At 36.2% G+C, this 144,179-nt stretch overlaps 3 protein-coding genes and 3 pseudogenes across 3 annotated transcripts; all 6 read right to left on the reverse strand.

Moving 5' to 3' along the window:
* Positions 1–6,071: 6,071 nt before the first annotated feature.
* Positions 6,072–6,914, reverse strand: LOC131875805 (uncharacterized; annotated as a pseudogene).
* A 9,581-nt stretch (positions 6,915–16,495) lies between these two features.
* LOC131072818 (uncharacterized) lies at positions 16,496–18,499 on the reverse strand (annotated as a pseudogene).
* Positions 18,500–26,893: 8,394 nt separating this feature from the next.
* On the reverse strand, positions 26,894–29,051 carry LOC131072810 (uncharacterized). The gene has a single exon (XM_058009085.2). The coding sequence runs from the start codon at positions 28,952–28,954 to the stop codon at positions 27,227–27,229; it is 1,728 nt and encodes a 575-aa protein (XP_057865068.2). The 5' UTR covers positions 28,955–29,051; the 3' UTR covers positions 26,894–27,226.
* Positions 29,052–55,164: 26,113 nt separating this feature from the next.
* LOC131072815 (pentatricopeptide repeat-containing protein DOT4, chloroplastic) lies at positions 55,165–57,380 on the reverse strand. The gene is made up of 4 exons (XM_058009090.1): positions 57,092–57,380; positions 56,740–56,983; positions 55,671–56,568; positions 55,165–55,281 (listed from the first exon to the last, which is right to left on the reverse strand). Exons 1-4 carry the CDS (start codon positions 57,378–57,380, stop codon positions 55,165–55,167), a joined length of 1,548 nt encoding a protein of 515 aa, XP_057865073.1.
* Positions 57,381–60,650: 3,270 nt separating this feature from the next.
* Positions 60,651–64,406, reverse strand: LOC131072829 (ABC transporter G family member 32-like). The gene is made up of 4 exons (XM_059220483.1): positions 64,168–64,406; positions 61,366–61,554; positions 61,006–61,126; positions 60,651–60,920 (listed from the first exon to the last, which is right to left on the reverse strand). Exons 1-4 carry the CDS (start codon positions 64,404–64,406, stop codon positions 60,651–60,653), a joined length of 819 nt encoding a protein of 272 aa, XP_059076466.1.
* Positions 64,407–72,455: 8,049 nt separating this feature from the next.
* Positions 72,456–115,012, reverse strand: LOC131072830 (ABC transporter G family member 39-like; annotated as a pseudogene).
* Positions 115,013–144,179: the final 29,167 nt, after the last annotated feature.

Here is a 144,179-nt window from a genome sequence, read left to right on the forward strand (position 1 = left end):
GAACATCAATTCATTATCACTGCAACAAAATATTTTACCAAATGGATTGAGGCGGTCCCCATGACCACAGTAACTGGAAAACAAATTGCTTCTTTCATTCTTAATTATCTGATCTGCAGATATGGCATTCCAACTTCCATCATCACAGATAATGGATGACCTTTCAAAAACCAGGATGTGCAAGAACTATGTGAACGATTCAAGATCCAACATCGTTTCTCTACACCTTATTACCCACAGGAGAATGGTCAAGCTGAGGCATCCAACAAAACCATATTGAAAATCCTCAAGAAAATAGTAAATGAAGCAGGCAAAGATTGGCACGTACCACTCAATCCACCACTTTGGGCATATAGAGCTAGCATCCACACACCTACAAGAGCTACGCCATATTCATTGGTGTATGGATCAGAAGAAATTTTACCCTTGGAGGTAGAAATCCCACCTCTCAGAGTATCTTTGAAAGGCCTCATTCTAGATGAAGAGTATCAAGTCAACCGACTGTAAGAGCTAGAACTTCTAGATGAAAAGCGACAACATGCCTACACTCACCTCAAAGCATATTAGCAATGCATGTGCTGAAGCTACAACCACAAAGTCATCCCTAGGATTTTTAAAATTGGTGATCTAGTACTCAAAGAAAATCCTAGAAATCAATAGGATTGGGAAAAGAAAGGGAAGTTTGAACCTAACTGGTTAGGTCCCTATGTCATCATATCAGCCTATGGATCATGCGCCTATCAACTCACAACTTCAGAAGGAGATGTGCTCAACGAACTAACTAACATCATCCATTTGAAGAAATACTACACTTGAGCAGTCTCATGCATGACAAAGTCAAAAATAAAAAACAAAAAAAAAATTAAAAAATCAAAAAAAGCAAATGAAAAGGTACAATAAAAACAACTGGTGAAAACTTGGCAACTGGCGCTATTGTGAGAGAACAACTCCTCTATCTATCTATACTCTCGAACTTTTATATCCGCAGTCACGCAATATCGACCATCGCCCAACATTTTATCGCATTGTCCAAGACATTCTTAGCATAGTCACTATCCTGGTTTATCCAAATATCATTTCGTCATATTCCACCATGGCTTGGTAATCACTGTACATATCTACATCAAGAGGAAAATTTAGCTAGGGGCAACATTGATCAAACATTTCATCCTAAATCAAAACTTGTAGCAAACTTAGAGTATCCTATCCAAACAACAAATCAACAATCACAAGAACCAACATTGATCACTTAAAACTATTCACAATACATGAAGGATGATTTTCTGAAATATCGAATGTTTGCATTTGGCATAAAGTTTTGACTATTTTTGCACTTGAACTTTTTTGGACTATTGGATCCTCTACATTTTCTCAGCAATGCATCGAGCTAGAGAAAGTCATGGGGACTGCAATATTTTTTAGTTTTTGTCTGTGAGGCGATCACTTGTATTGTGCAAATACTTGTCTCGAGACGTGATTCAAAGCATATCACTGAAGACATGATTCCACTTTGTGCATACAAATGGTTTAATCTTGTCTGTTTATACGCAAGCCGCACTCAGGTCATCTTGGTTCAATTATACCTCGCCGCTTGTGCCATCTTGCAAAATCAAAAATCATATAAATTTTTTTCTCAAGTCATTATGGTTCAAATATACCATTATGCTTGTATAAATTTTCAACATATTTCAACAAATCAATGCTCAATGATGATAACCACAAAGAAAGCAAAAACATGTGACTATACAGGAATGACAAATGCAACATGAGGATGAACAATTAGTTGCATATCATTTTACAATTAGTTGCACATCATTATCAATATCATACATCTCATTTTCAAGATACATCTCATATCATTATCAATATTATACATCTCATTTTCAAGATACATCTCATATCATTATCAATATTATACATCTCATTTTCAAGATACATCTCACATCATTATCATTATCATACATCTCATTTTCAAGATACATCTCACATCATTATCATTATCATACATCTCATTTTCACAATTTATCTCACATCATTATCATACATCTCATTTTCAAGATACGTCTCATACATCATGCATCATACATCAAATATCAAATCACATACATCTATCTAAACATTGCATCACCATCATAAAAGCATCAAAATCATATAGAAAACATCATCCATGAAACACATCACATGAGGATCAAAGCAAATGGTGTCGTATATATATCTCAAAAATGATCAAATACAAAATATGTCATGTCTATACAACAAAATGATCAAAATACAATACATACAACGTCTCTTAGGTATGACTATCTACTCAGGGTGACGATCTCGCAGCAGATGTCCCAACACCAGGATCCCCAGGTGGATCCTGACGAGTAGGCCCTGTCACGCCTCTGCTCTTTGTCTTGGACCCAATCTGCCTAGATCGACTAGATCTCGTCGTTGTGAAACTAGGAACTCTACATGGCATCCTCATAATATAGTCGGTAATACTCAACCTCCTTGGTTGTATACGCCAACTCCCTTAGGGTGTCTCTCGTCGAGCCACCCGTCGCTACTCTCTCCAAGATATCTGCTCGAGCCTCGGCTTGACCCAACCGCTCCAAAATTGTATCGCGCTTAGTAGTCAGCTGTGTAATCTGTCACTGATGCGCTAGTAGCTGTGTCTGCAGATGCTGAACTGACAACTGTAAGGACCTAATCTAAGCATCCTCCCGGTGAGTAGGAATCTGAATCTAGAGGGGTACTTGTGCAGTGGTACCCCCTGTCCCTCTCCCTGTCCTCGACTCTAGTGGGGGTAAAACATCTAACCTCCTCCTCTGGACCAACCGTCTAAAATCATTTGTCCCTCCCACGACTGCTATCACCTCTCCTACCCTCCCCTCACTACCAACTCCAATAGCCAAACCTCCCCTCCCTTTATCCTCCATAGCCTGTCGCACAACTCTATCCACTCGTATCCCTCTATCACCACCAACTCCACCTCTATCCCCTCTCCTCCCCCGATCAACTCTCCCCCTATCCCCACGCCGACCTTGGCCACCTCCTCCACCATCTCCACCATCATCACCTCCATCATCCCCACCTCCCTCATCCAACTCCTCTCCCTCCTCTCCCCGTCTCCCTAGACTCTCGGGCTGCTCATCCTCATCATCATCAAAAGCAGGAATCATCTCCGCTGGATCCAATATCTTGGCCATAACATGAGTCGCAAAGAGCGCTGCGAACTCATCGGTCATCCCCGCATCCACTATCCCGTAGGCATAGTCCCATATCTAGCCAGCTAGGTGAAAGAACTCCTCAATCGCCGCCGCACTATCAATAATGGGTCCCCACTCTGGTACATCCTGCCTCCATCGAGCATACAAGCATGCTCCCTATGGTATCCCCTGCTACCGTCCATACTGCCGCAACACTCGGCTATGCAGAAATCTCTCAATAAAAAAAGGCATCTACCCTATCAGAAATCAGGACATGTAGACATAGAGAATCTCCATCCCATCCTCCGCCCACACCTCACAATCCATATATGGTCTCCACATGACTGTGTCAATATCGTCAAGCACTTTCCTCCAATGCTCCAGTTTGCCCAGCTTATGCTGGACAACTATCCCTCTATATCCATTTGCATAAGCATGACCAACTGGCCTATCTCTGTCAACAAGCGACCTAGCTGTGGGAATATGCTCCCATGCCCATACCTGTAGCAACATAACCCCGATTGATAGACTGTTGTATCCCAAGTAAACCACCTGATGCAGATCCCTATATAAGTGGGCCAACATAGCAGACCCCCATGCAAATTGGCGACCCTGTGTCACCATGTCCTCCAGGACCAACCCCCATCCTACTGCCAGTCCCTTCGACCTACGGTCAAGACATAAGAAGCCACCTATGAATCCTGCCAGCATTGATGGTTGAGGAGCATAATCCAAATCAATAAACTCCTTCCATGGGATCTCATACCCGCAAATATGCTCATCATACAAAATCCACTGAAGAGCCTCTGTCCTAGCCTCATCAGTCTGCTCATATGGTAAAAGTGTACCTACCACAGGAATCCGTAGAATCCGATAGCAATCCTCAGGTGTCATTGTGATCTCACTCATTGCCAAATGAAAGGTGTTGGTGTCACTGTGCCACCTCTCGGCCAACGCTGTCAATAAACCCTGGTTAATGATATACCAGGGCACCTCTAACAAAGAGGATAGTCCACACCTCTTAATAATATCCCTGTCTGCATGTGTCAATCGTGGTATCAATGACCACGGTCTCAGAAATCGCTCTCACGACTGCACAACCCCGAGCCGCTCCTGTCGCAAACAAAACATGTCCAATATCAGCTTCCTCATCAAATCAATTCATATCAAAATCAAATTCATATCAACTTGAAACAATGAAAATCTAATCAAGTTCCACATCATATCAAATCCATATCAATATCAGATCATTTCAACTTGAAACAATGCAAATCAACTCAAGTTATCTATCAGACATCCATATCAGCTTGTAAAACAACTCAAGTTCCATATTCATATCAACTTATAAAACAACTCAAGTTCCACATTCATATCAACTTGTAAAACAACTCAATTTCCATAGCCATATCAACTTGAAAAACAACTCAATTTCCATAGCCATATCAACTTGAAAAACAACTCAAGTCCCACATTTATATCAGCTTGAAACAATGCATATCAAATCAAGTTCATATCACATCACAAATCCATATCAAATCCATATCAACATTAGATCAACATCAACTTGAAAAATTGAAAATAAAATAAAGTTATCTATCAAAAATCCCACATCAAAACTCATATCGGACAATTTCTCAAAACAAACGACAACAGACACGCAGACTAACTTTCACACCCATCCCAGAAAAACTGGCAAACACCTACCTATCTTTTAAATCTTCACCAAATCCTATTTTTCCCCAATTTTTTCTACCTACGCGCTGAAAACTTTTATCCACTCGCTACACATCTTGACATGCGCTATCCAAGAATCTCCATGCGCTACGGAATTAACCCTAAGCGCTAACCTACACCGACGCGCTAGCCTGCGACCCTGCTGCGCTAAAAGAAGTCTATGTGCTATCCTAATTTGGCCTTGCACTGCAAAACTAACCCAATGTGCTAGATCACACCTACGCGCTAGCCTAACCTACACATGCGACCCCCTGCTAACCCTATGCGCTAGGTCTTCCTGATGTGCTACCCTTTTCCCCCTACACGCTAGCCTACGAACCCGCTGCACTAAAAGACTCCTATGCATTATCCTACCCGTTCGTTGCACTACCCAACCCTTCTCAGATGCTACCCTAGTTCCTAAAACTCGATGCACTACCCTTTATTTTGTATCCACTAGGGTGTAGACCCTATGCACCAAACCGCGAAAATCCACGTGAAAATTTGGAAAACATGAAAAAAAATGACAAAACGAAAAGTAAAAAGGGGCAAAAATTGATGACTTACCGGTGGTCCATACGTGGCGGGCCTCTGATACCTCCAAACGTGCTCGAATCGATGAGAAGCAAAGGGAATCGACATTTTGTCTTTTTCTCCAAATGTCACTTTCTCCAAAGTCAACAACCGCTTTTCGCGCATACATTATGTTTCAAACAATAGGTTTTATTTGTTCAATTTCTGGAACAAAAGGTGTCAACAACCCTCACAACAATTGGTACATGCTCAACTACTGGTGCTCTTCCCCTATGTATGGTTAAGAGCTATTTTTAATTATCTTAATATATACATCCAAAAGTGCAATGAGACTTTTAGTGACAATGCTATTAATGTTAATCTATGTATGATGAATTAAAACTCCGATTTCAAAATAATTAATATAAAATTATGTTTCTTGAGAGATTATTTCATTAATGTACATCTAGTATCTTTCTATCTTTTAAAAACATGTGTAAGCATTTGAACTAATAATAATTTTCTGAGATAATACTTTTTATAGTAAAAATAATGAACATAAAATCTTCATTAAAAACACATTTTTTAATCAATAAACATACACACCATCTCTTGTTTCCCTACGATGGTTTGAAGCACACACAATGCCAATTAGCTATCATTATCCTCTCCCTCAGACTTTACAGATTCAACTCGAAACTTAGCATAGATGTCACTCCTATAAAACTTCCATGTCCTAATAACAAGAATGCTTGAAATGAGAGTCCCAAACAATGTAACCACAGTCATAATGATAAAACTAAGTCTAAAGCACTCATGTCCTATGCAATTCAACTTATTATGAGATGGTGTGGGTGCAAGAGCTGCATGCAACAAAGATTCAAAAAATGTTGTTTACTAGCTTCTTTATCATATAGAGCTCCAACCACCCTCACTGAGAAAATATAGGACCCCAGTGGGCTTGCAACAACTCCAAAGTTGTAAAGGGTGGCATAATACTTTAGAACAAAGAGCTCTAAGATGATAGCAAGCAAGAGAGGCCATTGTGCTCCAAAAGAAAAGCCTATAGCTATAGATGCTACATACAAAGAACCAGGGAGAGAAAATGCTATAAAAAACATGCCCAACGGAGCCTATGAGCAGCACTAGTGTAAACATGAGAGGCCTTGGAAACTTATACTTCTGTAAGAGGAATTCTGAGAGAAATTTTGCAACTACTCTGCCAAGGAAACTCCAAATGCTGATGAGGGAAACAAAGGTGCTGATATTCACAGGGGTATAACTCAGGGCCTTTCCAATCTGACCCATGTTGTCAATTACTATTAAAGTTGCTCCAATCCCACAAGTTGCAACTAAGAAAATGATTATCATGTCCACACTCACTAAATCCTGTGGGATAGTGAAGTCATTTCCTCTTGCTGGGCCCTTGAATATTTTTACAAGATGGGCTTTTACAGATTTGGGTTCATCCTTATCCCTGCCATTGATCCCCATGTTTGCAAGCTCACTCTATTTTTTCTCATGTACATTGGTTTTCTCAGAGTTGTCAGAAACCCAATTTGGAAGTGTCATTTTGTCCATTTCTGCTTTCAGAACAATGGCAAGATTAGACGAGAGAAAAAGTATGGCTAAAGCAACAACAATTTGGTAGCCTTACTAAGGAAATCTTTTCACTCTGTTCTCCACCACAATCATAACCATGAGAAAGGTAGCTAGGAGCAGAGCTATGTAGAGAAAATTGTAGAAGCACTTCAGTTCATTCTTCTCTGTGACAACTTTTGTGGGTCGGACTATTAGCATTACCAAAAGAGATAGAGTTGAGGGTAGGATACCCAAAAGCAGTATTATGCCTTTGTCATCTCACCCATAAATTGCATGGTATATCTGAGTGAAGATGGCTCCACTCAGACCCACAAATCCTTTAATAATTCCAAGCACACTTCCTTTGCTCTGTGGGAAATTTTTCACACAGGTAACTAGAGCTCCCGTGTTGACAAATGTCTGAGAATCGGCTCCTATGTAGATATATAATACATCTACCATGTCTTGGGCTTGGCAATCCTCTGGGTGACAGAGCCAGATCATCAAATAGCCATTGATGTTCATGATGGCTCCTATGCCAAGGACTACCTAGGGAGGAGCAACTTCACTTATCAGACCAAACACAATTCCAACATTCATTCCAAGATCCTGAAAAAACTCTAATGTGGTCATTGTTTCCTGATCATAGCCCAACACTATTTTTATTGCTTCTGAATATATACCAAATATGTAAGTCCCTCCTGCAAGGGACATGATTAGAAAACATATGAATACCAGAAACCATCTTCCCTTGGCCACATTTTTGGCCAGCACAGATAACTCTGTTTTATCCATTTCAACTAGGAACACAATTCAAATGCAGGGGAGTATTGGTTTTCTCACTTGGGTTCTATAGACCCATTACCAATGGCACTTGAGAAATGCAAGAATGTATCCACAAATGTTTTTTCAGATCATATATATAAGTAGTCTAGCACTTAAAATATAAGGGCTCACTATCTCTTAAATAATTTTTATTGATTTGTTAATCATGCTTGATGATTTTATGGATCTAGAACTCATCAGAAGCATAATTGAGTTCAACCATACCAGAACATAAAAAACCAAAAAACTTGTATTGTCAACAAAAGATAGTTGTTGAACTAGTCTCCATTCTATGCACTGTAGAATTAGAATACCAAGGAAGATCTCGACTCATACATTCAAATCTCAAAAGTTGAACAACTAAGCTATCCGTCTCGTAAAAATTTAATGCGTATGGATTGATAGCTTTAGTCTTGAAGACATTCCAGCCAATGTAATGAAGGATAATCAATACAGGGTTGACCACACACAATGTAAGAGATGATTTTCCAATGTCAAATCATCTTATTATAATACTTTTAAATACACAAGCTTATACATTCAATGTAAATGTTGATTACTCTTGTTTACAATGACAAAAGCTATCAATTAAAATCTAAAATTAGATTTCTAAATAACACCTTACTAAAATATGATAATACTAGGGATTGAGATAAAACCACATCTATAACTTAGTCAATGGAGCATGTTTCTATTGCAGATGTGTTTCCATCCGAGCTACTTGGTATGCCACCTAGTAGAGAGATTGATTTCCACATAGATCTTGTACCAGGAGCCGAGCAGGTTTCGAGAGCACCATATAGGATGACCACAAATGAGCTTAATGAGCTCAAGATGCAGCTTGAGGAACTCTTAGAGAAGGGTCACATTGGTCCTAGCATCTCCCCTTGGGGCGCACCAGTCATCTTCGTGAAGAAGAAGGATGGGTCCCTTCGGTTATGTATGGATTACAAGCAGTTGAACAAAGTGACCATCAAGAACCGTTATCCCTTACCCAGGATTGATGACTTATTTGATGAGCTTTAGAGTGCTAAAGTGTTTTCCAAAATAGATTCGAAGTCAAGGTACCATCAGTTGACGATTGTGGAGAGCGATATCCACAAGACCGCTTTTCATACCAGATATGGCCACTATGAGTTCACTGTGGTCCCATTCAGTCTTACGAATGCTCCAGTTGTATTCATGAGTCTCATGAATGGGGTATTCTACACTTTCCTTGATCTGTTTGGGATTATGTTCCTCAATGACATATTGATATATTCTCGGAATGAGAAGGAGCACGAGGAGCACTTGAGACAGGTATTGCAGTGCTTGAGGGACAATCAGTTATATGGCAGTCTATCGAAGTGTGCATTTTTCAGATCAAAGGTCCGATATTTAGGTCATGTTATATCCGGTGATGGGATCTTAGTTGACCCATCGAAGATTAGAGCTATTATGAATTGGCCAGTGCCATCTAGTGTGACAGAGGTCAGGAGTTTCATGGGTCTAGCAAGATACTATAGGCGCTTCGTTGAGGGGTTCTCCAGGGTTGCATATCCCATTACATCCCTTCAGTGAAAGGGAAAGAGATTCGAGTGGACAGAAAGGTGTGAGAGGGCCTTTCAGGATCTAAAAAGGGCACTCACTAGTGCACCTATTCTTATCGTGCCAAACCCCTTGGCTGATTTCATGGTATGCACCGATGCTTCCTTGGATGGATTAGGAGCAGTCCTTATGTAGGAGGGTCAAGTTATAACATACAAGTCTAGGAAACTTAAGACTCACGAGCTTAACTACCCTATGCATGACCTTGAGCTTGTAGCAGTAGTGCATGCACTTGTGAGGTGGAGACACTTCCTTTTGGGTCATCATTTTGAGCTACATTCAGATCATCAGAGCTTGCAATACATCTTCACCCAACCTAATTTTAATGCTAGTTAGAGGAGATGGATGGAGTTTCTATGTGAGTATGATTTTGATGTTCACTACATCAAGGGGAAGGAGAACGTAGTTGCAAATGCTTTGAGTAGGAGACGTCAAGAGATATGCTCCATGACTATGGACACAGATTTGAGAGGTCGTATATTGCAGCAACTACAAGAGGATGAGTGGTATTTAGAGGTTTGTCAGGTAGTGCGATCACAGGAGGCCCTGGAAGGGAGATATGCAGACTATTCTTTGGAGTTTGATGGACTACTACGCCATAGAGGGTGCATCTATGTACCTTCTTCCAGAGGATTGTGTGATTTCATTGTGTTAGAGGCTCATAGAGCTCCTTATGCAGCACATCCTAGAGTTAAGAAGATGCATGCAGATTTGAGACAGCTTTATCATTGGCCAGGTATGCGACAGTTCATTGCTGTACTAGTAGCTCGATGCCTCGAGTGCCAGAGAGTCAAGGCAGAGCATCACCATCCAGGTGGGTTGCTCCAGTCTCATGCAATACCAGAGTGGAAGTGGCATACTATATTGATGGACTTTGTCATTGGTCTTCCTATGTCAGCACATCGTCATGATGCCATCATGGTGACAGTTGACAAGTTGACCAAGGTGGCCCACTGCTCACTAGTCCGGACTACCTTCACAAAACCAGTAGTGGCGCAGGTATTCTTGCGGGATATCGTCAGACTTCATGGTGTTCCATGTAAGATTATCTCAGACAGAGACTCCCTCTTCACTTCTTCCTTTTGGAAGGCGTTACAGGAAGCCATGGGTACAAGACTCAACTTCAGTACATCCTATCATCCGAAAACAGATGGTCAAACAAAGAGGGTAAATAAGGTGTTAGAGGACCTGCTCCACATGTACGTCATGGATCATCAGACCAGATGGGAGGCGTACCTTCCTTTAGTAGAGTTTGCCTATAATAATGGGCATCACACTTCTTTGGGGATGCCACCTTTTCAGGCTTTGTATGGAAGACCTTGCAGGACACCTTTGAGTTGGGACCGTATTGAGGATAGAGTGGCCATAGGTCCTAAGATGGTTCGTGATATGGAGCAGCAGTTGATTTTGATTAGACAACACCTTAGAGAGGCACATGATAGGTAGAAGAAGTATGCAGATGCGAAGAGGATAGACCAGAGCTTCATGGTTGGGGACAGAGTTTTCCTGAGAGTGTGACCGCATGACAGTCCAATCTGTTATGGAAAGGGTTCTAAGCTCGCACCTCATTTTATCAGACCATTTGAGATCCTTGAGAGGATAGGACCAGTTGCATATTGTCTAGCTTTGCCACCTAGCCTGTCATGCATCCACGATGTGTTTCATGTATCAGTTATGAGGAAGTGCATTTATGATGAGTCTCATATTTTGGATTGGGATGCCTTGCATGCGGAGTCGGACGACCAACTAGCTTTGGAGCCCATTCGTATTTTGGCTCGTTGGACGCTGTCAGTGGGATTGTTATGACAAGGTTATAACATCGTGGGAGGATGCAGCACAGATGAGATCTCAGCACCCCCATCTTTTTGATGAACTCCAGGAGGAAGTTCATGCCTAGAGGGGGAGGGTGTGAGGCCCTACCCCAAGCCTTCATAGCATTTTTGTTATTTTCATGTTGGACCTATTTTGGATACTATATTGTGACGCATTTTGGACATAGATTATATATGATCTCGTGTGGTGGATAATGTTGATATGATTATGTCATTTACTTTGATTTGCAGTACTTTAATTTGATGCTTGAAATTACAGATGCATACTCTATAAATGATTTAATTCCATTTTTATAGGGATGATGCCATTTAGTAGATGATTGTATGTGGATGTTATCAGATAATTGGATACTTGATTTTTATAATTGAAATTTTATGCGATGTCTGAATTGTATTCTTTTGATAATATTATACTTGATTTTTGGAATTACTAATGTGCAAGTGAGATGTGCAGGAAAATTATTCCATGTGACCATGGAAATTATTCGGAGAATCAAGCCTAGGCCTATATGCGATTGTGAAGTCAAGGGTTGTCTATTTGGAGAGACAACCCTTCGTTTGTAAATGTATTTTAATTTGTAAATGTTATGCTTGGTTGAGTGTTTAATTTGGTAATTTGTTTAATTTATAAATTTCAAAAAAAGGGTAAATTGCCATGTGTGTATTAGTGATGTGTAATTCTTTTTGTAGTGTCACTTGACACGTGTTGTAAGTTGAGTTGGAATTGTAATGTTTCTTTTTGAGGAAATTTATTTTACCAATGCATATAATTTCAATTATCCTAAAATGGTCCCAAGTAAACCTAGGATAGGGAGCCATTAGGAGGGTCAACTCAGCGTTGACCCGTAGGTAAACTTTGGGTGGACTTACAAGGGGTTAAACTAACTCTTGGGGTTAAGTTAGGAGCATTTTTAGTGGGCCATATGATGTACCTATGGATGGAGGCCAAATTTAGCTATGTGTCCACTCCCTAGGGCTTGTTTAACCTCCCCAAAAAGTGAGTTTCCCGAGTTGACCAAATTTCATCTTTAGAAGAGCCTTCCTTGGTTAGATAACCCACTTCATAAGTGTCATTCATCTTCCCCATTCCATTTCCCTTTTTGAGGTGCCTTGGTTAGGGAGTGTGTAAGGTTTTGGGAAGACCAACCAATGAGTATCCTTCACCCTTCCCAAATGGGTTGGAAAGAGTGAGGTGTGGCTTCATAGGGAATAGTTTGGGAGGGAAAAGTTTGATCACCCACTCTACATTTTGGAGACTTAGAATTTTCAGAATTTTTGCAAGTATTGAGAAGATTTTTGCACTAAGTTTAGAAGGAGAAAAGTTGTGGATTTGGGCAGCTTTCCCACAAATTCTCTTACCTTTTTGGCAAATTAAGGTTGGTTGAATTGCTATCCTTTGTATGTTGATGTTATGGAAAAGATTGTTTGTTGCATTGTTTTCTTTTGTTGTGTTTCCCTTGTTGGTTTTTTATATATGTGTAGGAAGGTGTGGAGTCCTTTCATTTGTGATTTTGGTTAAGTTTCTATGTTTTTGCTTTTGGGAGTTTTCAAGGCCAAACTCACCCTTGGGAGGGTAGAGTGGCCTTGGGCTGAAGGGTTGTTTGACAACCTTTTGAGTGAGAGGCTCTCTTTGGAAGAGAGTGATTCTCAAGGGATTCTTGTGGCCCTTGCTGCATAGTATTATGTTTATAAAATGGGGGTCATAAGGGGAGTTGTTGGCTTGTATGCATTGGGGGTCATAAATAATTATAGGGACAAGTTTGGAACTTGTGATGTGTTATATTTGCAGCCTTGTTATGGCATTATGCTCGTTATTTGTAGAATTCTCCTCAAGGGTACTTAGTCCACCTTCACCCCACTTAAAAAGTCACATAAGTGACATTTTTTAAACCTTGGGTTGGGAGTGTGTTTTTGTTGTTTGAATTTCTGCATGTATGTGTTTTGTATGTGTGTGTCCCGTCTAGCCTTGATTCTCCTAGTTCCGGGGTGGCTTCTAGTAAGCCTAGGTTGGGAGGTGAGCCTCCATGGTCACAACCTCAAGTTTTTATTGTAGGTTTCTCTTGGGAAAAGAATTGGAAGGGAAAACTTGGAAATGGTCTTGCTGATTTTATTTTTGTTGCAGAAAAAAATAAAATTATTATTGTATTTTAGTTGCAAAGAAAAGAAAGAAAAAAAAAGCTTTCTATTGTATTTATATTGCAGAAAAAGAAAATGTATTATTGATTCTTTTAAATAAAGTGAAAGCATTTTGATTATTTTTGTTTTGTTATAGTTGCTGGAAAAAAATTTATTTTATTTTGTTTTCTTTATTTGTTAATAAGTTGTATGCATGCTAGAAATGGAAAGGAAATAAATAAAAGGTTGAAGTATAGATGTTAGTAAAAGAAAATAAAAATTCATATCTATCTATTGTTCATATTACAACATAATGTAAATACGTGTTAGAGTGAAAATAAATATTGCATCACATTTGTTGTTTATAGATTAAATAGATTCTTTTAAAATAGTTAGTTGCAGCTGTAATAAAATCATTTCTTGTAAAGTTATAAATCTAGAAAATGCATGATAGTAGGAAAAATAATTTAATTCTGTTATTTCTGTACATTCTATAAAAACAGTAAAATTATTCTACTATGTAAATAAATAGAATAAATATGCTCTATATATATATGTATATGTATATGCATATGCATATGTATATATATATATATATTCTGGAAAAGAAATACAATACTTGTCATTTTAAGTTTCTGGTTTTCTTTTCTCTAAAATCATGCATGTCTTTTAGGTTTTCATATATATATATATTAGAAATTAAAAACCTAAGTGTATCATTAATCTGGAAAGAAAATATTAGTTATTTAATATTTTTGGTATTTTTATTTTCCTGCCATTTACAAGTTTATGTATATATATAAAACATGAAATAAACATTAAAAAAAAGGGGGAATTTAAAAAAAGAAAATTTAAACAAAAAAAAAATTGCTAAGAAAAAGTTTGGGGAGTCACCAACCCCCACAACCCTCACAAGCATGTAGGGGCGGCTCGGGCCTCCTCGTGGGCCGAAGCCCACGGGGGCGCCCGCAGTGCCACTGCGGGCCGAGACCCCCAGGGGAGCCCGCGATGCCACTATGGGTGGCGACCCCTAGTGGTGGCCTCGACCGCCACTGCTGGTGGCCATCGCAGCGGCCGTTGCCGCCTCCACAAACCTGTAGAACCCTGCCTTGCTATATTTGTCGCCGTCGTGGTTTAAGGCCACCCTTCCTCCACCGTTTCTTCGGCCTCCTCTGCCTCCTTCGAATCCCTACACACACACAAGCACACACACACCAAAACAAAAAGAACAAAGAAAATGTTAAGTCAAGCAACCCTAACCCATTTTTGGGTTAGGGTTTGCATTTGGAAAAGAGAGAAAAGAAATTGAAATGTTAAAATATGCAACTCTAACCCATTTTCGGGTTAGGGTTAGCATATAAAAATTAAAGAAAAGAAAATAAGATATGCAACCCTAGCCCACATTCGGGTTAGGGTTAGCATTTTGAGAGAATGAAATATTAGGGTTGTTTTTAAAAAAAAATAAAAATAAAAGGGATAACTGAACCCTAATTAGGATTTATAATTAAAATATTAATTAAAATAAGAAGAGGGGGAATTCTTTTTAAAATTTGAAAAAGAATTTCCCCCCATTTAATTATAGCTATATATGTGGAATTAATTTAAACTCCTAATATTGACTAGGGAGAAAATTAATTGTAATATAGTCTTTTTATCAAGGCATAATTAAAATTGGGGATTAATTTTATATAGATCGCAATTATTGATTTAATTTTATTAACTAGGGTTATTAATGATGAATATTATATAGTTTTTTTCATATTTAATTAAATATGGATGTTAGGTTAAATTTAATTTGGGGGATTTTATTAATGAAAATTATTAATTATTTTATGCGAATTCTAACCTATGAGGTCATTATTGACCAATTATTTAATAGTTGAAATTTGAATGTATTGGGGGATTTAAAATTGACGTTAATATAAATTATATTTATTTGGCAAATATTCTATTTGAATAGGTTAACTTTATTAATTTAATTAAAGGCGTTTTCGCCATTGCTCAAATAACTATTTTTAATATAAGTTAACAGTATCATCATTTTATTTAGCCTTGAGTATTTTAAACGCTATTGAGATATTTAATATCTCTCAATTTTAATTAGAAGAAATTAATTAGAATAATTAGATTAATTAATTAAGTTGCGATGACCCTCTTAGGGAATAATTAGTCTTCTCTAATTATTGTCGCTATATTGATTTAGTTAATTAAATCAACTTTAGTAAACGATTCTATTCAAATAAGAGTTAACCCTTAGTTACGACAAAATTTATTCATTCTTTTTTAAATAAAGATTATTTAATGAATTTATGTTGTTTTAAAAAAAAAAAAATTTGTTCCGTTTTTGCCCTAAAGTTTGGGCATGACATATCTATATCCAATTCCCTTATCTTCTCCTCCACCATTTCATCCCATTGCAACCTTGTATAAAATTATGTAAGAACTAAGAAATATAAATAAATAAATAAAGGATAATAGAAGGATATGGGTGCATAAAATCCTCAAATCATAAGCATTTAAATTTTGAGTTTGTTGCATGCCTATTTCATATGGAATTTGTGGCTCCCCGTTTTGAGATGTATAATGGAAAGTGAGATCACAATGTTTTTTTACAATCATTCATAACAGAACATGTGCTTAATAATGATGGTGTGACATGAGCTAAGTTATTCCCATGAACCCTTAAAGGTTATCTTATTCAATGAACTTTTTAATTACCTTTAAGATCAATTAAATAGATTAATGATATTGCTACAACATTATATATATGTTTAAGAGATTTTTTTAATGATCTTAATATATACATACAAATGTGCAATGAGACTTTTAGTGACAATGCTATTGATGTTAATCTATACATGATGAATTAAAACTCCAATTTCACAATAACTAATATAAAATTATGTTTCTTGAGAGATTAATTCTAATAATAAAGATTAATGTACATCTAGTATAATTCTCTCTTTTTAAAAACATGTGTAAGCATTTGAACTAATAATAATTTACTGAGATAATACTTTTTATAGTACAAATAATGAAGATAAAATCTTCATTAAAAGCACATATTTTTTAATCGATAAACATCCACACCATCTCTTGTTTCTCTACGATGGTTTGAAGCACACACAATGCCAATTAGCTATCATTATCCTCTCCCTCAGACTTTACAGATTCAACTTGAAACTTAGTATAGATGTCACTCCTATAAAACTTCCTTGTCCTAATAACAAGAATGCCTGAAATGAGAGTCCCAAACAATGTAACCATAGTCATAATGATAAAACTAAGTCTAAAGCACTCATGTCCTATGCAAGTCAAATTATTATGAGATGGTGCGGGTGCAAGATCTGCATGCAACAAAGATTCAGAAAAATGTTGTTTACTAGCTTCTTTATCATATAGAGCTCCAGCCACCCTCACTGAGAGAATATAGGACCCCAGTGGGCTTGCAACAGCTCCAAAGTTGTAAAGGGTGGCATAATACTTTAGACCAAAGAGCTCTGAGATGATAGCAAGCAAGAGAGGCCATTATGCTCCAAAAGAAAAGCCTATTGCTATGGATGCTACATACAAAGAACCAGGCAGAGCAAATGCTATAAAAACATGCCCAACATAGCCTATGAGTAGCACTAGTGTAAACATGAGAGGCCTTGGAAACTTATACTTCTGTAAGAGGAATTCTGAGAGAAATCCTGCAACTACTCTGCCAAGGAAACTCCAAATGTTGATGAGGGAAACAAAGGTGTTGATATTCACAGGGGTATAACTCAGGGCCTTTCCAATCTGACCCATGTTGTCAATTGTTGTTAAAGTTGCTCCAATCCCACAAGTTGCAGCTAAGAAAAGGATTATCATGTCCACACTCACTAAAGCCTGTGGGATAGTGAAGACATTTCCTCTTGCTGGGTCCTTGAATATTTTTACAAGATGGGCTTTTACAGATTTGGGTTCATCCTTATCCCTGCCATTGATCCCCATGTCTGCAAGCTCACTCTGTTTTTTCTCATGTACATTGGTTTTCTTAGAGTTGTCAGAATCCCAATTCGGAAGCGTCATTTAGTCCATTTCTGTTTTGACAACAATGACAAGATTAGACAAGAGAAAAAGTATGGCTAAAGTAGCAACAATTTGGTAGCCTGACTGAGGAAAGCTTTTCACTCGATTCTCCACCACAACCATAACCATGAGAAAGGCAGCTAGGAGCAGAGCTATGTAGAGAAAATTGTAGAAGCACTTCAGTTCATTCTTCTCTGTGACAACTTTTGTGGGTCGGGCTATTAGCATTACTAGAAGAGATAGAGCTAAGGGCAGGATACCCAGAAGCACTATTATGCCTCTGTCATCTTGCCCATAAATTGCATGGTATATCTGAGTGAAGATGGCTCCACTCAGACCCACAAATCCTTTAAGAATTCCAAGCACACTTCCTCTGCTTTGTGGGAAATTTTTCACACAGGTAACTAGAGCTCTCGTGTTGGCAAATGTCTGAGAATTGGCTCCTATGCAGATATATAAATACATCTGCCATGTCTTGGGCTTGGCAATCCTCTGGGTGACAGAGCCAGATCATCAAATAGCCATTGATGTTCATGATGGCTCCTATGCCAAGGACTACCCAGGGAGGAGCAACTCCATTTATCAGACCAGTCACAATTCCAACATTCCCTCCAAGATCCTTAAAATACCCTAATGTGGTCATTGTTTCTTGATCATAGCCCAACACTGTTTTTATTGTTGAGACATGGACCAGCTAGGACTCAAACCTAGGACCTTCTACTGGCCTCTCTTGGACCAGTCCATTGTCAGTTTGGGTGTGGCTTATTTCCAACACCAACACCCCCCCCTTAAGCCATACTTCTTGTGTGCTTGGGGCTCCTAGCCTTGACCTGGCTCTGATACCATGTTGAGACATGGACCAGCTAGGACTCAAACCTAGGACCTTCTACTGGCCCCTCTTGGAGCAGTCCATCGTCGGTCCGGGTCTGGCTTATTTCCAACACCAACATTTATTGCTTCTAAATCTATACCAAATATGTAAGTTCCTCCTGCAAGGGACATGATCAGAAAACATACGAATACCACGAACCATCTTCCCTTGGCCACATTTCTGGCCAGCACAGATAACTCTGTTTTATCCATTTTAACTAGGAACAAAATTCAAATGCAGGGGAGTATTGGTTTTCTCACTTGGGTTCTATAGACCCATTACCAGTGGCACTTGAGAAATGCAAGAATGTATCCACAAATGTTTTTGCAGATCATATATATAACTAGTCTAGCACTTTAAATATAAGGGCTCACTATCTCTTAAATAATTTTTATGATGATTGAATGGATCTGGAATTCATCAGAAGCATAATTGAGATCAACCATATCAGAACATAAAAAACCAAAAAACTTGTATTGTCAACAAAAGATACTCGTTGAACTAGTCTCCATTCTATGCACTGCAGAATTAGAACACCAAAGAAGATCTCGACTCATACATTCAAATCTCAAAAGTTGAACAGCTAAGCTATCCGTCTCCTTAAAATTTAATGCGTACGGATTGATAGCTTTAGTCTTGAAGACATTCCAGCCAATGTAACGAAGGATTATCAATGCAGCGTTGACCACGCGCAATGTAAGAGATGATTTTCAAAGTTATGTTGAATTGAAAAAGGATTCACACTAGCCTGTCAGAGAAATGTCGATGATTTATCTAGAAAACTAGTGGACGTTTGAGCACCTTGTAAGCTTATAATTTAATTTCTGTACTGTTGTAAGTGAGGCAACTGTAGAAAATTGAATGGATGGATGATTTTTCTGATTTTTCTGATTTCTCTGAGATTGATCAGTCACAGTCTTAAATTATCTGCATATTTCTTTTAATGTTTGGTTTCTGTTATGTATCTTAATTAGAAAGCTAGCAGCCTGGTTGATCTTATCCTCTTCAAATAAATGGTGCATGTTGTCAGCCTTCAAGATGATCTTGTATTGAGAACAGATATCATACGCTGTGCACTCAATGAGAAATGTCATTCTGTCTCAATTGCACCCATCCTGTAGAACAAACAAGTTCTATCTTGTCATACCTCTTTAGGCCTTTTTCACCTTTCATGATGCAATTGTGCCACTAACATCCTTGTTTTCCCTTTAATAATTTATACTATTAGTTCCCACGAATAGACATGATTACTTATACATCATGCACTTTTCTCTTTTAAGTTGGCCAATCATCTTGCTGAGTTTTAAAAAATTATTTGTATTTATGTAATTTTAAATTTTATATACATAACAGACATTCTTTTAACAATTTTTAAAAAATATTAATTTATTTTTCTAAATTGACTGATAGCCATAATAGTCATTGCACAATTAATTTTTAATCTTTTTTCAATGAAATTAATAAATTTTTCAATCTTTGTGCCAACCACATTTATGTAGAGAAGTACTATGCACATTTGATAGTCAGCAGTTGCTGTCCCTTCTAAGTTGACATAAAATTTAAAAAATCTGATAAAATTTAGGAAAGGTGTAGAAATCTTCATGTTCTTAATGGTGCCTTTAATGCAAATAAGTGCATAAAGGTTTGCTTTCGTTTGAATAGTACTACTACATGGACAAAAAGATCCAATTAGATGCAACCATGTGTTTCAGAAATTTAGATAAATCTTATTATATTGAATGCATATTGATATTGAATTTAGGTAAGTAAATAGGGGAAGAGCATATGTATGAATTGTTGTGAGGGTTGATATTTTTTGTTTCAATAATGGTAAAAATAAAAACTATTGTTTGAAACATAAAATATCAATTTTTGTGTTTTTATATATTAATGATTACAATATATTGCACGGATAGTTGTGATTTTAAAGTTGTTATTGCTATGAAATGTATCATTAGTTGTAAAGAGCAACTAGTCATGTAATGCCACATCAGCTGCACAAGTATAGGGGTCTTTTTGCACGCCATTGGTCTCATTTTTTTGGGCTGTTTTGGACACCTTGGCAAAAAGCATGTTGATGTGTCACCATACTTGATGATGTGGCCCTGAAACCTTAGTTATAAGCAGGGGACTTGCCAAGTAAGCTACTGTAAAAAATTAAGAGTGATTTGAAATTTTCACATAAGATTTTGAAAAACGCGAAGTTAGAGTGCAGAACTACTAGATCCTCTCCCCTATTATATGTAGATAAATATTGTCAAATTAAAAATTATGAAAATAGAAGAATGTACTTATTGGAAATGTGGGCATTTGGTGTTCTTTGCTTTTGCTTTGTTCTACCAGACAAAAGTTTTGCTCTAACAAACACACAGTTCACACAGTTCCTTTTGCAAATATACAAGTAAACATTTCATTTTGTCAAATGCATTTTGACTATTTTTTTACTTGATGAATTTTGCATGTCAAAACGCTTTCACTACTGATTTTAATTAGTTGTTTGAATAGAAAGCTATGATGTATATCTTTAAAATTATTTTTTTATTTACACTGTTTATTAAATATTGCAAACTCTCATCATAACATATATTAAAATAGTCAATTTTAGTCTAATTAAAAATTATATCCTGTTAATTCAACTGCGGAAACTGCTTATTCCTATGGGGTGAAGACTGTGTTCCAAAAGAACTTGGGTTGTAAGTTGCAGCCACTATGCTAGCCAAATATCTCTAAGCAACACTAACATCCTTCTTTCTCTCCTAAAAATCTATACACTCCATGCTCTTGAACCAAAAGTTGCAGCAACCAAGCATTAACAATTAGGTTGGACACAAAGATTTAATGTGTTTGGCAAGCATAAACGCTCACACAATTCAAATTGAATTGTTAAACTGGTCAATATCATTAAATTTCCTATTTTGTATAGCATTCTATTTAACAATTAATTTTTTTAACAAGTATAAAATAAATATTTTTTAAATTAATTTAATGGTCTTTCTTTTTAATTATATATTACATGATAATTATTTCTAATTTCAAATATTTTAAACATAAAATTAAATATCTAAGTGTAAACATTTTGTTTTCTTATAATATTTTTTTTTAGAATTAGAAATCAAATTATACAAGTTCATAGGGGAAAGGATCCAGTAGTTGAGCATGTACCAATTGTTGTGAGGGTTGTTGATACCTTTTGTTCCAAAAATTGCACAAATAAAACCTATTGTTTGAAACAAAAAATATCATTTTTTGTTAGGAAATGTACCAACAATTGTTAGGAAATGTACCAATAGTTGTTAAGAAATGTACTAATATTGTAAAAAATAACCAATCAGGTGATGCCATATCAGCTGCACAACTATTGGGGTCTCTTTTGCATGCCTATTGGTCTCACTTTTTTGGGGGGCTGTTTTGGACACCTTGGCAAAAAGCATGCTGATGTGGCATCATATTTGATGATGTGGCCCTGAAACCTTAGTTATAAGCAGGGGACTTGCCAAGTAAGATGCTGTAAAAAAATCAAAGTGATTTGAAATTTCCAAGGAGGATTTTGAGAAGCGCGAAGTTAGGGTGCACAACTACTGGGTCCTTTCCCCTATATAATTATTAAAATTAGTCCTATTACTTCCAACTAAATATAAAACAATATGCTATGTTAAACTAAAATTGCACCTATATACAATTATTCACTAGGAAAGCTATTTATTTATAAGCTACACAACCATGCTATTACTAAATGGATAAGTCAAAGTGTGTTCGTGCAAGCAATAGGCATCGATTTCAATTTATTTGAATGTTGTTGATAATATAATGCAAAATATTCCTGCGATATTTAGGCATTAGAAACAAACAAAATATGGTTTAGTGTTTTTTCTCAATTATGCAACTATCCTCAAGTCTTCATCTAGCCTACATAAGGTCAAAAAAGAAACAAAAAATTCTCCAATACAATGGCAGTTTGTTTTTCAAACTATTATTTGAACAATCAAGTTTCCTTCACCTCCACCTCATTATCTTACATTCTAATATGTCTACAAAATTTTCTAAATTTCAAAATACTTGCTACTAAACCCCAAATCTCATCTATAACATCAAACTATTAGTAGGAACCGGACGTAATGCATCTCTTGTATACAGATGTTATAAACAAAATTATACATGATGCTAGGGCCCTTTCTTTACATGTATTCAATCTTTTACACATTTTTTTGAGGGTTGACTTAGGAAAATGCATTTCTTTGTCACATATTAATAACATTTCTAAGATATTTCTAAATATTGTTGAGAGAAAACAAATAATGTTGACTTGTTGATCGTAGAGTAAACAAACATAGAAAAGCCCAAAATATTGTTAATCTTAGGTGCTTTTTTCTTTTATTTAATTAGTCTAATAATGGTTCAAGTTTGTTTGAATTCATTATGATTGTGACACTTGGCACTAGCTAGTTTAATCTTGCATTAGGGTTTCATTCATTCATCGCGGCATAATTTTTAATACAATTTTTTAAAGTTGCGTTGAGTAAATTATTCTTGCTTGATCTCTTTTGTATGATAGGTGTTTTGCTTGTAGATGACTCTTGGCTTGTGAGGGTGTATCATTAACTTCTACATAGTATCAAAGTAGATCTAGCCTTGAGAGACATTTTTGTACACATTGGGCTTAAACAAAGGTTGTCATCATGTTTTCTGTGTCTCAAAACCTATAGATTGGTTGCTATTTCATCAAAATTTTAGTAGTTGGAATTTTGGGTCAATTTGGTTTAGGGTACAAAAATTGAGAGAAAAAATGAGGCTCAACAAAAACATTGGGCACTTTGGAGTGAAGTCGACTTGACCATCATGTTTAGAGTGCCCGAGAAACCTAAGATCAATTGTCAAATCATCAAAATAGAGGAAGTTGATTTTGGGGGAATTTTGTTTTAAGTAGTACAAATTTTCATATAGATCCATTCAGATTTGTACCACTTGCGTTAGCACCATACTGTACCTATAACATCTGCATCATGGTCAAAAAATTTAGGTGCAAGCAAACATCTTATTTGTAGGTTTCAAGAAATTTTTTTAAAAAAATTGTCAAAAAAATTGATTTTAAAAAAAAGGTGCTTTTGAAACTTGACAACATACCTATGCAATGTACCTGCACATTGTCATTAGCATTTAGTAGCATTTGCATGCACATGCACACACCATATCCATAATGCCAACACCTTGACGACCAAGTCAATAGGGAATATTCCATTTTTGGACCCTTTTTTTAATTTATTTTGCCTTGTGTGTGGTGTTTTGGCATTGATTGAGTGGTCCTGACCTCTTTTTCCCAAATTCTGCTTCAATTTTTTGTACTATACCAATGAAGTTAGATCTTCAATTTTGTGCTTCTAGGGCCATATCTTGCACATCTAGACTCCTTTTTTCTGCAAATGAGTAGGCATTGAAAAGCTAGAGGAGTCCTTTATGTAATTATCAATCCATTATGTAATTATCATAATGGACTGATAATTATCGGTCCTTTAGGTAATTATTAGTCTTTTATGTAATTATCAGTTCATTATGTAATTATCATAATGGATTGATACATCATGATTTTTCTCTTCATTCTTATTTTATTAGTATGACGAAGAGCAAAAATGAGTATTGACAAAAGAACATCTTGACACATCTTAGATGGCTCGATTTACATATCCTTTTTTTCAAAATTGACCATACGTGCGATTATCTGCCCTACCTTTATAGTTAAAGTTCCTTATGCATCAATTTCTTGCATATCCTTCATTTGCTCTAGGTTGCGCATTATTTCTCCACTACACTTGATTCCATCCTCCTTGGTTTCTTGTGGGATTGTTGGCCTTTCTGACGTTGTAATTCCTATTTTTCTTGCCACATTTGCTTATCTGCTTCGATCCTTTCCACTACGTTGGTTGGTAGAATCTCAGCTCTGGAATTGGGAGATCTTCATCCACTTGCTCCGACCACCAACCAATCCATCTACCCATATCCGCCGATTTAATTCTTTTCCCTAATGGAATTCTATTTGCTCCTATGAAAGTGATCATGCTCACTTTTAGCCTTGGATGAAATCACCAATCTCTAGAAGACATCACTCCTTCGCTTGGACGTGTCTATTTTGGCTTCAAAACGACAGTACGGGTTGACTAACACGCGTGTTAGTCGTGCGTTTTACACTGTGGATTTTGCATTTAACGACTACGATTGACTAACCCGTCGCTAACACGTTGTACAAAAGGTCTGTTTTGGAGCCAGAATAGACACAACCCCTTCTCTTGGTCTACATTTTTTTGCTTGTCTCCTATTACTTTATTACTTGTTAATAGTTTAATTTTATTAAATACATAATTTAAAATATTATTAATATTTCTAATAAGCTTTTATTAGTATTAGATATAGTATTAGTTGGGCAATAAGTATTGCATCATTTATGAATGAGTGGTTTCAAGCGGTTCTTTCTTGGTAAGCAAATTAGGCTACAGTCTTGTCTATGATCTTCGTTGCATATGGGTAATCATACTTTTTTTTCTACATAAGGGTGTTTTCACAGTAGTCAAATTATGTGATAATTTATTGCCATTTAACCAAATAGTTTGAATTAATCTTCATCCACTTGTATCTCATCAATTTCACAAATATGCATTGTTAATTTTTCGATATGTTTATTATTCTTGTAGCTTTTTGATTGGTAAAATATGATATTTATTTGTAGACATTAGTATAATTGGAGGATTGAAACTTAATAAATTTACAAACATTTCCTTAGTTACCAAGTAATTAATTCACCAACATTTCCTTAGCTGTCGAGTGATATCAAATGTAAAGTTTCTAATCAATAATTCAGGCATGAGGTTTCTTAAATCCAATGGACAAAACCCATCATAAAGAGCCTATCAACTAATTATATTACTATCATTTATTGGCTCAAAACTCATCATTAATGACTAGATTCTAGTCCTATTATCATTTCTATAATGTGCATGAGTAATGTTGTTTGGTGCATATTTGATTCAAAATTCAAAGTTTTTAAGTTAAACTTTTATCAATTTCCTTCCTTTCTACTACTTATTGGGAGTCAACTTGATACATGTTTTTATTTATGTCTCCATTATTTAAAGACAACCATTTGGAATTTAATTCACATATTCAAATCATTTGATTATCATTCAAATATCCTAGAGCATTTATAGAAACACTTTAATTCTAGAGCACTATAGAGAGCTAGAAGATTTTATTCTATCTTCAATAATTTTCATCACCATAGAGCTATTCCAAGCAAGGGAGTTGACCTAAGAGAACTTGGCTCTTGTGGAACAATGATTTGGCAAAAGCATTCTTCAACATTACCAGTCCTTGAGAATTACTGAAGATTAGGCTTCAAGGTGAACTATTTAGTAGATATACACATCTAGTTAGATCAAATCCATGGGTTACATAGCATACATATGTTGCATGCTATTATTTCAAAATCATATCATAAAATTGTATAGGAAGATAGATGAACACATAATTCAATACAACATATATGGTGAATACATCAATTTTCCACACCAAATTATCATATATTGCAATGCATTACGCTAAAATTTTCATTGATATTCCCAACACTAAGTTCCTATATCACTTGTGTATTTAATTTCCTATATTAGTATCCACTAAATATTTTAGCCTCCAATCTAGATTAGCTCGAGATAACTTCTATTTATTGTATGTGTTAATTAACTATTCTAGGCAACCTATTTTTGTAAGGGAAAATACAACTTAAATTAATTAACAAGTTGATATTTAAGGTATTAGAAAAATGAATAGACATGATAATCAAAATAATCGTGATATATTCTAATATTTTCTCGGAAAGTGTAATGATTTGATTTTGTCTTAAGTGATATTATGACAAAAAAATGTGAATCAAAATATGGGATTAGATCTAAAGTGAGAGACTTGAGATGGATAAAATCAAAGAATCCTTGAGTATAAGATAACACTTGTAATATGGTCCCGGAGGCATGATTCTACAAAAGTGGTGTGACATTATCATACAAAAGTTTATTCTTTAGTGCACGTAGAAAAGGTTCACTTAAATATGTACATACATATGTATGTATGCATGGAAAGAAGTATTAAACTTCCTTGATGATAGTCAAACTCATATGATTGTTTTAATAAGAGAGAAATATGAGTGTCTTTTGTAAGGTGTGATCAAACATATGGATATATGATGCAACTAATCCACATTTGTTTTTTTTAATAATGCGTGATGATCTCTTCCAATGTCAAATCATCTTATTATAATACTTCTAAATACACAACCCTATACATTCAATGTAAATTTTGACTACTCTTGTTCACAATGACAAAACCTATCAATTAAAATCTAAAATTAGATCTCTAAATAGAGATCTTTCTAAAACATGATAATACTAGAAATTGAGATAAAACTACATCTATAACTTAGTCAATGGAGCATGTTTCTATTTAGGTGTTGTGATTTCATCCAAGATTACCTGAGTTATATCAAAATAATTAGATTTATTTTACTAAACCCAATCACACTTTAGAAAAGTTCATTTCCCTTTAAATTACTGTACACTATACATCTGTGTATCACACTGCAGACTTTTTTGTCACAAGATATTACTTTTAAAATGAGATCATGACCATGAATAATTATATTGGGCTGCAGTTGCACACTTATTTTTCAATTTTTTTTTGGGTTGGGGAAGGGTGATAGAAAGTTAAGAAAGCATTACCTATCTGTCCTGAAGGTGCCAGGTACATAAGCTAATTCAAATGGGATTTTAATATGCCAACTAATTCCAGAATCCTGGGAATTGAAGGAAAATCTCTTGTAACATGCATTCATCTGTTGCTGGCCCATTAAACATGCACACCATCTCTTGTTTCACTATGCTGATTTAAAACACACATAATCCTAACTAGCTATCAGTATCCTCTCCCTCGGACTTTACAGGTTCAACTCGAAACTTGGCATAAATGTCACTCCTGTAAAACTTCCTTGTCCTGAAAACAAGAATGCCTGAAATGAGAGCTCCAAATAGTGTTACCACAGTCATTATGATAAAACTAAGTCTAAAGCACTCATGTCCTACGCAAGTCAGCTTATTATGAGCTGGTGCGGGTGCAAGAGCTGCCTGCAACAAAGACTCAGAAAAATTCTGTTTTCTGGCTTCTTTATCATACAGAGCTCCAGCCACCCTCACTGAGAGAAGATAGGACCCCAATGGGCTAGCAGCAGCTCCAAAGTTGTAAAGGGTGGCATAATACTTTAGACCAAAGAGCTCTGAGATGACGGCAAGCAAAATAGGCCATTGTGCTCCAAAAGAGAAGCCTATAGCTATGGATGCTACATACAAAGAACCAGGCAGAGCAAATGCTATAAAAACATGGCCAACACAACCCATGAGTAACACTATTGTAAACATGAGAGACCTTGGAAACTTATACTTCTGCAAGAGGAATTCTGAGAGAAATCCTGCAACTACCCTGCCAAGGAAACTCCAAATGCTGATGAGGGAAACAAAGGTGCTGATATTCACAGGGGTGTAACTCAGGGCACTTCCAATCTGACCCATGTTGTCAATCGCTGTTAAAGTTGCTCCAATCCCACAAGTTGCTGCTGAGAAAAGGATTATCATGTCCACACTCACCAGAGCCTGTGGGATGGTGAAGTCATTTCCTCTTGCTGGGCCCTTGAATATTTTCTTAAGCTGGGATTTCACAGATTTGGGCTCCTCCTTATCCACACCATTGATCCCCATGTCTGTAAGCTCACTCTGTCTATTCTCTTGCACATTGGTTTTCTCAGAGTTCTCAGAAACCCAATTTGGAAGCTTCATTTTGTCCATTTCTGCTTTGACAACAATGGCAAGATTAGACAAGAGAAAAAGTATGGCTAAAGCAGCAACAATTTGGTAGCCTGACTGAGGAAAGCTTTTCACTCTGTTCTCCACCACAATCATAACCATGAGAAAGCCAGCGAGGAACAGAGCTATGTAGAGAAAATTGTAGAAGCGCTTCAGCTCATTCTTCTCTGTGACAGCTTTTGTGGGTCGGACTATTAGCATTACCAGAAGAGATAGAGCTGAGGGCAGGATACCCAGAAGCAGGATTATGCCTCTATCATCTTGCCCATAGATTGCATGGTATATCTGAGTGAATATGGCTCCACTCAGACCCACAAAGCCTTTAAGAATTCCAAGCACACTTCCTCTGCTATGTGGGAAATTCTTCACACAGGTAACCAGAGCTCCTGTGTTGGCAAATGTCTGAGAATTGGCTCCTATGCAGATATATAAATACATCTGCCATGTCTTGGGCTTGGCAATCCTCTGGGTGACAGAGAGCCAGATCATCAAATATCCAGTGATGTTCATGATGGCTCCTATGCCAAGGACTACCCAGGGAGGAGCAACTTCATTTATCAGACCAGACACAATTCCAACATTTCCTCCAAGATCCTTAAAAAACCCTAATGTGGTAATTGTTTCCTGATCATAGCCCAGCACTGTTTTTATTGCTTCTGAATATATACCAAATATGTAAGTCCCTCCTGCAAGGGACATGATCAGAAAGCATATGAACACCACAAACCATCTTCCCTTAGCCACATTTCTGGCCAGCACAGATAGCTCTGTTTTATCCATCTTAACTATTTGAACAATGTTCAAATGCAGCACAGTATTGGTTTTCTCACTTGGGTTCTACAGACCCATAACCAATGGTACTTGAGAAATGCAAGAATGTGTCCACCAATGTTTTTGCAGATCATATATATAAGTAGTCTAGCACTTAAAATATAAGGGCTTACTGTCTCTTAAATATTTTTAATGATCTCTTAAATCTTGGTTGATGATAGGATGGATCTAGAGTTCACTATAAGTATGATTGAGAGCAATCATATCAGCTATCTGCCAGCCTTTATGATTCGCTTATCTTAAGAATTATTGTTTTCTTATACACGTTGTCATTACTCAAATCATTTCTATGCATATTCGCCAGACAGAGGCATTTGATTTCTTTCTTTTCCTTTGAAGTAAGAATAGAAAATAAATTCACGATGAGAAGCAGGATTTGTTATTTTTATTTCACTCAGTCATAAGTCCCATAAACAAGAAACTTGCAAAGTCAACACAAGATATGTGTTGAACTAGTCTCCATCCTAAAGATCTCAAACAGCTGAGCTATCCTTTTACTAAAAAATTATTGCGTTTGGGTTGATAGCTTTAGTCTTGAATACATTCCAGCTAATATTATGAATGCAGCATGGATCGCATGCGATGAAAGAGATGATATTCAATGTTGAAATAGGGCTTCTGCCCAGCATACACGCAATTGTGACAGAAATGTCAATAATCTATCCAAAAAAGCAGTGGGATGTTGGTGGTCCATGTAAAGCTTATATTTTAATATCTGTCATGTTGTAAGTGAGATGATTTTGAAGAGACTAAAAGGTGGATAAGTCTATTCTGGTTTCAAAAAGACAGTACGGATTGACTAACACACGTTTTACATCGTCGATTTTGTAATTAATGGCTGCGATTGACTAACCTGTCACTAACATGCTGTACAAAAGATCTGTTTTGGAGCTAGAATAGCCACGGCCCTAAAAGGTATGCTAAATTAATTCTGTCATGTTGAGATGACTTTGAAGAAAATAAAAGGCATGCTACATTAATTTGGAGATGTGGTGAAGGGCCAGCCTTAAACCACACACATTAAGCAACATATTAAATCTAGAGGATGTTAGTCAATTTTGGGTGTTTAACATTTTTAAGTCTAGAAATGTATTCTTAGTGTGACAACATACTTCAAGCAACATATTAAGCCTAGAAAATGTCAGTCAACTCTGAGTATTTAACACTTTTAAGCCTATAAATATAAGCTTAGTGTGTGTGATTTAAGCGGTTTCGTGGTGAAATTGTAATGATGAAATTTGTATATTTATGTTGATTTTTATTTGATTTTGTATTTATTTTGAAGAAATATTTTTTATATAATTATATCTGATAATTTTTTGTATTGAGTTTGGTTCTTTCTTTGATTCTTGTTTACTTTCTTTTACTTTTCTTTATGAAAAATATATACATCTATTTTTATTTATATTATAATTATATTATTATCATTTATCGATCCAAAACTCATCATTGATGACTACATTCTACTCCTACAATTAGTTTTATAATGCGCACTAGTAATTTTGCTTGGTGCAAACTGATCTAAAATTCAAAAAATTTAAACTAGTAGCATACCTATATTTTGAAAAATTTATGTAAAAGATGTCGATATATATCATATTTGTTCATTATTCCACTTAAAAAATTATTATATTATTATATAGTAATTAGTATCAAATCATTATTATATTATAATATTATAACTAATACCAGTATTATTTTTATCGATAAACTATAGCTTTATGAGGTTGCACTCTAATATTGATTAAAAAACAGAGGTTACATCTAGATTGAATGTTAAAAAATTTCCATTCCTGCTAACATCTACCCATACTTTCCCCTACTAACATTCTAATAAAGCTGTATGTAACCTTCCTTTGATATACTATACATGTATACATATGATGCTATCCCCTGCTACCATAAACCATAGCAAATTCGGAACTATCTCAAAAACAAAAACCCTACTATTCTACCAATATTCATTTTATACAAAAATTGAAACAAATTTTCATGGACCTTTAATCTAGACCACAAGCCATCCTCACCCTAGCCACCACTGGGCAATCAAGGTCACATGTGCGTTGTGGTCCGCCAACTCCATCCCTAGAAAAAATCACTTCACAACCACCAATCGCCTCATGACCACCAACCACACCCAACCCATCATCCTCATTGTTACTTCCCAGCCCCTCAAACACCAAGTACCTCTACAACCATACGACACCACCATCTTTCATGAGGTCAACCATTTTCTTGAGAAGCAGAGTATTTTTGTCCACCACCATCCACCTCTATGCAACCCTCGTTTCATCTGCAAAGACCAGAATTAAGAATTTTTTCAACTCTTTTCCCTGTCAGGGAACCACAAAATAGTCCCGAGGTAATGTAATCATTATTCTCTCATCCATATTCTCTAGAACATCATCAAGATTTCCAACATAACACTTCTTTACTAATTTCTTGCTTAAGGTGCCCACCAAATCTTTTCCTTCTCCTACATCTAATAGGCTCAAGATGAATATTGTCAAGATGTCTGTATTAACTCTATACAAGTGCTTAGTCTTCTAGAAATCATCCCCCAAAATCTTGTGTACTACATGGACCACCATCCCATATCCAATGTAGAACACTTGCTTCAATCATTTCTAAAAAAAATTGCCTAAGAATGCCATTTGCCTCTTCCTACAACACAATCTCACAAGCATATCCATAGAAATTTTTTGTAACAACTCAAACTTGAAATTGAAATTGCATTCCCACAACCTTTATAAATTTCACCTCCATATCCTTTAATCATGTGACCCATAATTCGATGGGTACCACACCATCAACGAAGTATTGACCTAGCCCATGATAGCAAGAATAAGCTCCCACCACCATAACAACACACATGTGAAGCTAGGGAAGATCCTCCTTTCCACACAAGACCTCACCACCCATCACACTAACTATGTCGCTATATTATCTATGTCTTATTCAACCACCTTTTGTAATAAATGTCCACATCAAATCGATTCCCACTTTAAGCCCCAAAGGGAAATGTACCCTCAACAACCTACAAGAGGGAAATTATTATGATTTATCCTATCATCATGCCTAATCGCTCCCATTCAATATTTTGTAACCTCACCTCTTACCTGCCCCCCCCCCCCCCTCGTCCACCTCAATAACTTTCTTAGCTAATAATCCACTTCTTGATTTCCCTCCCTATAAACATGTGTGATTTTGAATTCATTGAGCCTCTTGATAAGTTCTTCGATTGACCTCAAACATCTTTCAAATTTCCAATTTCCAATTTAGTTTGGTTTAATTGCATTAATCATTATTAGCCAGAGTCTCCTTCTAAGTGAATTCTTATCACTCCAAGTTCTAGTCCACACTTTAGACCCAAAAGTGCAGCTCTAAATTTTGCTTCATTGTTTGTTGTTGTAATGGTGAAAAATTAAGGTTTCCACCACAAGAAGGATGAAAACCGCTAATTTTATGTCTTGAGACCATTACATTCAAAAGAGGGTTACAATCCAATAGATCTAGTCACAAACCAACAAGGATTAGAACTAAAATTACTGATTGGATTGATTGGATCTCTTTTGTGAGTTGAATTGCTGAAATTAGGTTAAGTGTTGAAAATGAAGGCACAAATAAGGAAGCAGTAAGCTACAGTCATCGGATTGAGCTACAAACCTGGATTTGAGCAATATTGGCATATTCAGACCTGTTCCCAAAAACAAATCCTAAAAATTTGGGACCATTTTGCCCATGCCCTGGTCCTCCGAACTTTTCGCACTCCAATGGGGGATTGATTCACCATTGTAAATAATGTTTATTCTGAAGATCATAGCTTCGTACCTATTTTCTGCACACAGAAAACAGGGGCAATAGGTTGGGAATAGGGGTTTGCCTAAGTCAAACCCTGGATTAGGAATTAACCTTGAATGAAATGTTGCAAATACTAAAATAAATAATGTAAAGATATACCTCAGATCTGCAATGACTGATAATGATGTTTTACTTCTTGAATGTAACTGCATATGTTGTATGAAATGACATGAACATGACAAAACCCTAATCACACACACATGCTTGCATATGAATGATGTAATGTTTCTCGACAATGGATAAATGAAGAATATGCAACCTTGAAGATCTCTAGAAATGTTTGATGATGAATTATTCAATGTTTGAATAATAGATTGCTTGAATGGGTGCCTTTATGATTTTCTGGGTATCCTCTGTGATCTCTCTTATTGATCAAATGAGAGGTATGGACCTCCTTATATACTTGCCCATTGAAAAACACCTTTATTTTTTGACATAGGCCAACATGGAGATCACAATCCTAATAGATCATTGTGACCATTGAGGGGGACCAAATTAAGGTGCTATTTGAGAGGACCAAGGCACCACGCCCTAGTCCTAATGAGGACCATGGTGCCATGCCCTAGTCCTACCCCATTTTAGGGCCAAAATCAAGGGGCCATGTGATGTGAAAATGGAAAAGGAGGCTAGATTTGAATGGTATGAGGATAATTAGGTCCTAGTCTGACTTCAGGACATGAATGCTAAGAGGAGAGCCAAAATATGGACCAAATTGTAAGGGAGTACAATTTAGGATGCTACATTTAACCCCCACTTTAGCAGGAGAATGAGCCTATGCAAATACTCATGGTAAAGTAGACAAAAGAGAGAGGTGAAGAAAAGAAGCAATGAGGAGCATGATCACAAGGAGTATAAGATGTCACTAATTTTGAGGGACCAAGCCCCCTGTAGGTGAGAAAAATATGATCTGAAATCTTATGAGAGAATATTTAGATAGGTCAATCACCCAACAATGAGGTACTTGCAAAACACACACGTGTAAAACAAAAATCAAAGCTAGAAACACACATGCATGCAACATAAATTCACTCCATTTCCCTCCGACTATCAACATCTTGTGTTCAAATAATAAGTGCTCTTAGAAAGCACATGCATGAGAAGCTATGAAAGATGGAGATTTCAGGAAAATTATCAAAAATGCAAGAAATGGATGCTAAGAGTGCTCAAGAATGCATAAACAACTAATGGATACTCAAAATACCAAGACAATAGATTTTGAATGTAAATTCGTGGATCCCAAAATGGGAGAGGGGCTCTACTTTTATAGGCATTCTCCGGGTGAATCGAAGTTATGCGATGAATGTGAGATAAAAGATTGTACTTGAGAGTTTGATCCCACATGTGCGCACTGAATGTAAGTGGGTAAAGGAGAAAGTATAAATGCAAATGCATGTATTTGTGAAAATAGATAAATGATATTATTATAAAATATATAGGTGATGTAATAATAATATTAATAAATGATAAATGAAATTATAATGTTAATGATAATATAGATATTATTGATGATATTAAATAATAAATAATAATAAGTAACGATAATATTAATAATGGATAAATGATGATAAATGACAATAGATGGAATAACGTATGAAAAATGAGGTGGATTCACTTGGGATTAAGGTGGCAAATTTTATGTGTCTACACCCCCAATCTTAGGATCTTAAGCCATTCAAATGTATGCAAGGGCATACAAAACAAGACAACAAACAAAAAGACAAATAAAGACAAAGAGACAAACAAAGGCAAAAGACAAAAGACACACAACATAGAAGATAAAGACAAAAAACGAGACCTCAAGTCAACTAGCCGAAGACACCTTGATATCAAAATGTCTCAAAAACTAATATCATTCTTGAAAAATGTCATCTCAAGAACACAAGAGATCACATAAAAGAGCAATAGACACATCATCCATGAACCATCAAAAGCAAAGTTATGAGTTCATGATAAGAAGGAAAGGGAAAGCACAAATACATGCTAGATGTGTTTTTCTAGGTGATCCATGAGAAGAATGATGAGAAGGGACATAGATAATTGCCCCTAGATATGTTTCTAGGTGATCTATGTTGGGGAGGAGAGTAGGAATAGTATAGCCATGTTTCGCTAGTTCCACTCATCCTCGTGTGTGTGTGTAAGTGATGCCTGGTTTCAAGTATATAACACCTCGTATAAGAGTTTGTTTCCTTTGGTTTTGAGCATGCATCAACCTGTTTAAGACATATAATGCAAATGCAAATTCCAAGGGGCAAATTTTTGAATGCCAAGGGGAGAATTTCTAGTTTCAGGAACATCTCATTTAAGAGTTTGTTTACTCTAGTTTTGAGAATGTGTAACCTCGTTTAAGACATATACATGCTTGGTTTTGAGGACATCTCGTGTAAGAGTTTGTTTCTCTGATTTTGGGAATGTGCACCCTGTCTAAGGCATATATTAACTTTTGCATCTAGTTTTAGGCATGATGCATCTCGTATAAGAGTTTGTTTTCATTGGTTTCGGGAATGAACACCCTGTTTAAGACATGCAAAAATGAAATCCAAAAATATGGTACACTATGGTACAATAAGGGTGATATAGGTCTCCCCCCTCAAGATGTCAACATAGCCTTATGTTGATGTCTTAAGGAATCTAGAAACAAGGATACCCACCTTCAACACCAAGGAGATATCCTTTTAGGAAACAATGTCATAAATCCAAGCTAAAGAGGGAATACTCTTCAAGCAAGGATAAGATAGTTGAAAAAAAGATATCTTGCAACAAGTGTAAAGAGGATCCTTGGAGGAGAAGATATCTTTGCTCAAAAGACATCTACCTCCAAGAGGAGTTTCTTGAACAAATATAGCATCTTCTACCAAAAGAGGGGAAGGAGAACAAGAATACATATCCTCCCCTATTGCTAGGTGAAAGAGATTCTTGATGAAGGATGACACACTTCTGACCCAATGTGAGGGGTAAGGTTATGATAGATATACATTGCCAAGTAAAGAAGAGGTTGTATCCAAGGACATACAACTCTCACCTAAGAGATAATCCTTGAGTGAACAACAATCTTTTCATTGGGAATGACATCAAATCATAAGCAAACACCACTCAACAAAGTAAAAGTAGATCCTTAGAAAGGATAGGAGAGAGATCATTTCCCCCCAAGTGTAAGGATGATGAGAAGAATTACACAACCTCTAAGGAGAGATTAGACATGAAAATGCACAATGTACTCACATGAATATTCAATGTAAGAAAATACATTTATATATGTTAAATGCAACTCTAAAGAAGAGGTAATATTGAAAGAGAAAGAGAGAGAAAGGAAGAAAGAAAGATTACATATTCCCCTAAGGAGAGTTTAAAGATAAGAGACATACCATCTCATGCAAGAAAGGATATCAAATGTATGAAAAAGGAATATAGTGATACTTTAGATAGAGAGATAAAAAGGATAAGGTTCTTACCCCCAAAGTATAGATGCAAGAATGGACCATGCTGCTGCACCAAGATGTTTGAAATTGAAAAATCACCACCTCTAATGATAAAGAGCCCCCAATTAAGTAAATTACTTGTGTCATAGGGTGAGGAGAAACATGGAAGGTGAGAAGAGTGCTAAGTGTATACACCTAAAAATGGTCTGAAGATAATTAATTAAATAAGAAATTATTTAATTAATCTCCCTTTCCAATTTAATTGAAATCATTAGCAATTTGATTAAATTCCCCCTTTCATCTGCTTATTAATAAATCTAAGAATATATTTAATAAGTTAATTTTAATAGTCCCTTTCGATTAATTAATCTGAATTAATTAATCCTCCCTCCATTTAATTCATTTCTTTAATTAAAACAAATCAATTTATGAGTTGTTGAAAGTTAATTAGCCTTTTCCTTTATTTGAATTTTTAAATTCAAATTACCCACATGCCTCCTAACTTTTAACCACCTAACCTAACCCATTCCACCTAATCCTAGGTTTAACTAAGCCTATCCTATCTTGCACATCCTAACCTCCTTATCCTAACCTCCTATGGGGTGGATATTCTCCCCTCCAGACACATGGCACTTATGCCACATGTATCCTCATTTGGACACTTGCCCTCTTATGATCAAGGCTCCTTGACACTTTTCACCACAAAGATGACAAGTGTCCCTCCCTCTAACCTCTTCTCCAACTTCCTCCAATTTGACCCTTGATATCTTCGGACTCAATCTTGACCATTGATTCCTTCCACCTCACCCCTAGCCTTGGAAATCCTATAAATATCCCTCATTTTGGAGCACACAGGATCCCATCTCATTATCATTTTAGGCATTGTTATTATAGGTATATCCCATCCCATCTCATTTTCATCCCAAGCATTGTTCTTATAGGCATATCATTTTTAGCATTCTAGTTTAGCATTATTATCATGTTTTGCATCTTAGATCTAGCTTAATTTGATCATACTCTATCTTAATTGCATCATCATCTAGCTTAATCAATGCATGTCATTAGCATAATTATCCTCTTGGATCAATTTAACATAATCATACATTCATCTAGCTTGCACATCATATCATTTTAAATCCTCCGTCTAGGTGTAGTCAAGTCACTAGGTTTGCTTATCTAGATCTGAGAGCAAATCCACACTCGCATCTCTTAGGAGGCGATATGTCACTTTGTCATGGTTTATATTTTGTTTCATTTCAATTTGCTAACCATGCTTGTAATGATCTATTGAGTGTTTGTGTTGTAGCTTCAAGTATCCTACTTCACACACACGACACTAAGGTACTACTTTCTCACCAAGAAAGAGAGCAATATTAGTTGAAAGATTTATTTGAGCCTCATCGAATTGTTCTTGAACAAATTATTTAAATGCTTTACACTTTCCAAGAGAATTACAATATTTAACTATGATGAAAAAGATAATGCTCATCACCTTCATTATGCTTTTTGCTAAATTTTACTAAAGGAAAAACAACATTTTTGTCATACTTTAATTTCTGAAAGATTCTAGTTGCTAACCTTTCTTGATCATTGATAGGAATACGCTTTGTCTCTTGTGATGTACAATTAGGATTATTTGAAGAAGAAATATTGTCATCTATGATTTTAACTTTACCTTTATCAATAAGTCCTTTGATTCCATTTTGAAAATCAGGACAATCATTGGTAGTATGATCATTAGTTTGGCACGATATGAACAAAAAGGAGGTTTTGAAGAAGCACTTTTAGCTGCACAATAGGTTTGTTGTCTTTCAAGATGGTCTTTAAAGTATTGAATCCTAAGGATGTCATCCATAGGAGATTTGTAATCATGTTCTAAGACTTTTGTGCTAGTTTATGTCGGAGGGTTTATAGGGACTCAAATTCCTTTTTCAAATTTTCCAAGTCCTCATCCTCTAAAACCTTGTTTTGATATTATTTTAAAACCACTCTTGTAAGAATATTTTAATTGAAAAGGCATAGGAACATTATAATAAATTTCTTTAAAGTCTGTAGTGTAATGATGTTTAGAAGGAACAAAGGGATTGGTAGATGAAGAATGAATATCTTGTGAAAGAGGATTTTCCTTTCTTTGATCATGCATGTCCTCTTTGGTAGAATGGGAAGGAAGATCCTTATCATCTAAGGCCTCATCTTTACTTAATGTTATGTTGGAAGATAGGTCATGAATGAAATGCATAACATCATCTTCTCTACAAATATTTTGATGATTAAAATAGGCTCTAAGAGAATAAGGAGGATCTAGAGAGATGGAAACACCAATATTTTGATCTTGCCCCCCTTGCGCTAGGGTATGCGTATGAGAAAAATATGGTGTCATGTTTCTCTTCAATGATTTCTCTCCACTAGAGAGATCATTGATAGAGTATTAGCTCTTTCTTCATTCACATTAGATACCCTAGGAGAGGTACAAGTATTAGGTTTCCCATTAGCATCTATAGGATTAGGATCTACAAAAGCTTTGAGATGATCTACATATGAAATGCATTTTCCCAAAAACATGATAATAAAACAACATGCACTATAAATGAAGACTTTGAGATTGAGTTGATTGAAAGGAAGAAATTTTGAAACTCTAAAAACACAATATGCCAAAGTGCTACAAATGAAAAGAAGTAATGTGAAATGAAAGAAGCCATTATCCAACACATGATTTTGATAAATATAAGTGAAAATCTAGGTGATCATATGTAAAATAGAAAATAAATCAAATCTATTAAATGCCATTATGAATATTTTAAAATTGTATTTGAAAATTGATTTGAAAAAATGTACAACCCACAAACCAAATTAACCAAAATAAATTAGAGGTTTTTACGAAAACCTCTAAATTTATATAATTTGATTAAAATGAGATCTATGAATTTTGAATTTTAATTTAAAAATATTTTTTAATCAGATTTGAAATAATTAATCCAATTTAAACAATCCACAAGCTCAATTTTAGAATTAAAAATTAGGGTTTTTGTGAATTTAACCTCTATTTTTTTGAAATTCAATTGCGAATTAAACTTGTAAATGTAAATTTGAATTTTAAATTGCATAAACACTCAAATCTGAGAACATAAATCATAATTGAAGGTGTAAGGAGTTAGGTTCACCAAAATGTAATGGTAAAAAAATAGGGTTTCCACCACAAGAAGGATGAAAAGCACTAATTTTATGGCTTGAGACCATTACATTCAAAAGAGGGTTACGATCCAATAAATCTAGTCACAAACTAGCAAGGATTAGCACTAAAAATTATGATTGGATTGATTAGATCTCTTTTGTGAGTTGAATTACTGAAATTAGGGTAAAAGTGTTGAAAATGAAGGTATAAATGCAGAAATAGTAAGCTACAGTCATTAGATTGAGCCACAAACTTGGATCTAAGCAATATTAACAGATTCATACTTGTTCCAGAAAAAAGATCTTAAAAATTCAGGACCATTTCGGCGACACCCTAGTGCTCTGAACTTTATGCACTCTAATGGGGGATCGATTCATCACTATAAATAATGCTTATTTAGAAGATCTTAGCTCTGTACCTGTTTCCTGCACATAGAAAGAATGGCTAATAGGTTGGAAATAGGGTTTCTCCTAAGTCAAACCTTGGTTTAGGAATTAACCATGAATGAAATGTTGTAGATACTGAAATAAATAATGGAAAGATATACCTCAAATTTGCAATGAATGATAATGATACTTTCTTTCTTGAATGTAAGGACATATGTTCTATGAAATGGCATGAACATGAAAAAATCCTAACCACACACATCTTCTTACATATAAATGATGTAATGTTGCTCCAAAATGGATAAATGAAGACTATGTATCCTTGAAGATCTCTAGAAATGCTTGATGATGAATACTTCATTTCTTGAATGGGAGCCTTATGATTTTCTTTATTATCCTTTGTGATCTCTCTTATTGATCAAATGAAAGGTATGGACCTCCTTATATACTTTCCCATCAAAACATACCTTAATTTTTCAACATAGGCTGACATGGAGATCACAATCCCAATAGCTCATTGTGATCATTGAGGGGGACCAAATTAAGGTCCTATTTGAGAGGACTAAGGTGCCATGCCCTGGTTCCAATGAGGACCATGGCGTCACACCTTGGTCCCAATGAGGACCATGGCACCATGCCTTGCTCCTACCCCATTTTAGGGCCAAAATTAAGGGGCCATGTGATGTGAAAATGGAGGAGGCTAGATTTGAATGATATGGCAAGAATTAGGTCCTAGTCCAGCTTCGAGACATGAACGCTAAGAGGAGAGCCAAAATGTGGACCAAATTTTAAGGGAGTACAATTTAGGATGATATAGTTGTCACCCCCAAATGTTCAATTTTTTCACATTTAGTTTTGCCATTATGGTCTCTAGCTATGTGAAACATCATAAATTGTAAGTGGTCCAATTTACACCTCATTTTTGTACTCCTACTTTTGTGTGTCCTATCCTTGTCCCCTCTTTAGGTTTGGTTTGACCCTTTTCTCCAACTTTGATGTCATGAACACCCTTTGGCTGGTCCTACTGTGGGATACCTACCCCCTAGCTGACTATTTTGGTCCTATTTTTAGAAAGACTAAGGCGTGAAATGTCCTAGGCTGGACTAGGGTGCCCCCAAATGCCCTGATCCCTCTCAAATGGGGCCCAATTTGAAATGGGGTAGGTGTTATATCTCCCCCATAGCATTTGATTCCCACTACTACACATGACAGTTGGAGGTCGGCCTAATCAGTAAATGATGCAAGGACTTCGCGGGGTCATAACTTTTGACTCGGTTGTCCGATTGGGCTGAAATTTTACGTGGACTTAGATCTTGAGGAGTTGATTGGATTGCTGGTGAAACAAGTTCGGTAGGGCCCCCAAATCTTTAAATTTTCAGGGTCGGATTCCTTCATCTAAGGCCTCAAAATTGGCTTTTACTCTTTTTTTCGAGTTTTTAGAAAGTTAGTTTTTTAGTTAATTTTTAGCTCGCAATCTCTTTGAGATTAGAAAGTTGTTTTTTTGTGTCGTAGGAATGTTTTTTGGATTTATAGAAGATTTCGTGATTTTTGGGATAGATTTGAAAATTTCCTTAAATGGCAATTTTTGGATTTTGTAAAAATCTGCCCAAAAAGGAAATTTTTGGTGATTGTTTAAAATAGGTATTTTTTTATTGTAATGGCAGAATGGTTGAAGTTGCAGAAGAATAATGAAGAAAATTGATCTAGACTTGTGTTGTTTCTGATTATTCCTTGATATATTGGTTGTGTTTTAACTGGCTACATCATCTGGTATCAGAGCAGGAAGATGGTTGGGAGAGGAAGAGGAAGAGGTCTTGCTCAGATGCATAGAGACATACAAAACCTCAAAAGGCAAGTTGAAGAGCTCATGAATATAATGGAAAATCAGAGACTGAAGCAAAGGGAAGATAATTCTGATGAAGGAGATACAGATCAATCTGAAGAGTTTGAAGAAGAGCCAGTAAATCATGGAAATTTTGAAGAGAGGATGCTTAGCGCATTAGAAGGGAAGAATGAAGGAATTAAAGTTGAAGTTTCAGAATATGCAAGTAGTCTTAAACCAGAGGAGCTGATTGATTGGCTGAATGAGATGGAGAAATTTTTTGAGTGGAAATCTATGACAGAGGAAAAAAGGTAAGTTTGCATGCAATAAGTTAAAGGGTCATGCAATGATCTAGTGGGATCATCTACAAAAGGAGCGAACGAGGAAAAGAAAAGAGAAGATCAAAACCTGGAGCAAGATGGAGAAGAAATTAAGAGAAAAGTTTTTGCCTTTAGACTATGCACAAACTCTGTTTCGCAGATTTCAAAATATGAAGCAAAACTTATCTACTGTACAAGATTACACAGATGAATTTTACCAGTTGTCCATTCGGGTTGAGCATCAAGAGTCTGATGAACAAATGGCTGCTAGGTATGTAAATGGATTGAAGTTTTCAATTCAGGATGAATTAAGCATGCACCGGATCAATAGTATGGAAGAGGCCTATCAACTGGCTCTAAAGGCAGAAGAAAAGAAAAATAGATAGTATTTTCAAAGGAATAGAGGAGGAAGAAGGGGTACTTCATATCCTTCACGTGGTGGCTCAAGTTATGGTAGAGGAGATTCAAATCAAGGAGTAGAGAAGCAAGATGATACCCGCCCAGAGTCCTCTAATCTACAACGAGGATGAGGGTTTCAAAGAGGAAGAGGTTATGGTGGTGGTAGAGGATGGGAAAGCCAAAGGAGACCATTCACTTGTTTTAGGTGTGGGGAAGAAGGCCACAGAGCATTTGAGTGCTCAAATTTTAACATGCAAGATAGAAATCAAGGAGGACCGTCTAGGGTGATTTTAGCTAAATCTGAAAATGATGGAGCAGATTTAGAAGTTCTCCCAGACGTAGGAGAAAACCTCATGATAAGGAGAACCTTGATAATCCCAGAGAAGGAGAAAACACAAATTCAAAGCTCTGATGACTCATGGCTTCAAACCAATATTTTTCAAACCAGATGCACCTCAGGAGGAAAGGTATGTCACGTTATTATTGACAGCGGTAGTTGTGAGAATATGGTTTCCAGAGAGATGGTAGATAAGTTGAATTTACAATGTGAGAAACATCCTCACCCTTACCGTATTGCATGGTTTAAGAAGGGGAATGAAGAACTACTGTTGATAAAAGGTGCCTGATCAAGTTTGTTATAGGCAAAACTTACAAAGATGAGGTCTGGTGTGATGTCATCCCAATGGATGCATATCATGTATTATTGGGGAGGCCTTGGCAATATGACAAAAAGGTCATGCATGATGGGGAAAGGAATACATATACATTTTGGAAGGAGGGATCGAAAGTCATCTTATTACCCCTTAAGGATGTAGGGGAAGATAAGAATATGTTGTCTGAAAGAGAGCTTGTTAAGGAGATGAAAGTGACAGGATTTTGTTATGCATTAATGGTACAAAAGGAGGAAGGAGGAGGGATACAAATACTTGCTGAAGTAGCAAAGGTACTCAAAGAATATAGTGATGTTATATGTGATGAGCTACCTGATGGTCTTCCACCGAAACGAGATATTCAACATCATCTTGATCTAATTCTGGGAGCATCTTTACCTAATCAGGTAGCATATAGGATGAGCCCTACACAACATGCAGAACTCAACAAGCAGGTGATGGAGCTTATGAAGAAAGGTGTTGTGTGAGAAAGCATGAGCCCATGTGCTGTACCAGCATTATTAATAGCAAAGGAAAGATGGTACATGGAGGATGTGCACATATAGTTGTGCAATCAATAGAATCACTATCAAATACCGGTTCCCTATACCTCACTTGGATGACATGATGGATGTTCTTGCAGGGGCCTAGTATTTCAGTAAAATTGATTTGAGAAGTGGGTATCACCAGATTCGGATTTGAGAAGGGGATGAATGGAAGACTGCTTTCAAGACTAGAGATGGATTATATGAGTGGATGGTGATGCCATTTGGGTTGTCTAATGCACCCAGTACCTTCATGCGACTGATGAATACAATGCTTCGACCTTACATTGGTAAGTTCGTTGTAGTTTATTTTGATGACATTTTAATTTTTAGTAAGAGCAAAGAGGAGCATTTGCAGCATTTGCGGATCATATTGGATGTGTTGAGGAAAGAGAAACTTTATGCAAACCTGCAAAAGTGTAGTTTTATGCAAGAGAGTCTAGTATTTCTGGGATTTATTATTTCTGCACAAGGTATCAAGATGGATTCAGAGAAGGTTAGAACAATTCTGGAATGGCCTAGTTCTAGGAACATAACAGAGGTAAGAAGTTTTCATAGTCTGGCCACATTTTATCGAAAGTTTATTCAGAATTTTAGCAGTATTGTTGCACCCATAACAGATTGTACCAAAGGAAAGGAATTCATGTGGACCAATGAGGTTGAAGAAAGTTTCAAGTTTCTCAATAGAAGGTAACTGAAGCTCCCATATTAGCATTACCAGACTTCGAAAAAGTGTTTGAAGTTGATTGTGATGCCTCACATGTAGGTATTGGAGCTGTTCTTAGCCAAGCAGGTAAACCAATCGCCTTTTTTAGTGAAAAGTTGAATGAGGCAAGGAAGAACTATTCTACATATGATCTAGAGTTTTATGCACTTGTGCAAGCCTTGCAACATTGGAGGCATTATTTAGTGCCAAAGGAGTTTGTCTTGTTCACAGATCATGTCGCATTAAAATATCTGAACTCACAAAAGAAGTTGAGTAGTAGACATGCAAAATGGGTTTCATTCTTACAAGGCTATACATTTGTTTTGAAGCACAAATCAGGAAAGCAAAACCAAGTTGCAAATGCATTGAGCAGATGTGTTGTACTTCTAACAACAATGGAGAATGAGGTAGTTGGTTTTGATGCAATCAAAGATTTGTATGAGTTTGACAATGACTTCTGGGAGATTGTGGAACAGTTCAAGAACCCAATAGCTAGACATATGTCTGATATTCAAGGTGAATACTTTATGCAAGATGGCTATCTCTTCAAAGGGAAACAGTTATGTATTCCAGTTGGTTCCATGAGGGAGAATATCATCAGGGAATTTCATAGTAGTGGTTTGGCTGGACATTTTGGCAAGGATAAGACAATAACCTTAATTGAAGATAAATAATACTGGCCAAAGATGAAATTAACGAGATGTAACTAGATATGTGGCAAGGTGTAGGATCTGTCAGGTTGCTAAAGGGCACTCATAGAATACAAGGTTGTACATGCCACTTCCCGTACCTCTAGAACCATGGACAGATTTGAGCATGGACTTTGTTTTGGGATTGCCAAATACACAACGAGGTAATGATTCTATTTTTGTGGTTGTTGACAGATTCAGTAAAATGGTTCATTTTATTTCTTGTAAGAAAACTAGTGATGCAACACGAGTGGCCGAATTGTTTTTTTCAGAAGTTGTTAGGTTGCATGGTGTGTCAAAAACCATTGTCTTTGATCGAGATACAAAGTTCTTTAGTCATTTTTGGCGAACTTTATGGAAGAAGATGGGGACTAAGCTGTAGTTTAGCAGTGCCTATCACCCTCAAATCGATGGGCAAACAAAGGTAGTCAATTGTAGTTTGGGTAACCTGTTAAGGTGCATTGTTGGAGAGAAGCCCAAGTAGTGGGATTTGGCATTGCCCCAGGTAGAGTTTGCTTACAATAGCTCAGTGAATAGATCTACAGGTAAATCCCCATTTCAAATTGTTTATGGTAGGAATCCTAAGGGTGTTCTAGATTTGGTGCAGTTGCCCCTTGGCGAAAGAATCAGTGATGATGTAGTAGCATTTGTAGAACACCTTCACCAATTGCAGGAAGAGGTGAGACATAAGTTACAGAAAAGTAATGCAAAGTACAAATCTATAGTCAATGTTGGTCGACGACATCAAGTCTTTAAGGAAGGTGATTTAGTGATGGTTTATCTGCAGAGAGAGAGGTTTCCTACAGGAACATACCACAAGTTAAAATATAAGAAAGTTGGTCCTTGCAAGGTTCTCAAGAAGATCAATGACAATTCTTATCAAGTCGATTTACCACCTGATCTTGATATCTCTCCAATATTTAATATTTCTGATCTATACACATTTCATGGTGACATTCATGATGATGGCGGTGAGAAGGAAGTAGATTGGCAACAAACACTCCCCAGTAAGAAATGGGAGAAGATTGCACAGATTCTCGACAAGAAGACTGTTCACACTTGGCAAGGACAATACCATAGATACTTGGTACAGTGGGATGGATTAGCACTAGCAAAGAGCACATGGATTACAAAGTGGGAATTGCAGCAGTTGGATCGAGGTCAGTGGAAGCAATTTGAGGATACCCACTTGCAGGAGTTGCGTTCTTTTCACCCAAAGGAGAATGGTGCAAGGACTTCGCGGGGTCATAACTTTTGACTCGGTTGTCCAATTGGGCTGAAATTTTACGTGGACTTAGATATGGTTGAAGTTGCAGAAGAATAATGAAGAAAATTGATCTAGACTTGTGTTGTTTCTGATTATTCCTTGATATATTGGTTGTGTTTTAATTGGCTACATCAGTAAATTACCTAGGGAACCCTATATAAATACATCCTATAAATTCATTTTAGATCTAAGAGTCCATTCATATTATTCATGCATGCATGAAGCATTCATTATCAAGCATATTCAAAGATTCAAGACTGCATATTCATCATTCAAGCATTGTGGAGAAAAAGTTACATCAATATTCATGCAAGCATGTGTGTTTGTTTAGAGTTTTTCATGTTCATGTGTTTGTCATGCCACATTCAGCATTTGTGATTACATTCAAAGAGAATTGCATCATCATCAATGGTTGTAGATTTGAGGTCTATCTCCTTAATATTTATTTCAGTATTTGCATTATTTAATTCATGGTTAATTCTAAAATTGGGGTTTGACCCAAGGCAAACCCCTATTTCCAACATCTTTCTCTTTCTTTCTATATGCATGTAATAGGCATGGAGCTATACTCAAGAAATCTGATAGAGTCAGTTGTGATGAATAGGCTAGCTTTCAACACAAAAAATTTAGAGGACCGGGGTGGATCTGTGTTACCTGGTCCCGAAAAATCAAGCCGAACTTCAAAGGATAGGTTTTAAACATCTCATTTTGCCCAAATCTAGGTTGTTGGCTTTGTGGGACATTTGTAGGTTACTGTTTAAATTAAATTACTTTAATAATTCATCATTTTACCCTAATTTTACAATTACAAATCCATTTCAATCTAGAAAGAGGGAACCAAACCCTAACCAATGAATCAAAATTTAAGCCCTTTCCTTATTTGGATTGAGGCTAGATCTATTAGGTTGACCCCTCTTTCAATGTATTGGTTAATTTGGTTATTTAGTGGTATTATCTTACTTGGTGAAACCCTAGTTCCAAATTCCCCCATTACACTATGCATATTAAACCACTTAGCTCTAGGATTCCTCTTGACACCCCATCAAAGTTAACTTTGATCCACCCCATTTCTAACTTTGTCCATTTGACATCTCCTCTTGGATTGTTGGGAAGATTAGCCTTCCTAACCACATTAACAAGGGCAATTAATACTAAATATTATTATATATGATTATGTTATTATATTTTAACATATTCTTATTATTATATTTTTATCAAATTCTTTACAAAAGCATAAGACTATAGACTAAATTATTATTATAGTATTATCATATCATTATATTTTTATTTTATATTTTTTCTTATCCTTATCCTTGAGAAAAAAGTGGATTTTATGTTCAAACACTTTCAATCCCCATGCTTCTATTGTAATTTGTCCATCAACATAATTAAAAAAAATTCAACTTCCTCCTTTTCCACTAACCATTTCCTCCTTTCTACAAACCATTTGGAGCTATCTTGGTGCATGTTTGTATGCCAATTCTTTGTCTCCATTATTTATAGACAGTCATTTCAATTTTTAATGCACATCCTAGAACCATTTGTTTATTATTCAAATATCCTAGAGACTTTATAAAAGCACTTCAATTAGAGCACTAGAAAGAGCTAAAACATTGCAGCAAAAACAACATTTATCTTGTTTGCATTCTATCTTCAATCGTTTTCATGACCACAAAAATAGAGTTGACCTTGGAGAACTTGGCTTTGTTGCATAATGATCCACCAAAAATATTCTTAAATATTGCTAGTTCTTGAGAACTAATGAAGAGGAGACATCAACTTGACAATATTCAATCATGTGTTGATTGAATTGATTTGTGTGGCATAAAACCTTGTAGGAAAGATTGATTTGGATCGCTATACATAAGATAGGATGGGTTCTTAAGCAAGCTAGGATCGACGAATGGTGATCAATATAAGATCCTGATTTCAAGATTAATTTTGACTTGGGAGAAGAAAATCAAATTTAATTTTGATTTGGAGATTAAGTTTGGATTAAAAAAATGATGGATTTCACACAAGGTAGAATAGGAGAATATGATTTACAAATATGGATTTGGAATATCTTCAACCTTTTGCAAGAAGATCTAGCAATGGCCTTTTCAAAGTTGAATTCTTTACTTGAGATGTTTGACATGGAAAATACTTGATTTGTTTGTACTATTCACTAGTTTTTCACAAAAACAATACACCAAGCACATTAGTTACATCTTATTTTATTCAAGTAAGATTGTATACAATTGTAAGTCCACCAAAATTATCTGTCGCGAGTAATGATGTGTACATTCTATGATGAGGAGCTCACTATTTTTTATCACCCAAGACCATTGTATGACATTAAGGAGAACATACATAATATACATACTTTTAGGGATTATAAGGTAAGTAACTTCTTGGTGCTAACCACTTAAATTGATGCATTACTAGGACACATGACAAAAAAGTCCAATCTAGGATAAACAATCTTTAAAGGAATGTCATCCTCATACTTGATGGTATGTGAAGCCTAAGTCTATAAATGAAAGTCTATTTACAAACATATGTTCATGGACTACTCCAATGCCATTTTACCTTATCTCCTTATCAGAAAGGACACCAAGACTAACCCAAACATGAAGGTTCTTCTTTTAGATACATATTTTTTCTGTCTTCCCCTTACATACCCCACTAGAATAGGTGATTCAAGTCATGTATCAAGTCTAGCTTTTTAAACAATAAACAACTTCTTATGATTTCTTAAATCACGCTTGATGATAGGATGGATGTGGAATTCATTAGAAGCATAATTGAGAACAACCATATCAGCCATCTGCCAGCCTTTATCATTCACCTATCTGAATAATTGCTATTTTCTTCTTCAAGTTGTCAGGACTCAATCATTTCTATGCATGGTCGCCAAAGAGATGAATAGAAAATAATCCAACGAAGACAGCAGGATTTTTATTTTTATTTCATTCAATCATAACTCGCAGAAACAAAAATAATTTGCAATGTTAACCAATGTAGAATTATAATACTAAAGAAGATCTCATAACTTCAACAACTGAACTATCCATTTCCTAAAAAATTTAATGCGTATGGGTTGATAGCTTTAGTTTTGAGTATATTTCAGCTAAAATATAGAAGGATTATCAATGAAGCATGGACCACGTGCAATCTAAGAGATGATTCTCAAATTTATATGTTGTATTGAAATAGAGATTCAGCCCACATGCTTGCAACCTGTCAGATAAATGCCAATAATTTATCCAAAAAAATCAGTGGATGTTTGAGCTCCATGTAACCTTATATTTTAGTACCTGTCCTATTGGAAGTGAGGCACCTGAAGGAATATTAAAGCCATTTTATATTAATTTAGAGATCTAAATAGGTGCAGTAAGATTTCAAGGGTGAACTTTGTTTATTTATGTTGTTTTTTATTTATTTATTTATGGATATGTGGACCTCAGTTTCAGGCAATGTCTAAAAAGCAAGATAACAGAAGTAACAACAATGTTGCCTAAGCAGTGGGAGGTGGAGGGGATCCTAGTCATTCTATTTACCTCATACATTCGTGGGGTCTAGAGGGCAATGTCACAAAGGCACCACCCTTCGTCAGCATTAGTCTCTCCCTCCTCTTTATGTTTTAATATAATTATATATTATATATTACAAATTTTTATATTAAGTTCGGTTTCTTGATTCTTGTCTATTTTTATTTATTCTTTATAAACAATTTTATAAATCTAGGTTCATCTATGGTTTATCCGCACTTGTTATAATATTACTATGACTTATTGATCCAAAACTAGTCCTTGATGACTAGATTCCAACCCTATTGTCATTTTTGTAGTTTGTAGGAGGGGTTAGAGTAGGACAACTAGTATCCGTGGTGCAATGACCTTCCAATTGTATTCTTAAATACTAATAGTCCTAAACAATTAGCGAAGATCATACTGCAAGGTGAACTATTTAGTAGATATCTAGTTAAATCAAATTCATGGATCACATAACATATATGTGTTGCATTGAATTGATTCAAGGTTATAGGATCAAATCAACCCTACTAAGCTATTAAAGAAAAAAGCGGCATAGTTAATTTTCAATTCCATTAACCTTTAGAGGAACGATAATGAAGTTTCTAGATCTAAAAAAAACTGGCAACATAACGACATGTAAATCATTACTTCAAGAACATAAAAGGAAAAAAAGAAAGACAAAAGAGAAGAAACATCGATATACATGGGGAAAACCCTTCTAAATAAAATTCACCACATTCCAAAGCATTGAACCAATATATTAATCAAAAATAAATTGTTATAATACACTTGCAAGCTCTAGGCCTTTACATGGTGTCTACATCTTTCTCTTCTGGAGGAAATCCGAAAGCATAACGTTGCAATTTTTTTTTTCCTTACTCCTCTCTTAAACCCACATAGAAAACATACAATATATAGAAATTTACAAGTTTGAAGTTGCTTCTAAACAAAGACAAAAGAGGTGGGCATCTAAAACCATGTGGCACATTTTTCAAGCACCTTTAAGCATGCAAATGAAACATGTACATCATTTTCTAACCCCTCTTACATGTCTGCAAAATTATGCACCCATTTTTTCCACATGGCATGCTTTCTGACACTTGTCCAAATTGCCATAGAAAGTCGTCATACTTGTCATAAGAATTTGTCAAACAATAATGACTTACACAAGTTTCTGATATGCCAACACATGGCAAAATATCTCTACCAAAGTGGGATGCCTACTTCCCATGTAGGGACAAAATACATCTTTGTCATCCTCCATGTCACCTACCAACATGAAGAGAACTCATTGTGCAATGTTACATCGGATAACAAAATATGATGAGAAAGAAATTACATTTTAGGCATTAAATAAAAAAATGCAATTCTAGGAATGGATAAGGTTGAGACACCTTAATTACCAACAAAGATGCCATTTGTTAATGTTAACGAGTCATAGATTATATGGTTTTGAATATGCACATTATTCATATTTTAGCAACATTTTATATGGTTCTAATAAGTATACATCCATTTGAAGACCTTTTATTGCTTGGTGGTTTTTTGTTTAAGAGGTCTTAACTTTGCATTCTCCTTGGACCAAGGAGAGAATATCTTGTGTGAGAGATATGTGCTCAAGTGGGTTGGGTTGACATTTTAAAATAGATAAAGCGTTTGGATCAATCAGTGAAAAACTCTTTTGTCTAGTATGTGGAGAGATGTGGATAGATTTGTTGTTGCTTGTATGCTATCCTAGATGGACAAAGAAGGACATCAAGATACAAGGTTATATTCCTTTACCTATGCAAAGGGAACCATGGACTATTATTTCCATGGATTTTTTCTTGGGGCTATCACAAAGAAAAAGGGATCATGATTAAGTGTTTATGATGGTGGAACACTTTTTGCAAATGAGTCGTTTTATATTGTATAAGAAGATAAGTGATGTAAGTCAATTGTCACGTTTATTCTTTAGGGAAGTAGTGAGGTCAAGTATAGTATTCCAAAAATTATATCCAACAATAAAGACACCAAATTCTTGAGCCACTTTTCAAAACTCTTATTGAGGAAGTTGGAGAGTAGGTTGTTATTCAATTCAACATACTACCCCAAAATTGGTTGTCAAACCAAGGTGGTGAATAGAAGCCTAGGCAATTTATTGAGGTGTTTAGTAGGTGATCATCCTTGGTAGTGGATTTGTTGGTTCCCCAAGCTAAATTTGCCCATAGCTATAGCATAAACATGTCATGGGTAAGTTTGTATTTTAAATTGTATATGGTACAAATCTTAAAGGAATTATATTCTTAATTGATTTGCTAGTAAATTCACATATCAACTAAGAAGCTTCAAATTTTGTAGGGAACACTTGAGATGTACATCATCAAGTTAGACTCAAATTATAGTCCAGGAATGAGCAATATAAGCAAAGGGCTAATTTGCATCGAAGGATGAAATTATTTTAGGAAGGGTAAATGATTGTGGTACATTTGCATAGTGAAAGGTATCCCCCAAGGTACTTATAGAAGTTAAAGCCAAAGTACTAGATTGATTTGGCAAGATTATGAAGAAGATAAATGATAATTGCTTATTTTATTGATTTGCCCAAAGGCTTGAACATTAACTTCTAGTCTTCAATGTTGTTAAGGTTCCTCTATACCCACTCAACTAGAGAAGATCATCATCAAATGGAGGATGAACAATATGAGAAAGTAGACAATGATTGGGATAAGCATTCAAGTCATAAAGAAAAAGAGAGCAGGTTGAGTGAGTGATGAATTAGATTGTTGGATACTTGATCTAGATTACAAAAGCTATATTTTATTAAATGGAAAATAATGTCGAATTCTTACAATTCTTGGATTACAAAGGCTAACTTGCTCAAGTACAATCAAACCAATCCACCCTATGAAGTGGAACTAGGACACCATTCTAAGTTTCTAAAAAGAAAGAGAGAATAGTATATATCACGTGTTACACTATTTTCCTTCTATTTTAGTAATTTTAGGACTTTGTTTGCTAATAAGAGTAGATGATGCAACTGCTTGGCTGGTTGATAAGAACAAAGGGGACACCAATCATCTTTTTTGCTTTATGAGGTTTGTGGTTTTGCTAGCTATCAAGTAGAATACTTTTAGTAGTTTTCCTTCTCTCACAATCTCTTTGGATGTATAACATATTTTCATGTTTCTAGGAATTATGCATAGTTGGTTGATTGGAGAAAGAGGAAGTTTTGGTGCTACAAAAATGATAAAGAAAAATAGGACAGTTGTTAGGAGCTCGAGATGGTCTAAAAGTTTAAGTTAATACAAAGTTACATCTAAAAGTGAAAAGTTGATGCTCAATTGAGTTGGTTACGTTATTAGAGTTTCATTTTTTTGTTTGAACTTTATATAGTTGTAAGATATATAATTTCACCCTGTGTATGCTCAATTTTTTGTCTAAAAGTGAAAACTTGATACTAAGCTATGTTGGTTAGTTTATCAGAGTTTTGTTATTTGTTTAAATTGTGTAGCTATAGGATATATAACTTCATGCATTGTACGCCCATTTACTAGGTTAATTTTGTGTGAATACATAAATTAATATCGCAATTCTCCTCTAAAAATAGAAACTAGATAGATATGTCTCTATATTTCTTTTTTGGTTTCTTGTTCCTATTATTCCTTATGATCATGAATGGGAGTTGCTTTAAATAGGGTTGTATAAGGTAGATTTTTGTACCTTTATTGATTAATGTGCAAACTAAAATTTTGATTATCCTACTAGACCATACCTTATTATGTCAAAGATAGCTATTGTTGTGAAGAATATTTTTGTTTCTTTAATGACAACCCCAATACTCACTAAGCTAGGATCACCCTTATAAACTCCATCAAAGTTGAAATTCATGAAGCCATTGAGCAATTTTGCCCATCACTTATTCTAACAAACAATCCTTTCTGCTATTACTATTAAATTGGTAATAGCGAAATGCTAAGTTAAACAATTGAAGAGGTGATATTATTTAGCCTACTCACAAGTTCCCATTTTGAAGAATTAAAACAATTACCATATTAATAATTCTACAATTCTTTCATTTGTATGAGCCAATGCTTTAACGTAATTGAGATATTTTGCTTCTATTGGATATTGACTTGAGCATTTGGTAACATCTGGAAGTTTTTCAAATCAGCTTAAAAGAAAAATGTTGGATAGGACACCTAAAAACCTGAACACGAAAATTTGATCTAAATACACAAATTTTCACAGAGCTTAATATAATTTTGTTTAAGTTTGTAAGTTACTTTCGTTGGGCTACATGAAATTTGATCTTCGATATCATTTAATAGAAATGCAATATATGAAAAAAAATCTGTAAATCATATCTTAATGAAAATGTAGAACATGAAGGCGGCATGCAATTTATACCCCTCTCAATCCAATTGAGGTTTTCAGACAACATTTTTCCTTGGTAATTTTTGTGATCCTCAACCTCCCTAGTTTCCTTATTTCAAGTCTAGCAGCCACTACTAATGCTTTCCTTTTTGCTAACAATTGATTCTAACCATGAATTATGTGCTTCCTTTTATTATCTATCACTCAATCACGCTTCTGAGCTATGATCAAAGATTATGTAACTCTCTCTAATTCACCTTTGGAGCCTCCTCATATTCATATGAGATTATATCTCTGTATTTTTTCATTTCCTTCGGGTGCTACTCTCCTTTTATTTATTCATATGAGATTATATCTCTGTATAGTTTTATCTATTCCCCACTCCATCCAGCTTTTCATTATAGAGATGTGGAGACTTCCTGAAAAACAGTTAAATGTCATGACACCACCATTGTATTATCAAATAAGGTTTGAAGAATGCCCACTACTATACAGAAGGCAGTGTTCACCCTGCATACTACTATCTGATTTTATGAATAAACAGAATGCCTTATAATCTCTAGATCACCCAACGCTTGAAAATTTGAAACAAAAATGCTTTTAAGAAACACAAAATGAAATCCGATCCTTTTTACAGATTGATTTACTACTACTAATCACAAGAACATTGTTCCATTTTGAAATGATAGAAAGCAAAGACAACATGGGAAAACTCAAAAAAACTCAGTATAATAAAAAAAATCATTATTAAAAAACTCAACCTTTCTCCAATACAATAATGAATCTCTCTTACTTCATCTTTAAAAATAAACACATCGAAAGTAATGTTGTACATTACGTGAAATCTTACAAAAAATAGACATAAATGCTAAATGCAGAAATGAAAATTAAAAAAACCAAAATAACACCTTTTTGATCAATTTGTGAGACTGATCTCATCCATACTAATAAACATGGAAAGTATACAAGAAGAGACATCAGTTGCTGGATGTAGCTTGCTGGGAGGAGACCATGAGCTCCTTGTCAAAGGATTGGAACTCTCTTTGCTAAGTCTATTTCTTTCTGTGTTTTGTTTCTGGTCCTGTTTCTCTGTTCGTATGCTGTTTTCTTGTTTGGCTTGACCTAATGGCCAATTTCTGATGTAACTGTTTCTGTTTCTCTACTTTTGTCTGTAATTAGATTCATTTAATGGATTCAGGGCCCTTCCCTGCTTAATCAATCAAATCTTACAATATGTCCTTAACAATTTTGGAGATAACTATGATTGCAATGTGAAAGTGGATAACACTGATTGCAATGTGGAAGTCAACACCTGCTTGAAGGGTTTTGATGACTTATAGTTGCTGCAGGATCCATGTTTTACAATCCGAACGCAATTGCCAACTTCCTACCATGGTGGCACACGACTAACTCGTTTTCTTCCTTGTCATCGTCTTTCAGTAAATATCTGGAATCTGGAAGATAGCCTCCTGCCTTCATCCCTCAAGACAATTTCTTCGACTTTGCACAGATCCTGAGTCTATAGGCATGAACTATCTCATACCCAAAAAGTATGTACCGTTTTATTGACTTCAATCCAGCTACATCCAGGTATCTTCTTAATTTCCCTATCTTTCATTGATTTCCTTACCTTATGAACCTCACCCCACCTGGCCACTTCTGCGTAGATGTTTGACAGAAGAACATAAGTTGCAGTGTTTGTAGAGTCCAGCTCAAAAAGGAGCGTTGCAGTAAATACTCCTAACTCTATATTCTTGTGTGATCTACAGGCACCCAGCAAAGACATCCACACAACCACCACAGGTTTAATTGGCATTTTGATGATAAAATTTAGAGTTTCATTGAGATAACCAGCACGGCCAAAGAGGTCAACCATGCACACATAATGATCAATTGTAGGTATTATGAAATAGGTGTTACTCATGCAATTGAAGTATTTACACCCCTCATTCACTAGACCTGAATGACTGCATGCAAATAAGACACAAGTGAAGCTTACATGGTCAGGGTATGTTCTAGAAGACTTCATTAGTTCAAAAAGCCCAAGAGCATCCTTGCACAAGCCATTTTGTGCATATCCTGCAGTCATTGCATTCCATGAGACCAAGTCTCGTTGATACATTTTGTCAAACAGTTCACGTGCCTTTTGTGTGATTCCACATTTTGCGTACATATCTATCAGGGCGTTCACAACTATAACCTCAGACAAAGATCCACTTTCGATTATGTTTTTATGGATGTCCATACCCTGTTCCAAAGCACCTATTTTGGCACAGACTGGAAGGATGCTTGCAAAAGTAGTGGAGTTTGGCTTTACACCTACCGATTGCATTTGCTTGAAAGTTTCTAAGGCCTCTTCAAAAAACCTATTTTGAGCATATCCAGCGGTCATTGCATTCCACGAGACTACATCACGTTGAAGCATTTTGTCAAACACCTCACTTGCCATTTGTATGCTTCCACATTTTGAGTACATGTCTATCAGGGCATTTGCAACTACGACATCTCCCAAAAATCCGTTTTCTATTATTCTTTGATGAATTTCCATTCCCTCTTCCAAAGCTCCCATTTTAGCACAGGCTGGGAGGATGCTGGCAATGGTTGTGGAATTTGGCTTTACACCTGACAGTTGCATTTGCTTAAAAGTTTCCAAGGCTTCTTCAACAAACCCACTCTGTGCATATCCTGCAACAATCGCAGTCCATGAGACTACATTTCGCTGAGGCATTTCTTTAAAAAGCTTTAGAGCCCTGTCAAGACTACCATTTTGTGCATACCCTGCAATCATTGCATTCCATGACACCACATTTCTTCTAGGCATTTCCTCGAAAAGAAATAAAGCCTCATCAAGAGCACCATTTTGTGCATATCCTGTAACCATTGCAGTCCACGAGACCACATTTCTTTGCGGTATTTTGTCAAACAGTTCACGTGCTCTGTGTACTTTTCCACATTTTGCATACATGTCTACTAGAGCACTTCCAACTACAACATCCGATAACAATCCCCTTTCCATTATGCTTTGATGGACACCTATTCCCTGATACAAAGCTTTCGTATCGGCACAGGCTTCTAGTATACTGGCAAAGGTGAACTGATCAGGTTGGGTGGCTGTTCGTTGCATTTGCTGAAACAATATCAATGCCTGGTTAGCATATCCATTTCTTCTGTAAGCTGCAATTATGGTATTCCATGAAAAACAGTCTCGTTCTTTCATGTCATCGAATACTTGACGAGCATCAGCCAAACTTCCGCATTTGACATACATGTTGATAAGATTATTTTGATAAAATGTGTGTTGCAAAGGCAAATCCGCTGTGAGTGATAAAAGAGTGGAATTGTTTAAATTGAGAAAGCGCATTCTTGGCAATGCAGGTCTGCAACGGTTGACGATATGTAGAGGATTCTAGCGGGGGTATGTGTGTTGTAAGCAAAATGTGTGGCGCTTCCTTCAATGGGCTCTCTCTACATAATACTGTGAAATTGATATAGTGGTGGGTTGTGAATTGCATTTGGGTTTTGTGATTATAATTGAAGCGTTGTAAATGTACATTGGTATTCAAGCTACGATGGCAATGAAATAGCATCACTCCGTTCTTCGTCAAAATTGGTAGCATGGGGTTATAAATTATTTGTGAACGATGTTGATATTGGAGGGGTAATTTTCTTTCATCTTCGGCTCTCTCACCCAGAGCTGGTTGAGTATTTCATCTTCCATTTCTGGATTGCAAGAAGAATTGATCTCGCCAAAGATGCACATATTTTCATCTTTTTAAGTTTTGTCGACTGTAAAATAACCCAACATGAAAAACAAATGAGGTCGCGATTATGCCTGACCGAATTTGCGAGAGAAACTTACCAGTCTTATGGTGTTAACACCGATTTGGTTATTTTTTTATTAATTAAGAATCGCATCTAAGGGAAGCCTACCTAGTCGTTATAATTAATTTCGAGCATTTGCAGATTTTAAATGTTATAGTTGACGATTTTTTTGGTTGTCTTTATATGCGACTTAATTGTTTATAGCTATTGTTCTTGGCTATGGGTAGTAAGCATGCATGCTTTGGGATCTACTATACATATAAGGGTAAAAAAATATACATTTCAAAGTGTCACCCAATACCTACTTAAAGATGCTCCAATAACCATACATTTAAAATTGCCAATACTTATGCACAATGCTCCAATAGTCATACACAAATGCCCTAGTAGATATGCATCAATGGTCCAATTATGATCCAAAAATGCTAAAAAGTGGGTGGCTATTAGTACATGTGAAATTTATTAATGGGCTTTTAGTTATCATTTTTGGGGTTTCTTTAAAGTTAGTAATTTGAGAGTTAGGACACAAGGAGTGAATGGTTATTGGAACTATAACGACTACTAGTGCTCTTCCCCTAGGTGTGTCGGGGGTATGTTGAAGAGGTGTGGAAGGTCACCTAGAGAAAATTTTAATCTATTTTTTGCATACATTTATGTAGTATATTAGCTTATTTGGTACACCATTTAACAAATAATGTTGTTTGTGCAACAAAAGTCTTAATGTAGAAGTGATAGCATCAAATCAATTATACATCCACTTACATGGATTCAAATAAGACTGAAATAGAACTTCTAAATCAAAAAGATAATCAAACTCCATTACCAATATGCTCATGATATGTTTGCAATAAGGAGGGAGAGAGGGAAAGTGATAAAGAGAGAGATAGGGGGGAGGAGAGATAAGTATATAAAGAGGGAGAGAGAGGGAGATAGAGGGATGAAAGTACAAGTAGAGAGATGGAGAGATAACAATGGAAAGAAAAGAAAAGCAACAAATAGAATAAATAAGTAAATTAAAATATTTTGAGTGATCCAATATCACTTGTACACACAATTACAATTTGGAACTAGCCGTCAAGTGAGATAGATCTTTATGCTTCAACCCATACAACTAACTAAAAGGGGGAATACAAGGTCCCTTATATTCATAAATATGATTATATGTGACTATCTTATGATTACTAATTCAAGATGGAACCATGATACGATAGCCATTGGTTAATATCTTATAGTTCCTCGTTGTAATACTATACTTCTATTGAAGTACTATATTTCTATTGAGACAAATTTTATTATATTAGCCATCCATGGCATACTACACAACTACTCTTTGACAATTTATTTTCATTTACTTCTCTCTTTCTAGATAGTTTACAATTATGCTTATGCTTATTTTGAAGATGCTTAATAGATGCTACTCATTAGATTTTTTTTCTCTTTCAAATGGCTCACTAATTTCAAAGAGTGTATACTAAAAGGTGACATTTGTATATATCATTTTCATTATTTTTATGAGCATGTATACATTTACTTTTGGTTGCTTGATTTTTATTTGGCATGCATCTTTACAATAGATTACATGTAAGTTAAAGTGGATGGAAAATATTGATGTAGCCAGTTAAAACATAACCAATATAACAAAGAATAATCGGAAATAAACACAAGTCTGGATCAAATTTTCTTCATTATTCTTCTCTGCAACTCCAACCATCCTCCATTACAATGAAAAAGTCCCTATTTTAAACAATCACCAAAATTTTCTTTTTTTGGGCAGTTTTTTTACAAAATCCAAAAATTGCCATTTATGGAAATTTTCAAATCTATCCCCAAAATCATGAAATCTAAAAAACATTCTTATGACACAAAAAGCCAACTTTCTAATCTCATAAAGATTACGAGCTCAAAAATAACTAAAAAATCGAAAAAAAAAGTAAAAGCCAATTTTGAGGCCTTAGATGAAGGACCAACCCTGAAAATTTGAATTTTTGGAGACCCTACCAAACTAGGTTCTGTTGGCAATCCAATCAACTCCTCAAGATACATGTCCGTGTAAAATTTCAGCCCAATCGGACAACTGAGTTAAAAGTTATGACCCCGCGAAGTCCCTGCATCAAATGTATTAGTGAAAAGTATATGTATACCCTTTCTCTTTGGTCTTGGGCTCACTTTGTTCTTTTTATAATGACAAATGTACAAGTGTCATAGTTTCTACTAAAGGTTGGTATGACCAAACCCTATCTAATTTCATTTATGTTCAACCCACAAACCAGTTAAAATATTAGGTTCATTTGTCACACAAGATCAAATCTCCAAATTAATCATGCGATTTGTGAAAATGAATGTTAAACTTTCAAATTCAAATTTTATAAATTGTTTCCAATGAAATACAAAATGTTCATCTTGCACCTGTTGTCTTTTATATAAAGAACATCTAGAACCTAAGATCACATTAAAGAAACACCTCTTTCACACAACGATGAACATCAAAATATTATCGTATACTTCAATATTGCACAACATATTTAAAAAAATGCTACATATTTATTTATTTACAAATATACAGTTGAATATTAAAAAAAACCTTTTTAAAATGCTGAAAGGCGGACTCTTGAATGGAGAGCCTACATTCTACATTGGACTCTACATTTAACATTGGACTAACACATTTTTTGTGGCATTTATCCCTTGAGAATTGGCCTTCAACTATGAACATTATCTACCGGTTTTGGAAGTTGAAAAGCTTGATTCCCAAGAAAAATACAAGGCCAAACAAAGCAGAAAATCCTGCCATCAGAATCCCCACGCTGGCCAAATGTTGTCGATGATAGCCAAAATTCTTCTCCACAAAATGCTTCACAGACATCTCTGTCCCGTCTGCCATCTTTAGACTAGTCCCCACGTCTCCATATTGCGAAGTGATGAGACCATAGAGGCACCATGCCATTAGATTGGCGCTGAAAAACCATCTCCAACATGGAGGACACCTCTGTGATTGTTACCACCACAAACTATCAGTTACTGCATCTTCTTTAAAGTCATTTTTTATTAAGAGAAAAAACCAAGGTTCTTACCCTGCGAGAAATCATGGCGCCCGAGAAGAGAATCCACAACACCAGGACATGCACTGACACAACTGCAGCTATTTTATGGCTGGCAGTAAGTGCTGCGGCCATCATTCCTGAGAACGTATAGCTGAGGAAGGTAAAATATAACAGGAAGAAATGCCACAAAAATTTCACCACCGTCCACTCAAAGGCCGCCGTGGAGTACACCACAGAGCTGTACAGGAGTGCTTGAGTAAACACATGCGGAAACTCAATTGTTATCGGCCGGGACAAAATTGAAATCTCAAGTTCACTTATATCCAGAATTTATGCTGAGGGTTTCCTTGACAGTTACCCCAAAGAGTGTTTCCAATTGAAAAAACATACCAAAAATCAGGACAAACCTGAGCCAATGCATAAGGTAGGGCCGAATACATTCCAGCGGCCCTCTCACGGTAGAAGACTATCCTTTCAAGCCAAACAACAGGTTGCACAGTCATTTCATTTGTTACTCCAATAAATAGGACAGATACAAACATCGATCCGAGAGCGTTCAACAAATCCTGCTGCTCACTTCTGCAAATCATTTAACCAAATATTGTCAGTAGTCCAAAAAGTAGAAAAATCTTGAACCATAACATGAAGTAGAGAATGTCTTTCACAAAACCTCTTTGAGCCAAGACCCCAGCAGATGGAACCAAAAAGCAACGAGATTGAAATTGTGAAGAAAAAGCGCACTGCTGTGTATTAGGATTTGCGCCAATAGGACCAGTGCTGCTTCCACAAGCAGGCAATGAATTGCTTGTGCAAATGCTGAGCGTATAGTGTAGGGAAATTGAGGTCTTCTAATACCCAAGGGGAGTGCTCAAGCTTTCTATTATGGCCATGTTTTTGTTGGAAGTGGGTAGACTTGAGAGGGGGTGAATCAGAGTTTATAAAAATTTGACTCACTATACGATAAGTTATATTTTATGACCAAAACACAAAGTTTCTTCAGAGATCCAAATTATACATAAAACTTTATGCAAACATTCATTTCAGATCATTCAATATTAACTGATTGAGTAATCCTTTTGTGCTAAACTTCTTGACTTGATATGCAATAATGATCTAACTGAAAAGAGATTAGGTTCCTGACTTGATTTTAAGAACACAATAAATAATGTGCAACAAATAAACATATATTAGATAGAATAACTGAAAGTATCAGAGCTGATCAACTAATGGAAAATATAAAACACATTTGACACATGACACAAAGATTTCATGAGTGGAAAACCCTCTTGGGGTAGAAAAACCACTTGTCAAATAATCCATTTATTATCTCAAAGAGCACCAACTCTGTACACTGAATTTAGAAGTATCTACTTCAAGGAGCACCAACCCTTATGTCTTATACAATATCAAGAACAACTCAAATTACAATCACTGGTAACCTTATAGGTGCAATATATCTTGCAACTACAAAATTATCAATGAGTTGAATGAGTTAGATATATCAATATAAGCAAAAGATTTCATTTATAGAAGGTAATCATTGTAACCTTACAACAATCAAAGATTACAATCTGTACTCTGTATCAGAACCAGAGCAGAATCAAGATCAATCAAATTTTTCTGTAGAAACCCCTCTTTGGAATAGGTTAAGATGTTCTGTTCTTTTTTTTTTTCACCACCGAAAACTCACAATAATGTCCATCTTTATATGTAAACAAATTCAACATATTGTGTAGAAGAAACCCTCAAAGTAGAGTATGAAAACCCGAGTTAGGGATACTGAAGTTATGCAGAAACGAAATCAAAACAGTTATACTAACTGATTCAAAACACTTAAACACTTTGTATCTTTCTGAAAAGGAATATCTCATTTTAACCGAAAACTATAATAAGCATCTTCTAAAAACTTCCATTAAGTTTTCCAAGACTCTTGATACAAATAACCGAACATAATTGAAACATAAATAAGTTTGGATAATGATATTACCTCTGCCATTGTTAACCAAAATCACCTGAAGATTACCATAGACAATCCTTATGCAAATCCCATAAATCTGCCCGTTATCTAGAGAAAACGGCTGAAAAAAACCACCAAATGAAAGTTTGAGTTGAGCTGCTCAACATAATTAAAACCCACAAGCTGAAACCAAAACTAACCTCCTTAATCACAGATACAAAAATGCTCATGGTGGCGGCTTAGAGGCTAGGGTTTGTGGCTTCGAAAGGAATAAAGAAGTTTAATTGCTTTTTGTGTTCTCTTTGCAAAGTGTTACCAAGACTTTAGCATCCGCAAGCCATAATGAATTTAATTTCAAATCCATGACATATCACTTCCCACATGGATCATAATAACCTAGCATTTACATTGCAAGTGCTGAGTCAAACAAACTGTCTATTCACTTTTTATGCCATGCAATCACTTATGATGTTGGGTAAGGTCAAACTGACCATGATCAAAGGTGACCGCAAGTTAACCAACATATTCCCCGTGCCAAGTTAACTTAGCTCTTTTTAGCATCAAGACAAATTGAAGTCAACAAACTCCCCCTTTGTCCTTGATGGCAAAAACCATGCCATCATTGACCTGAAAAGGAATAGGCAATATGAAAACTGTAATCATCAAATATGTATCATAGAAAGATCAAGTGCCAAACAAAAGATGACACCATATGTTGGCCACAAAACCGATTAATAAGAGTATGCCACAGTAATAGGTCACTTTATAACCACTGCCCACAATAAAGCTTGTCAAATATGCAGTATCAAGTATGACCATTGTATCAAATACCAATGCCACGTCAAGAAAAGCAATGCCAAGATCAGAAGCCAAGATACCAACAACAAAATATCTGATTGTCAAGAACCAAAACAATATGTTCAAAATATGAATATCAATCTGCCAAGATATGTCAATGAATAATATCAATATGCCAAGAACATGTCAATAATACAAAACTGTTGTCAATGATACAAGACTACAATATCAAAACCAAGATGATACAGATACCAATCACAAATCATTGTCAAGATATACCAATCACAGATCACTGTCAAGATACAGATACCAATTTTCTCCCCCTTTTTGTCTCAAGGACAAAGGGACAAAGCAACAGAGTGTTGCTTGTGGAGAGCTATGCTCCCCCTTAATATGTGCAGGATCTGAGAAGAGAAGATTGAGAGAGAACTCACAACCTGTCTTGGAGTCTTTCAAATGTGTCTTTAGATAGAGCTTTTGTAAATATATCAGCAACTTGGGCTTGTGAAGGTACAAATACTAACTGAAACTCATTAGCCAACACCTGGTCTCGTAGAAAATGGAATTTGATGGCAACATGTTTAGTGCGAGAGTGCATAACAAATTTTTTAGAAAGATTAATTGCAGTTGTATTGTCACAATAAATTGAAATAGGTTTAACAACAGAAATGCCCATATCAACTTAATTTGATGAGACATCCATATCAGTTGTGTACAACATGCAGTGGCTACAATGTATTCAGATTCTGCGGTGGACAGAGTGACACAATCTTGCTTTTTACTGTGCCAGGCAACAAGACAATCACCAAGAAAGAAGGTAGATCCACTAGTGCTTTTACAATCATCTAGACAACCGACCCAATCAGAATTAGTGAAGCCAACAAGAGTGAAATCATTATTGCGAGGATACCAAAGATCATAATCTAGTGTGCCTTGAATATATCTAAAGATTTGTTTTACAACATTCAAATGAGATTGTTTAGGTGCAGATTGAAAGCGTGAGACTAGATATGCTACAAACATTAAATCTGGTTGAGATGCAGTTAAATATAATAGACTTCCAATCATTGACCTATACTCTGATTGGTTTACCTCTTGGGTGAGTCATCAAATTTGGTCAACTTACAACCTGTCTCCATTGGAGTGTTGATTGGTTTACAATCTGCCATATTAAATCTTCTAATCATCTCTTTTGCATATTTGGTTTGTGACAAGAAGATACCTTGCTAAAGTTGTATCACTTGAAGACCAAGAAAGAATGTTAGTTCCCCCAACATAGACATTTCAAACTCAGATTCCATGATTTTAGAGAACTTTTTGGATAAGGAATCATTATTACAGCCAAAAATAATATCATCTACATATATCTCAACTACTAAGATATCATTACCTTTGACTTTAACATATAAGTTTCTATCTACAACACCTTTAGTGAATCCATTTGTTGTAAGATGATTATCCAGCCTAGAGTACCAAGCTCTTGGAGCCTGTTTAAGGCCATAGAGTGCTTTCTTTAACTTGTATACATAATCAGGTTTATCTGCAACTTCAAAACCTTCTGGCTATTCCATATAAACTTCTTCATCAAGATAACCATTCAGAAAGGCAGTTTTGACATCCATTTGGTAAACTTTAAAGTTTTTGTATATGGTGAAAATGGATAACAATAATAACAATATTGAAAGGCTAAATGAATCCAACCACAAAACCTTAGCCTAACAATCAACAAAGATCCACCATAACATATGAAGATTACCTAAGACAATGCAAATCACATGAAATCACAAAGATTATACCATCACATGTCCAATAGGGTTTTGATCTCCATTCTTCCTATCTCCATTGATCTTGCTTGATATATTTGCTCTCAGATTTTATGTGCACAAGAGCTCAACAAAGAACGGAATGTGGTTGCAAGTAGAATCGTAGTGTAGTCAAGTCCTCCAAATTGTCGATTAGTATGAGTGATTAAGGTTTGATAATGAAGAAGGCATCTCCTTAAATAGAAGACACAATAAGAAATGGAGGGATAAGATTGAAAGGTGTAAAAGGAGGTCGGCTATGATTAGAGGGTAGGTAGAAGAAATAATAAAATAATGAAAGAGGTAGGTAGTGTAGGAATTAAGAGATGAATGACATGTGTCATGTGTAGAAAAAGATAATGAATTAATTAAATAAATAAAGATTTATTTAATTAATAGAAGAAATAGGATCAATTAAATAAATAAAATATTTATTTAATTTAGGAAAATGATAATTTAAATAAATAAATGTATTTATTTAAATGAGAAATAAGGCTAGAAGAGGATAAATGAATTAATTAAATAAATAAAGATTTATTTAATTAATAGAAGAATTAGGCTTAGATAATTAAATAAATAAAATATTTATTTAATTAGACATGACAATTTTGGGTGTCTACATTTTGCCCCTCTTTGAGACAATGCGGCTTGTCGCGTTGTTTCAAAGAAGATAATATGAACTGATACAGAGTTGCCCCAGTATGGGAATGATAGGCCCCCTCGAGAGATTGGATGAAAATGTCTGAAAAGATTGCAGACAATCTCTCGATAAGAAAGAAAGGCTAGAATGGATTGACCGAATAAAGTGACAAAGTTACGGGATGAAGAAGACTGACTCGAGAAAATGAAGACTAAGGCTAGGATAGGCTATAAGATAGACCACGGGCAAAAGACATCCTCATTGTCATCTACACCTTCATGAGATCAAAGTGCAGAGCGAGAAAAGAGCAGCAGCAGTCAGCAGCGATGGCTTTCGTGCACAGATTCGACCGCGTTCGCCGATTTCAGAGACCAACAGAGGCAGGAGAGCCGGTAAGTACCACCAAACCTCCTCGTACTTTGACGCATTTAATTTTGTCATTAATGCATGCTAGTTAATGTAATAAATGCACGTTTATGTCAAGAAAAAGCATTTGTGTCCAAAAAATGTGAATTTGTGTCTTCTAGGTCAAATCGGCAGTTCTATGATGAACATATGTTGTCGATTGGATATGCTGCTGAGAGAATACACTCAAGCAGGTCCTCTAGGAAGACTAGGATAGATCAAGGCACTTTGTGATGAACAGTGAGTACCAAGATAGAGTACTTTGTGATGAACAGGGAGTACTGAAATATGAGCAGCACTTTGTGATGAACAAAGAGTGCAAATGTGAGTGACACTTTGTGATGAACAGGGAGTGTCACACACGTAGTATTTTGTGATGAACAGGGAGTGTCACACACGTAGTATTTTGTGATGAATAGGGAGTACCACTAGGATAATCAGTAACACTTTGTGATGAACAGTGAGTGTCACTAGGGTAGATAGCCATATGCATTTAGATAGCAAGTAGCATTTTGTGATAAACAGTGAATGCCACTATAATTGACATGATTGAGTTGCTTGACTGCAGGAGTATTTGCCGATGCTAGAGTCACGGGAGAGATGCCCATCGATGCAAAGGTTGCAACCTGAGTTGACAACCGAGAACCGAGGTACGATTGAGGTTATGGGTCTATGACATATTCTGTATGTGCTTGAGTTTCGGGCGAACATGGGATTGTTGACTGCACTGGCGGAGAGATGGCACTCCGAGACATGTACATTTCATTTGCTGATGGGTGAGATGACAGTCACCCTGGAGGATGTATATAGGATTCTGCGGATACCGATCGATGGGGAGTTAGTACCCTACGATCGAGATGGAGACAAGGATGCACTGAGATGAGTGTTCTAGGATCCAGGACTGGAGATGAGGGTGGGACATGTGGCATGGGACACCATGACATGGATAGGATTAGCACTACCAATAGTGTTGGCAAGAGTGATCAGTGAGTTCCTCTATATCAGTTTTGTACCATTTTGTATAATGATGTAGACACCTGCGGGTGATTGTAGCCATATGATTTTGACATCATTGTATCATGACACTTTCTATATATATATATATGAGATGATTCATCTTTGCGGCAGCTATATGCATGTGTGCCTATGTGATGTATGTTTCTATGTGATGCTTATGAAATGGATGCAAATATGTATATGATGCAATGCAATATTTTTTTTTGCTCTTTTATGTTTTATATGTGTATGCATGATGCAAATGTGATTGTATGTAATGCAGATGAATATGATAATGCAAATGTAAATTGTGCTAACAGGTGTTGTGTGCAGGATGTGATGCAATTGTGATATCTATATGTATGTGTGAAATGCTTATATGTGGTAATGTAGGTGCAAACTACATGAAATGCAAATGTTTTTGGTGTGTCATTATACTCAGTCATGTGATAGCAGGCTACATGGACTCAAGAAGGATGATGGAAGTCAATCAAGAAAGGGGGATGAAAGATAGAAGATATGAAAGTGAAAGAGCTTCTTGTGCATTATCATCATTGAGCTTTATTATGGCAAGTAGGTTATGACAAACGAGGCATATGTTTAACCCAGAAAGTCATTGTACCCGTTTGCATGGAGATAAGACAGTCACAAACAAGGAATGCCCCAGTTCATACTAGACTCACAGTGTCCTCATATCCTTGGACAAGTCATAGCATTACTAAAAGACAATCCACAGACAGCAAATACAAATAGGTGACGATACCCCATCCTCGCCTTTCTAGTCAAAGACATCCTGGAGATAGAATCTCTAGTCAGAGACATCCCGAAAAAGCTAAAAGACATGTCACCAGAAAGATAAAATCAAAAGAAAACCAAGACTCGACACCAACATCCACTGTAGTCCTCAAGTTTAGTGTCTCTTGTCACTTGTATAAGTCTTATCTGATTGTGGTCACAATGTTTACTTTCACAAAAAGGATAGATAGCACTGAACCATATGTTGTTTGAGTCTGTTGAAAGATTTGATTTGTTGAAGCCCATTGATGCTGCTGTCTCATCTGAAACTGACTGAATCCATGAAACTGATACTTTATTGCGGAGAAGACGAAACTTTATTGCGGATCTATGATGCAAATGTTGCTTTATTGCGGATTGTGCGCGAATAGACTGAAGAAAGCTAGAATAAACTGTACTCCTCGAAACATGTGATGTTCTCAGTTCCACACCCATCACTAGACGTAGGATTTGCCTTAGCCACAAATAGGATCTGATTTATTATGGATGGAAAGGGAGGAAAAGGGAGGTTTATTATGAATGGCTAACCAATCTTAGGGATAGATCAATAACAAGCCATGATGGGAATGGGTAAGTTTATTATGAACGAATAGGTTGTGAGTGTGTGCAAAGTGAAATAATGAAAGAGAATCCTGAAGGAGGGAGGAGCAATGTCTCTATGCATGGCACTGGTGACCCAGTTTTCACCATGGTACTTGCCCAAGGCGCCACCGAAGTGGTTTTCACCGTTGGACGAAATTATTTCTCTTTACTTTTTTCGATTTTTCAATGTTTTTTGTGTCACAAGGCGCCTGTTTGCTAGGTTTTCACCCAATAACAATTTTTTTGTTTTATAATTTTTTTTGTATTTTTGAATTTTTTTTGTATTTTTGAATTTTTTTGATTTTTTTGTATTTTTCGAATTAGGATATTTCGAAGAGCTATGCGTAGAACCTGCGAAGGTGCATGCTGTTGATAGGATCCTCCAAAGGTTCACCTTCTGTATTTGAGAGCTGATATGCCCCAGATCCATATACTGTTGTAATGATGTAAGGACCAAGCCAATTTGGTTCGAACTTGCCCTTCTTCTCTATGTCCTGCTGATTCTTGGGGTTTTCTCTGAGAACCAAGTCACCTACCTCAAATGTATGAGGCTTGACCTTGTGATTGTAACTGCATTGTTCCTTAATTGAATGATGTGTAGCTCGAGTGACTGTCTTCCTTGATAAAGGAATTGAGATAGAATTACTAGTGTGTGGACTACACAGGGCCGTATGCGTGTCACCTGAAGAAGTTTGGGCATCCCTGATAACAAAGTCCCTCGAGGAAGCTCCATTAAAGGTCCATGATGTATCACCAGAAGGGGATGGATGTGTGGAACAAGTGGAAGAGTTATGAAGGCTTATGATTGTGAAAAGAAATGAAAGTAGGATAGCATGATGGAGACTTAGGATCAACAAGTATGTTTTTTGACTTGAAATTGTAGAACTTTTGCCCCCAGTTATTTTGATATTAGGGGAGATCAACTCTTGTTCTTTTTCTTTCATAAGATTTTTATCCTTGAATTTGATTTTTGCAGAGTCCAATAGCTTTTGATTTTGATTTGGACTAAAGGACTTTTCTTTATTTTTGACTTTTAGATTTTTCTTTTCAAAGCTTTATTTGTGATCCCCAATGAGTGAGGGCTTTTGTGATTCTTGTTGATCCAAGTCTGGAAGTGGAGTGGAAATGGAATGAGTGGATGATATGGTAAAGCTATGTGATTTCTCAAGAGGGCTAGCGATATGCTCAATAGATTCTTTGCTGGAACCACTCTTAGGACTATTGATATCAAGAGTTGCTTGCACCACTAGAGGAGATTTGTATTCAGACTTAGTAGCCACAACACTAGGTGGTTCACACCCAATTCCTTGATATTCAAATTGCTTGTAGATTGTTCTTGTCGATTGAATGGCTTAGGAGACAGTGGGAGTTGATCAACATGAAAGATATACTCACCACATCCCAGGTCTTTAATCTTGAACTTTTCTTTTAGCTCTGCTTGTTTGGATGTAGAAGCTTTCAATGATTCTGGATCCACATATGCTAAAGATGGAACAGCTTCTCGATTAGCTGGAATTGTTATTTCTGATCTAGGTCGCAAATTGTTGCAATATATGAATGGATTTGGATCTGCTTTGACAGTCACTTCAACTCCATTGTGTGGAAACTTGATACATTGATGATATGTTGATGGGACTGCTCCCATCTCATGAATCCATGGACGTCCTAGCAATATATTGTATGTGAGATCCAGATCAAGTACTTGACAAACCAAATCCTTTGTAACTGGCCCAACTCTGAGAGGTAAGGTGACTATGCCCTTGGATGAACGCTCTTCATCGTCATATGCCTTGATGGTGATTTTGTTTGTAGAATTCACAGCTTTATCAGAATATCCCAATTGTTTAATTGTGCTCAATGTACAAATGTTTAGACCTACTCCTCCATCTATCAGGACTCGTTTGATTCTATGTTTGTGTATGAAAGCTTCAATGTGTAAAGGTGCATTATGTGGCTGACTTACGGAGGCGTCATTGGCTTCTGTGAATGTAAGGGAGTGTGGAACGGAAAGGTATCCCACCATGGCTTGAAATGGGTCCATGTTCAGATCAGTAGGAATGGCAGTGTCTCTCAAGATTTTGTCAAGAATAGCTTTATGAGCAGGGGATATGCGTAAGAGCTCAAGGATGGAGATGAGCGCGGGTGTCTTCCCTAACTGTTCTACAAGGTCATACTCAGGCTTGGTTGATGAAGAAGCAGCATTTTTAGTAGAGGCACCTAGCAACGTAATTTTACCTCGACGAGTTGTAACATGACATTCAGAGGTAGGTTTGGAAGAAGATCCAACACCTCTTAGAACAATCTTGGGTCTCTGAGGAGGATTCTCAGGATTTTTGTTCTTGATGGTAATAGTAGAGATATGATTGTCCATTGAGATGTGATTGATAGTTGAATCATAGTTATAAGGTGCTCTAGTATAGTTGGCTTGATCATCTGTGACTTTGGCTTTTCCCTTGTCATGCTTTGGGAATGGTTCCTTAAACATCTCATGTTCTTGATTGGATGAGTGTCCCTCAATCTCAATGTCACCTCTATCAATGAGATCTTGCACAATGTTCTTCAGTTGATGGCAATTACCTGTCTTGTGACCCTTGCTCTTATGAAATTCACAATACTCATCATCATTCCACCAATTTGGTTTGACCTTTGGTTCATATGGAGGAAAATCTGGAACTGTGATCACTTTGTTTGCCACAAGCTTTTTGAAGACTGATTCAAGTGGTTCTCCCAATGGGGTATACTTCCTTCGTGATCTAGAAGTTGCTTGAGTATTCACTTGATTGTTTGTAGAACTTGATCCCGAAAAGATGAACTTGGGTCTCACTGTATTGGCATCAACAACACCATCATTGACTGTGTTTTTGTTTTTATTCCAAAATCTTGGCTTGTCTTTTCCTTTAAAGTCATCTTTGTTTTCCTTGAATATCTTAATGACTCCTTGTTCAATTAGAACCTTTTCTGTTGCTAATCCTTTTTCAATGACATCCTTGAAGGTGGCCAAACAAGCTTTCCTTAGATCATAGCCAATGTCCTTGTTAACGTTTTGAGTGAACATTTCTACCATTTGTTTCTGTGGAATTTCACAAGAGCATCTGCTAGCTAGATTTCTCCATCTTTGTAAAAATGATGCAAAAGATTCTCCCTCCTTTTACTTAGTATTGCACAAAGTAGTGACTGAGATATCTGTTTCTATATTGTAGGAGAAATGCTGAATAAATGCCTCTGCTAAGTCACCCCATGACTTAATACCAGGTGGTAATTGAGAGAACCATTCCATAGCTTGATCGCCTAAGCTTTGTGGGAACAACCTCATCAAATATGTTTCTTCTGCCGCTACCTCAATGCAAGCTGTGAAAAATTGTCGTATGTGTGCCTTGGGGTCTCATTTTCCTCTATACTTGTCAAATTTTGGCGTCACAAAGTGTGCAGGAAATGGAGGCATTGGAATGCTCTTATCAAATGGATAAGGACATATGTCTCTCATAGTGTATGTTGGTTTTGGTGTACTCATGTCCTCCATTTTCTTTTGTAAATCTCTGATTTGTTGCTCCAAATTGCTCTTAGGTGGAGATCGATTTCTTGTAGCATACCCCATGTTTGAGACACCAATTTGAGGAGGAGCTTGTTGCATGTATGGATGATATTGATCATACACATGTTCATATGGAGGAGGTCTATATTGATGCGGCATATAGGGAGCACTTGATATAGCTTCATGTTGAGGAACCCCATATCTATTTTGTGCATGTATACCATATTCTATAGGCATGTCATGTTCTATTGTGTTGCCCCCAAATTTGACATGAGGTTTCCTTGTGTCCAAATTTTGAGCATGCCTTTGAATGTCTAATTGTTTTGGTTGATCCATAGCTTGAGCATGTGATTGAGCATATCTATCTACATAAGACTTCCATAATGGTCTTCGAAGGTAAGTATCATATGTTTGAGCATGTGTATGTAGGACTTCTTGTTTTTGAAGCAAAGCTGATGGTGATTCAGGTACCATATGCGGTCCTCTATTTCCTCCACTATTAGGTCTCCTTTGATCCATGTTGGAGTGAGTTTGTTGCGAGGGTCGGTTTTCCATAAGTTGAGACATGTCAAAGTCATGAGGTATTTTAGCTCCACTTTGTGCCATCATGTGTAAGAAGTATTGTCGATCCCTCCTCATTATTTCTTCAACCAATCTATTGAAATGGGGATTCATTATGGATTCTTCTACATCTGCTGAATGTATTGAAAAGTTGTCCACATTGTCATTGTGTGTAGCATTGTTGTTTGTAGTGTCTGCGTTTTCCACATTTGGAATGTTTCTATAAACATCCATGTCAGGTAATGTAGTGTGCTCAGGATTGAAAAATAAATCGTTATCATACTCATAAGAACTCATGTTTGCAGATTCTTGAGCCTCTTTAGCTTTTCTCCTAGATTTTTGAAGACGGGTTTCAACCATGAACTAGGTATTTGACCAAGATGTGAGAGACTAGATGAAAAATGGAAACAGTATGGAAGACTAAGAGTTGAATGGAATGAAAATGAATCTGAGGTGTACTTGCAATGTCCAAAGTGTAAGACCAAGTATGTATGTAGTAGAGTAGGTGTGACTTCTAAAGAGAGGATAGTTTCTCTTGATGAGGTAAGCTGACCTTGACCCTAAGTAAGACCAAATGAGACCCAAAGGTAAGAAACCTTGATGAGGGACCACTTAGCAAAGTGTAGTTGTATGTAGTGTGTTGACAAAGTATGATGAGGACAAGCAAGTGACCTTTTGACTCAAGTTTAGACAAGTATGAATGTAAAATGAGATGTGAAGCAATGATGGACTGTGTGAGACCCAAGGACAGGTTGAATGCTAGATGAAACCTGAAGAAACAACCTAGGAAGCTCAAGTATTCTGAAACTGATTTCTTTTGTTTGCTGGACTGTAAAAATTTTCAATTCTGGACACAGACGCTTTTGTATACTTCACAGACGCGATTCCCAAACACAGAGGTGTCTCTGTTCGACATAGACGCTGCTAGACACACAGACGCTATTATGCCCTTCACAAACGCGCTTAGATGACTCAGATGCGGTTAAAACAGACACAGACGCGTTTCTGTAAACTTCGTGCAATTTTTCCAATCTGTGAAGTTGTTTTGTTGTGACCAAATCCGACTGTTTGACTGTTTTTCGTGACAAGAGGACACAATGTTGATGAGGACTCAATGTTTGCAAGTGTTTAGACTCCAAAAGTGTGTTGTTTGATGTGAAATTGTTTTGCATACACTTGAAGACACAAAAGACACAATGTTTTGTTGTTTGGTCTTGAATGTTTGAATGTTTAACATAAGACAAGCACAATTCTTATGGCTGGCCAAGACAATAGTTGTTGATCCCACATAGGGTTTTACCCCCGAGGCTACGCTATTCAGAGCAGATACTTAGATGTTTGACCTCACTGGCTCCACCCTCGGCACTCACTTCTCGGGTCAGCCAAGCATCAGTCCCCATGAAAACTCCCCATGGCGAACTTTGTATCTCTACTAAGAACCGTATGTGTGTGGGCCGCTACCAGAGTCCAACCTCCTGCCTCAACAACTAGAAGGATTTGGGCTTCTAAAACAAAAAGGTGCTAGTAAGGGCATCTGCTCGTGTGGCCATACATGCGGCACTTTCAGCTCTGTAAATACAAAAGGCTCCCAGCCGGTAGGGGTTACGCCCTACAAATGATCAAATAAATTTGATCAAACGGGTTTATGGGGAGACATAGTGTCACTATGAACTAATCAGCACATGTTATTCATAGTTTTCACCATGAATACATTTATTTATAGTGGTTTGGAAGAAGATGGCTTTTCTTTTGCTACCACTTGGGTCGTTCTCTTCTCACTAGTAGTCCTAATGACCACACGGGAAGACATGCCCTCTAAAGATTAAACAAAAAGAGCCTATTGCTCAAGACACAAAAGACAATGATTCAATTTTAGTGCACCAATGGAAGTGTTTGCTAATCTATGAAAACAAGGCACACAACAAAATTTCAAAACCCTAGCCAAGGACCTGCAACAAAATTTGTTAGTAGTTTGGGTTGTTTCAAATGATCACCCCTTCCTACAAGCACACAAGTTAGGTAAATTTTAGAAACCCAAAAGACTTTGTGAAAGAGGGGCCTTCAATAAAAATGTTTTGCTTCCAAAACAAGCAGCACAAACTTAGTTAGCTAGATCTGAAAGGGTTAGTCCAAAAATAAACCAAATCTGAAACCTTAAGTGCGAAATTCGAAAATCAAATCAATGAAAATTTGAAAATTTCAAAACAGTAAAAACACAGACGCTGTTACCCATAACACAGACGTGTCTGTATGACACAGACGCGGTTCTGTGATGCACAAACCCAGCCAAAAATCACAGACACCCTTATCCGACACAGACGCGGGCAGAAATAACGCAGACACGCTTCTGAAACACAGACGCCCCTGTCTGAAACCTGCAAAATAAAATTTGTTGAAAACACAGATGCGATTCCAGATTCCACAGACGCTCCTGAAACTCAGAGACGCGATCTGAAAGTTCGCAGACGCGGAAAAACCTAAAAATGTCGTTGAAAAATGTCCGATCTGCAACTTCAAAAACGCAAAATCTGCAACAAAAAAGTTAAATGCAAAGGGACAAGAGTCCCACCGGGCGTGCCAAAATGTATATGGTGAAAATGGATAACAATAATAACAATATTGAAAGGCTAAATGAATCCAACCACAAAACCCTAGCCTAACAATCAACAAAGATCCACCATAACATATGAAGATTACCTAAGACAATGCAAATCACATGAAATCACAAAGATTATACCATCACATGTCCAATAGGGTTTTGATCTCCATTGATCTTGCTTGATATATTTGCTCTCAGATTTTATGTGCACAAGAGCTCAACAAAGAATGGAATGTGGTTGCAAGTAGAATCGTAGTGTAGTCAAGTCCTCCAAATTGTCGATTAGCATGAGTGATTAGGGTTTGATAATGAAGAAGGCATCTCCTTAAATAGAAGACACAATAAGAAATGGAGGGATAAGATTGAGAGGTGTAAAAGGAGGTCGACTATGATTAGAGGGTAGGTAGAAGAAATAATAAAATAATGAAAGAGGTAGGTAGTGTAGGAATTAAGAGATGAATGACATGTGTCATGTATAGAAAAAGATAATGAATTAATTAAATAAATAAAGATTTATTTAATTAATAGAAGAAATGGGATCAATTAAATAAATAAAATATTTATTTAATTTAGGAAAAGGATAATTTAAATAAATAAATGTATTTATTTAAATGAGAAATAAGGCTAGAAGAGGATAAATGAATTAATTAAATAAATAAAGATTTATTTAATTAATAGAAGAATTAGGCTTAGATAATTAAATAAATAAAATATTTATTTAATTAGACATGACAATTTTGGGTGTCTACAGTTTTTATAGCAAGAGTATGCAAGAAAGATTTTGATTGATTCTAATCTAGCTACAAGTGCGAATGTTTCACCAAAGTCTATTCCTTCCTGCTGAGAATAACCCTTACAAACAAAATGAGCTTTATTTCTAACAACCCTTCCAGATTCATCAAGCTTATTTCTAAAGACCCATTTGCCTTAAGTATCACATTTTTATCATCTGGCCTAGGCACTAACTCCTAAGTTTGACTTTTCTGTATTTCACTGATTTCATCTTTCATTGCATTCAACCAACATTCATCAAGTAAAGCATCAAAAACATTTTTGGGTTTGAAATCAGTTACCAAACAATAATGCTCAGCCATTTGAGCATGTTCAATTGTTTTTGCCCTTCTTCTAGTCAAAATACCTGCATCTATATTGCCAATAACCTAACTTTGAGGATATCTTTTTGTTATGATTTTTGAAAGTGTATAATGGGGAATACCTGTCTCTGCATTTGAACTCTCTGTATTTTCTTCATCAGAACTTGATGAACATATTTCGTTTTTCTTTTCTATTTTTGTAGGTTTGGGAACTTGATCAAGCTTTGTTAAAGTATCTTCCTCTTCCTCAACATCCTGCAAATCATTACTTAACAAAAATTGTTCATCAAACCTCACATTTATTGTTTCAACAATTTTGTTCAATCTATTATTGAAACATCTATAGGCTTTGCTATGAGTAGAGTATTCAAGAAGGATACCCTCATCAGTTTTAGCATCAAAGTTTCCTAGATTTTCTTCATCTCTTTTTATATAACATTTGGCACCAAAAATCTTGAAATATTTAATAGAAACAACTTTTCCATACCAGAGTTCAATAAGGAGTAAAGGTAGATTTTACCCCGATTTGCACACGATTCAAAATGTAAACAGCTATGTGTACAACTTCTTTCCAATACCTATCTAGCAGATTTGCCTCATTGAGCATTGTGCGAGCCATTTCTTTGACTGTTCTATTTTTTCTCTCAACCACTCCATTCTATTGAGGTGTACGAGCAGCAACATATTGTCTTTTAATGTCATGTTTTTTATAGTAATCAATGAATTCCTGTGAAGTACACTCACCACCCTTATCTAATCTTAAGCATTTTAATTTTAGATCAGATTCTCGTTCAACCATTTTTCTAAAAATCTCAAATCTATCAAATGCTTCAGATTTGTGTTTGAGAAAAGTGACCCATACCATTCTAGTATAGTCATCAACAAAAAGCATAAAATATTTTTTACCATTTATTGATTGTGTCCTTGTAGAACCACACAAGTCTGTGTGTACAAGCTGTAATGGTCTTGTAGAAGAGTGTTCTTTATATTTGAAAGACACTTTTATTTGCTTACTTTTTAAACACTCTTTACAAACTGAATTGAATGGTTTACTCAAAATAGGCAAACCTCCGACATTCTGATTTTTACTGATCCTAACCAGATTGTCAAAGTTTATATTTCCTAGGCATTTATGCCATTACCAATTTTCTTCTATTTGACCCATAAGACAAATGCCTTCATTATTCTCATAATTAGTGGAATCAAACAAATTGTAAACATTGCCAATTGTTCTCAGACCATCAACAATAGTTTTACCAGATTTATTTTTGATAGTACAGTCTTGAGAGCTAAACGACACACTATAACCACTATCACAAATTTGATTGACACTCAATAGATTGTGCTTTAATCCTTCAACAAAATACACATCATGAATAGGAGTATCATCATATGGTGTGAACAACCACTGTCCAACACCCATAATGATTTCTTTTTTGAGAGAAATGCAGTTTGCACTATCATTGACTGCTCAATACTAGATACAAGCTTAGGTTTCCATACTTTATTAGCACTTGCCTTTGATTTGCACTATGTAGTAGTATGTCCAAAGGTGTTACACTTATTGCACTTCACTGTGTTTGGAAAGCCATAGGCTTGATTGTGTCCAAACATAAGAGTTCTTTGTTGCAGAAATTTGCAAGTGTTAAGCTTATGACCAAACCTATTGCAATAGAAACAATATCCATGAAAGAAACCAAACCTAAAAGGTGTTGTTCCATTGTAAGTCTAAAATGATTTTCTGGTTGCAGGCTTGGTGTTCTGCTTTGATGATTTAGCTTTATCAAAACCTATACCAACCAAATCTTTATGCAACTTTTGCTTGCTCAAGATATAATTTAGATGCATTGTACTTTCATACTATTCAACCTGTTTTTGAAGTTTTGTGGACTGTTGTTCTAATGTTTCAATTTTATTTTCTCTTTCTTCAAGAAGAGACTTCAAGTTTGAGATCACTAAGTTTGCATCATTCAACTCGACTTGTAGAATCTGATTTGAACTTTCATGTGAAGCTACAAGCTTCTTTAACCTCTTAATTTCTTTTAGAGCACAAATCAACTCTCCTTCAAGATCAATTTCTCCTTGATCTAAATCATCAAGTTTATTTTCTATTTTGCTAGTTACATCTTCTAACTCTACCATAAACATAGTTTCATCACCTTCACAAGGTGAATCATCTGATTCATCTCCAGAGTCTTCTTTAGTAAAGAGACTCTTCTTTTTCTTGAAGGTATTGAATTTCTTTTTAGGATTCCACATTTTCTTTTTGTAAAATTTTTCTGGTTTTTCCTCTTCATTGTTTTGATCACTTAGAGGACATTGAGCAGCAAAGTGTCTAGCTTTTCCACAATTAAAACACTTAAAAGGTAATTTACTCTTATATTTCTTTTTCAGTTTTCTAAAAAGAAGGGCTTCTATAGCATCTGAAAGTTCAGACTCATAGTCAGGTTCTTCTTTCTTCTCTACTTTAAAAGCTATTTCTTTTGAAGAAGGAGGATTATTACCTATCCTCATCTCATAGGAAGTAAGAATGCTTTGTAGGTTATCAAGTGTCATAATAGAAAAACTTTTTTTTTCTTCTAAGGTTGAAACCTTAGTTTCAAACTTGGGTAACAAGTTTCTAATCACCTTATTAACAACTTCCTTTTCTTCAACATCTTCACCAAGACCCTTTCTAGAATTTACTATTTCATCAACTCTAAGAAAATAGCTTGCTACTATTTCATCTTCTTTCATCTTTAAGGATTCAAACTGATTTTTGAGTATAAGAATTTTGGACTCCTTAACCTTAGCATCCCCTTGATAAATAGATTCAAGTTTTTTCCAAATATCATAAGTAGAAGAGCAATGCATGACTTTAACAAACACATCTTTTGTGATACCACATAAAAGAGCATGCTTAGCTCTGACATTTAACTCATATTTGGTTTTATCATCAGGGTCAGTAGGAATAGTGGGATGAACTGTATATTTTGTGGTCACAATGTTCCACACATTAAGATCAACTGAAATGAGATAAGTTTCCATCCTAATCTTCTAGAGCACATAATCAATTCCATCAAAAAGAGGATTTCTTGAAAGTGAAGCACCTTCTTGAGTTTGAGCCATTAAAAAAACTTCCAAAAGACCAGGAACAATCTCTAGGATAGACCTATATGGAGGAACCCTATGCTCTGATACCACTTGCTGGAAGTGGGTAGACTTTGAGAGGGGGGGTGAATCAGAGTCTATAAAAATTTGACTCACTATATGATAAGTTATACTTTATGACCAAAACACAAAAGCTTCTTCAGAGATACGAATTATACACAAAACTTTATGCAAGCATTCATTTCAGATCATTCAATATTAACTGATTAAGTAATCCCCTTGTGCTAAACTTCTTAACTTAATATGCAATAATGATCTAACTAAAAAGAGATTAGGTTCCTGACTTGATTTTAAGAAGACAATAAATAATGTTCAACAGATAAACACATAATAGACAGAATAACTGAAAGTATCAGAGTTGATCAACTAATGGAACATATAAAACACATTTGGCACATGGCGCAAAGATTTCATGAGTGGAAAACCCTCTTGGGGTAGAAAAACCACTCGTCAAATAATCCTTTTATTATCTCAAAGAGCACCAACTCTGTACACTGAATTTAGAAGTATTTACTTCAAGGAGCACCAACTCCTACATCTTATACAATATCAAGAACAACTCATATTACAATCACTGGTAACCTTATAGGTGCAATGTATCTTGCAACTACAAAATTATCAATGAGTTGAACGAGTTAGATATATCAATATAAGAAAAAGATTTCATTTATAGAAGGTAATCATTGTAACCTTACAACAATCAAAGATTTCAATTTGTACTCTGTATCAGAACTAGAGTAGAATCAAGATCAATCAAATTTTTCTGTAGAAACCCCTCTTTGGAATAGGTTAAGATGTTCTGGTTTTTTTTTTACCACCAAAAACTCACAATAATGTCCATCTTTATATGTAAACAGATTCAACATATTGTGCAGAAGAAACCCTCGAAGTAGAGTATGAAAACCTGAGTTAGGGTTACTGAAGTTACACAGAAATGAAATCAAAATAGTTATACTAACTGATTCAAAACACTTAAACACTCTGTATCTTTCTGAAAAGAAATATCCCATTTTAACCAAAAACTATAATAAGCATCTTCTGAAAACTTCCATTAAGTTTTCCAAGACTCTTGATATAAATAACCGAACATAACTGAAGCATAAATAAGTTTGGATAATGATATTACCTCTGTCATTGTTAACCAAAATCACCTGAAGATTACCATAGACAATCCTTATGCAAATCCCATGAATCTGCTCGTTATCTAGAGAAAACGGCCAAAAAAAACCACCAAATGAAAGCTTGAGCTGAGCTGCTCAACATAGTTAAAACCCACAAGCTGAAACCAAAACTAACCTCCTTAATCACAGATACAAAAATGCTCATGGTGGCGGCTTAGAGGCTAGGGTTTGTGGCTTCGAAAAGAATAAAGAAGTTTAATTTCCTTTTGTGTTCTCTTTGCAAAGTGTTACCAAGACTTTAGCATCCACAAGCCATAATGAATTTAATTTCAAATCCATGACATATCACTTCCCACGTGGATCATAATAACCCAACGTTTACATTGCAAGTGCTGAGTCAAACAAACTAGCTATTCACCTTTTATGCCATGCAATCACTTATGATGTCGGGTAAGGTCAAACTGACCATGATCAAAAGTGATTGCAAGTTAACCAACATATTCCCAGTGCCAAGGTAACTTAACTCTTTTTGGCATCAAGACAAATTGAAGTCAACAGTTTTCCCTGTAATAAATAGCAAACAACCAAATCATATCATCTTTTGTAACAGTAGATAGGAAAACGCAGAGAGTATTGATTTTATCATAAATGACAACTTATCTAGAGCAATTTGTCAGTAGACGGAGCAATAAAGGTACATTTACTTTTGCTTAGTAATTGTTGGAGATAAATTAATTATCCTCCAGATTTTCATAGAAACTTCTGTCTTCTAGAAAATTCCTCCACCGAATGACTTCTAGAGACTTGAGTCCACGTGATATGTTGCACTGTTTCAACTGCCCATCATTAATTTTGTAACTAACTCTTATCTAGAGTCTTCTATGTATCTTCTTATAAATTCGATTGTACGGGCATGCGTTTAGTAGAGCCCATTTATTGGGTTTCTCTCCAGTCTCTTCTCCTTTGTATTTCTATTTTTTTTCATGGTATCAGAGCCGATGGTGAAGATCTTGGATGTTGAGTGTACTAGAGTTAGTCAATGCAAAAGGATGGATCAATGGTTTTCCCATGATCTGGTTTGTTTCTCTGTGTTTGTGCTCCAGTTTGCAACTAGTGTGTTGTGTTGTGCTCTATGACTCTGTGTTTTGTATGGCTGGGAGTTGTCGAATCAGTTACATGTCAGATGCATCTCTGAGCACATGCAAATCTTGGGCTGTGGATTGTGTCATTGTCTGAGCCGTGGGTGAGGAGAAGTGTTGCAGATAGAAAGCTACCGCAATTTGTGTGTTTAGTGTGAGTTGTGGGTTGTGTGACTAAGTATTAAGTTTGTGTTGGCTGCTTTCTATGATTTGCATTGAATAATCTTTGCTATGTTCAGGTGTCTTTGTGTTTTGTTTTTCTATGCCCAACAGATTGGCTTGTTTTGCAGCTTGTTTGACGTTTTAATCTTTCGTTGCTGAAGGTTAAAAGTGAAGAAGTCTGAGCTAGGGTTGAAACTCGATATTGTTTTTGAAGCAGCCGAGTTTTTCGTTATAAGTTGTCTCTTTGTTATTTTCTAATTAGGCTATCAGCTATGTGTGTTGTGACCTATATTTTCAGCAGGTTGTTAGCAATGTGTGTTGTGCTATGTGTTTGTGTTTCTTGAAGTCAGATTGTTCATGATTGCTAGTGTCTTGTGAGGACAAGTATAAGGGAACTGAAAATGGAAGCGTGGATGGACTTGTGGAACTCAAAGCTTCAAGTGTGTTGCAATGGAATCAAGTACTAAAGGAAATTTTGCTACTGGCCATAGTACAACCAACAGTTTTAAATGGTTTGGTTGGAGGTGAGAAAAAAATGGTCTTTTGATTAAATGTGCAAAGTGTTTTTTATCGGTGGTGAGAAAATTTGTGTCTCTATATCTGAAGGCTATATTGTTGTCAAAAGTGGTCATGTCAAATAAGATTGTTGGAGTTCAAAGATATCCCCTTAGTGTTGCGAGTTGTGAAGACTGAGAATTTGCAAAGGAAAGATATCCCCTAAGTGTTGCAAGTTGTGAAGACTGTGAGAATTTGCAAAGGAATAGTTAAGTGTTGTTTGTGAAATTAACAAGTGTGTTTCTTTCTAGTCTCTTCTCCTCTGTATTTCTGTGTTTCTGCTGTTTTTCATCAGTAATACAAGATTTCTGATAGATTTCAGCAAAATCCGGTAAGAATGCAGTATAGAATAGATCACACTTACTGAAACAATCGTGATTTCTGATAGATTTCAGCAAAATCAATCCCAAGCCGAAGTTCCTCTGCTGGGGAGGTTATATCTAACATCCATGTTGCCAGATTGACTCCTCTCTCCATTTTTGGAATCCCATCAATAGACTGCATAAAAGCATCATAAGAGGTTGCTTTTTTCCATGGTCGATGTTCTTTATTTCTGAATTTAATTGTATAGGATTTATTTTCATAATTTTTTTAAGTATAGATAATGTAGTATGATAGAAACATCGATACAAACAAATATTACATAAGTGAATTCACAAATAAGTGTACAGATCATTATGAATATAAACTGTAGAAATCTAACGTCTTTTAAGAAAACCAGCTTAAAAAAGCATTATTATTTGATTGTACCTGAAACTACTCCAAGAGTTGGCTACAATGTGAACCTCATGTTCCCGCATATATGACTCGACCTCCTCGTTTCATAAAGAGAAGCTGCAATACTATTCGTGAGTTGTATGAGAAATAGCCGTTGCAGCTGAAATAGTTTAGAAAACAAATGATTGACCACAACATACCGACAGTTCACAGTCAACACAAAATTTGATCATAAATATTGATATTATTTACTCTGTTAAGATGATAGATTATAGATTATGAAATTTGATCTTAAACATGAATAAAAATTCACACTTGAGATCAATTCAGAAAATATCAATTATCAAGTAATTACCTCGTCAAAGGCTTCAAAGATATCAATGCTTGGCTGATGAATAGCACAGACAATTGTGCATCATGTGTCAACAATATTTCTCACTGTCCGCATGACAATGGCTACAAATCGTGCATCCAGTCCTGACGTGGGTTCAACCATGAACACAATTGAAGGATTTGCAACAAGCTCCACAACAATAGTCAATCTTTTATGCTGCTCTCCTGACAAACCAATCACTCCTAGGAGACCCACAAGATAATTTCTCAAAGGGCATAGCTCCACAAGTTCCATCACCTCCTCCACAAACATCTAGAATTTATTTCATACAAATAATTAATAACAAGAAGCACCTGAATGAGGATTTAGGAAAGAGCTAATGAAATTTCTAGGATTGTAAAAACCAAACACCAACCTTTCTTGTTTCTTCGTCTATTTCAGCTGGTAAACGAAGCCAGACAGAATAAATAAGGGATTCATAAACAGTTACATGTGGTGAATAAATGTCATTTTGTTCACAGTATCCTGAGATCCAAACAAATTGTTCTTGCTTCTTGGCATACCCAGATATGTTGAGATACATGTGTCTCAACCTTGCAATTTTTAGTAAATAGTTTCAAATGTAGTTGGGAGGTTTCCCATGTGTCGGTGCCTTGGAAAAAGGTATATGAGTTGTCAAAAGATGCCTTGTCCATAGTATAATATAGGAGGGCCATTTTTAGAGATTATATGACACGTTTCATGTTAGTTATGAGGGTCAAAAATAGGAGATAAGTGATTGAACGTGAGTAACTATTTTTAACCTGGTTTTCTTATCTTGGAAAAACAAGTGTCAAGGGTGGGCAACACGTGTCATGGAGGTTTTGCCCATGGTATTGTAAAAGCACAAATGGTTTCTAGGTTGTAAAATTTCTATATAATGAGGGCTTGGAGAGGAGTTTGTATGATGGAGTTTGGCTTGCAAGGCTGGGTGCTAGAAGGATGCTAGTGAAGTCTCTCTGAGCTTGAGTTGAGGTGATGCTCTTGTAAGAACTTGCATTGCAAGTGTATTGTAATCTCTTGTTGATTTGTTAATATACTATGCAGGTTTTAGGGTGTGGGGTTTTTCACCCGTATGGGTTTTCCCCACGATAATCGTCGTGTTATGTGTTTATTGTTTTATTTCTACTCTATGTGTTTCTTGTGATCTCTGTGATAGTTAAGTTGAAATTTGCATAATCGTCCTCTCATGATTAGCGTAGGAAGCGTTTCCGCACACCTTTGCTTCCTTACAAGTGGTATCAGAGCCTGGCCAGTTTTGGTTCTATTTGTTGGGTATAGGGTTTTTTGAGCTAATCAAGGTTTGAGTGGGAGCTTGTGCAGAGTATTTCATTTTTGTATTGCAGGATCGTAAAGATGGCAAGTATACCAGGGAGGATTGATGTAGAGAATTTTTCTAGCACAAACTTTGAAATGTGGAAGTTGAAGATGGAAGATCTGTTGATTGATCGAAATCTATGGGATGCAGTCGATAAGAATAAGTCAAGGCCCGCAGATCCAGCTTTAGCTGCACAATATGATGTAATGGATAGAAAATGTAAAGGTCTCATAAGATTGTACCTTGCAGACTCAATTCTGATTAATGTCCACGAAGAATCTACTGCGAAGAAGCTTTGGAAGAAGCTAAGTGAGATCTACCAAGCAAAATCACTTGTGAATAAAATTTTCTTGAGGAAGAAGTTGCATTCCTTGAGAATGGAAGAAGGTGGACGAATTTCTGAGTATCTAGAAAGTTTTAATATGTGGGTGACTCAGTTGACCTTAGTTGGGGTACCAATGGATGAAGAAGAAAGGTGCCAAATCCTGCTATGTTCGTTGCCAGACTCATGGGACAACCTTGTGATGGCCATAGGAAGCATTGTAGTTGTCTTGAAGATGGAGGATGTTGTTGGTTCTCTACTTTCTGAGGAGATGAGAAGGAAGGTTTCTCTGAATGCCAAAGAGGCTTTGAGTGTTTGAAGAAAACCAAAAGAAAGAGGTAAGAATGAAAAGCAGAATGGTCGTTCTAAGTCCAAGAATAAGGGGAGATCAAAATCTCCTGGTAAGTCCAAGGTAATTTGCTGGAATTGTGGAAAGCCTGGACATTTTCGAAAAGACTGTAAAGAAGAAAAGAAGAAAAAGAAGAAGAAGCAAGATTCTGATTCTGAGTCCAAGAAGGAAGATGGAGATGCTTTTATTGCAGCCTTGGCCACTCATGCAGGTGACAATGCATGGTTGATAGACTTAGGTGCATCTTTCCACATGACTCCTATTAGAAACTGGTTTAGTATGCAAAGTTTGATGATGGTAAGGTGTATTTGGGTGATAACTCCTTTCTTGATATTGTTGGTTGTGGAAGTGTTCATGTTAAATTTTTTGATGGTAGAACTAGAAGATTTGATGGTGTCTTGCATATCTCGGGACTAGCAAGAAATTTGTTATCTGTTAGCAAACTAATAGATGCGGGTGTGCATGTACAGTTTTCTGAAGCAGGTGTGAAAATGGTGAGAGGTGCTATGGTAATAGCAAGAGGAAGTGGAATGGGTACATTGTACCAGCTTGATGCATGCATAGTTGAGTGCAATAGCACTTCTGATAAGACTGCGATAAAGACTATTTTGGAAAAGAAGAGGGTGTCTCTTTTAGCAGATGGTCATGGTTTTTGGGTACCCAAGGGTTTTCTGTCTACCAGATCAAAGTTGCATGCAGAGAAGACAATGTTGTGGCACCTCAGACTCGGCCACATAGGTGAGAAGGGTCTACGGACGTTGAAAAATAAGAACCTTGTTAATGGGTTGAATGATTGCAATCTTGAATTTGATTTTTCTGAGCATTGTATTTATGGAAAACAAAACCACATTCAGTTTTACTCCAATTCTTATAAGTCTTCAAGTGTTTTGGATCTAATCCATTCGGATGTATTTGGTCCAATTGATGTTTCTTCTATTGGTAAATCAGTTTATTATGTTTCTTTCATTGATGATTTTAGTAGAAGAACATGGGTTTATTTTCTTAAGAATAAAGCTAAAGTTTTTAGTCGTTTCAAAGAATTTAAAGCAATGGTTGAGTTGCAAACTGGAAAGAAGATAAAATGTTTAAAGACAGATAATGGCGGTGAATATTGTTCCAATGATTTTGACACATTTTGTAAAGATTGTGGTATTAAGAGACAGAAGAAAACTCTGTATTCTCCACAACAAAATGGGGTTGCAGAAAGAATGAACAGGACCTTGATGGAGAAGGCTAGGTGTATGCTAAGTGGTGTTGGTCTAGAACAAAAGTTCTGGGCTGAAGCTGTAGCGATTGCCTGCGACCTGCTGCTACCTGATAAACAGGTCTCCTACATCAGCTCTTGTTGATAAAATGCCAATGGAAGCGTGGTTGGGCCACAAGCCTTCACTTAGTCATCTGAGAGTTTTTGGTTGTGAGGCATATGCTCATGTGCCAAAGGAGAAGCAGACAAAATTGGATAACAAAGTTGTTAAATGTATATTCATTGGATACAGTTATAGTGTGAAAGGATACAAGCTTTGGGATCCTATTGAACAAAAGGTATTTTATTCTAGAAGTGTTATTTTTAGAGAAACTAAGTCTTCTTCTCTTACAGTGCAGCCAGAACAAAAGGAAGAAAAGAAAGATGTGATTTAACTACCTGCTACACTTGAAAAAATTGAATCAAGGCCCTTAGAAAGGCAAGAAGTTGATGAGAGCTCTACGAGTTCTGAATCATTAGAGGAAGAAGAAGAACCTTGTTCATAGGTCTACTAGACAAAGAAAACCACCTAAAAGGTATGGATATTCTCCTGATGATTGGAGATGCATATTTGCTTTGAATGCTAATATTGATGAACTGAAATCTGTAGAAGAGGCTCTTGGTATGAATGATTTAGAGTCCTAGAAAATTGCCATCGATGAAGAGATGGTAGCTCTTAAGAAGAATGACACATGGGACCTTGTACCATTGCCTGAAGGACAAAAGCCTATTGATTGCAAATGGGTGTTCAAAAGGAAGATAGGTTCAGATGGAAGAATTGAGAAGTACAAAGCACATTTGGTTGCAAAAGGTTACTCCCAGGTTGAGGGAGTAGATTATGGTGAAATTTTTTCTCTTGTAGCCAAAATGACATCCATTCGTTTCTTACTTTCTATTGCAGCAACTTATGATCTAGAGGTCAAACAGATGGATGTAAAAACTGCTTTCCTTCATGGAGATTTGGGGAAGAAATTTATATGACACAGCTAGAGCACTATGTGGTAAAAGGTAAAAGTAATTTGGTCTGTAAGTTGAAGAAATCCTTGTATGATTTAAAATAGAGTTCTAGGATGTGGTACCAAAAATTTGATACATATATATTGAGTTTGGGGTTTGTGCGGTCTAAATCTGATCACTGTATATATTTCAAATCTGATGGTGATCGTTTCCTGGTTATTGCTTTGTATGTTGATGACATGTTGTTTATTGGGAAAGGAAAAGGTTTGATTGCAGAATTAAAATCTCAACTCTCGGCAAAATTTGATATGAAAGATCTTGGTGTAGCAAGACACATTTTGGGAATGGAGATTGTAAGAGATAGACAAAACAAAAAGCTTTGGCTAGGCCAGAGTAAGTATGTTGGTACTATTTTGAGAAGATTTAATATGCAAGATTCTAGACCATTGAGTGTCCCTGTTACAATGGGAACAAAGCTTTCTAGTTCACAGTGTCCTACATCCCCATTGGAGATGGGAGAGATGAGTCGAGTACCTTACCAAAGTGTTGTTGGAAGTTTGATGTATGCAATGGTTTGTACAAGACCAGATATTGCCCAAGCAGTGGGAGTACTTTCCCGTTACATGTCTAATCTAGGAAGAGCACATTGGGATGTAGTAAAAAAAGTTTTTAGATACTTGCGGGGTACCTCAGAGTACTCTATATGTTTTCATGGAACAGGAAATGAACATTCCTTGGATATTAGAGGCTTTGTGGATTCAAACTGGGCTAGTGATGTTGATAGAAGAAGATCCACCAATGCATATGTGTTTACATTATTTGGTGGTGCAATTAGTTGGATGAGCAAGCGACAGGCTGTGGTCGCTTTGTCCACTACAGAGGCAGAGTATATAGCACCTACTCATGCCTGCAAAGAAGCCATTTGGCTTAAGAGATTGTGTTCGGATATAGAGTTTAAACAGGGTGCAGTGACAATTTATAGTGACAGTCAGAGTGCAATCTGCCTAGCGAAGAACCCGACTTTTCATGCCATGACCAAACACATTGATGTACAATATCATTTTGTGAGAGATATGGTTGAGGATGGCAGGGTGAAGCTGAAGAAGGCAGAAACTTTGGTGAATGTTGCTGATTCATTAACTAAGCCCGTGAGCACAGAGAAGTTCAGATGGTGTTCAGAGTCTATGAGCCTCTTGGCCCTTGACTGTTGATTCCATGGTAATATTGATCCCCTGACTCTTGCAAGGTATTCGACAAGTGGGAGAATGTTGAGATACATGTGTCTCAACCTTGCAATTTTTAGTAAATAGTTCCAAATGTAGTTGGGAGGTTTCCCATATGTCGGTGCCTTGGAAAAAGGTATATGAGTTGTCAAAAGATGCCTTGTCCATAGTATAATATAGGAGGGCCATTTTTAGAGATTATATGACACATTTCATGTTAGTTATGAGAGTAAAAAATAAGGGATAAGAGTTTGGACGTGAGTAACTATTTTTAACCTGGTTTTCTTATCTTGGAAAAACAAATGTCAAGGGTGGGCAACACGTGTCATGGAGGTTTTGCCCATGGTATTGTAAAACCACAAATGGTTTCCAAGTTGTAAAATTCCTATATAATGAGGGCTTGGAGAGGAGTTTATATGATGGAGTTTGGTTTGCAAGGCTGGGTGCTAAAAGGATGCTAGTGAAGTCTCTCCGAGCTTGAGTTGAGGTGATGTTTCTGTAAGAACTTGCATTGCAAGTATATTGTAATCTCTTGTTGATTTGTTAATATGCTATACAAATTTTAGAGTGGGGTTTTTCACCCGTATGAGCCCCACGATAATCGCCGTGTTATGTGTTTATTGTTTTATTTCTACTCTATGTGCTTCTTGTGATCTCTGTGATAGTTAAGTTGAAATTTGCATAATCGTCCTCTCATAATTAGCGTAGGAAACGTTTCCACACACCTTTGCTTCCTTACAAGATATACTAATGATGCCCTCAATGTAACCGACAGATTTTCTTCCAGCCAAGACATCCATCAAAGAAGTTTTGCCTGCACCGCTAACTCCAACAAATGCCTGGTCGAAATGCTCCGCTCACATCATGTAATAGCCTCAGCCGATCTTGTTTCTTTTTCTGTATGCCAAGTATTGAGAATGTCACTCGGTTCAGTCTGAAATTGTAGCTAATATTACAGGATAGGATAGATAAACATGGAATCAACTTTCAACAAGAATTAAGGAGGGAAATCATTTGGAGTCCTTTGGCATACCTCAGGAATGTCAACGTAGTAGCTGATATGTTGGAAGCAGAGAGACAGAGGCTTAAACGGAAGTACCATCCCCTGTTTTTCTTTTGGTAAGTTAGCGGGGCTCATCATAGCTGCCTCCAGTCATGTAAATGTACAGTTGATAGAATTATGATAGATCCTGTGAGCAAATCCAATTTCTTTAAGTTCAAAAACGAAAATTTGTATTTTTCATTTTTTCTCAACTGGCAAAACCTTTTGGACTCAAACTTTGGAATTGTTTCTTAACCCATTCATGCACAGAAATGATAAATACTTATTTCATTTTAAATTTCACTTCTGACTGCTTAACTATTTCATTTTAAAAAGTTCATATTTTTGCCCTTTTCTTTTACCTTCAAAAGTTGGCAAATCATCTTCTCTTCTTGTGTTTGCATACTTCTCATGCGTTGCTTCTTCAGAAACCGCAGCCTGAGCTTTTCCAGGAGCTGCACAAAAAAATATTTACAGCTTTTAGCACTTAAATGTACTTTCTATGCTTGCAAAAACTTATCGCTGAGCAGCCTAACACTTACGTTTGAGGATGGCTAAAGCTCCAGTATACAAGACATTGCATAGGATAGAATACCCCAATAGAGCTCCAATGCCAATCCAGTACCACCAATAATGTGGAAATATCCCACGAGACGTCAACACAAGTTCCCCTAAGGTCTGGTTTAACCCATTCCCTACAGGCTACAGTTGTCAACAGCAAATGTTAAAAGACAGACAAAAGCAAGATTAAGTAGGTATAACCTAAACCAACTGACGAGAAACGTATCGTAAATTTAACTAAACTGACCTCACCCCATCTCTGTCCTAAAAATTCATTCACAGCTATAGCATTATGAGCATACGATAGTGGAGAAGTCCAGTAACCCCAAATCCACCACCTGTTGATATCCTCTGTTTTTCAAAATAAAATCAGTAGAACATAAAGAGATTGCATTGATCAAATAAAAATTAGATCTTGTGTACACAACTCCTGTCATACCTCTGGATAGGACAAAACCACCTAGCCAAAAGATGACCACCATGGAAAATGAACCGTAAGTAAAGGCAACCACCATTGTTTGACCTAAAGAAGCTAGTAGATGTAACAGTGCCAAACCAAACTGGTTTACGCAAAAATATAGTAGGAATTGGCGAAATAACCTGCAAGTAATCATGGTAGAGCATGAAACATGTGATTTAATTCACCTCACACTTCTTAGTCTTACAGAATTAGAAAATCCAACAAATTTGCTCATTAAAAATTCTAATTATTGTTACAATTTTGCTCATGACATCTTATGCAACAAAAAAAATAGAACACAAATAAGATAGAGATATCCTCACCTTGAAACTTCAGGATTAAAACCAATTACAAAATATGTCAGGAATACCCAAATGGAGGTCTCTATCAATGACATAGGAATGCTCAGAAGCCAACTGCAGAATGAATATATCCAAATTGGGTATAACCTTAGATCTCGCTGTTTATATAAAACTGGAAGCCTGTATATTGTCATTGCCAGTTCTGAAAACCCATTGAACAAGATGGCCATAAGACTGAAGTAGAGTGCACCAAGGTAAGTGCCTCCATCAATAACTGTTTTATGTGGCATCCTCGTCCGGAAAAACACTGTCATGGTGACAAGGGCTAAAAGGCACAGCTGTTCAACCAAACAGAAAGTAACTTAGGATTAAACAATAAGAAATATATTTTCGCTTAAATTGAAAAAAAAAAAGCAATTGAGATTGCAGGTTTCGAGCATTGCCTGTATAGTTTTGAAAATGTAATGAATCCATTTCTCTTGAAAAGTAGACATTCCCTTGCAAAACAAGCCTTCAATAGCTCTTTACTGGTAGCACCATTCTTGAGTGTACAGAATGACTTACTTTTATCATATGCAATCCTCAACTCCGCTAGCAGTTTTTGGCTGACATGAAATGAGTAGAAAGCTTTGGTGAATTGGTTAACAGAAACATATCTATATTGCCCTTCGCTTGCCCAATACTGGCCCTGATCCTTTTTTGAAGTCACCTTGACAAACAGAATAAAACTTATGAGAAATGCAGAATTTTTTCTATCATTAAGCGAATAGATTCATTACTTACTGGCATTTTTCTTGGTATATTAATTTCAACACTTTGCATGAATAGTTGCATTAAGAGAACTGTTTATGCAATCTTGTATGCAAACAAAAATAGGTCTTTTAAAAATAGAATTTGCAGCTAATTATAGTTATGCTGTAGACCTCTATATAAAGAGGCAATTTGTAATGAATTTTTGTCTGTATTTTTTTTCTTCAATTGATAGCGAGTCTTGTTCAAAAATTTATTAGAGCTATTTATTTCTATGTTACCTCGAGTTTTCGAGTCAGGCATCGAGGGGACAGGAAAACAGGTTTTCAGAACGTTTTTCTTTTTCTGAAACAGGGATGGCAGGGGACGGCTATATATATATCTGATAAATCAAAATCTAGATTCTATATCTTCAATGTTCAAAACTTACGCCATAAACTTCAATGCTCCTAAGCAATAAATTTCACACTTCACAATTTTGCCTGGCTTGGACGGAAAAACCTATCAGCTGCCTGAGCCTCCCATGAAAGTTCGTTTTACATTTTTCTTAAGCTTAGGTTCGATATCGATATTATATCGATATGATATGATATCAATATTGCTTTCATAATCATTAAATTTTTAATCGCTTTTAGCCTTTTATTAAATTTTTTAAAAAATTTGCAGATATTAATTATTAAATTTAATTATTGCTATTACTATTGCTTTCATTAAAATAAAAAATTTAATAACAAATAATAATATTATTGCAATAAAAAATAAATTTACTACAAAAATTGTTTTCTAAATTCCTTTGCTGCCCAAAACGACTGTTCGTCCTTAGGATGGTCAGGGAACGGCTTCTCCAGCTGTCTTAGGGATGGTCAATGGTCTTTGATGAAAACGTTGACAGTTTTCGAGTTTCAACGGTTTCCAAAAGTTTTACTAGATCAACGATGGCTTGGAAACATATCCTATCGTCCCCCCATCCTCAAAATCGTTTCCATTTTCGAAACATGTGCCTTTAGGGTGGAAACGTGTTTCCGAGTAACACTAATTTATTTTCTTCATTTGGTATCAAAGCCATGTTCGAGAAATTATCTAGGTTAAACCACTCAAGCTATAGAAATGTACAATGAGATCCAACAAGTAAGAAGGAAGGTCAATGAGATGATAGATTGTCGTTTTCAAGACGAAGCTTTGCTACCATGTTTGAAGTTGCAAGAAGATCGCAGATCAAACAAGGATGATTGGCATGTTGAAGATTGTTGTTTTTTAGAACAAAAAGCAATCCATAGGAAGTTGCTAGAGGAGATCAACAAATATCACAAGTCATTTATGTGATATTTTTTAGTATGGGAAGCTGTCCAAGTTGCATGGATAAAGTATTTTCAGTCAATTAAGTCAATCTTGCTATCAATGCAAAAGCCACCATCCAAAGGTGAAATTCACCCTTCAAAGAGGAAATTGTAGTCAAACTGATGTTTGCATGTCAACCAAAAAAGGAATTGAGGTTTTGAATAACCTCTTATCTGAAAAGAAGGTGCAATCAAACAAGTTGCAGTCCAAACAAACAAATAGATTGCTAAGGAAAGAAGAGATCATCAAGGTAAGAAAAGATCATGTTGATGTGGAGAAGAACCAACCAACACAACAAAGTTATGAAGCCACCTCCATAAAAGGTAAAGTTGATTTCCATAGGAGGAGACCGAAATCAAAGGGATTTGTAGTCTAGCAAGAAGAGCAATCATGGTTTTCTAATAACCTCTTGTTTAATTAATAATATCCAAACTAAGAGGAGATCCAACCGGTCAGAAGGGAGGTCGATGAGATCGTCATTTTTTAAGACGAATCTTTGATGCCATATTTGAAGTCACAAGATTATAGATCAAAACAAGTTGATTTGCATGAAGTCAAATCCAAGTCTCAGAAAAGACTTGAAGGAGATAAAAGCCAAGAATTTTCCATTCGAAAGGAGATCACTAATGATACACCACAATAGGAGTTAAGCCCGTTGGAGTCAGATGAAGACATGTTTTTTTTTGGAAAAAGCAAGTGGGAGAAATTAATTTTCCAACTATGTATTTAAAGCCCTTATTTTTATCTCCATATGAGACTATTGAAAGGAAAAGAATAGAGACAAAAAAATTCATTACAAATTGCCTCTTTATATAGAGGTCTACAGCTAAAAATAGAAAAACACACATGCATAACTATAGTTAGCTGCGAATTCTATTTTTAAAATGCCTATTTTTGACTGCATATAAGACTACACAAGCAATTCTCCTAATGCAACTATTCATACAAAATGTTAAAATTAATATACCAACAATCTCCTCCTTAATTTCAACCACTAATTAATTGAACAAAAATAAATAATTGTATTATCGAACAAGACCCTAATACCAAATGAAAGAAAAAATAGCAATAAAAGAATTTATTACAAATTACCGTTTTACATAAAAATCTACAGCAGCAAATTCTATTTTTAAAACACCTATTTTTGTCTAGTTATCATAATACAACTATTCATACAAACTGTTCAAATAAATATACCAACAATTTTAGAAATTGAACATGCTTACTTCCTGGAAAAAATCTCCAACCGCTTTTCTCTCTGGGCAGTGGAAACCCATGGATGCGAAGAATTCTAATCCATGGTTCACAGGACCTTGATACACAATTTCACCTTCCGAAAGCAAAATAATGTCATCGAACAATTCGAATATTTCTGGAGTTGGCTGCAAGAGAGACAGAACAGCAGTCATATCCAACGTCTGCACTGATTGGCGTATGTAGTTGACGATTTGAAACGCTGTACAACTGTCTAATCCCGTAGTTATGTTATCCATAAAGAATACCGTTGCCGGACCCATGAGAATCTCTCCTGCACAAACAGGATGAGTGTGAATCATATCTGCAGTTTATACTTAGTAGAGCTAAATGTATTTTCTCACCTGTAGTTACACGCTTCTTTTCGCCTCCTGAAATTCCTCTTCGCATTTCATCACCAATTATCGTATCTGAGCAAGTCTCCAGCCCCAGACTCTACAAAATATACAACCACATCACGACTTTTAGCTAACATTTCAAGCAAACTATATTTTACAGATTCTTTCAAATTTTAGCAAAAAGGAAAACCAAAACATGATCAGCATCAGTTTGACTTATCTAATTGTTCTATAAATTCAAGAGACAAATTGTTCTATAAATTCAATCTCTTGTCTCTTGGTACTAATGAATCAATATCAGCATGATATTATATTATTAAATAATTATATAGTTAACACAAGTTTGAATCTTAAATCTAAAATAAGAACTCTTTGGATTTATAGGGGACCAAAACATTATCTAGAGGATGCAACAGTCTAACATATATTTGGAAATAAAATTGAAAACTACAATATATTTGGAAATAATATAAGAGAATAAGAGAACTTACAAACTATTTATGGAGTTCTTATATCATAATTTTAGATTTTTATTGTAGAAAACAAATATTAATTACTCAAAACAAACAACAAAATATCAAACCAATATTATTAAGTAATTATAGATCAACACAAGTTTGAATATTAAATCTAACACATGAAAACATGATCTAGAGGATGCATCAATCTAACTTATCTAATTGCTCTATAAAATTGATCTCTTGTCTCTTGGTACTAATGAATCAATGTCAATACAATATTATATTATTAATTAACTATATATTTAACACAAGTTTGAATATTAAATCTAACAAACCCTCTTTTGATTTATAGAGGACCAAAACATAATCTAGAGGATGCATCAGTCTAACTTATCTAGTTGTTATATTATTAAGTAATCATAGATTTAATACAAGTTTGAATATTAAATCTAACAAACCCTCTTTTGATTTATAGAGGACCAAAACATTATCTAGAGGATGCATTAGTTTGACTTATCTAGTTGAGCTCTATAAATTCAATCTCTTGTCCCTTGATATCAATCAATCAATAAAACATTATCTAGAGGACGCATTAGTTTGATTTATCTAGTTGTTCTATAAATTCAATCTCTTGTCTCTTGATACCAATCAATCAATTTCAACACTTGTATGTACCCTCTTGAAGCTTGACCCTTTGCATCATAGTCTTGCATGAGAGACACCCGCTGGTAGTCTACATCTAGTGCCCTATGTCATTACCTCCCATGATATAAAACATCCACAAAATATCCGACTTTACATTCTTGCATGAGAGACACCTACTAGTCTTGTGCCCTATGTCATTTCCTCCCATGATATAAAATATCCACTTTATTCTTCTTGATGCTACCTGACATCGGTATACCAAAATTCCTCAATCGACGTGCTTATGACAATATATATAGCACATGCGCAATATGAGTAATTTTTTTATTACCAAGCTCATGACTTGACTATGATATGAGTAATCATTTTATTACCGAGCTCATGGCTCATTTCACTTGTAGCCCTCAAGTGCATCCTCTATGGATGAGAAACTCCTTACCTATATATCAACTCACTCCACTTTGCCTCTACTTCTCTACATAGAGAACATCTATAAAATGTATAAACCCACTTATTGACAGGTTTTAACATGCTTAAATGAGTGATTAAGCCTATAAAACGTATAAACCCACACTCACTCCACTTTACCTCTACTTCTCAAACACATAGAGAACACCTATAAAACATATAAACCCACTCATTGACAAGTTTTAACATGCTTAAATGAGTGATTCATGGACACGAATGATTCATAGAGAGGATTCTCAAGTTAATGTTATCATCAAGGAGGAATGAAGTAACATTCACTCCACTTTGCCTCTACTTCTCTAACATAGAGAACACTTATAAAATGTATAAACCCACTCATTGACAGAGGAATGAAGTAACATTCAACCCACTTTGCCTCTACTTCTCTAACATGGAGAACACCTATAAAATGTATAAACCCACTCATTGACAGGTTTTAACATGCTTACATGAGTGATTAAGCCTATAAATCGTATAAACCCACTCATCAACAAGTTTTAACATGCTTGTACATGAGTGATTCATAGACATGAATGATTCATAGAGAGGATTCTCAAGTTAATTTATCATCAATGAGGAATGGAGTAACATCCACAACTGATATTAAACACAAAACTTAAACTACTCATTGAAAGATTTTAACATGCATACATGAATCATTCATAGAGAGGATTCCCAAATTAAACCATTCATAGAGAGGATTCCCAAATTAAACCATTCATCAAGAGGTTTTAACAATGATTCATAGAGAGAATTCTCAATCTAATGTTTTCATCTATGAGGAATGAAGTAACATTCACAATTAATGGAAACACAAACTACAAATCATTAATGTGTAAAAATCCAATACTGAGACGTAAATCAGAGATAAAACATTTAATATCACAAAAATATAATTCATCACGTCCACGGAAAAACAGAGTCTTGAATATGGGGAACAAAAAGGCTGGTCTTAATTCATCAAAAGGTATTTTGCATCTAGTAACAAGCCTGTACAGTATCCTCCTGCTTTTTTTCTCCCCTGCTGCCAGGCGTCTTCATGAATTTATGCTATCTTCAACCAATTTGTTCTTTTAATAAATGTAGAATCTTGCTTTAAATTGTTTTAGTCAACCTTCAAACTTGGTGTTAGAAACAAAAGCCTGGCTTCTCTCCTTCAAAGACTCCTTTGTGAGAGATAAATGTTGATGATAATTAAACCGTCACAGCTGCATGAAAATAGGACATTTTAACTTTTTACAACTGTCCTAACTCCTAGGAGGCATGGAAAGGGAGTTTTTAACGTTGCATGTTGACTGTGGTGACTAGTCTACCTCGTCACAGTCTTCTATCCTCTATTTTGGACAGTCTTATACTTGTAACTCAAGTTACATCACCGTTTACTAACAATGTTCTTAGCCTTCTTTATCACTGTCATTCACTTATAGTACTGTTATTATTTCTACTACCTTGCAAACCCTCAGAAGCTGTATAATTTATCTTCTTTTGTACAAATCCTTACCAGGTAGTTCCAAATACTCTTCAGTTGGGGATGGTGCTTCTATGATACAGAAAATTCAGGTGCGAGCCCCTGTACCAAGATTTATCAAGGAAAACTACAACTTGAGTTTCTGAAGAAGGAAGAATAGTTACTGGGCAAATTGTGTTACATGTTGTAGAGACTGCAATAATTTTCACCCTTAGTGCTGAAATGATAGAATCTTGATACTGATTCTTGGTGGACAACTTCTGTTATTACCACTGTAGCAATGGCATCATTTATATGATTCGGCTTTCCTCAATCTCCTAGTTTCTTTGAAGGTTTGTGAAATCTTGGTTGCATGTATGTACTCAACCATTGGAAAGAAATTTTATGGTTCCTCATAACAGTCATCTCTTTCACTTACCAGTAGGTATTCATCTCTTCTGTCTACAACGCCTTAAAAGACTGAAAATGATCTCATAACCATTCTTCCAATCAATAATGTGCAACACACATAATCGAGAGTACAAGAGGAAATGCAGAATCCCATCACTTGTTGCCATAAGTGTCTTGATTCAACCAATATAAAAGAAGCTGTGGAAGATCTACAATAGATTTCTTTCCACCTAGAGAAAATATTACCTTAGGAAGAACATGCGATGAATCCTCAAGCAAGGTATTGTTCTGAACTTTATCCTATCTCAACATCCTACACCAAGGGTTATGCTTACACATCCAGAACTTGATAACTTGTGTTCCTCTGTAACATTTTGGACTTCTGAAGAATGCTCAGAAATAAGCGAATACTCCACTTCCTCGAGAATCCATATATTTTTGCTAAAAAATAATCAACCTCGTAGAAAGTCAATGCATGAAACACTGAAATGTGTGCCTCAGCCCATAAATCTTGCATAGTATTTACAGATACTAATTTAGAAAATGAAGTCACGTCAGACCCTGCATGACGGCTTTGAGACAACTGTGCACTTCCATACATAAGAATATCTTCCACACTAGCATTTCCTATATGAATCATTCCATAATCCCCGAAACCGCGACCTCTACTGATAGATTATAAATGTGCGGCTTAAAGAAAATGAACATGTGCTAACCATTGTAGATCGGCTCCTTATACGATTAAGTCAATTTGTCTTCAACAACACTTTACCTTACTTCCACGACCACCAAAACCAAAGCCTTGGCCTGCTTCTCCCCTACCACACCTATTTTGAACATATCCAGCTACCATTGCAATCCATGAAACCAAATCTTGTTCGGGCATTCTGTCGAACACTTGACGCACATCTTGAATACAAGGACATTTAGCATACATGGCTGTAAGGACGAAACGTCTGATTGAAAACCCTTTTCGATTACGCAAGCATGTAATATCTTACCCACTTGCAGAGCTGGCAGACCAACGCAGGCCTTGAGAAGACAGGGAAAGGTGACGATTCATTTGCACACCTAAGTTGCTTTGAAGCTGGCATTCCACACAAAGACATTTTCAAACACATTGCGTGCTTCCACCATATTCCCAAAAGTGGTATACATGCTCACAATTTTAGCTTGTAAGATTAGCCTTTTATCAAATTCATTTGAGCGAATATGGGTACGGATTTTCTTTCCTTTAGCGACGGCTTTGAAATGGGTGCATGTTTGCAGGACACGTACATAGGCATTCTCCATCTCTGTCATGATTGAAATACATGCAAAGTCTGCAACTCTGAAAGTGTGGATGATCCTGCGGAACCTTCACATTGTTAAAACGTGTCTTGTCTTCTTTCTTCAACCTGCAACGTGGGCGAAGTATTTGGACAGCAAAGTGCTGGTTTCCTATCGAGTATGAAGACTTCTTCAACGCCATTACAAACCCTAAAAATCTATATTTGGTAAGAAATAGAGAATTATATTTGGGAATAATATAAGAGAACTTACAAACTATTTTATTAAGTTTTTATGTCATAATTTTTAACTTCTATGATAAGTTTCATTGTAGAAAATAAATATTAATTTTCAAAGAGCTATTCTATTTGAATTTGCAGCCAAAATCATAGAATTTTAAGTTGTGTCTAATTTCAGAAGAAGAATTCTTTTTAGTAGCTTCATCATGACGTTGTTAATCTTTACATGTAAGATATCAATGTTAATTATGTTGCATGCTACATTCATCACGTGGTCATTCAAATTCATCATCTCAACTAGAATAAATAGTTCATGATCCTCCATGTTTCTCACAATGAGATGTTTCTCATTAATTCATCATGATATATATAACCCAATGGTATCCCCACGTTGTAGTCAAGCGCCTAGCAGCCCGTATCTTAGGTACTTGAGATGAGACTAGTCCACTGGAGGTGGCAAGACTGCCTGATAGCCCTGTCACCAAACAAATCCGATAGACATCTTACGACATGAGTTGGACCCGAGATGATGAGGGAGATTCATTGATATACAATAGTAGTTTGATAATGTTATTATTAGAAATTAGAATCTTAAGATACCTAATCAATATAAACAAAATAAAACCAAAATTGAACATAACAAAATACACTACAATATTAAATTAGAATAAACACCACTAAACATAAAAAAGAAACTACATACTCGTATCAAAACTTGCATTGAAGCGTTTTACCCTCACTCTCAATGAAAAACTACCCAAGAAAACAGAAAGGTCCTCCAACTTCTTGGTGGGTCCTCTAGTCTCCATTTTAATCCTTAGACGTTATCAACCAAATTCATAGGTTACGTGGAGCACACAATATTGTATTGTCATGTTTGAAAGAGAGATTAAAAAATAAATCAATAATAGCACAAGTGATAGAAAGTGCTATAATTATATTGGATTCAAATGAAGAAACATTTTCAACCTTTGAACAAAAAGAAAGGTGTGTGTTTTCACAAAAAAATCATTGTTTGTATATAGAAAAAATCTTATGCATCATAAATTTACAATGCACTTCTCACATTATCAAAAGGATATTGCTTTGATTAACCCATCCAAAAAAATATGATTTATAAGAAAACTCGAAGGGCTTCGAACCACTAGCCATTTGTAAATTAAATAAGGATAAATGGATTTACTTGTCTCTAGATATATAGATAGCATATGCATGCTTAATTTTTTATTTTTTATTTCATGCTTATATTGCCTTGGATCATTTATAAATAAAATTTTATTCGAATTCACAACATTTACCAAAGTCATTTAGTAAAGTAGTCACATTTTCATTAAATTGAATTAAATGATTTGTACTTTACACATCTCACTTAAAGATGTGAGTATTTTTTAATTCTTTTTGTGGACAAAATTATCTACAATTTACATGTCAAATGTCAAAGACTATTGTTTCAATTGTATTTCTCTATTTTACAAAGATCTCATACCATAAGTAATGTCCAATATACATAAAAATGAACATGTTTTTCGAACTACATTTGTCAAATTAGTTTTAGCGCCTCATGTTATTAGCATGACATTTTTTGAAATCTCCAATATATGCTGGCTAGTTTTTTCATGTTTTGTAGAAAGGGAAATGATAATATGTCACTAATCTCATAGTGTGATGACTAATTTGTGGTGTCATGGTTCTTGCCACAAAAGCTTAAAAACCTACTTGGGTGCTATTGTTGAGTGTTCATGTTGGAGATGAGGTTCCCCATCTATATACTCATTGATTCATAGCTCCAATTATAAGTATTTATCCATATAAAAAAAGGAGGACAAAAATATGTAGCAATTTTAATACCATTAATTCAAATTTTAATGCATTTTTTCTAGTAAAAGTAAATTTTCAATATCTTACAATAGTTATAATGCCTCTCGGACTAAATAAAGGCCCAAGATTGTGTTGAAAAATAATAAAATTATGATATTACAGTGTAAAAATAATAAACTACATACATACACACATACAAAAATATATTCATAAAGAGTATTTTCTAATAATCAAAAGTGTTGAAGCGTAGAGAAACTCTTTCTTATCCATTTATAAATGAGATTATATTACATATATAAAATGTTCTTCTACACATTTCCTCTCTATAAAGAGTTCAAAAGGTGAAAAACAAATTATTACATATCCTAGATACTTCTTGACTTGTTTTCCAAGTTTCACATCTTGACTTGTATAGTATGATATAAGCCATAAGATTGATTTGTACTCTTGTCTCATGCACCAAGTTTCTAAATTTGACTCAACATTATTTGTACTCTTGACATGATTCAAGTACTCTTTTTGTGAATTTCACTCCAAGTCTTCAACTTGACTTGCACTCCAAGACTCTATCTTGACTTGAAATGAATTGCACTTTTAACTTGAAATTATTGGTACTTTAGCATTGTATAATAAAATAATAACATACAAAATAATAGTTTTCAAGTGTTAGCAACAACATAGGATTACATAAGAAACACCTCTATAGTTATTTTGACACTTAGAATAATATATTTAATTTTTCAATTGATTTCCATCACTAGTGTAGTATATGACATATATCATACTTCAACAACTACGATGCACACTTTCACCAACTTTACCACTAAAAGAGAATTGACCATAAAATATAAGTACACCTTAGATGCAAAGAAGAAATGTGGAGATTACACTCCACCTACTTTACCACTAGTTGTGCCTAAAGAAGAAATAAAGAGGCATATGAGAAGTCAAAATGGCTATATTTAGTGGAAGGAAGGAAATGTTGCAAGAGAAAGTGTTGTTGGGTGTTTTACACTATACAATTTCTACTATTAATTATGATATTTAATATTTGTAAATTATTTTAAATAATTTTTTCATATGAAAAAGGGAACTAAGTCGAAAGAAATTTTAAGATTCTTTAACGTTGTTCGTTGCTATGAGTTATTAATCTTATGACAACTAAAAGATATTAATAAATGAGAACTACCATTGAAATTATGATTAACATCTTTGAATGGATTAAAAAAATGTAGATAAAATATTATAAGATGTAATTAGTGATCGAATTTAAAATGGACCGTCGTTGATCATAGGGCTTAATTGGTCACGAACATTTTGAGTAACTTAAAGTCATAAGGTGTCAGCTACTCAAATCATAAGTAACATTATTAATTGGGAGAAATTAAAATTATCAACTAGCACTTGTAGCCGTAGGAGGTGCATGGGATTAGTAGATAGGTAAATAGGCCAATTCAATAGATCATTGGGTGACTCAACTACAAAAAATTGTTAGAAGACCGTTTGATGATATAAAGGGTAGGATAAAAGTAAGTTATGTTGCCTTAGATTTTGAAGAGAAAGAGGCATTTTTGGATGTAGCTTGTTTGTTTATCGGATGGAAGAAAAAATCACCTATTATAGTTTGGGACGGGTCAACATGGAGTGGTCTATGCAGTTGGGAGAGTCTCTTGAATAAGTGTTTTGTTGAAGTTGATTATTGTTGGATTTTACCAAGATCAAGGGCACAATGAAAAGCATAAAAGAGACAATAGAATGACAAGAACAAACTGTATTCTCATCAATATACAAAATGATCAACTGGATTAACCAATACAATGAATAGAGGCCTGCTTATATAGGCAAGGCCATATGGATGTATGAGCACACAAATATGACATGTGGCTCAATGAGAAACAAGGGTAGGTAAGAACTACTAAGGGTAGGTAGGAGAAATAATATAATATTCCACAAGAGGTGGATGACCCACCAAATGTGGAGTGTAACAGCAAAATAAGACCACAAAAGGTGGAATTTCTCCTACAAGCTCTATCCCTAAGTGCACACTTCCCTAAGTGTCTCAATTCCAAATTACAATGAGATGCATTATCCTAAGTTAACTTAAGTAAGTGTAATAATATCCAAAATGAATATTTATTTACACCAACACCCCCCCTTAAGTGCAACTTAGGGGAATGAAGACTCAAGTCAACAATGCAAGATAGGTCCCGGCTACTAGGCCATGATAGGTACCCATGTACAACATGCAAATGCAAGCAAAACAATGTAATGCAATCTCTCACAAACGAAGAAAGGGAGAAAACCTAGTGGGAAAAAACTCCCCCCCAAAAGAGAGATGAATGTACAAAAGACTCTCAAAGAAGAAGGACAAAACCTCAAAGAGGAAAAAGTCCCCCCCATAAGAGAGGAAGGAGAAGTCAGCTAACTCCCCCTAATGACACATCTCGCACCCCCAAGAGAGCTTGCAACTGCTGGAACTTACTCTTGGTGAAAGGTTTGGTGAATATGTCAGCAACCTGCTCTGCTGTAGGACAATACTGCAAATCAATGACCTGCTCCTGGATGAGCTCTCAGATATAGTGCATATGAATCTTGATGTGTTTGGTCCGTTGGTGCTGGATCGGGTTCTTCGAGATCGCAATGGGACTCTGATTGTCACAATGTAGAACTGTCGCCCGTGGAGTGGTGAAACCAAACTCTATGAGAATCTACTGGAGCCAAATGGTCTCAGTCGCTGCGTTAATAGCGCCTTGATACTCAACCTTAGTCGAAGAGAGAGCAATAGCATGTTGCTTCTTGCTCTGCCAACAAATGGGGCCCGAACCAAGGTGAAAACTGTAACCAGAAGTAGACTTACGATCAACTAGATCGCCAGCCCAATCGGAGTCTGTGTAACCAACCAAGTGAAGTCCTGTGCCTATTGCATAGTGAATCCCATAGTGATGTGTACCCTGGATGTAATGTAGAATGCATTTGGCGGCTTTCCAATGAAGCTCATGTGGTTCCTGCATGAAGCGGGAAACCATGCCAACTGCAAATGAAATATCAGGGCGTGTATGAGTCAAGTAGATGAGACTAGCCACAAGCTGACGATACAAAGTGGCATCAACAGGTGGAGAAGAACACTGAGCCTCAAGCTTGACTCCTGAAAGAAAGGTTGTCGAGGCAGGCTTACAATCAGCCATATGAAAGCGTGCAAGTAGATCAAGAGCATACTTGGGTTGTGATAGTGTGATCCCGGAAGGTGACTGTGAAATCTCTATCCCGAGAAAGTAGTGCAAAAGACCCAAGTCAGTCATAGCAAATCTGTCATGCAAAGCAGATTTGACCCTGCTAATGATGGATGAAGTACTCCCTGTAATGATCAAGTCATCAACATAGAGCACAAGTATCAAGTGAGAGTCATCCTATCGCAAAATGTAGACATTCGGATCAGAATGGCATCTGGTGAAACCTGCGGAGAGAAGAAAGGAATCCATCTTGGCGTACCAAGCCTTGGGGGCCTGCTTAAGGCCATAGAGAGATTTCCTTAGTCTACAAACCAAGGAAGTATCCTGGATGAAACCCTATGGCTGCTCCATATAAATCTCCTCATCAAGATCACCATGAAGAAAAGCACTCTTCACATCCATCTAATGTACAACCCAACCATGAGCTGCAGCAATAGCAAGTGTCAAACGAATGGAGTTCATCTTGGCTACGGGTGCAAAGGTCTCAGTATAGTCAACACCTACAACCTGTGAGAAACCTTTTGCAACAAGCGGAGCCTTATACTTATCCACACTACCATCTGCTGCAAACTTGGTCCGATAGATCCACTTACATCGAACCATCTTTCTCCCCTTAGGGAGATGGACTAGATCCCATGTGTTGTTCCTCATCAAGGTACTATACTCTTCCTCCATAGCTTGGTCCCACTCAGGAACCCCTGATGCTTCCCTAAATGTCTGTGGATCAGAAGCGGTAGCAATGAATGCATGTGGAAGATCCTGATGTTGTGATCGAGTTCTCCGTGTATCCAAAGGATCCCCAACAAGAGAACTTGCGGACTCAAGTGTCTATCGAGCCCAACGAGGTCTAGGTGGAGGTGGAGAACGAGGCTCCTCAACTGCAAGTGGACCCTGCGGAGGTGTAACCCTGCGAGTCGGAGTTGAGGGAGTCTCATCATCTGAATCACTAACATCACTATCCACAATGGAGGAAGGTGGAGGAGGTAGAGAGGCTAAGCTAGGAGAGCTTTCCTCAAAGTGAACACTCCTCTCAATGAATACCTCATGTGTCTCTGGATCCATCAATCTGTATGCCTTAACACCCTCAGGATATCCAACAAATATGCAAGGCCGACTTTGTGGTTCCAATGCCTTGCGTTTCTGTGGAGGTATGCGAGCCCATGCTGGACACCCAAAGACTCTGAAATGTCTCACAATCAGTTTCCTTCCAGCCCAAACTTCAAAAGGAGTAATACCTTGCAAAGCTTTGTGAGGAACCCGATTCTGGATGTGTGTGGCACAACTAATAGCCTCTGCCCAAAAGGCGGGATCAAGAGAACGTGCATGTATCATACAGCTAGCCATTTCTTTGAGAGTTCTATTCTTACATTTTGCAACCCCATTCTGCTATGGAGTGTATGCAACAGAATGTTGAAGATCAATCCCCTCAAATGTACAAAAATCCTCAAGTCATTTGTTTACATATTCCCTTCCATTATCTGTGCGAAGAATCTTGACCACTTTCCCTGATTGCTTCTCCACATGAGTCTTGAAGTCCTGAAATCTATCAAATACTTCACTCTTATGAATGAGAAAGTAGACCCAAGTGAAGCGGGAGTAGTCATCAATGAAGGTAAGAACATAGCGGACCTTACTGAATGAAGGTGCTGGAAATGGACCTGCTACATCACTGTGAACAAGTTGAAGAACTTCCAAAGCTCTCCAAGTTTTCTCTTTATCAAACTTCTCTTCGGGATGCTTGCCCATGGAACAACCTGAACATACACCCTCTGAAAAACTGATTCGAGGAAGACCTGTGACCATGTCTGTAGTGTTGAGCTACTGAAGATAGCGGTAGTTGAGGTGACCAAACTGCTCATGCCATAGCTTACTTTCTGAATTTGAATGAGTAAGCAAGGTCCTAGAAGGTGAACTTGGCACAAAGTGGGAGAATGAATAAAGCCTTGAGTTGTCATTGACTTGTCCCACTGCTACCAAGGCATCATCATCAAGTTCCTTTACCACAACTGAATCTGGTGTAAACTCAACCTTTTTCCCATTCCCATAGTGAGTGATTTGGTAGATGGAGAGAAGGTTGGTAGACAAGTTAGGAACATAGAGAACATTCTCAAATGTTCCATCATCCATGTCAACTGAACCTTTCCCTTCAACCTCTACTTGTGTGTCATCACCTATGTAAATGTGAGGTACCTTCAATGGCTCCAATGAAGAAAATTGCTCCTTTGTAGAACCCATGTGATATGAGGCACCTGAGTCAAGTATCCATTGTTGTGAAGAACCTGTTGTAGCCACAAATGCTTGCCCTTTTCCCTTAGACTGTGAGGAAGAGGAAGGAGTTGAATCCTTCTTTGTGTAGGCGGATGGCAAGTTGATGTTGTTTTTCTTGAGAAGATTGGTTAACTCATCAACTTGCTTTGCGTGGCATCGATGCTCATCATGACCATACTTTTTGCAATATGCACAAGTTGGTTTATCCTTCTTAGGTGGTGTCCCCTTCTTGGAAGAGGATGAAAAATCGCCTTGTGATGGAGAGGATGATTGTCCTTTTTCCTGGTGTGGTTTAGACTTGGATTGCTTCTTCTTCTTGTTGGAATCTTTGCCTTGACTTCCTTGATTTCCTTGATTTGCTACCAAAGCCTTGGACTTTGAAGACTTGAGAAACCCCATGTTCAACAACTTAGATTGTTCCAATATCAACATTTTTGTGAAAGCATCAAAAGAGGCATAACATAAGAACTCCCCACTGTCAAACGATGAGTTTGGAAGCTAGATACAAATGCTGCATATTCTGGTGCAAGCTTGTCCAACCAGTTGAATATCAATTGAGCATCCTTCTTGTCAATTCCACAATCCTTTAGCTTTGCTCTTAGCTCATTTGCTTTGGTTACATAATCTTGGATTGTATCAAAATTCTTGGGATCTAAGTTGGTGAGCTCATTATCAATCTGATAGCCTCTGATTTCATCAACTTGTCCATACAATTTTTGAAACATATCCCAAGCCTCTTTAATTGTTTTACACTTCTCAATGTGGAAAATGAGGTCATCTGATACATACTTGCGTAAGGTTCCAAGAGCCATGCAATTCTTTGTGAACCATTCTAATTGAGCATTTGGATCAGCCTTAGGATCAGGTGGTGCTGTTATTGTTCCATCTATGTAGTGTGTGAGACCCTTTTCCATTAGTTTACTCCATACTTTAATTTTCCATGATGCATAATTATGTGGAGTTAATGGTGGAAACTTATTAGGACTCATTGCAACAAGAATGGAAAGAGCACAAAGAGAGGCACAATCACACAAGACACCCCCCCCAAATTCACTCAATCAAAGAACCCCCCCCCAAATGTGATGATTTTGGCACTTTATAAGTAGTGCATATACAATGGGCCACTCGCAAAAAATGGCAAAGTGGACTTCTGATTTACAATTTTACAATTGCCTCAATAAGGCCAAAAGAGTCTCAAACTGATAATGCAAGAGATCTTACTAAGATCCAAGCAATTTACAAGTACCTAATAGGCCAAATAAGACCAATATCTGAAAGTACAATTTCCACTCAAAATATCTGAAGTCTGATCATAGATTCTGAAATTAGATGAAAAAATAAGCACTTTAAAAAAAAACGACACCTGAAAAGGAGGTCGTATGAGCTCAAACGAGGCCTTTGAAGTTGCAGAATTGAGGATTGGATAGGTACAACTGAGAGAATCCAAAAATTCCGAAAAACTTGTGCACCAAAATCAGAAAATAACCACACCACTGCCAAGATCATGAAATTTTAGCCCATTTCAAAAAAAATTGCACCAAGAAAGGAGCAAAAATGAGCAAGATATGGCCTTTCAAAGTTGGACTGCAAAACTGAAAAGCTCAATGGAGAGGGGTAAATTTTTTTTCAAAAAGTGCTGATGTGGCGCTGACGTTAGCAAATCATTGTGTTAAATTTGACGACCGTATGACCATCGCAAAAACTTCGCCTTCCTGCTGACTGTGCATCGGTACTGTACAGACGGTTGACTGTACAGGTGACTGTGCAGTCCGTACGGATGACGTGTCACTGTACGGACTGTCTGCGTGGCTCTGTGACTGGGTAGACCGTACGGTCGAAGTGGCATTGTATGTGGCGTATGGAGGGTTGTTTCGGGCCACGTGGCGGGGTCCTGGAAGCCGACTGGGCTCCTGCGTGGCGGTTGGGTCGACTGGGTGGTGTCAGAGGGTCTTTGGTCAACGGGAGTAGTCTGCGCGTCGCCGGGCGGGAGGAGATTACCGGAGCTGAGTACCGGCGGCGGCTGGGAGTCTTCGCGATGCCGGAGCCGGTGGGCAGGGGAGGCGCCGGCGGTTGGAGATCTCGGCACAGGCGTTGGCGGTGGACTAGCACGGCGGCGGCGCGGCGATTGGGGCGCTCTACGGCAGGGGACTTCGGCGGCGTCAGGTACGGGCGGTGCGGGGGAACCTGCAAAACCTACAGCAGCTGCACTGCGGGTACGACCAAGTACGGGGGGTCTGCGGACCCCTCAAAAAACCTCTATTTTTTTTGAAATATTTTGAAATCTCCTTTTTTTTTTTAAAAAAAAAAAATTTCGAAATCCGTACGACATTAGTCAAAATGGGGAAAAAAATTTTTTTCACCAAAATAGGTCGACTTTATAGTCGAAATTTATGGAAATGGCCTCTCGGATCCAATGGTGATGTCCAAATCGCTGTATGAAGCCCCCCAAAAATGAAGATCCCCAAATCCGAAAATAGAAGCCTTCCATGATGTCTCCAAAAACCGATCAATGAAGCTCCAATAGCTCTGATACCATGTTGGATTTTGCCAAGATCAAGGACACAATGAAAAGCATAAAAGAGACAATAGAATGACAAGAACAAACTGTATTCTCATCAATATACAAAATGATCAACTGGATTAACCAATACAATGAATAGAGGCCTGCTTATATAGGCAAGGCCATATGGATGTATGAGCACACAAATATGACATGTGGCTCAATGAGAAACAAGGGTAGGTAAGAAATACTAAGGGTAGGTAAGAGAAATAATATAATATTCCACAAGAGGTGGATGACCCACCGAATGTGGAGTGTAACAACAAAATAAGACCACAAAAGGTGGAATTTCTCCTACAAGCTCTATCCCTAAGTGCACACTTCCCTAAGTATCTCAATTCCAAATTACAATGAGATGCATTATCCTAAGTTAACTTAAGTAAGTGTAATAATATCCAAAATGAATATTTATTTACACCAACAATTATGATGATCGCATAAGAATGCATGATCAGTACTTACAGGATTTGGGAAGAGAAATCTCAAATCATTAGTCCCTTTACCGACTTTGGTCTACTCAACAGATTCCTAATGTTGAGGATGATATGCAGGTAATATTAATACTTTTATTTATCTATATTTATTTGTTTCATTCTTGTTTCCATAAAAAAAAATCAACAAGTGAGCTTGAGAAGTTTCCTCGATGTTCCCAAGGTAGAGAGCTTATAGTTAACACAAGCAACTTTTATTTATCTATATTTATTTGTTTCATTCTTGTTTCCATAAAAAAAATTTTATCTTTGTTCGTATTTAGCAGGGAATTGCCATTCGAGCAATAGTGCTTACAATTGTTGAATCAACAAGTGAGCTTGAGCAGTTTCCACGATGTTCCCAAGGTAGAGAGCTTATAGTTAACACAAGCAGAGGAATTTGTAGGCACCCTCTTCGCTAGGATTATAAATTCTTTAGGTTTGTGGAAATTATTTTAATCAAGTGATTAGTGATCTATCAAGGGAGCTGCTATGGCTTCGTTGGTTTGACATTAAGCAGAGAAATCTTCGATCATTGGATTCATTGAAAAAATTGAGGGTTTTAGAACTCTACGAAGAGTGGACTCGCGAACATCACTTAGAAGAACTATGGGAGACAAACATCAATGTAAGTGTCTTCCTTTAAGGAGTTGTTTTAAAGCTTTACTTCAATATTCTTATTAAAATTCATTTTCAGTCGATCTCATTATAGATTTTGTTGTAGGTCTCCCATGCAGTTAAGGGAGTTGGTTATTTCTCAATGCTCAGAATTCCAAAGATTTCGAAATTCAATAGGATGTCTTGGGCATTTGAAAAAGATAGTAATGAAATATGGGAGCAAGGTAAGTAGTCTACTGGATGAGTTTTGTCGTCTTCAATCACTAGAGCATCTGGAGTTGAATTGGTGTCGTTGACTCCACTAACAGAATAGTGGAGAGAGGCCAATCGCAAGAGGTAGAAGGAGAAGTGGACAAAGGATTGCTTATGATAGGAGAATAGATCAGAATTTTGGAGACTTTCACCCGTTTAGCTGTTTTTTTATCAAATTAATAATATTAATATTGTTAACAATATTATATATAAATGAATTTATAAAAATCCATATGCACTTTTCCCATAAGGTCTATTAGATACAGACTGTGGAAACCTTAAAAACACCCCTATTTTATGTTATTCTCTCTCTTACATTATGTTTCCTTGTGTGGGTGTGTATGGTAATAAATTGGGATTTATTAAAGATGATATTTTGGAGGCTTCTAAGGAATTATTAAAAATCAAAACAAATGTTAAAATCTTTTAATACCTATTTTTATGGTTATGATTCTTAAGAAAGTTCATGTTTGGAATTTCTCTAATATCATACTTATAGCTCTTTGTGATATATATATGAATGATTCTATTGTGAAAATAAATTTTCTTATATAAATTTTTTGTATATATATACATTTTTTTAGATTATATATATACATATTTATATATTATAATAAAACAAAGCTATCTAAATCAAGAGCTGAATTATAAAATAAATAAATAATGCTATTGATAGTTATATCAAATGGACAGTGAAACTGAGAATAAAATGCATGCAATTTAAGTTGAAAATGGGCTGTTTGGAGACCGAGAGGATGGAAAAAACTACAGCATAAGTGTCATGCATAGATTGATGCATTAAAAGAATCCCAATATAGGGCAAAAGGAAGGTGAAAAAAATTGTTGAGAAGTGGAAAAGGAATGCAAACTGAGAGAAAAAAGCATGCAAGTTTAGAGAGCCCAAAATAGGCCAAAACAGTAAGTTGCAATGAGGATCTTGCTTGGCATAAAAACTGAAACAATGAAGAAAGATGGTACAACAATAGCTTTTTAGCTGAGACAAAAAGAAAATAAGAGAAATTACTTTTGAGACCAGGCACAAAATAGTGATAGCAAAAGGAGAAACAGAGGCAGGGATTCAGAGCTTGTATAGCTGCTCTATTTTGCTCTAGTTGTAACCTTTAGGCGTATATATATATAGTTGTGTTCTTTATTTGTATTCACAGAGATTTCGTTGCTGTTATTTGCTCATTTTTATCGTGAAAACTATGAAATTTATGACATTTCTGTAGATCTAATTTTAAAATCTACCATAAGGGATTACATGATCTTTTGTCTTTTCCACTTTCAATTGGTAGCTGTATATGTTTGTATAAATGGATGTGTACAGGTCATGTATGGTATATTTGTGCAACTGATAATAGAAAATATTTTCCCTACTTTTTCATGGATGTAACCTTTAATAGTGAACTACGTAATTCACTGTGTTTAGTGTTTGTCTCTAATTTTCTTTCTGCTATTTAGTGTTATTTATATGTTTTCTCTGCTTGTTAAAAGGTAATTATACAAAGAGCAAAATACTAGAATTGCAATGAAAATGCCCTGTGCATTAGCAGTGTAACTGTATGCTCAGTTTTTAAGTCCATTTATCCAGATACATAAATGAACAACTAGAATTTTATTTTTTTCATAGCATTAGCTGAAATAAAAAACATTGACCCATTAAACCACTTAAATATCCACTGATAAACATGTCCTCTAGCCTAGGTAGTTTCATGTCAAACATGAACTGTGGTGCTCCATTATTTGAAAACCATGAATTCAGTCCATTTTTATTTCTTTATTTTAATTGAAAAATGAACCTATCTTGTTCAGAGAGTGAAAAATATAAAACAAGAATTGCTCCTTTCATCCAACAATTATCATAACCCTACTACACGAGATGCCTCCTCCTCATGTTAAACTATCAAGCCATTCTAGTTTCTTGTCCTGGCTTCTACGCTTTTCATGCATGACTATCTAAAATTCCTTAAAATACGTATCAAACCATTGCAACCAACATAAAGGTAAATGAGTACGCATATTGCTTCCCACTCTCTTTTCGCCCAAGAGGGTTTTTCTAGTCATTTTCATTCATGAAGAAAACATTCATAAAAGGCCAAACCACTCTGTTTTTGTAGTTATTTTCAGTCATGAAGAAAACCTTTCAAAAGAGAATATTGACTAGAAACTCTAGTAAATTAAACTGGAACAAACACAGGTAAGTTCCAGAGGATATATCAGAGACACAGAACAGTAATTAATGAACGGTGAGAACACAAAATTGTTGCTAACCTTGAGTATGTAGTTGGTTTTGAAGGCTGCGTCTTGAAACAGAGCCTGCCAGCATTAATGATATGAATTAAAAATTGGAAAACCCATTGTATTTCCTACAAAAATTACAGAATATGGTGGCCATTGTCCATACATTCATAAATCTGTTAACATCGTTGTCAGCTACGATACCAGCTTCTTTCTCTCTCCTCAACACTTCAACGAGCATCTCTAACATACAATAAAATATAATTTTTATCAGACGTCTTCTGTCCAGTATGTTTTGAGATTTGATAGTTTATAAAAAGATAGTGAAGTACTCACCATTTTGAGTACCGAAACCTTGGCAACTAACAGCAAAGGCAAAGGTTTCTCTCACAGTCATTTCTCCAAAGTGAACGTCATTTTGTCCAACGTAAGATGATACTCTCTGAGCTGTCAATTTATCCACATTTTCACCATTGTATGTCACAGTCCCTGATACCTGTAACATTAATTAAAAATTCACGGATATGTAAACATAACCTCAAAAGAGAATGGCAAATTGAAAATAAAACTACCTTCAGGCTTGTATCAAGTCTGTTAGCTAGAGCCAAGAGTAAAGTTGTCTTCCCGGACCCTGGCGGTCCAAGGAGCAAAGTCATTCTGCAAAAATTCAACCAAAGTAATTAAAGCAAATCTTGAGTTCTCTATCGAAATATTGATATAAAAAACAGAATACAATCAAATTCAGAAATAATAACAAACGGTGATGGGAAATTGATGGGAAATTGATATGTTTAAAAACATTATGTACAATACAAAGCCAGCTGATCTCCGCACAAAATGTTTAAAAAAAATATGTACAATAGAAATATCGATGGAAATGGAAAGAGAGTTTACCTGCGGGGTCTGATAATGCCGCTAATATTATCCAGGACCTTCAGCTGCCTCTTGCTATCACAGAAACCCGAAAATCTCCTCAAAATCATCTGAAAGAAGAGAATGTGGCAGAGGCGTCAAAGAAAAAATCTCCTCAAAGTTATCTGAAAGAAGAGAATGTGGCAGAGGCGTCAAAGAAAATCAAAGGGTGGTGCAAAAAACAGAGAATAGTGATTCAGAATTAATACCTCGGCCATGTTTAGTAGAAAGTTGGGTATAGTTGGCAGAGCCCTGCTCCCAACGTGGACTTGTGCTTTCACATTCAATCCCTCGAAACGGACCTCAATTTGGGGCACTCTGCTCCAAATCATTCATTCCAACCATAAAATCTCAAATACAATGTGAAATTCTTACAGCATTAAAAAACAAACAGAATACAATGTGAAATTCTTACAGCATTAAAAAACAAACAGAATACAATGTGAAATTCTTACAAATCTCAAATAGGATGTCCTCTGCTCACTTTGATCCAAGAATTGTTAGGATTTAGAAACAAATTAGAAGAGCAGAAAAACAGAATTATGAATTCACAATATAGACAAAATGAGACACATAAATTTATTGTGGTTCGGCAATTGCCTACGTTCACACTTAACGCAGGGGAATCGATGTATTAATAACTAAGTCTGGTTTGTACATTCACAGCTGCAAGTAGCTCCAGAAATCACTACACAAAATGATATGAAAACAGCTCTTAAAGAGCTTACAATTAGAAGTTGAAGAGCCAAGAGTTTTTGGCGGTAAAGGGAAGGAGTTCGTTGGACTTCACTTCCAACAATCTCCCACTAAAGGCCCACGAACTGCTGCAAAAAGTAGATTCCCGTACTCAGTCCTGCTATCAGTTATTGGAAAGGCCGAGAGAAGCTTGACAGAAATTGAACTTCTCCCACTTAACAACTTTAGTGAGCACATCAACTAGATTCTTGTCAGTATGAATTTTATCTACATGAAACTTGCCTTCTTCGGCCATATGACGAACATAATGATTGTGAACATCAACATGTTTTGATCAAGGCTGAGATGTTTGATGTTTAGTCATAAAGATGACACTGCTATTATCATAAAACAAAGCAAAATTTGATTGCTTCAAACCCAACTCGCTGAACAAGAGTTGCAACCATACCATCTTCTTTGCTCCCTTAGAAAGAGCTATGTATTCAACCTCCGCAGTTGATTGAGCAACTGTATGTTGTAATTTAGAAGCCCAACTAATCACTGCCCCAACAAATGTGAACAAATGTGAAAGCATAACCTGAAGTAGACTTTCTTTTGTTTAAATCTCTGGAAAAATCAGAATCAGTAAACCCTTACAAAATTGCCTTGCCCTTCCCAAACCATAAGCAAAAATCAGAAGTACCCTTGAGATACTGCAAAATATACTTGACCGCCTCCCAATGTGATTTGCCTGGATTAGCCATAAATATGCTCACCACTCCCACGACATGAGCAATGTCCGGACGAGTAGACACCATAGCGTATATAAGACTGCCAACTGCAGATTTGTATGGAATTTTTTCCATAAACTCCTTATCTTTTTGTGTTTTTGGACACAATTGAGAAGACAACTGAAAATGAGAGGCTAAGGGTACGCAAACAGACTTAGCGTCCGCCATACCAAATCTCTCCAATACTTTGTTAATGTAGTCTTGCTAAGATAGTTTGAGTTCTCTCTTTTTTCTATCTCAAAAAACAGTCATCCCTAGAATTTTCTTTGTTGCCCCTAAATCTTTCGTGGCAAATTTATTTGCTAAGTGAGTTTTAAGCTCACTCACAATCTTCATGCTTGTGTCGGCCACTAGCATATCATCCACATAAAGAAGAAGTATGACAAATTCGCCATTGGGAAGCTTTTTAAAATAGATACAAGGATCAAACTCGCTACGAGTAAACTTGTGATCAATCATGAATTTGTCAAATTTAAGATACCACTGGCGAGGGGCTTGCTTAAGCCCATACAAACTGCGTTTCAATCTGCGATAGAGATGTTCCTGACCCTTTTTAATAAATCCTTCATGCTGATGCATAAACAATTCCTCATCAAGATCGCCATGGAGAAATGTCGTCTTCACATTCAGTTGTTCAAGCTCAAGATCTCAGGCTGCAACCAATCTCAATACCGCTTGGATGGTAGTCATTTTGACTACTGGCGAGAAAACTTCTTTAAAATCGAGGTCTTGCTACTGAGCATATCCCTTGACAACTAGTCTTGCTTGAAATATTTTGCGACCACCAGCTTCATTTTTTAATTTATACACCCACTTATTTCTTAATGCCTTTCTGTCAGGCAGAAGTGGCACCAAATCCCATGTTTGATTTCGCAATAGTGTGTCCATTTCTTCGCACATTGCAACGTGCCAGTTATCACAATCTGCAATTTTACAAGCTTCTTTGTATGTTTCAGGCTCTGTTTGATCAACAATTAGCAAAGTAGGCTCAGCTTCTTCACAAAACAATAAATCATAGTCAAAGAACTTTGCAGGAGGTCGCCTTTGTCTGGTAGATTTTCTCAATTGACTCTCTGGTGGAGTAGTGGAAACATTCGATTTATGTGTTCTCTACAAATTGATATTACTCCTATTTAATGAATGATGCCCACTGTTAATTTCCCTGTTTGTAGGGCAATCAATGACCTATAGATTCTTATCCATGTAGTGTGAAGGCATGTCGCGGGAGGATGGACCCACAGAAGCATCGTCCACGACCAATGTTGGGTGAGTGTGCGGGGAGTTGGGAGCCGTGGAAGAATCCTCCACAGTCTACACGAGAGGATGACTTTGTTATTTGACTGCGGAGGAGGATCCTGCAGGGAGTCCGCGGAGGAGATCGCGTGAGGGATGTGGCGATGAAGGCTATAGTGTAAGCGGAGGTGAGTGTGTTGCGTGGTGTGGAGACTTCGTAGCATGTTGTGGAGAAGGTGATGCAAGCCATCGTGGATTATGCCGCCCAAAGTTCTTCATTCCAAACAGAGTTGACTGTGATGCAGGCTGCAACTCAAACGGGTTGAAGACACTTTCATCAGTCTTCCTGCAAGCCTGTGAAGGTTGTGATGTGTTATCCAATCCGCCTGTTCTATGGTGTGCCATTTCAAATGGCAGTGGGTTGTCATGATGGATGTTTTCTTCTTCATCATTCTCAGTCTGAGAATTGTATTCAACCGTGATAGTTGACATAGGGGCTCCCACTGGATGAGAGATCGGAGGCAGAGCACTGGTAGCAGAATTTTGAAACAGAGATAAAGGAACATATTATTTTTCTGGTTTAATGGAACCTTGTAGCGCGGGAAATGAAGTTCCTGTGAACCAGATCCCACAATCTGAAACCAAATTTCTCTTCACCATACCCCACAAAAATACATTTCAGCGACTTTGGATCCAATTTGGTTCGTTTCTCCTTGGGTATATGCGAGAAGGGTTCACATCCAAACATGTGAAGATGTGAGTATGAAATCCTCTTCCCTTGCCATTCCTCTTTCGGAATACCAAAATCCAATTTAGATGAGGGACTTCGGTTGATCAAATACACTGCCATGTTACAAGCTTCTGCCCAAAATTCCTTGCTTAAACCTGCATTTGATAACATACATCATGCCTTTTCAAGAATTGTCCTAATCATCCTCTCGGTTGCACCATTTTCTTAAGGAGTGAAAGGAACAACCTTAATTCTTCTAATCCCATTATCAACACAAAAATTATCAAATTCATGTGAACAAAATTCTCCACCATTATCTGTTTGTAGACACTTAATCTTATGCCCAATCTGATTTTCAACTAAAGCCTTGAAAATTTTAAATTTTTAAAAGACTTCAAATTTCTTAGAAAGCATATAAATCCATACTTTTCTTGTAAATCATCAAGAAAGGTGACAAAATAGTTAGCTCCTCTAATGGAGGTTACCTCAGTAGGTCCAAAAACGTCCGAGTATACAAGCTCCAGTGGTGTTGTCTTTGTGTCACGCCCACCTTTAAAAAAATTGACTCTCTTTTGTTTGCCATAAAGACAATGTTCACAAAAGGCCAAGTCAACAAGTTTGAGGCTCGGAAGCTGATTTCTTGTGTGCATAACATGGAGTCCTTTCTTGCTAATATGCCCAAGTCTTGATGTCAAAGATCCACTTTGCTGTCCTCAATCACCATTGCAGCTCCCACTTCACTATGAGTCTTAAATATGTATAGACTACCCACTTTATTGCCATTTGCAATCAACATGGTACCATGAGTTACCTTCCATGTATCCAGAAGAAAATTTACATTAAGACCTTGATCAAAGAGCTATCCAACGAATATCAAATTCCGCTTCAATTTTGGGACATGCTGAACATCTTTGAGCAGCCATGTTTTACCACCTTTCTAATGGCAGCAACACATCACCTTTGCTTGTAATTTCAGAAGCTTTGTTATCTCCTAAGAAAACATTTTCAAAATGACCTTCATGGTAGTTAATGAACGCTTCAAGACATGAGGTAGCATGATGTGAGGCACTGGAATCAAGCACCCATGAATATGGAGTAGTGTCAGTTGTTGAAAGGATTAGTACACTACCATATTTATTGTAGACTATATTGCTTCGCTGTTTCGTACCCTCTCTTGTGCCCTTTTGAAGTTTTTACAATCCTTCTTTACATGACTAGCTTTGCCACAAAACCCACAATCACCATTTTTATTTCTAGACTTTGATCTCCTTGCTGATTTCGAATGTCTATGATAATTATTTTTGCCTCTATTATCGCTTCTACCTTTATTCTCGGTGCTTACCACCGTTAAGGCTTCACCGGATGAAGGTTCACCATTCTTTCTCCTCAAATCCTTGCTGAGAAGAGTAGTTGCTACATCATTAAAAACCAACTTATTTTTACCGAATATTGATGTGCTAACTGTTGTTACAATGCCATCCTAGTTGCTTGGCAAAGAGCATAATAGAAGAACAACCTTGCTCTCATCATCTTGTGTCATCCCCACCGAAGTTGCTTGACTAATAAATGTATTAAATTCATTGATGTGGTTTGCCATAGCACAATCTTCCTTCATCTTAAGTTTGTACAAGCGCTTTATGATAAACACTTTATTGGCAGTCGATGTCATTTCATACATAGCTGTGAGTCTATCCCATACATCTTTTGTTGTTGCATCACCTGTGACATTGAAGAGAACATTGTTGGACATCGAGAGAAAAATTGTCGCTCTTGCCTTCTTGTCTAATTTTTCCCATTCTTCATCAGTCATCGCAGTTGGCTTCTTTGCTTTCCCTTCAAGCGCAAGTGAAAGGTCTTGCTTTATCAGCAAAGACTCAATCTGCACCTTCCATAACCCGAAGCTCTGAGCAGAGAACTTCTCTATCTTCGCTTCTTCCATGATCCCGGAATTTTAACCACCGAAATCTTAACAACGATCTAACTTCGCTCTGATACCAATTGTTAGGATTTAGAAACGAATTAGAAGAGCAAAAAAACAGAATTATGAATTCACAACATAGACAAATGAGACACACAAATTTATCGTGGTTCGGCAATTGCCTACGTCCACACTTAAAACAGGGGAATCAATGTATTAATGACCAAGTCTGGTTTGTACATACACAGCTGCAAGCAGCTCCAGAAATCACTACACAAAATGATATGCAAACAAATCTTAAAGAGCTTACAATTAGAAGTTGATGAATCAAGAGATTTTGGCAATAAAGAGAAAGAGTCGGTTGGACTTCACTTCCAACAAGAATAACCACAAGAATAACCACAAGTTTATACCTGATACAGCTTCAGCATTCAAAATATAAAGGTGAAGATTAATTTCATGAAATGGTTAAGAAATTCTAGTGAATAGCATTTCATTCCATGCCGCCTCTGTTCTGAAAAGAATGCTAGCACTGCAAAAATAGTGCACATCTGTATCAAGTGAGAATATTAATAAAAATATTTAAATGCTTGACTTCTGTCTTCTTTCATCCCCGTGTTGGTACTCTTGCCTTCCAGTCCCTCTATCTCTACAACATTAAATAGATAAAATAAATGAAGTGATTGATTAATACTGCTCACTCTACTCCTCAACATTCTATCTTGATTATTTATCGCCAGATTTTTATTGTCCAATCAAATAAATTGATCAACTCTAAAAGGACAATGGCCTTATTCTTTCATGTGTGTATTGTAATCTGTTAATCTTGTTAGTTCTGTGATGATTCTTAATAGTCTTGTAGGTTTTTTATTTTCCTCTGCAGTTCTTTTCTGATTGCTATTTATTTCCATTGTAATTCTATTTTTTTCCAGCTTCCATTAAAAAAAAAAACATCACACGACAAATAAACTTTATTTGTCTAACAAAGGAAAGAAAACTCAACAAGTTTTTATGCAGCAGTCGATTAATTCCCATACTTGCGCCTAGCATATGACATCAACTGTCATAAGTAGATTCAAAAGAAAAAGTGAAAATTGCAGCAAACCTTACAGTGAACAGTAGAGATATGTACCATAAAGAGACTAAATAAATAAATAAATAAATAATATCAGAATCCAACAACCACATTGATATTTCTGGCAGAATCGAGAAATAAAGCTTTGTTGATTGCAATATGTAACATGCGAAGGTATGGTGCAATAAACATTAAATATGGCTATCCCTCTACCAGTAGATCTTCCTTATCAAGTTGTCAATTAATGAATAAATTGTACTATTGACCATTCAAATGAATCTGCTCATAGCTCTCTATCGAATAATTCCTTCAGAAAAATAAATGAAACATATTAATGCCAGTTAAAAGAATGTACAGCTGCACCATTAATGTCTAACATAGGAGTCAGAAAATGGCTGAAATTATTCTAGCTTCAAAACAGACCTTTCGCACAGCGTGTTAGTGACAGGTTAGTCAATCGCAACCATTAATTGCAAAATCGCCCTGTGTAAAATGCGGACATGTTAGTCACTCTGTACTGTCTTTTTGGAACCAGAATAGACGCATCCCCAGAAAACATGGTCTATTAACATTGATTTTTTGAGTGCTACTACGAATTGAACATGGATAATTTAAATTCAAAGAAATGGTAAGGTACGTGCTGGTAATCATCTGCAAACATTTATGGTCATAAGAAATTACTGAGAATTGAGAATTTTGCAGGAAAAATTATTGAAAAAACCATAACTTCAAATTTTAAAGGAAATAAGTTGTATTTGGAATGTAATTCTGTTTTAGTGAATAAAAAGAAAAGTTTCTATATTTTATTCTACAAAATGATAATAGAATCATGTTTATATTAGAATGTAATTTTGTTATATAAAATATAGAATGAAGGTTTCATAGAAGGTATGCTGTGCAGTTACCAGCACATATTGCTGCGACTAGACATCATCTGCAAACATTTATGGTCATAAGAAATAAGAAATTATTGAGAATTGAGAATTGTGCAGGAAAAATAATTGAAGAAACCATAACTTTATGGAATCATATATTGAACGAAATAAAATCAAATCTTAAGGGAAATAGGAATGTAATTCTGTTTTAATGAATATAAAAGAAAAGTTTCTATAATTTATTCTACAAAATGATAATAAAATCATGTTTATATTAGAATGTAATTTTGCTATATAAAATATAGAATGAAAATTTCTATATTTTATTTTATAAAATATTTAGAAAATAATAATAAAAAATTATTTTCATTTTAGAATGTGATTTAGTTTTATAGAATCTAGAATAAAAGATTCCATATTTCATTCTATAAAACATTTAGAAAATGATAAGAAAATCATTTTCATTTTAAAATATTAATAATATTTTTGTTTTTATAGAAGTATGACAAAAAGTTCTTTTATTTAATCCTATAAATATTAGGAAAATGATAATAACATTATTTTCATATTATAATACAATTTTTTCTTATTTTATTTTATTAATTCAATTATTTTATCAAATCTAAAATTTACAAATAAGAAGGCTAATATAATTTATTGATAATTAAGAATTTAGAAAGTTAATGTTAAAATATCTAGCCAATAAGATGGAAAAATTAAATACTAAAGATATGATAATTTTAGTGTTGGACTAAATATTTATCTATTTTAAGAAATTTAAGATTAAATGATCAAAATTGTTAAGTGCTAAAATACAAAAAAAGCTAAATTTATTTTAAATCCTAAAATTATTAAATCTATGATTATCAAGTAAAATTACTCTATTTATTTGATAAAGATAAAAGTAAAACTCAACCTTATTTGATTAGGGGTCATATGTTTAAAAACTATGTGGTTTAATCAAAAAACAATTTTATTATTAGGCCTTGGGTGATGTCATAGCTATTTAACTAATTTGTCTCCATACATTGAATTTAGTAAGCAATGGCCCTCATGAGAAGTCCTCGATGAGGTGACATGTACAATATCATTAACAACATATATTTCTTCCCATGATTAAGTATAAAAAGTGTTGTTAGATAGTATTTACGAAAAAAAATTGTTGCATTAATTTTACATGAAATCCAGAATATAGTATGGAAAATATTTTTTTATGTGGATTAGAAAACATTGATGAAGATTACCTCATATTGAAAATAGGGATTCCAACTCTAGTTATCAAACCTACTTAGGGTAATAACATATCCAATGGTTATAGATTAACCTTTAAAGATGAGTCAAGTACATATTTTAGATAAGACATTTACCTAATAGAAGAAAACCTAAAACAAGCAAACACTCTATGGTTAAGTTACATGGAGAAAGCATTAGTGTAAGTAATAAGTGTTACTGTGCTAATCTCACAATTATGTCATTTCATTCACATAGACTCTAGACAAGGTATACGTGAGTTTTAAAATGTGGTCATTCTATTAGAGGTATGACTGAAAAAAATAAAAAATAATGCTAAATCATCATAATGATTGATATTAAATAAACTTTATCTCATCAACTTCTCGATAACATAATTCTTGAAAATTTTACTTCTTAAGTTACAAATTTTGTTTGGGAACTACATGTTTGGCTATGCAATTTTAGTACCGATAAAGAATGATTGTGGTATGGAACATCTTATCTCCAGTTCTAGAAATTTGAAATCAAAATAGACAAATTATATGACCCTCAAAGATAAAAATTATAATAGAGGTCATGCTTGGTTAGGAGTAGATCTCTACACCTGTAATATGATAATAATAGAAGCAACAAGAGAGAAACAATAGAATCCCCCTTGATCTTTGTGTTGTGTGCACTTTGAATATGCCATCAAGCCTCAATTAGATTTTTCTTTTAAAGATTAAAAGTATACCTTAAAATAATGGGTTACTTGAGAAAATTTAAGTTCTTAATCACATATTAGTTCTGGAGTAGGGACACTCATAAAGCTATTACCTTGTACATTTTAAGCCCATGTTACTCTAGGTCCCCCTTCTACTTGAAATCAAGATCTATACATAGTATATAATAAGGATCAAATTCTTTTCTTTTGTGAGACAATAACTAATGTCACCTGAAGGTTGATAGGAAAATTGAATGCATAGTTAATTTAATTGAAGTATGGAATCCTATTTTGTACCATGAAAACAATATGGTAATAAAGTTCAAGATTCGTATTCCATTTTAAGAAAATGAGGGAACTATAAATGAAGAAGTCATCGGTGAGGAGGGACCTCAAGGAGATTAATTCAAACCGGTCAACAAGAGTAAACACAACGAAATCATGCAGATATGATGGAGGCAATGCATAACAAATAGTTTTATTGCATGAAAGTTAATAACATCCAACCGGTAACAACCGGGTTACAACATACCGACACACAGGCCTGGTAGAATAGGTCACAACGTGACCTTGAATTGAAAGATCTATCTTCTAGACACAATCTATCTATTTGATACTCCTTGACTCTTCGATTGATTGATTACATTATAAAGCATGATTACAAATATATATTGATGCAAAGGATCTTGTCGGCCCAAAAGGATCAAAACCCGAAGAGCAAGACCTAACATGCAAAATGAACAAGGTCGGCCTTCACCAAGAGATTCCTCTAAAAAATCCAAAGGATGAAATGTAGAAGGTTGGTCACATGCTAAGAAACATTGAGATCAACGTCCAAGGCTCCACAAGCTTCAGAATGGGTTCCTGTAGATCACTAGAATAGGTCTCAAGCAACCGGTAACAAAGGAACAATCAGTAACAAGAGACTATCAAGGAGACCAGTAGCGACATCTTGCCGAAAAGTGATCGAAATGAGATATGGTTTGAAAGAAACAAACAATAATCAAGTCTTCAAGTAGAATCCAACTCCACAGGAACCGGTGAGCCAAAACTGAGACACACAGAAAGGAAAACTGAAACTGTAAACAAAATAGAAAAGGAAATGTTTTTGGTTGATGCAAGATTACTGTGAACTGGGGATGCTCCTGCATCAGACATACGAGGTTAATAAAAAGAAAGTGAGCCTCTCACTTTGCTGGGGTCAGAGGAAAACCAAGGTGGTCTACCTCTGCCTGAGAAATCCAAGATGAATCTTCCACTGGTTTGTTCTTCCACTTTGCAAGATATTGAAGAGTACTGACTGCTTCGGGTACTACGCCCAATCCTACTATCCAAAATCTCTTCAATCTTATCTGGTTCCTTCCGGGGAAATTGTTTCTCCAAGTCTGCAATACTGTCCTTATTGAATTTTGGTTCATGGTACTCATGAAGATCTGTAATAGGTGAAATACTTAGACTATCTGGTAGCTCCACTTCATATGCATTTCTAGAACTGAACTTTCTCAAGATCTTACAGGGTCCAAATTTCTTCATCTGGAACTTATTATAAGTTCCAACCAAGAATCTCTATTTTCTTAAATAGACCATCACTTCATCACCAACTTCAAATTCCTGATGTCTCCTCTTCTCATCTGCCTTCTCCTTGTATTTTATATTCATGTCTTCCAAATATCGTTTAACCTGAATATTTAGTGCTGACATGTGACCTGCAAATTCTTCTGCTTCTGAACTCTTCCGGTCTTCACTGCTAATGTCTCTCAATTCTTCTATTCCTTTAGGATGCACTCCGATAACAATCTCAAGAGGTGTTCTTCTAGTACCTCTATTCACTAAATTGTTATAGGCAAACTCTACATTTGCAAGGATCAAATCCCAACTTCCGGTTTTATCTCCCACTAAACATCTCAACAAGTTTCCTAAAATTCAGTTAACTACTTCTGTCTGTCCATCAGTCTATGGATGAAAAGTAGAACTAAACTTCAAATGTGTCTTCATCTTCTTCCAAAGTGTTCTCCAAAAATAGCCAACAAACTTAGTGTCTGTGTCTGAAACTATGCTCTTAGGTAATCCATGCAATCTTACCACTTCCTTGAAAAATAGGTCTACTACATGCAATGCATGTGATGTCTTCTTACAAGGTGTGAAATGAGCCATTTTTGAAAATCTATCCACTACAACAAATATAGAATCATTCCTTCTCGGTGTCTTAGGTAAGTCAAGTACAAAATCCATACTTATATCCTCCCAAGGTCTTATTGATATTGTCAAAGGTTTATACAAGCCCACATTTTGACTACTACCTTTTGCAACTTGAAAAAATCTACAACTTTGCACATATCTCTTAACATCCTTTTGAATCTGGGGCCAAAAGTACTTCTCACTCACCAATGCAACTATTTTATCAATGCCAAAATGTCCAGCTAAACCTCCACTATGCTTCTCTTTTATCAAGTTCTCTCTCATGGAACTTTTAGGTATGCACAACTGAACTCCCTTAAATAACATCCCATCTTGAATGAAGTAATCCAACCATTTTCTCCTATCAACCATGATCAGTTCTCTACATGCTTTCCAAGGTTCTGCAAAATCCAGGTCTTTGTCATACAAGATCTTCAAATTTTCAAAACCTAATACTGTCACTCTCATCTCTGTCAGTAAATTCCTTCTCATACTTAATGCATCAACAACTTTGTTAGATTTCCCACTTCTATGTTTCAACACAAAGGTGTAACTCTGCAAGAACTCTACCCATCTCATATGTTTCTGATTCAACTTACTCTAACTATTCAAATATTGCAAAGCTTGATGATCTGTATACAACACAAACTCCTTAGGCAACAAGTAATGTCTCCATTTCTTCAAGGCTTAAATTATGGTATAAAATTCATGATCATATACTGAATATCTCTTCCGGGCGTCATTCAATTTCTCACTGAAATAGGCTATTGCTCTCCCTTCTTGACTAAAAAATGCTCCTATTATTGTTCCATTTGCATCACAATCCACTTGAAATACCTTATTGAAATCCGGTAAAGCCAACACAGACTGCTCAGTCACTTTCTGTTTCAACAACTCAAAAATTTTGTTTGCTCCGGCGGTCCACTTGAATTCCTTTCGATCTCCCCTCATGGTCTCAGTCATAGGATTACAAACTGAACTGAAATTTATGATAAACTTCTGGTAAAAACTAGCCAATCCATGAAATGATCTTACCTCTCCAATGCTTTCTGGTGTAGGACATTCAACAATGGCTTTCACTTTCTTAGGGTCCATCTTCAAACCATCCTCAAATATCACAAAGCCCAAATAGACTAGTTCATCCTTCATGAAAGTTCACTTCTTGATATTGATCAGTAACTTTTCTTCTCTCAACCTCTTCAAAACTTGTCTTAACTGCAATAAATGCTCCTCTTTTGTTTTACTGAAAATCAAAATGTCATCCAAGTACATAATAACAAACTTACCCAAGAATTTCTTTAAGACCTCATTCATCAGCCTCATGAAAATGCTCAGTGCATTAGCCAATCCAAAAGACATCACCAACCATTCATATAATCCTTCATTTATTTTAAATGTTGTCTTCCATTCATCACCTTCTCTGATCCTGATTTGATGATATCCACTCTTCAAATCTATCTTTGTAAAGTACTTTGCTCCACTCAAACAGTCCATTATGTCATCCATCCTAGGCAAGGGAAACCGGTATTTCACTGTGATCTTGTTTATTGTTCTTGAATTGGTACACATCCTCCACTCTCCATTCTTCTTAGGTGCTAATACTGCTGGTACTGCACAAGGGCTCAGATTTTCCCTGATCAAACCTTTCTCCAATAACTCCTGCACTTGTCTATTCAATTATTCATTCTCTATTGATGTTAACTAGTGTGCAACTTTGTTAGGCAAACTGGCTCCAAGAACTAAGTCCATGCAATGACTAATACTTATAACAGGTGGCAATCCATCAGGTACATTATCTAAAATGATGTCCCATATTCTGTCAGCAAATCTCTTATCTCTGTCGAGTGTTCTCCTTTTGGTTCCGGTCTCTCAACCTTCTTAGGAATTAAGAAAAAACACATATTCTCATGTCTCAGTCCATCCATGAACTTCCTTCCATCTACTAGGTAGATTCTGGCATTTGTACAGACTTCATTCTTCAAAGGTTCGTCCAAAGGCAACAAGGTTTGCTTCATCCCATTGGCCACAATGCTGTATGTATTCTTCCTCCCATCATGTATTGCCTGTCTATCAAACTACCAGGGTCTTCCCAACAAAAGACGAAAAATATCCATAGGCATAATATCACACAAAATTTCATCATGATAATTCCCAATTTTCAATTTTACTAAACACTATTCACTCATTAATAACTTATGTTCATCCTGAATCCATGCTATCTGGTAAAGCTTAGGGTGTTTCAATCTTTCCAATTTCAACTTATTCACCTTCTCTTCTGAAACAAGATTATCTAAATTACCACTCTCAATAACATCTTTACAACACTTACTGGATACCTTACATCTCATCTTGAATAGGTTTCTCCTCTGCAAGGGTTCTTTATCTCCTTCAATATGACACAAAGCTCTCCTTACCATCAACAATTCTCCATCTTCCGGTTTATTGTCTGATCCAGTGGGGTTCTCCTCTACCACTACCACTCTTCCGGTAGCCTTTGACTTTTTACATTCAAATGCACGATGTCCTTCTCCTCCACATTTAAAACAGGTTCCTCTGAATGTCCTTTTGTCTTGTCTTCCAAAGTTCTCATTCCGGTAACCATTCGGTTCTCTTCTCCGGTAGAAATTTCTATCATCCTTCTAGTATGAATTACCTTCCTTTCTCACTTCCTTGTCCTTATTTTTATCTGTACTGGTTCCTCTTCCTCTGGTGTATCCTCTTCCTCCTTGAAATATTCCTCTGGTAAAACTTCCACCTCTACCTCTCTGTCTCTACTCATGCTTTTTATTTAATTTCTCTTCAGCCTTTATTGCATATGGGTAAACCTCTTCAACACTCTCTAATTTGATCATACTGAGTTCATCCTGTATAGACATCTGCAATCCATTCAAATATCTTACAATTTGTTCAATTTCATCATCAACATGTCCGGATCGTATGTTCAACTTATAAAATGCTTCGATATACTCTATCACACTAGATTCCTTCTGTCTCAAATTCTGCAACTTTTAGAACAAATCTACTTGATAATTTGCTGGGACAAACTTTGATTTTAACTTAGCGATCATCCTATCCCACATCTTAATCTTTTCTTTACCTCTTCTTTTCCTATCAACTTGTAAGTGCTCCCACCAATGAGATGCATGACCCTTCAACTGAGTACAGGCATACTTCACCTTCCTCTCTTTTGCAGTGTTTTCAAAGTCAAAATACTTCTCCATCTCTGAGATCCAATCCATCAATTCATCTGAATCTAACTTCCCATCATATTCTGGTGGAGTAAAATAAGGTTTAGTGTTCGCCCTACTCAAAACCCTTAAAAACCTTTCCTCCTCTGGATCAACTGCTGGTAGGTTAACTTGTTTTGTCAGGGCTTCTTCTCCTTCATCTTCGCTCACATCCTCAACATGTTGGCCTCTTCTTTGGGCTGTCTCCACAGCTTCTAACCGAGCTACTATTCCTCGCAACATCTCCATTACAACAAGGTTTGCATTCCCACACACTCCACCATTCCTAGTTCCTCTTCGTGCCATTGATCCATGCTAGTCCTCTACAATTGTAGTTCAAATCCATAACCCACCACCCTACACCAAGGTTCAGAACATGCAACTTCTGGAATGAAATTCACTCTGATACCACTTGAAGCAGTCACTGGTGAGCAGGGACCTCGAGGAGATCAGTCTGAACCGGTCAGCAAGAGTAAACACAATGAAATCACACAGATATGATGGAGACAATGCATTATAGATAGTTTTATTGCATGAAAGTTAATTACATCCAACCGATAACAACTGGGTTACAACATATCGACACATAGGCCTGGTAGAATAGGTCACAGTGGGACCTTGAATCGAAAGATCTATATTCTAGGCACAGTCTATCCATCTGATACTCCTTGATTCTTTGATTGATTGATTACATTCTAAAGCATGACTACAAATATATATATATAAACTCGAAGAACAAGACCTAACATGCAAAATGAACAAGGTCGGCATCAGCCAAGAGATTCCTCCGAAAATCCAAAGGATGAAACATAGAAGGTTGGCCACACGCCAAGAAACATTGAGATCAATGTCCAAGGCTCCACAAGATTTAGAATGGGTTCTGGTAGATCACTAGAATAGGTCTCAGGCAACCAGTAACAAAGGAACAATCGGTAACAAGAGACTATCAAGGAAATTGGTAGTGATATCTTACTATAAAGTGATCCAAATGAGATGTTGTTTGAAAGAAAGAAATAATGATCAAGTCTTCAAGTAGAATCCAACTCCATAGGAACCAGTGAGCCAAAACCAGGACACACAGAAAGGAAAAATGAAACTACAAACAAAACAAAAAAGGAAATGTTTTTGGTTGATGCAAGATTGTTGTGAACTAGGGATGCTCCTACATCAATAAGGATACTAAAGGTTTTCAATACAAGTAAAATAAATGATTAGAGAATTTTAGGAACTCTCTAACAAGCATTTATTCCTTGGTGTGCTTCCTTCAAATGCTTGGTACTAGGAGGTTAGTGCAAAGATTGCTTCAAGTAGAGCTCTTGAGGGGGATATTTGTAGGTTCTTCCTTGGAGTTAGATGGTCTTCTTCATCATTTGGGATGTATTTATGTCCCACCTTCAGATGGACTTCAAGCTTTGATCTTATTAAAGGGCTCATTGTGCACCTTACTTGACACATCTAGGTGTCAAGATAATGCACATAGATTTATGACAATTATATCATTGGGCTAGCATGAGGAGAAATATAGTAGATTTTGTCTCTTGTTGCTTGGAGTGTTAGCGACTAAAGATAGAGCATCAGAATCCAACAGGTTTGTTGTAGTCAAACTTGGTTCTAGATTGGAAGTTGGACATCATATCTATGGATTTGATTGTTGGATTGCCTATGTCTTTTCCTCATCATGATGCTATCATGGTCACCATTGATAGGTTGACCAAAGTGACACACTTTTCTCTGATCCAATCTTCCTACACAAAAATGAAAATAGATCGAGTTTTCATAGAGGATATAATGAGATTGCATGGTATTCCTCATCAAATTATATCAGATTGTGATCTAGTGTTCACTTCAACATTGTGGACCTCTCTTCAGCTTGATTTAGGTGCTTAGTTGAACTTCAGTTTAGTGTATCATCTTGTGACAGATGGTTAGATTGAGAGTTAATCAGTTTTTAGAGGATATGCTACGGATGTAATGGATCAACAATCTTGATAAGAGGATTACCTCTATTTGGTGGAGTTTGCATACAATAATGGATATCATAGTTCAATTGGCATGTCCCCTTTTTAGGCTTTCTATGGTCAACCATGTCATACTCCCTTGAGTTGGGATTGTTCAGAGGATAGAGTCACTAATACATTTGGCCTAAAATTTCGATAGAGGTTTCCGACGAAGAAGGTATATTGTGACCAAATTTGATTTTTTTTGAAAAAATTCCTGCATTTGTTGAAATTTTGACAATAATTCAACATTTGGTTTCGACTGAGTAGGAATTGGAAATGAAATTTGTGTTTTTTTAGAAAAAGTGCCCGCGTTCATCGAAATTCCGATGATCACGGGCATTACTTAAAAAAAAGACCAAGTCATTTGATAAACATTAGTCCCAACTCTTCGTCTCGTCGACCTTTTCCATCACAAAAAAATTGGGGGAGGGAAATAGTTCTGGATTGGGGTGCCACCAAGATCCTATTGAAGAAAAAAGGTAGGGTAATCAACCAATTCATTCACAAGATGTTTTCTTGAAGACAAAATTGATATGTTTGTGACAATATGTCGAATTTGCTTGATGTAGTGATGAAATTGTTTAAATTTTTTTCATACAAATGCTTCACATCAGCCGCAGACAACAGTTAGGGGGTTTAGGCATAAATACACTACCATTCTAGTAGAGGAAAGAAAAGACAAGCCCTCAAAGTTGATTAATAACAAAGCCTTTGTCATATCCACAACGACCCTTGTGACAACTATAGAATAGTTGAAGGATCATACACTCTTCATGAAGTGTGGTGGAGGTTGCCCCAATAAGACACTCATGGAGTGGTGGATTAACAACTTTGAGGGAGTGTAAGTATTAGAACCCTCCTAAATGAATTAATTCTAGTTGAATGCATTGGTTCTTCTCTAAAGATTTTGTTGTAATATGGGAGTCTACTCTTCTTTGAGGGTTTAAGCTTAAATTGCATAGATTGGGTCTCCAATTTCTCCAATGAAATATAAAATTAGGAACCCTTTATGTGGATCAGTCTTGCCGAACTTCTTGTGAAATATTGGAACATAGAAGTCCTAATTAAAATAGGAGATTTCCTTGGCTACTTTGTGGGGATAGATAAAGATTTTCTTAATGTTAGGCCATGCTCAATGACTAAATTAGTCAGTGAGCTTGATTTGAATGTTGGGATCATGGAGGAATTGGAGATTATATTTAAGAATGAGATATGGTTTTAGAAGGTTGTTGTAGAAAGGGGTTGGTATGAAGAATGGTGCCTCACAAAGAATAGCTCTTAAGCTAGATGCCCATTAGGGGAACCAAAAGATTCATAGGTAGGGAGAAAAGGGTTTGTAGTGCCCATAGATTAGAAGAACCATAATTAAATCTTGAACATCCTCAAGGAGACAGAGGAAAGAAGAATAAGGGGAAAGGAAAGAGCATTGCGATAGAGGAAGAAAACATGGAGGTTACTAAAAAGCATAAAAATTCTTTGCTATCTGAACAAGTGTCAACATCTCCAAGAAAACCCTCTAAGGTGGAAGGATACTGAATCCCTACTTAGAATGCCACACTAGTTAAATCCTAAGAACTCTAACAACCACTCCTATCAATAGGAGAACAACAATAGAAGATAGGGAGAGACTAGAGAATTTTTGGTCCCCTTATTAGGATATCAATGATTAGTTGATGAGGATAGCATGTGGGTGCTTGGATTTATTACAAAATGATCAATTAAATGATCCATGGTTAGGGGAGGACATTATAGAGGAAGATGGATTATAAGTGAGGAGCACAATATTTTGTTTGACAATTTGTTAGAGAAAGGTATTGAGGATAGTGAGGATGGTTCCTAGATAAAGATGGCTATTAAATAGACACCTTCCAATAAATTTGTCCTAGATTGAGGAAAGAGAAAATGAAAAAGATAGGAAATTGTTATATAAATTGAGAACCAAGGATGGTGAAGTATAGAGAAAGTTTTAAAAAGTACTATTACTGAGATCATAGAAGGGTGGCCCACTTCCCTAGTGGGCATGAAGCTCCTATCAAGGAATTTTAGGGGCTTTAATGCCCATAACAAACAAAACTCAGTCAAGCATAGGATTGAGTTTGAAAATGCATATATAATACTACTACAAGAAACCAAATTGTCCACATTAGAAATGAAGACATTTTCCAAGAAAGCAAAGAATGTGAAGCTGGGGGCAATCCAATTTGAAGGGGCATCTAGTAGCCTAGCTATCTTTTGGAGCTCTTCTCCAATAGCTATGGAGAGGATAGGAAAGGGTGTAGCATTAGGAGTTATTCTTCTTCTCTATAGTTTGTAATTGTATGGATTTGTCTCTACCAAAATACCCTTTTCTCATTACATCTTAGGTTTATATTTTAATGCTATCCTAAATATTTAGGACAAGAGGGTGGCTATTTTCTGGTTTAATCAGTCCCAAAGAGACTTGACTTATTGAGTAACTAGGAATAATCTTCTTGAGACTAGTTTAAGGAATGAGTCTTTTACCTAGAACAATAGGAGGATGGGCTTTAGTAACATTATAGAGATGATTGATAGGTATCTCTTTTGCAAGGATTTGGCATCCTTCCCTTTTTGCATGGAAGCGCCAATTCTTCCTTGTTCTAGCTTAGATCACTGACCAATCTAGTTGAAACTTGTGGGTGACAAAAATATATGTAAGAGTCCATTCAAATTTTAATACATGTCGATGAAGGATACAAATTTCTTCAATATGATAGTTGAATGGTTGGGTGAGGATCATTTCATAGGATCTAATCTATTATGATTTGTCTCAAAATTGAAATCAATCAAGCTAAAGTTGCAACAACAAGAATATTGATCATTTCAAAAACATATTTGAGTCTAAATAGGAGTTAGAGGATAAGTTGATAGACTTAAATGAGGGATTGTTGAAGGATGGTATAGACTTTAGGGTTGCTATGGCAAAGTCTCTTATGGAAAAGGAGGTACATGGGAGGACACAAGAGGCATGAGAGAAGTTTGTAACCTTGATCTTCTAATTATGGTGGGGCCTAGCCAACATAGGGTTATATGAGAGGCAGATGTTATGCATATGTTAGTATCAGACAGAGAGTGCCCACAAGGTACTAGAGTAGGTGGACACCATCCTAGAATGTCAAAGTAGATAGTTGATATATGGATCTTTACCCTCCCAACCACTCAACATATGCCTTTAGATACACAATTCAAATTTTTTGACATCATACCAATGGATAACAATTAGATCTAGGAATCGTCAACCTTGCAAAAAAATATGAATTTAAACAACTAAAATTTGGACCATGCCCATTATCTAGCCTAAGGATAAAATCATATATGTGATTCTTATATGATAAAAAAACTAGCACATATGAATTTTTAAATCTTGCAAGATCAAAATGCAAAAGGTCAAAAGGTAGGAATCTTATGTCTAAGACTTTTGTTGTGGAAGTTAGGGTGGTTGTCACCTATGTTGCCTTTACTCAATTTAATTTGTAGCAATTTGTTGAATCTTTACACCTCAAATTAATCATTGATAGTGTTGAGTTGGTTGATGATAAGTGATGAAATGAGGGTAGAAACAAATACTAGCTCCCTCATCTTGTGTCTATGTCTATTTGGCTTGTGGTACACTAGGTTATCCTAAAGCAAGACACATGCCAAGGTTTGTATAAGAGTGTATGTGAGTATAGTGTGTTTTCTATGTAGAATGTTTTTTTTTTTTGAAGATCGATTACCAAAATACAATCAGAGTACAAAGTTAGGTTACAATAATAGTGACCAAGTTGATTACTCCATCAAATCCCCAACCAGGCTAAACCGCCTTAAAATTAGAAGATAAAAAAGAATCAATTTATACGATTAAGAGTAACGTGTAGAGCTTTGAGTCAACATCAAATTACATCAATATTATATCATCTATTGACAACATATTCAAAAAGATAGATTGTAATAGCTTATTAAGATTCATTATCACTATCATTATGTGGATTCTCCTCTTTCTCTTCATTCTCTTCATCTTCATTATTAGCTTCTATGTCTTTTCTTTTGCCATTATTCTTAGGTTCAATCCTACTAATTTGGAAAGTATTAAATTCTCTTCCAAGGGGTGCAAATATCCTCTCTCAACTAGAGCAATAAAAGTTTTGGTGAGCCATTTCTAGGCATCTTATAGCTTCACCCCTTTTTAATTGATATTGGTGTTCTTTTTGGTATTTATTATAAAAGTCTATATACTCTTCCTAGAATTTATTACCTATCTTTCTAAGATCTTGGGGTCAATATGATGTTAAATTTAAGTGCTAAGATGTTAAACAAATTAATTAACTATAATCTAACTATGAATAAACAGTAACGGTAATGAAACACAAGACACAAGACACCAATACCCTGGGAAAACCTCCCTCTTGGAGGTGAAAAACCCAACCTTAAACTATAAGATGTATTATATCAATGGTAGGAAAGTACAATATGACAGACTTATCTCTAATTGCTATCCTAACAACAAGTTTCCAAGATGATAGATGATGCAGCCCTAACCAACAGTAGATGCCCAAAGGAGCGGATCAACAGAAGATGGCTTCAATAGGTTGAAGCAAAATCTTGACAACTTCGCTTAATAAGTCCTTGAGGTTTGCCAAAGTGCAGACCAACATATTCGCTAAGGATAGAAGAGTAGATTGCTAACATAGAAGAACAAAGATAGGAAGAGCATATCACATTTTACAAGTAATGAAAATGTGTTTTACTTCATCTTGAAGTTGTTATATATATATCCTTCTTTTGGTTGTAGATCTCCTTAGGTCAGCTTACAACATTATTAATTTATTGTTATATTGTCATTGATATTTACCACATTGGACATTTGGGTCCAACCCAATGCCTTAGCACGTTACATTTTGGGCCCAACCCTATCACACATTGAATAATAGGTATATTGAAATAATACATACATATATGATTGTCATAATCCAAACTTAGCTTACCTCTTACATTGAAATAACACATCCATATATGATTGCCATAATACATACCTAAGTCCTTACTCAAGCAGCACCATTTCCATTTAACAACATGCATCCTTTTCTTACCTCTTCCATCTAACCACAAAATTGCCTAATAACTTTTTTCACCTTATCTACTTGATAACTAGCAAGGAACCACATAGATGCATAATAAATGGTGTAAAAGGAAAGATTTTTTCACACACTTGGACTCTACTTACCAATGACATAAAGTTCCTATTCCAACCATTGATTTTTCTTTCTATCTTAGCATACATCCATTCCCACATCTTAGGTAATGAGGGGGACATTGAGAATGGTATACCTGGGTACCTTACAATTTTACCAGGCCCTCCCCATTGCCAACCAAATTGACTCAATCAATCAGGAGGGTCAATAGCTGATCCTACTAAAGTAGATTTAGAATGAGAAATATTTGATCCAAATGCATTACAAAAGAACTCTAATCTATAATCGAGTTGATCATATTATTCTTGTCCAATGTAGGAAACATGGGAATATCATCTGCAAATTGAATATTGAAAAGAAGATATTGATTAGGTGCACACCATCCTAGGATGTCAAAGTAGATAGTTGATATGTGGGTCTTTACCCTCCCAACCACCCAAAGGTCAAAGGAAGATTCACTACTACAACACTCACTTTTTGTGACAGTCTCAAGCACTTAGGACAGTCACTCCTTTTATGGCCATTCTTCTTCACAACACTCTCTAACATTAATTATGATGATAGTGTACCTCCTTAAACCTTCCACCAACACCAAAATCAATACCAAAATCTTTCCCAATCTCACTAATGGACTAGAAGACATGAACAACGGATCAACCAAACTCTTTCCCAATCTCAACTAATCCAGACTTGTAGCAGACCTTATCAATTTTCTGCTTTTTCATAAAGATCTTGAAGATGATGCTCACTATGTTATATCATTGACTATGCTCTAAATTTGACTGCATCCTACATTGTTCACAATAGCCATAGATCGCCATCTTCACACAACAATGACATTTTATCAAATAGACTATCATTATTCATCTTGTATGCTCTCTAAACTTGGGCATTAAGGTTGTCCTATGCATTATCACATGACTATTTTTTCTTGTTCTTAGGGTTGCCTATTGCTCTAAACATGATTAGGCTTTTTCACTATGTTGACTACCACCTTTAATGGATTTCCATCATGAAGACTTATTACTATTGCCCTCTTTGACTGTCACAAGATGACTAAAATGTTTTCATAGGTGACTAGATATATTCATGTGAGTTCTCTTCATAATATTGGTAATTGTCATACTTTGATCGTAAGGATACCACCTTACCTCTTTATGTCTTGACATGATTATTTGTTCACATAGTTATATTTTTGTCATAAAACCTTGTTTCCTAATAGTTATATTTCTTTGTTATCCTTGGACATACTTGCTATGATTTGTATTATTGATCTTTGTTTTTCATTTATATTAAACTTCTTTTGATTGACTCCACTTTCTCCTAAATCTCAATTGTCACCCTTTGATAATTTCTTTGCCAAAAAGAGATCTCAAAATCTATCATTGGACTGTCTTTTGATGTTGTGACTACTCTGAGATTCATGCTTATATTCTAGTATTCCCAAGAATATCATATTCTCCATTATTGGTTCTTTATGCAAACCTATATCTTTTATCATTGGCAATGGTTTGCATGCACTCATAGGAATTCAAGGCCAAGAACAAATATCTACTCCTTGGTGTCAATGAAATCCCTCTAAGCATGTGTTTTCTTCATCTCTAAAACTTTTCTTTCCACTGTTGTTTTCTGTAACACTTCAGACCTATCCATTAGGCATGAGCTTTTAATCTCTATGTTTGGCTGCTATAAAACTTCTATTTGGATTGTAACATTTGTTGCCTGTTGAATCTTTGGGACTGCCCTGCTGGCATTTTTGATGATTATGTTGTGATTGTCATTGATAGACACACACTTGTATTGAGATCCCCTTTATATGTATGAGCTTGTGCTCAACCGGTATTTGTTGCAACAGGTATGTTGTATACTAGTCTCTAGACTAGTGATTTTGCAGAATGTGTTTCCCGGTCTGAAGCGGCATGTCGACCCCAAGCGGTTCACAGATCACAAGTGGTACGAGGGAGAAAAGAAGCACAACACATTCTTACCAGTCTTCATTTGTGACAAACCGACAACTAGTATTTTGTATGAATCGATAATACTCTGTGATGAGTTACCAACCGGCATTTTGTGATGAGTTACCAATCCACCGATTGTTTGACGGTGCCGACACATTGACGGTGATTCTTGTGTTGTGTTGATAAGTTTGTCTAGATTCATTGAACCTAGAAAATTGTAATGTAATCCTATTGGACTGACATGAAATCAGATTCCTTTAAAAGGACATCATGTCTAGGGTTTTAAGTTGTTGCTGAAAAGGTTAATGTTGAGCTAGGGTTTGAGGTGGAAGTTGAGTTGTTGTGAGAACGATCTTATTTGAGAAGATCAATTTGTAACTATGTGAGAGAGAAGACTGAAGTAATGCTGGAATGCATTATCTGTGAGCAATACTGGATCTAACCAAGTAGTTTGTGCTATTAGATAGAGCAAACACTTGTTGATTACTCACATCTTTGACAAGTCTATAGCCCTTAACTGGGTAGGCCTTAAAGCCTTTGTAAAATCCTCTAATAAGGTGGTTCACACATATGAATCTAAAATCCTCTAACAAGGAAGTCTTTAATCAGACTTGTCTCCTAACAGAGATTGAGATTCCTAACAGGATCTTTTCTGGTGAAGAAAATTGTAAGACCTTAACCGGTCTAGTTTCTATTTTGCAGATAGTGACTTGTGAGTTCCATCTCACTGTGGTTTTTACCAATTGGGTTTCCACGTCAAATATCATGTTTTATGGTTGTATTTCTTTTGTGGGTGAATGCTTTATTCGCATTTTGGTTTGCATGTGTGGTAATCGGTTTGACTGTCAGACTGCTTTACCGGTTTATCTTTAGACTATGTAAGTGTTTTTGTGCAGTAGTTTTTGGCATAGTAATTCACCTCCCCCTCTTAGTATCATCAATTGGTATCAGAGCCTACCTTTCTATAAGTTTAACCACTTGGAAAGGGATATGGGGGAATACACCTTGAGGGAACTTACTCAATGGCTCACTAAGTCTGAGCAAGCCTATGATGATCTTATGGTCAAATACAAGGCATCTCAAGCAAAAAGAAAAGAACATGCAGAGAGGCTGATGGAACTATCTGAAAGTAGTTCTGAAGATGAAGCTAACATGGAAGCCATGATTGCTGAAGTGAATAAGCTGAATGATTCAAACTCCAATCTAAGAAAGGAGTTGGAAGGACTGACTATTTGGTTTAGTCAAGAGCTTGAGAACCAGAGAAAAGTGGAAGATCTGGTAAAGGACAGAGATCATGAGATCTCCAAGTTGAAACATGAGATTAGTGCACTAACTGCTCGCCTTCATGAGAGCAGAATGGAAAAAGAAGACATGCAAGGAGAACTGAACATTGCCATCTCTAAAAATGCAAGTCTTATGGAGATAAACACTGCTATTTCCAAAGAACTCTTTGAGTCAAAGGAAATACTTGCTAAGTTTGGCAAAAGTACAGTCAAGCTAGAGCAAAAGCTTGAGTTATCTAGACCGGCAAAGAATACCAATGGTCTTGGTTTTTCTGGATATGAGGAAGGAGAATCCTCAGGAACAAATGCTGAAGAATCAAAGAAGCAACCGACACTCAAAGGAAAAGGTAAGCAAAAATTCAAACCTGTTTGCTTTAACTGTCTTAAAGAAGGACACACTGCCAATGTATGTAGGAGCAAAGCCTACAATAATTTTCCTTATTTTCTCAACAATGTACCTAGATCCAATAAGTTCAATGGTCATTGTTATGCATGCAACAAGTTTGGGCATAGAGCATTTGAATGCAGGTCTGTAATGGATAACACTAGAAGATATCCTCAGAGGACCCAAGGAACTAGTCCTGAACCTTTTATGAACTGGAACCACAACCGGTTTAATTTCTTCAATCATCATGTAAAGCAGAAAATCGAACCCTAGGTGTTCCCCGACTCCAAGGAGAGAGAAAGGAGGTCACTAGGATTGACGGTTTTCACTTAGGAGAGACTTTACATTCAAAAGAGGGGTTGAAACTCACAAGATCCAATCCCACACAATGCAAGATTGAATTCTAAATGAGTTTCAAGGGTTGAGACAACAAGGATACCCTCTTTTGTAAAGAATGTAGATAGAAGGATTGAACTAGGAGTGTATGTAAAAGTAGGAAAGATTCACTTGTAGATGGAGATCGAGACATGGGATGAAGCTACGGACCTGAAACTAGCAATAAAATGTCGAGACAATGTTGTCCTGCAAGTTTGAGCGAAAGTTGATGGGACAATGGCACCCGGAGTGCACACGGTCCTCCGAAAAATCCGCGAAATGAAGGGGGATCTGTTCGTCTCTGCACAAGGATTCCAGATCTTCAATTACAGCTGCGTACCTGCAACCTACACACAGAAAAGAGAGGATGATTGGGGGGTTAGGGATTAGGGGTTTTCCTTTAGGTCAAACCCCGATTTTGGAATTAACCAAGAAATGAGAATGTTGTAAATGTAAATGTTTGTAATGTAATAAAGTACTGATATCTTGTTGTAAGAATGTTTGTATTCTTACATGCGAAGGTGTAATGATGTTGTATGTTGTATGTTGTGTGTTGTAAGTGATCTCCTTTTCAATGGTTGAATCCTTGTCTTGAATGCAACACATAGCCTTGAATGGAGACCTAGAATTCTCAATTGCTTGAAGGAATGCTTGAATGCTTGAATGTTTGTCTATCACTTCCGCCTCTTGTACGCATATGTTTTTTCCTTTAAAATGGGAGAGGAAATGTAGTTTATATACTTGTCAATTAGGGTTAGGAGACTGATTTTTTCGACCTTAGGCTGACCTAGGAGCATTATTTTCCAAATTGCAAACATGAAGACCCGATGTCCAACAAGAGATCGGGCCCAAAATAGGGCCAGGGACCAAGGCGCTGGGCGCCATGGTCCCACCTCCCGGGACAACAGGGTGCAAGGAGGATCAGGCCAAGGTGCAGAAAGATGCAGTTTTTGATGTCGTAAACAGGTTTCGGGGTCTCCATTCAAGTTCGATGTTGCGCCACCATTGTGAAGACCCAAATGCAGTCAAAATTGCAAGTGTCACAATTTTATGACGCTACATTTAGCCCCCACTTTAGCGGGAGTATAAGCGTATGCCCATACTTCCGGTAAAGTACAAGGAAACAACATTGAAAGACTTTCACCACGTCAAGGAGGCAAGATACACCAAGCCCCCAGTGGACTAAGGATCTTACGACTTCGATTGACAAAGTAAAAGGGAAGATCACGAGGGAGAACCATTACTGTCAGTAGTAAGGTTCCCTCACTATGAGTCATGCAAGAAAAATACCAAAAATTTTCAAGGCAAAGCTAAGTTCGCCAAGAAATTTTTAAGAATCTTGAAGAGATATGGACGGAGTGTATGCCGCCTACGTTAAAGTGATCGCACACACCTCATCGAGGGTGATTGCTTTAAGGTAGTGATTCACATAAGAAGTGAGAAGGGAAGGGAGCATGTTATCACAAAGATTTAGCCCCCAAGTGTGAGATAAACCCAAGGATAATAGACACAAAACACAAATCATGAGGTGACTTTGCTTTCCTTGGGGTCAGTATGCTGTATGATAATTCATGTATATCATATGTATGTATGCATAATTGTTCTTCATTCCCCAATCAAGGAAAGTCGCCTAGAAGAAGGGAACACATGTGTCTTTTGAGTCAACATGAGAGAGACCAAAAGAGATCTCAATGCTTTGCATCGTCCTCAAGTAGACAACACTAAGGACAACAAATAGAAGAATAGGAATAACACATAGAAGAAGTAACAAAAGATATCAAGAGAGGAGGAGAGAGTTTGCTATGCTAATGAATTAGTCTAGCATGTCGTCCACCCCCTGATCTTGCTGATCAATATTTCGGGAAGGGAGGAAACACGCTAGAGGAGGAACATGCAACACAACAGATGGAGCTATCACAAGATCCAAAAAAGGGCTATGTTCATGTTCCAAGCCACGTTGTTCTCGTCTAGGAGCTAGGATAAGCGCTTTAGAAAATTCGTTAGATAAATGGTTATCAATATCAACATATTCGTATTCACTATCAGAAGCAAGAGAAGTAACATTTTCATCATGAATAACATTTTCATCTATATCATCATCAAGATTTATAAAAATAGGATCTTTAACTCACACAAGATCAAAACCATCATGCCTCTTATGCTCAGGAGATTTTGGCTCAATTTTCGGCTGAGGAGAAAATGGAATAATACTAGCTGAAGGTGTTTTGGGGGATTGCAAAGTTTGAGAAGCAGCTGCACGAGCTCTAAGATGACGCTTTCGTCAGCATTCACGCGCAGAATGATTTCGTCTAGTCTTAGTAGGAAATTGGGAAGATTGAGGGAGAGGAATGTTCTCATCCTTACCACTTGGGTGTTTAGGTTGTGGTCTCTTAGGGTGGATAATAGGAGAAGAGGAAGGTCTCTTCTCTTTATAAGAGGAAGGAGGAGGAACTGCTCCATATAAAGGAGGAATATTTGGTTTAGGAAGGAGACCAAGTCCATCATGACGAGGAGGTATAGGTCTACTTTTAGAAAGTTTATTAGACATAGACATAGTCACATCCATAGGAATAGGTTGGGAATCTTCTTGAGGAAAGACATTAGTTTTATCTTTCAAAGGAAGAACTTCCTTCTCAAGAATGATAGGAATATCAAGTTTGGGTGTTCGAGGTTCACTTAGAGATAGGATCATATCTTTTTTCCACTTTTGATAAGATTTGAAAAGATGATCACTTCGCGGTGGAAGAGATTGGAATTGTTTAGACCAAAAATAATCAATAAGAACGCTAGACATTCTTTCAATTGGTTTAAAGAGACTATGATTGGCAGTAACAACTTCACCATTATGGGGAAATTTCAAACACTTGTGAATAGGAGAAGCAATAGCTTTCATGGAAGATAGCCAAGGATAGCCTAGCTTCACACGAAATTGTTCGGATGATGGAATAATAGCAAAGCTCACATCAAGGGATTTGTTATTGACCTCAATAGGTAATGTAATAGAACCAATTGTAGGAGAAGAAAATGCATCAAATAATTTCACAACCACATCTGTTTTGTCATAGATCACTTGATTCAATTGCAAAGTAAAAAGAAATTCTTCAGTAATGACATTAACCATGCAAGAAGGATCAATAAGCACTCCACGGCAAGGTGTATTTTTGACTTTTGCAACTATATATAAAGGACCATCAGGTGCCCTGATAGTTTCACTGGAATCAAATGTGATGGAAGGTTCTTTAGGGATTTTGTGCTGCTCTACAAAGTTAATCACATTCGGAGTCATAGACACAAGACCATCAGGTGAGAAAGAGGAACCATTAGTCTCAATCACATTAGAGGTATGAGAAGGTAATGGATCAGTAAAAATCTTAAGATTTTGGTTAGGAAGAGCTACATATGTGTTGCCTTTATCACTCACACCTGAAGCAGAGATAGTATTATTATCAATCAAATCTTGAATTTTACCCTTTAAAGAAAAACATTTTTCAGTATCATGCCCAGGTTGACGATGAAATTGACAAAAAGATTTATTATCAAAATAGGGTGAATTAATCTTTGCGGGATCTATTTGCTTTATAGGAGGGAGAGTAAGCACATTTTGTTCCAATAACTTATTCATAATACTATGC

This window comes from Cryptomeria japonica, chromosome 5 (assembly GCF_030272615.1).
Source record: "Cryptomeria japonica chromosome 5, Sugi_1.0, whole genome shotgun sequence".
Taxonomy (NCBI): Eukaryota; Viridiplantae; Streptophyta; class Pinopsida; order Cupressales; family Cupressaceae; genus Cryptomeria; species Cryptomeria japonica.

Excerpts from the sequence above, each read along its gene's own strand:
- LOC131072810 (XM_058009085.2), bottom strand. The coding sequence starts at position 28,954 with ATGGATAAAACAGAGCTATCTGTGCTGGCCAGAAATGTGGCTAAGGGA.
- LOC131072815 (XM_058009090.1), bottom strand. The coding sequence starts at position 57,380 with ATGTATGTCAAATGCGGAAGTTTGGCTGATGCTCGTCAAGTATTCGAT. Across the intron at positions 56,984-57,091 it reads ATCGGATGTTGTAGTTGGAA|GATATGCACAAAATGGTGCT; the intron begins GTGCTCTAGTAG and ends CAATGGTTACAG. Across the intron at positions 55,282-55,670 it reads GGATTGAAGTCAATAAAACG|ACAAAAGTAGAGAAACAGAA; the intron begins GTACATACTTTT and ends ATCTAATTACAG.
- LOC131072829 (XM_059220483.1), bottom strand. The coding sequence starts at position 64,406 with ATGGGCATTTCTGTTGTTAAACCTATTTCAATTTATTGTGACAATACA. Across the intron at positions 61,555-64,167 it reads TTTGAAAGACTCCAAGACAG|AAGTGAGCAGCAGGATTTGT; the intron begins GTTGTGAGTTCT and ends AATGATTTGCAG. Across the intron at positions 61,127-61,365 it reads CAGGTTTGTCCTGATTTTTG|CTATACGTTCTCAGGAATGA; the intron begins GTATGTTTTTTC and ends TACCTTCCTCAG.